Here is a 121,896-nt window from a genome sequence, read left to right as displayed (position 1 = left end):
CAAGCATATGATTTAAATGGACGTGTAGCATGCTTTATGAACTGCATGTTAAAAAAACGACAATGAGATACTCTCAGAGGGCACAAAAAGTAGATGACAAACATGCATTTTAGAGCATGTGCGTCGTTGTTGCCATGTGCTCGAGCCAAAACGTAATTCTGGTCCAGGAAAGGGGGCGTGGCGCTCTCCCTCTCTTTGCTGGAATGCTTTCATAACATAGCCCTACTCCGATTCAGTCATCTCACTGAGCTGTCGTGCACGTGCACGTGTGTGACGTGGGGGTGTGTATGCCTCGCTCTCTGTCTCTCCACGCCCCCCATCTTTCATCCCAGTCCTCCCATAGGTTCGATGCAAAGGTAACAGAGAGACCGGGGGCTCGATAAAGATCCACTTTGTCGTCGCGGTCTCTCTGCTTTTTACATTTTTTCGGTCTCTCTTGTTTTCACCCGCACGCACCAAAATGCCCAGCAAGAGAAAGAAGAACCAGCGTCGCATGAGGAGGGTGGTAAGTGGTGGCAGGCGTACTTTCTTCACTAAGTTTTTATTCTCATCACGATAAAATCCAAAATTGTATTGATTGGAAAATTATCTCAAATCAGTTAGTGGCAGCGTTCCTCTCGAAACATGTTGACGAAAATGGACTTTTGTAGACTAATGTTTTCGAATTTAGTAGTTATTTTAATTCTGCCTTCTTTATTATTGTTGTTAACCCCCCAAAATACCGCTGAATATATTGCTGGTACGTAGAAACGCGTGTTTTGGACCTGTGATCAAATTGAGTGGCAAACTTGCACATCGAAATATCAAGAGAAAAGTGAGAGACGTTTTCTTTTCACGATGTTGTTGCGTTTCTGGAGACGCTCTGAACTCCGAGTGGCGCTCCCATCTTTGTGCGTAAAATCTCGCTCAGACTGAAGGCTGCGCCACAAATATACAAAACAGATTTAATCGAAATCCCTTTCGGTAGCCCGACACTTCAGGCGCTTCTGGCTCCGCAATAAGGTTCTAGAGAAAAGGAGAATTGTACACGTCTTGTCTTTACACTCGAGCGCCACGTGCGCTCCCAGAGCGCTCTGGATAGAATAGAATAGAATAGAAATGTACTTTATTCATCCCCAAGGGGAAATTTGTCTGTGGCAGCAGCAAACAGGGTTACACAATAAAATAAAATATTGGGTATGGAAAATGCACACTATATACAATATAATAAAATAACAGAGCAGGACCTATTCAATTTAAGAAACAAAGTAATACAAATGCACAGTATATACACTGAATAGAATTCTATTAAATGAACTCAGTAGGAAAAATAAAATAAACAAAACAGAATGGTAAATGATGGGATGGGTATTGCAGGTTATTATATTCCGGTGGGTTATTGTTATTAAACATAAATCGTTTTATATTATACGGTTATAACATCTATTGTGTTAAAAAAAAATCTGTTTGCGAGCATGAAGAAGCCCCCCCCCCCAGCTCCCATGCACACAGTACACACTGTACAGTACATACAGCACTTCACCTGATGAAGATACACTGCTATACATAATATCAATAATGATAATTCACATTGTGCCAAAGCAGCAGGCCTATGGCATAACAAATGACAAATCTGACTCCGAACCCCCTCCCCACTCCTCTGAGGTGACTGCCTGCAGACTTTTTACTTCTGAACATCAAAGAGAAGGAGCGATGTTCTCTGCCTTCTCTTCCAATGAAAATTATAGTTTGCGTCTAATTTCACCTTTAGAAACTATATGCTCACTTGAGGCCTATCCTCAGACACTGAAGACTTCTAGGTATGTGTGTATGAGTTTGTGGCCTTCATACTCAGCCCCTCCCCCCCCCCCCTTCTTTAAAACCTCTCTCTGGCACCGCACAACTGTATTTGGTAGTGTGTTGACGAGAGGAATGTCTCGCATTAGATTTGCCAGAATGGAGTCTGCACAATCTCCCTGATTCGCTCAGAGTCAGTCGGTGACACTCGGATCAAAGCCCCTGAAGTCACTTATAACTCGACGTTATCACCAACTCCAGCGATATCAGAGCACAGGAAGGGAAGTAGCAGCCTCAAGATGTACAGCTGAATGCTCCCCTCACACACCTCTTTGTATGTAAGCATATCAAGTGGCCGGGCATAGACAAAGCCTGAGAAACCCAATTAACAACCTTGATTGATTTAAAGCTATACATCACTCAGTTAGTGAGGTTTGGGGCAAGCGATTTGAGGGCGAAGATAAAGGAGGGGTTGTTTTGACGGTGGCTAGCTGGACAGTCACAGACCTAGGCACAAACTGGCTGCCACTCTAACAAAAGCATTTTCGGGGAGTGATTGTAACGTGATTATAACGTGATTATAACGTGATTAGGCCCACTGTCTGGCCTGCGGGGCACCCATCAGGGCTGCTGACTCGCACGGTTTCCATCCCCGCTTCACCAGACCTGTCAGGATGGCTCTGATTCAACTAATTAGCCCCCATTATCTAACTAGCTTTGCTGGGCCTACTCACATTTACCCGGCCCCTCCCTGTAGCGGTGCGGACTCCTAAAATCTCTATTGAAGCCCGAGGGGGTTTTGTCCGGAGCCGAAAAAACATGTCGGATGGCATGCCTGGTATTCATGCAGACAGAAATGTGCTAGAATGGCCCGCTGACTGACTATAACACCAGTATCTGAACACGACGAGGGCCTCTGGAGCATTCACACCCCGAAACTCCCATTTGCTTCAGTTTCTTAACCTTTTCGTAAATTTGGTATCAGTGTTTAACACTCTTTGACATACAAATGTCAAGTTACCCTAAACATATTAAATTGTATAAATATCATGTAAAATACCAATTGAATGCATGAAAACCTTTCCCACTGTTATGACAAGACGATATTCATTAACCCAAATGTTTTTGTGTGTTTTCCCTCTTGCAGCAGGCCCAGAGGAGAACCCTTGAAGAGCAGCATGCAAACAACCCACCAGCCAAGGCGAGTCCTGGGATTGCAGTTAGTGCGCCCCCTGCAGCACTCTTAAAGAAAGCAGCCAAAACTCCAGCACCTGTAAAGATGCCAGTGGCAGTTCCGATTGTTGTTCCCACTGTGAAGATCCCCATCGTTAAACCAGAACCAGTTGTGAAAGAGCCGGTCTCGGTGCCTGTCGCAGAGCCTGTCCCGGTCCCGGTGCCTGTGGAGGAGCCGGTCTCGGTGCCTGTCCCGGTCCCGGTGCCTGTGGAGGAGCCGGTCTCGGTGCCTGTCCCGGTCCCGGTGCCTGTGGAGGAGCCGGTCTCGGTGCCTGTCGCAGAGCCCATCGCAATTGAGGTAGCGGTGCCAGAGACGGAGGCTGTGCTGTTGGAACAGACTCCAGCAGAGGTCGAGGTTGAAGTCCCAGCCCCGGTCGCTGAAGAACCACCAGTTGTTGAGGCTACACCTGCAGAGCCCCCCATAGTTGAAGCCGCGATAGTGCAAGAGGCTGAACCTATCATTCCTGAACCAGAACCAGTGACGGCGGTAAGAACTGCTTTGTATCATACACATGCAGACATTTCACTATTTATTTATTTCTTCCCATAGTCAGTAAAAATCTTTCTTTAACTTGTCGTAGCAGTAAAACTTCCAAACTAACTAACCAATAAGTACCTGAACCACCCTCATTAGAAAAGGTCTATATATTTGCTGTATGTTCAGGTTATGGAGCTACTTTTTCAGTGATTATTAAATGGATTTTTTCTTTGGATATCTTTTTGGATATTAAAATAGAAAGAGCTGTCGGCACATCAACGTCAGTCTGGCTTCTTCCTGCATTAACCTACGAATGTCCAGCAACACGAGCGCTCAGTGCGCATGCGCAAGTCCCTGTAGTGTTGGGCAACAAAACCGCTCCATTCGGTTTTAGTAAACGCAGCTCTCTGTGTGACTCTACTGCGCATGACGGCGTTAAAGGGAGCAATCCACCATCAACATGCAATATATAATGTTGTTGTACATTACAATGACCAGAAATTTCGAATTTTGCATGCCATCTAAAATGACCAATATTCATACGCTGTGGCTGTTTAGATGCTGTAAGCTCGCGTAGTATGTGCTGTGGCTTTGTTCTGTGAGAAGGGAGGGGGTGGGGGTTGGAAGACAGAGGGTACAACACGTTCCATTTAGCGAAGAGGTGGAAAGCGGAGCCAGTTCAGCAGTCATTATCACCTACATTAGAACATGGCTGTGTCACGAAGCATGCCTTTATTATTAGAAATGTGCCGGGGTTTTAAAATAGGCTGGTTGGATACGATTGATGGGGAGTTTGGTTCTCTAAAATCTAGTAATTTATAGTGACGTTCCTTTTTATTATTGTGCTGCAAGAAAAGTGGTCCAAATTTGATCTGCTACTTCTGATGTGACCCGTTTTTTGTTATGTTTGGCCTCAATGAAGTTGGTTTGAGATTTAAAGTCATGGAAGTTACTGAGTAAGATGCAAAAGCTTGGCGTCTGTCTTCTGTATTTAGAGGAATGCATGGTGTTTGGCTATTTCTTTGCACAAACTCCATATCGTTACTGTACACAACTTTGTAACATAAGTTATACCACGAAACAATTTCCCAACACCTTTTTTTTTTAACCCTCAAACTCTATACATTTTCTTTTCGCAAGACTGTTGCTTCATGCAGCCAACATGCACAGCTTGCACAGCCTGTTGCACAGGTTTGGTGTAAGAGGAGACAGGAAGTGTCATTAGCCCCGGTGGCCATTTGCGCCAACTCGGTGTTACACTGTCCTCCAGTAATACTTGGGTCATCTCATTCGCTTTGCATGTACATTATGGTTAGTTGTAGGTTTGGATTGTCTACCCACTCAGCAATAAAAGACCAATAAAGAGGTTTCTGTTGGAGGTGGACAGCCCATTTTATACTTGAGCTATGGCAGTATCCACCCCTCCTCCCCTTTGTCCCTCCCTCCCCTCCCCTCCCCTCCCACCTCACCACCCGTCCCCCCTTAGCTTCTCCTCTTGCCTCGCTTCGTCTCTGCTCCCTCACTGCTTGCAGATGTGCCAGATTCAGTTCAGATGCTCACAAACACTCGTGCACTTTAGCGAAACTGAACATTAGTCGATGCTGGTGCTATAAATTACAAACGCATACAGTAGCAGTTTTGATGTATGGGGCAAGCAATGTTTTACTTGCTCTGTTTTAATGAGCTTTTCTCAATCTTGACTTCATGACACTTTGCTCACAGACGCCTTATACACTTGTGGCCCCAGTACTGCAAGAAAGTGTTCAGTCAGTGACACCGCGTGTCAGGCTATAGAGTTGGTCACCGTTAGAAGAGTTGGGCAATAGTTGATAGAATCAGAGCGGGCATACATGGGGCTTGTATTCAGCTGGCTTTGGGACCAAAGAGAGCCGGCCCCTCCAGTTCTGGCTGTCATTACGGAGACTCAGGTGAGTTTAAACCCACCAACAGAACCGAGTGCGTTGCATTTTTCTGTGGCCTGAGGCGCCAGATGCGGCTACTGGTGAGACTGAACATTTTGTACCAGTCGGCCCTACCCCCTTCAGTCCCTCACTCCCTCATCACTCTTCCTTCCCTCCCACCACTTGTTCCTCTCTGTCTCCCCTTTCAATACTCCCCCCCCCCTCTTCTGGCCTCCCTCTTTCACTTCTTGTCTTTGCCACCCTACTTCCCTCCTATGTGGCCTATGGGCCCCTAATTAACTCGTCTTCCCAGCACATGCGCACACACAGTTTTGTCCTTGTTTCTTATCATTTGGTCTTTGTTGGGAGGAGACGGGACGGGGGAAGTTGGGACATTGATCACCTGTTGGTGTATGTGTAGTTGTGCGGTTTAGCCTTTTTCTATTTGGTATTTGTCTGGTGAAGGTTTCAGTTTGCTCACAATTATGCAAATTACAGCACGTTTTAAAAATGATTGATGAGCATGTTTTTTATTTCTCACATTTGAGAAATCTGTAGGTGACAAAGATGTGCGGAGTGATACTTTTGACGTTTTCAGACATGGTTGAAAAAATGATCACCTTGTGGCAAAGCACGTGGGGACAGCCACCCCTCCTCCCACCAGTGTCCGCACATGGAGGAGCCCTCCCCTCATTTCCTTCCAACTTTTTATGTGTTTGTCTTCTGGTCTCTATAGGGCTTTGTTAGCTTAACGGTACACTTTTGCAAAGAGAACAGTCAAAACGCTCATTTTGTTTTGCTTTGCATCTATTTGAGGACTCCTCTTATGCAAAGTGTTTGACCATTTATTTTTTTCTATATTTGTAGTCCAGGTACACCGTGTCCTCTGTGGTAAAATGGTCTGTATAAAAGGTGGCTGTTTCTAGATCGGCTTTGGTTTGAGCTGGATTTGTTTCTTAGTAGGACTGTTGAGGCAGGATCTGTGTGCAGATCAGTTTGGTACAAAGTGTTCTGGGACTGGGGTAGACTGGGGGTGTGTGTGTTCGCTTTATGTGTGTGATTTCCTGTCGAGCAAAGGAAGGCCTATAGTCCCCCTCCTCCTCTCCCCTATACCGTCCCTCCCAGGCTATAACTGGAGTTTATATTTGCTCATCTCAACGATGCGCACATTTTTGCCCACTTGGCTTTGGTTCAGAAGTTAATAAAATCCTGGAGAAGAGAATTGCTCACCTCCCAGTAGTGCAGAGAAAGAGGTGGAGATGGTCAAGTAACTTGAGCGTAACAACAAGCGTTTCAACTGTCTTCTGTGAGAGTTTTCACTCTGTTCTAACGACTGTAGATAAATGGACTTGGTGATGTTGCAGTAGCAGCCATTGTGCACCAGACCTGTCCTACATTGAAGACAGGCTGGTACAAGACAGTGTAAATAATTCACTGTTGGTCTATAAAGATTTGCATTATTCATGCCCTGCTCCCTGTTCGTGCCACTATGGCTCAACACACTTGGGTGCACAGTGGGGGCCGCCAGTGGCCATTTAGGTTACTGCCAACTGTTACAGAACAAATCGATAGGAAAATCGCCCTGGCAGAGAAAAATTAGGAAAATATGGGTGCCTTCTGTCATTAACTGGACATGTGTGTATTTCTATAGAAGTAATAATAGTAACGTCGCATTTTGTGAAGTAAAAAAAGATAATAAAAGATGTTGTAGTTAGAGTTGTGTAGGCATTTTGAGGAAGGTAGTTTAATGAGGTATATATATATATATATTTTTTTTTTTTCTTCGAAGCTGGCTTTTAGAGAAGGGGCGAGAGATGGGCGTACTTTCTTCCCAATATGCAACTGGTTGTAACATTCCTGTAGGATGTATGCATGTTCCTCCCCCTAAACCCGAAACTCAAATTACACTCTCACCCAAGTCCTTCCCTAAAAAGAGTGAAGTATAACTGTTCTGTTGACTTCTGAAGTAAGTTCTTTTTTTTGTTTCCCTTTCATAGGCCATACCCCCAGCTGAGGCTCCAGTAGCAGCCCCTGTTGAGATCGAGGTAAAAACAGCCCCCCCCCCCCAACACACACACACACACACACATGCACACACACGTACACGCACACACATTTCTAGTGAGACCTGTTTTGGTTATTGGAAACACGTTTTACAGAGACACGTTTCACACATAGGGTCGTGTTTCATTTTCCTGGACAGATAAGATTCGCTACTGACTGCATGTTGAGGTGTCCTTTAGTAAGACACTGAACCCCACGTTGCTTCTTGGTTGCTGCTTAGTAAGGGTTAAATGCAGAGTTGTACTTGAGCCTATGTTCAGAAGTTTCTTCTTTTTTTTTGAGGCCATTTAAGCTAAGCATGCAGCCCCTTCATACAACACAATGCAGTGCATTCATCCAGTACAGAAAACACAACTGCCTTTAACACATTTCAGTGCATGTGGTTTCATATGTCAAACAAAAACAGTTCTGCAGAAGATGCCATACATTACACCAGAGTAACTCAGAGTTTCCACTCATGTTTTATAAGTTCCTAGGAGCAGTACCTGGACAGGAGACAACTCCTTCAATAGAAAAGTGTTTCTATGACTTAAGCTTCACACCTTATAAATAACAGCCACACTTTTCATAGGGCTCATTCTCTTGTACAACACAGCACTCTGATCGCAGTCAGGCTCGCCTTCTCCAGATGTTTTCAGGGAAAGAGAAAAACAAAAAACAACTTGTTTTCACTCATTAATAACATAAATGACTGTATTGATGCTCATCACTGGCCAAAAAAATAACGAAACAACCTAAAATTGCAGTTAATAAAGCTGTTGCAATTGCTGTGAAAGTTGCAATTCAGCAACAACTCCTCAGAAACCCAGGCGAGCATAATCGGTTAGATTTGACCATTGAAGATTACTTAAGGCTGTAGGTTATATTCAGTGCAGAAAATCTCCATTGTTTGTTGTTAAGCCTGTTAAACGGCCGTTGTCTTGTTGCTTTTATGTTCATGTGTCCATCCATCGACCAATGCATCCATTTCCTTCAGTGTGTTTTTCTATTTCTCCTTCTCCAGATTCAGACAGAGGAGAATATAATCAAAACCACAGAGACTGAACAGGTACTACTGATCTTCTTTATGACAGCAAGGATTCAAATTCCACTTTAGACTCCATCGTGCATGGGAGGTTATCATTTTGTCCAAATTATATTCTTGCCCAGGAGGAAAAACCTTGTTGATCAATTATATGGACGAAGTGTTGCCCATTTGATCCCCTGTTGCATGTTGCATGGTGTTTCAATGTGTGCCGCCGTGTTGATTTTGCATGTGCAGACGTATGGTGTCTGCGAGCCAGAGACCGTTGAGACCGAGGTGGCTATCACAGAGGATATCGCCACACCAGAGCCCGTAACTGAAACGACTGAAGAACCAGCGGCTGAAGCACCGACACGTGACCAAGTTCCTGCTGAGGAAGTGGTTACAGAAACACTGGTGGAATCAGTGGAGGCGGTTGTTGCAGAGATACCTGAGCCAGAACCGGAGACTGAAGCTGTCGCCAGTCCTGCAGCCCCAGCTGAGGATGAAGATGATGAAGCTGAAATAGAAGTCCTCGCTGAGCCTGTTGCTGTCACAGAGGTGCCACGTTGACACAAATTACTTTCCTCGTCTCGCAAACCCTTTTTCTTCTCTTTTATCTGCCACGAACAAAATGCAGAAGTGCATTTTGACTTCCGTCGTTTTTACATTTCTAGTGTGTGATGGTGTGTTGCATGTGTGTTGCATGTGGTTCAAACAGTTGTGGTTGTGTGAACGTTTCTCATCCTTAATAATCTGTAGTATTGCTGTAAATCCTTTCCAAAAGATCTTTTCACTGGTTAGGTTTTCAAGCGGCTTCTTCAACGGCTACATCTGTTTTCTGGCTCGGTTCTTCATTAATACAATTTCTTTCAAACTTAACAGCAAAGACGAATGACATACTGTTTCCTGCTATTTCTTATTACAGGATGCTCCTGCCCCATGTGTGGAAATCCCAGTGGTGAGTAGTTTTTCTGAGAGGCATTTCTTGCTCGAGGCTTTGTTTTGGAGTTTTTGATGAACAAGTTTTCTTTTGTGTAAATATTAATACAGAAGTAGAAATTTGGAATTTCTGCTGAATATTGACATGGCGGTATCTGTTGTGTCCGCAGGTGCCAGACACCGTCCCCGAGGCTCCGATAGAAGAGGCTGAAGCCCTCGTAACTGAAGTCAAAGAGGTAAAACCTAAACACTCAAACTATTTGATTCCACATGTTATATGACCACTTTTTGGGAGACTGCATTCTAGATGGTGATCACCCTGAAGTCGGAAGTTTATGGGTTATGCTGTAAAAAAAATGTGCAAACTGTAATTTGTCACAATTAGGATCTCTTATACGTATTTCATTGGATACTAATTCAACATCCCTATCTTAAATATGTGACATTGTTGCAAACACACTCTGCTTTAAACAATTTAAAATAACTAGAGGCTTCAGTTGCCCTTTTTCTCCGGGGATGCTTGCTAATTAATTCCCCTCATTCAATTAAGTCTCTGTCATGTGTGCGTGTGTGTGTGTTGGTATGTTGAAAATCCTAAAATGATCTTATCTTCTTCTCTACATCTCTCCACACAGAGCTTTGCTGACACCGTGGTTGATGACTTTGTCACAGAATCTCTCTCAGCAGCAGATGTCGCCATTGCAGAGTCTGCTGCTGTCCAGCCGGTAAGAACCGCAGACAGGAATTAATCATTAGTTGCTGCAATTGTTACGAATATTAAGCAAACATCTTTCAAGAAAATTGACATTTCATATAAACTGCCTCTATGATCAGAGTAGTTTCCTGGTAAAACGGCAAAGCTAACATGAGCTGTTGCTCCAGATGTTATTGCCATGTTTATTGCATATTATCCAGTTGTGAAACTTTTGTGTTGAGCTTTTTTAACAGGCACCTCTCTCTGCTTGCTATATCTAGGAAATTGTGGAAGTGAGTAACACCGAATCAGAATCTATGGACGTGATGCCCGTTGCTGAGCCCGTTGCTGAGCCCGTTGCTGAGCCCGTTGCTGAGCCCGTTGCTGAGCCCGTTGCTGAGCCCGTTGCTGAGCCCGTTGCTGAGCCCGTTGCTGAGCCCGTTGCTGAGCCCGTTGCTGAGCCCGTTGCTGAGCCCGTTGCTGAGCCCGTTGCTGCCCCTGCAGAGGAAATGGTCATTGTGAGTTACTGTATACAGACAGCATTAGTTAAAAATAAACAAACGCATGATATTAAACCATTATATGAAAATATTGTGAAAGTCTTCCTGTGTTACTTACTTCATTCATTCTGATTATCCAAAGAGTATGTGGGGCGTTCTAACCACCTGTCTCTCCCCTCTTTTCCTTTCCAGGACACCAGTGCTGAGCAGATATGTTTGGAGGTGCTGTCAGAAGAGCCTAAGATAGAAATCTGCCACCTACCATGTCAGATGCAGCTCGCTGTGGAGTCTGTGCAACTCAGCTCAATTGTAAGAGGCACGCTTAAATAGAAACGTCACTGTTGCTGTCATACATCAGATGTTTGTCTGTCAATGTTGGGAATTCCCAGCGCACTAACTTCGTCTGATGTCTGTTTTGCTGCTCAGGAGTTGCCCGTGGAGGCGTCGCTGAATGGACACATTGCTCCAGAGGTCTCCATTGAGGGCTAGATTCACATCATACAACTCGGAAGATCTTTTTTGTCTTTGTAAGTTTCTCGCAATATTGAATTATCCCATAGATTTGATCAAATTTCTTCATTTTGTTTTTCTCTGACCTTCTGCCAAATCCTTTTCTTTTTTTAAATTCAGTTTAAACTACTTCCAGCAGCCAATAACCAGGCCTATGTCTTCTTCGTGTCTTTCAGATTCCCCTTTGGCCATTTGGAGGACTCAAAGCTTTACAGCTGATCTTGTTAATTTTTTAGGGCTTATGCATGGAAATCTAAAAAGGTCATCCACACTTTGAAGTGCCTTTCTGGCCCCGGTTCCTGTCTGAACACCAAACCAGATGCCAAAACCCCGCTGCATTCAAGGCAGCAGAACGGGCTGTTGTCACAAGTGTGCAGTAATGTTAACCAACACATTGTGGCTACTTTTTTTTTAAGATCTGTATTCTTCCCCAAAAACGCTTACAGTGAATTTGCATTAAGAGTGGCAGCAGACGTCCTCGAGAGATGGAGATTCCAAAAACAAGGTAAATGGCAGCGCCTGATATTTCTGTTCATCTCTCCAGTACTTCGGCTTCAACACTGCATACTCAATGCAGGTGAAGACTGTAGTGTCCATGAATGTGGCTGTAGTTGTACTTGGGCCTATGTTCATATGGTGGGAGGGACTTCTTGTTTTTTTCACATTTTAAAGGCTCTTTTAACCCTCAAAGACACTCTCACAAACTTCTACATTGCCACCATTTATGTCCCGTTCTCTGTCCCCCAGTTCTCCTCTCTGCCTCAACTAAGTGCCAATGCTAAGATTAGTGTGATGCTAGAGTTTTAGGTTTTATGGCCACTGGAACGTGGCAGTCTGAGGGGATGAGCTAAGGTAATTTTGGTTTTTTTCCTACACTTTTTTTCATTCATTTTGTATAGACCATATAATGTGCTACAGTCTTGTGTTCAACATCTGTGCTCTGGAGGGGAAATGTAATGTGATCTAGTGAAAAGGATTACTGTTAACTGATGTTGGTCCAACTTTTAAATAAAGCTGTAACTCAATGTGATGCACGACTACTTATTTTACTATTTCACACACACAAAATGAAATGCAGCAATCTTAAACTTAAGGATATAAAATGCAACATCAACTCTATAAAAGACTATTGTTTGGTTACGCAATACTGTTTTACATCACAAATGATTGGTAAAATAAAATGTGCGCAGGTAGCATAAGATTTAGGTATATTATTATATATTATATAATATTATTTCAAGCTTGGTTTTCGGGTGTGATGAATGGCGGGTATACTTGTGTTGAAATGTCTCATCACTAAAGGGACAGAATCTCTGTTATCTCAGCAGGCAATAAAGATGAGACTGTGGAGCCACTTTGAATCCTTCAAAAAACAAAGACACCAAAATATCTGCCTCAAATCAAAAGGTTTTTAATCATTTGTTTTTTTCACTGAAATACATTCATATTAGAATGATGTAATCTGGTGCAGTAAACACTGCTGATGTGTGGTTTTGCAATCCTCCCTCTTTATACGATGATACTGTCGGAGGATTTCAAGCATCGGTTTATTTTTTCTTACTTCGGTTTACTGGCCCCTCATGTTGGAATTTTAACAAAATGCAAAACAGAAGCAAGAGGGAAAAAAAGAACCAAAAAGACAGATTGAAAAGACAAACGACGCCTAACAACCGAGAGGATATATATATTTGTAAAAGGAAATCCGTAATAATAAATGCTTTGGAATGAAAACAGCAACAAAAGAGGCGCACTGTGATCAACCAACAACTTGCACTCAAAACTTTCCTCTTATATATTATCTGAAGATTTTCACTTGTGCCATCAATATGCATGAATACATGTCGTCATAACCCACAACACTCCCCCCAAAAACCATAATAAATAAGAAAACAGGTGATTTGATTGGTCCATGAGGCAAAATACAAAATAAAAGGGAAATGCAAAAGTTGGAAAGATCAGTTATAACTGTGGAAGAGTCTGAAAAGAATTAAATTAAGAAAGAAAAGATTGTGATTGCAGACAAGAAAGCATGATGTCCAACAAGGTTTCATTATCTTCGCCCAAAGAAACACACGTAAACACACACACACACATTCAAGCATGAGGCTCGAGAACATCAATGGTCCAGGCAGTAATCTTAACAAAGCCACTTGATGGATGATAATATTTGTATATTTACACTGAAGTGATGATTCACCGACAAAAGCTCAAAGTTCAGAATGAACCCCAAAAAACACATAAAACTAAGAGCAACCAGATTAATGCAACCATATTCTCTTTTCATTCCTTCACTTTGTGATCTCCTCAAACTGCCAAAAAAAAAAAAAAAAAGTCCACTGAACAAGGCGCTGGCAGAGGGCGGGGCTTACAGAGACAAAGGGAAGGGGTTAATGACAGTGATGACGGAGATGCTCAAAAGCAACGAGCAGTGTGAGCGCTGCCACCCGGCGTAATCAGGCCGGTGGACTCTTTCTGCTTCAAGGAAAAAAAAAAGAAAAAAAAAAAAAGAGCACTTCAATAAAAGAGCCCCCCGACTGTTCGGACTACCCTGGTTTGAAATCAGACACACCTGCCTCCAGTTGTTTAGAGGCTTGGTGTGGGACAGCATGCAGTTAGCTACACAGTATAGCCTGAGTGGGTAGAATTAAAAGAGCACTTCAAAAACAACAGACTGCCCGCTTAGGTTTATATGGGGCTCCAAAACAAGTTCAGCTCCTTTGTCAGAAGCTCGGGATGCAGGTTTCAACATCAATCTGAGGAGTGCGCGTGTGTGGCAGGAACTGTAACGGTAGAAGCAGCACTAGTAGTGTTCAGCAGGCAATAGTCTTGTCTTTCCAAAGAGGAAACGGCTCAACGACAAACCCAAGCGACTGCTGACCCCAGAAAGGTGCAGCAGTAGCACTTCAAAGAATGAATGTGTATTATCAACAGATCTATCTTCAAAATCACTGAGGAGATTTTAATCCTGCTTCTGCATTTGCGGCAGGATAGAAGTTTATTTCAGATTTTTTTTTGTCCATTGGTTGCTGTGGCTGGTTTGTTCTATGATTCATCTGCAACGTTCACTATTCTTCGAGGCAACAAAAGCTTAAAAACAATACTTCCAGATCGTCTGGCATGCTGAAAAATGTACAGCCAATGTTCCGGTCAGCAAAATGACTGGTTGTTTGCAAAAGTGCCAGACACAAAATGACAAACTTACCAGCCACAGACAACATTTACCAGCATTATATTCGTGTGGGGTCATTACATCTTTTTATCTGAATACCACTGTTTCGATAATCAGCTTGTGTTGTATGATTTATTTTCCATTCTGTCTGCTTCATGTGATTGTCACCCATTCTTCCCTCCAGATGTTTGCAGCATCACTAACTCAGGCAGTCGTACAGGTAGGCAGTGAGTTAAAGAACTATCACAATGTTTATTCTACTGGCTGTTTATGAACCAGTGAGGACATTCTCCCTACAGCCGGACATGAGGCAAAAAGGTCTTTTTCCTTGACTGTAGAAACAGAAGAAAGTAAAGAAGGGAGTGAAGGGAATGGTAGAGAGGACACCTCTCAGAGGCTCTGCGCCCCCTAAGGCCCAATGTGGGCTCAGTCCGGTCCAATCTGGCTCAGTCTAACTCGTGTTTGGTTAGGCCGAATCCAGTCCAGTCTGGTCTTGACTGGGATCCAGACCAGGGTTTTAGAAGAGTGCTTTGGAACCCTGGTTCTCGAACTCTGACCAGGCGTCGTTCAATTCCATGAAGATCATCTTAGCGTAATGTTCATAAGGCTGGCCTGTTGCCTGCAGAGAGAGAGAGAGAGAGAGAGAGAGAGAGAGAGAGAGAGAGAGAGAGAAGAGTTTGCCAATGAATACATAATAAAAGGACAGTTAAGATGAAGGGTTGCAATAATTGTAATTGTTATACTGTACCTTATCCGGGTGGACAATCAGCACAGCCTTCCTGTAGAACTTCTTCACCTGGTCAGGTGTCACCAAGTCAGCCATGCCCACAGGCCTCCAGCGGGTCTCACCTTCCCACAGCACAGTGTTTAGAGTTGACAGCAGCGCTCGGATGTTTCGCTCCTTCCCCTCAATCCAGTCCAAGATCTGCAGCACGACAATGAAATAAACCGTTACCGCTTCCACCACGAAGAAAGGCACAAACACCGGCCAAAAGGTGCCTTGTTGGTCGATCTAATCAGCTCTTTTGGCGAGAGAGACAGGACAGACGGATAAGGGGACTCAGTGGTGGTAATGCCAGACAGGCAAGCACTGCTCTTTCACCTTTCACCTTTCGTCCACTGAAGAATGTGTTTCTCAGCATGTAAAATGTCCTTTGCATTATGCATTTAGTTTGTTACCTGTAATTTAAGTGGATCAATGTCTTTCGTGATCTCCTGTCTCCTCATTTCAGCGATGGTCCTTGGTCCCTTTCTATCAGGCCGAGAGGCAAAACCCTGAGTTGACAGCAGGTCCTCAAAATCGTCCTCCTTTACCTTCGGCTTGGCGCCTGCGTCACAACACGGCACACAGAAATGAAATCTTTATGGAGAACTTTGGCTCAGTTCCCAAGAAGAGTTTGCACCAAAATACAGAACAGAGAATAAAATACTGTACATAAATATTACAAACTCATCACATTTATTCATTCCTATAAGTTGTATTTCAGTGATAACTGGAAAATCAAACGTAGATATGATCCCAAACTCCTGAAACAAATCCTTCGACTCAATGTCGCTTACCGAAACTCGGCCCACAAACTCCTCTGTCCTCTCTCCCACCGATGACACTGGTGAAGTTGAGGTTGTAGTTGGGTTTGAGGGCCTGCGTGCCTGCAGACTGAGAGGCAGATGATGCTTTAGCTGCCGTCCCAGGTCCTGATCCGGACAGCCAAGGCTTTTTCTGGGCTGAGGCGGGTCTTCCAGACTGCCAGGGCTGGGCTTGAGGTTTAGCAGAGGAGGATGTAGCTTTTGCGCTAAAAGAAGGCTCTGAAAAATTACTACTGGAGGAACCTGCAAAAACATGGATACCGGTCGTTAACTTGAGTTTCATTTATAGATTTACGAGTTCATAAGTGCATATGTTTCTATTTGTTTCACCACAACAGGTGGTTGGATATGAGTCCAGGCCTCTTACCAGGTAAACTGCAACCCAGGTTTCCCAGGTCGGCAAAAGGATCAAAGGTCTGAGACTTGGCCTTCGACAGAGATGCAACGCCAGAAGCTACAGACACAGTAAAAAAAAACTGACCACTCATATTTTCAGTCAGCCACAAACTCCTACATTTCAGTTCCTTCACTCACCCGTGTTGGTGTAGCTGGGTTTGCTGGTGGTGGCGCTCATGCCAGCGGTGGTGCCAGCTGCCCAGCTGTCCCACCCACCCAGCAGGTCTGGTTGGCTGGCTGATGATGTCATCTTGGGGGCATCCTTCACTACTTTATCTGTTAGGACAAAAACATCCAGAGTATCACCAAGTACGTTTGGTTTCGCATGTTTCCATAGAAAGTGGAATGTGACACCTAAATGAAGTGTTTATTGAAAAGAGGAAAACGGTTTGTCCAACAACTCTGAGATGACTGGATGATGCTGGAGGTTTGTTGCTGCCGAGTTGGAGTAAGGTGTGTGTTATCACTCATACCTCCTCAAAGCAGACCGAGACATAACGCGGAGTGGTGTCACAACAGCTGATGTACTTACTGAGGTTGAAGAGGCTTTTGTTTGGAGCAGGAGTAGGGTCACTGTGAGCTGAACCTTCAGAACTCAACAGGTCTCCAAACAGGTCCGGTCCAGGGGCCTGCCGAGATGAACCCACAGTGGCCCCAACGCCGGAGCCAGACCCCATCCCAAACGGATCAAACAGGTCGCCCAAGGCTGCAGATAGAGGGAGAATTATGCATATCTGGAAAGTTTTATTTTTTTTGCAACAATGCAGTCAGCATGTATTGAGCCTCTGTGCTTACGTTTTGAGTCTGGTGTGGCCCCACTGGCTGGCCCACTGAAGAACAAGTCTTCCTGCACTGCTCCTGTCTCACCAGCAGGGGGGGCAAACAGGTCGTTGAGGAGGTCGCTGTTGCTGGATGCAGCTTTCAGTCCTCCCTGGACTCCTTGATGAGGAGCAGAGGAGGAGGTTGAGGACACGGAAGGGTCCGAGTTTAACCCCAGGAGGTCAGCTGTGTCCCCGATAGGCGACTCCTGGGCTGCAGGAGGAGAGCTCTGAGGAAAAAAATGAATAAAGTAATTCCTACGTCATAAAACTCAGGGCGCATTAGAAAGGAAGTTATAATGTATTTATATAATCAGCCATCCAAGACTATCCCCACCTGGAAGTCAGCATCAAACAGTGGTTCGCTGGGGTCACGTGACAGCGGCTCCACCCCGGGGGCAGAATAAGAGTAGGACTCTCCTTCCGATTGATCACTTAGGTCCTCCTGGTCATTCATGGATCCCCCTCCTTGACTGTCTGAGGCATCCTGAGGGCCACTCACATCTACAAATGCAAGAAGCTGGTCAGTGGAACTTTTAAGGCGCTGGGAAAATGAACGCAGTGAACTAAATGAGTAGCACTGTCCCCTTCTGTAAAATAGAGGACAACAACTGTCACGGGGCAAAATCAAGATGATGTTCACGAGTACCTTCCCAATCCAGGGTCTGGAAAAAGTTGTTGGCGTTGCTATCGGTGCTCACAGGAGATTCTGTTTCTGTTGCATTGGAGCCTTCTGGGGTCTGAGCCGGCTGGGGCGACTCCGAGTCGTAAAAAGCGGAGGAACCTGGCTGACGAGGCAGCTCGGGCTTACCTGTAGTGATTAAGGTTTTAAGTTTAGTTTATATGTGAATTCGAAAAAAAAAAAGAAGAAAAACACACATCCAGTGGGCTTGAAGGCAGAAAAGAAGAAAGATGTCTGACATACAAGTGAACTGAGTAGCACAACACTGCTAACCCCAGAGCCGGACTTCTATAAAGCAATGCCACCTACCAAATTTGCTGAGGATCTCCTGCTGCTCATCACGAGAGGAGAAAAGGATTTTGGGGTTGAGGCCCTTGGTTTGAAAGCCCTCCCAAGGCGGGGTCTTGGTGCTGGCTCTGTCTCTGGGTTCCACCTCGACGTCCAAGTTGACCTGGAACAAGTCTGGGTACTTCTCCTGGATGTCACAGGCATCCAAGTCATACCTGGCAGGAGAACAGATAGAATGGAAACAGGAACTTATGGAGAGAGTACATTTCAACAGTAAATCAGAAAATAAAGAACTCTGATGTAGTTGATGTTATTGTACAGGCGATAAGAAATTTGAAGCTTTGGGTGACAACGATCTTGTTCAGTTAAAAGCATTGCATTTCCAAAAAAAGTGTGTACATACTTGGCAAACTTGACCGTGGTCGCATTTCTGGGGACAAAGCCTGTGTGGAACTGGATCTGAAACATCTTCATGGATGCCATCTGGAACACAACATAGAGTTTAAAATAAGCTTATATTTCTCAAGAATGTGCCGGCAGTTGATGCGTGTTGCACTTATGCGTGTGTGTGTGTGTACCTTGGCCTGTAGACGTCCTCCCAGTGTAGATCTTGCATGGTAGATCACCACCAGTACGTCTCCTTGGACCGTCACATTGAGGGGAATCTCCGCTCTTCCGTCCTCCAGCTTGAAATCCCTGGACGGAGCAAAAGAGCGAGCGAGACGATGATGAACAGGAACAGTGTTTTTACTTCTTCCATTGAGGGAAAGCTGGACTTCATTCTCGAGCATACATAAACGTACTTCATCTTGTCGTACTCCTGTGATGTGGTGAGGACTCGCTCGTCTCCAACATAAACCTCGCAGAACGGCCTGCACCCACTGCGCTGCTTGTTGAACAGCGGCACGGGAGTCATGGCGATGGAGTGAATCATTATGGGCTTGCTGTGGGGGACGATGGGCTCCTCTGCCATCATGTCGCACATATACTCTATATACCTGCAACGATCAAAAGCAAGATCAGGCTCCTGTATTCTCAGCTTTTTTTTTTTGATAACCAGAGAAGTTTTGGGGTTGTTGAGGATCTCTTCCGTGATTCTACCTCTTGTGTGAAGGTGCGATGCCAGGCGGGCAGCGTTTCATTGAGAACATGTAGACAGCGGCCTCAGCTGTGGTGAAAAGGCGACAGAAACACAGGAAGGAGCAAACGGCCACCGCCGACGCTGCCCTGCCGTCCTACAGAGACGAAAAGATGGCGGTAACAGTTAAGGATATTGCACGTGTCGTCGTCCTCCTTATTTTTGTCCTCATCATCTACTTGAGTCACGACATCTCCCCGTCTGAGCATACATGAAGGCCTAAGTCCTACTTACCAGACAGTGTACTATACAGATGTTCCTCTGGTCTTGTTTGAGCCATAGATGCATGTTCTTACACACACTGTAGAGACTGCGGAGGTTGGGCGCACGGCGCACTTGCCAGTTACACTCTGAAACCTACAAACACACAAACACACACACACACACACACACCTGAATACAACAGGAACCGTGTTCAGCTGCACACAAGTGAAAGGATAACTCTACTTTAACAAAAGCAATTACTGTGGCAATAATAAACCCATGTATCATAGTGACGGAGTAAACAAACAATCCACTCACAGCAATGACATACCCATGTTGAGAAAAAAAGAGTTTGGCAATGTCACACAGATATGCAGCTACCCACCAAATAGGTGCTTACACAAACACTCATGCGCACACACACACACACACACACACACAATACCCTGTTGTGGAATCGAGAAGGCCTGTAAGATCGTTTGGAGAGGTTGTAGACAGCATAGTGGCCAGCGTGACGTGAATCCAGGAACAGACGGACGTCCTCAATGTTGTTCTTTATCGCTGACTCCACCCCCTCTGCTGGGAAGGACATGACTACACACACACACACACACACACACACACACACGCACACAGAGAAACATATGTAACTATCACATCAAAGGTTTATCCCTTCTCAAAATGTTAATGTAAGACATTATATCACAGCACGTCACTTACGCCATGTCTGAATGGAAACACGTTGTGAAGTAAGAGAGGGTTAAACGCATATCAGTACGTTTTATGAAACGAATGCCTACCTGCTATTCTGGAGGTGATGTATGAAATATCTAGGTCCCCTTTGGCGTAGCTGTAAGAGGAAATTACAAGCGCACTTATGAAAGGAGTAGATACAGGGAGGAAAAACACAATTCACAACAGGAAATAAAGAGTTTGACGATGTCTGGGAGACACAGATATAGCCAATTAACAAAGCTTGATAACGCAAACTGGTTCGGAAACAAGAAAGCTTTGTGTTATTTACGATGTACTGACTCTGTTGCAGGATGGAGATGTTCCTAACCGACGCCTGAATGGGAAACTCTGCCAGGGCTACCACACAATATAGATCTCAACCTGTTTTAATGAAGGCTGTCCCACAATCATGCAAATGTGACGAAGAACGTTTTAAGTTTTGGTTTTCTCAGTTTTTAAATGTAGAACATGCATCTGGCAGATGCTTGCTGTTGCATGGGAATACCTCTAGGAGGATCATTACTGCCAGGAGCTCTTTGGTGTTCAATATTATTGGCAGTTAATTGATGTGGAAAGTAGGCGACATTGGATTTAACAGCAACATGAAAATCATATTGGAGCGATGACAAGAGCAAAAACAACACAAAATGATTCCCAATAAATATTAAAATTGAGTATACACAAACAACCTGTAGGCCAAGCAATGAGATTAATCTATCTCTGCCGATGACACATTGGATCTGTATGGCGTCAGGACAGACAGCCGATGCTGGTTTAGACACATATAGCGGAAAATGGTGATTTAGTTAGCAGTGGAGTCATATTCAATTGAACTACCACTCATTCATTCAGTCATTCATATCGGAACGTGATTCTCAACCAGATACATCTGGAGTTGCTTGGGGGGTACAAAAAAAAGAAGAAAAAGATGAACAACAAATAACACAACGTTCAGGTGTTTAAACTTTAACATCCGACAGTCATGTGGTGCCAATGCATGAAAAGTTAGGAAAGCGATCAGAGACGTGAAGAAATGGTTAAAATAGATTCCTAAAACTACGCTTGAAATTGTTAGCTCAAGTGATTGGATACATGGTTAAAACAGATAGTGCAGTTAGCTTAAAGTAACAGATGAACGTTGAATTTGACATGGCTGAAAGTAATGGATGAACAGTTGAAAATAGTTAGCTTGGTAATGGAAGGGAGGTATGGAGGATGTACTCGAGTTTACCTGACAAGGCACGGGGTTACATCTTACATCCAAAAAGGTTGGGAACCATCAAATTAGGCTATGGACAATGCTGTCTGCTTCTAACAGCTAAAAGTGGCAAAAACACTTTTGTCGTTACAAATTATCTGATCGATATGAAATACTAAAATAAGCTTTTTAACAGACCACAACACGTTGAGGGATGTTGCATTTGCACTGCTTTCTGCTATTTACCTTTATAAAGAATCGTCTCAAGCAGTTGGGTATAATGCACCTTTCAAACAAGGGTTATCATTGCTACAGCAAAACCAGCTCTTTAATGTGCACCGTGTTACCGACGGGCCCATTCATTTCCTGTACCATGGATAGAGGATGCGTTTCACTTGCTTCATCATTGACCGACATCATCTGGAGCCGTCATTCACTCTTAAAATGATTCTCATCTGTCCCATTCACATCCCGCTCTGCATTCATTCAACTGAATTACTGAATGTGTGATGTTAGGATCAGCAAGCTGTGACGGCGGACACGGCACAGCAACAAGGCTTAGTCGGGTTTCTCTTCCTCTAAATCAAACACAGACTACAGGAGCACACAGAGCGACGCACGAGTTGACGCAGTTCACCGACCCATATTTACCTCGGGTTGCTAGGTGATGGACACATAGTGGGACCATGAGGGATTGGGACAGAGAAAAGAAAACAAAAAAATAAATAAACAAAACGACCAAACAAATGGAACAAACCGATGATAGAATAGCCAAATGAAACATCAAACTCTAAAGGATATGGATAGAGAGGCTGTTAAAGGAACACTTTGCTTATTCTCCACTCTTTTATACATATCGGTCACTGGAGGTGTCCCGTCTCTAACATCAACAATCATTCCCAATGATGATGATGATGATGATGATGATGTGTACCTAGATTATTCCCACACTTCACTGACTTACTCGTATGCCAGTGGTTGGTCAAAGACAGCTAAGAAGCAACGTGTTCCTTTTGAAAAGGTAAATCTGGGGGCAGGGTAGGTATGAGTATGATTGCTTACGTAGACAATTTGCAGGTGTACAATCATCTACATTTACTTCAGGTTAATGCAACATCATGACTGATAATTGGCCAACAGTAATGCTTCGAAAAATGTTTTGCCATTTGGTAGATGTCGATATAAAAATTCCAGACCACGAGTGCATATTTTAAATATGCGGTGGTCGGATTTGTTTGCGGTTAAATAAGTAACAAATATACATATGTGAAGTTAAAGTAGCCAGAGTAAAATGTGAAAAGTTGAACCGAGTGTTGAGTGAACTCCGAAGGTAACATAAACACAATGTGAACCATGAGATCAATTCAGCAACACATGTGAGGTTATGTGGAAAAAAAACCCCACAGTGAGTGCTAACTGATCTGTAATGACGATAAAGACGAACTGAAAGATTAAGACCGCAAACGCAAAAAAATGGATAAATACAACAATGATAATCACGACAACACGGACGGAGCATCTTACCTGGCTACTGACTGGATGACCTTAGAGGAAGTGTCCTTTATGTTGGTCAGGAAGCGCTCTGTTCCTCCCCTTAAGATGTCCAAGATCCCGCTACCCGACTGATCAGGATCGTATATGCCTAAAGGCATCGTGGGGGGAAAGAGAGAGAATGCTGAAATGATAGATTTCCAGACATTGCGAGAACACTGATATTAAGAAACCAGGATTAAAGTTTAATAACAAACAATGACACCAAAAACATTCATGCAATCTTTGCATGAAACAGTGGGCAAAATTTGTATATCTGCATTTTTTATTGACCATCTAATGAATGGACCTGAAAACATCCGCTTATGAAGCTACAATGAATGACTGATTAGAAAGCCATAACCAAAAAGAAGTTATTAAAAAGTAAAATGCATATTCTATGATTTTAGATGTGGGTATATAGGCACATTCCCACACTCATGATAAACACACATGGGGTGTGTGGATGTGTTAGAATGTTTTCCAGCCTGATTAGAAATTAAAGAGCAGTTTAGTGAAATGAAGTGTCTTGCTCAGCCACACCTCAGAAGAACAATTTGGAAACCAGCTGCATGGCTGTTCCTAAGTAATAAAGTCTCGTTATTTTTGCCAGTTTGTTAGATTGCAGCATGTGGATATGTCAAAGGTTCCTTATGGATTCATAGGTTTATACAGCAAATCAATGAGTTGCTGAATTTCACTTTTAGAAACAGGACACCGACATAACACCACTGCTCTGTTTTCATAGAGGTTTTAACTTCACTCTCCCCACCTTAAGTGTGAACACACCAAACAATGAACACTGGAAACAAACACCGTCCCAGCATGATATTCTCATCCAAACAATCCTGTACCTGAGTTGTTCTGGACGTTGTGGATCTGCATGGGCGGCTGGGCTCCGTTGTTGCCAAAACCTCCGTTCTGCTCCAGCAGCTGCAGACATTCATAGCCGTCATACACGGGGCGCCAACAGTGGTACGCGCTCAACATGGTAGCAGGTAAGTCAACACAATGAAGACTACGTTGACCAAAAGAAACAGCCAGCACTTGAAGATGTTCAAAACAAATCTTCCTTAGAAATGCAAAAAATTGCCATCTTAAAAAAAAGGGGATAAAATACCAAAAATACAAAATCACATTCCAGCAAAGAACAGAAATAGATTCTAGTCAGAGGACCACGAATAGAGGAACAGAAAAAGAGCATCAATCAAATCCTGAGTGTGAAGCAACAGGTCCCAAAATGCAAAATAACCACTTCAAAAAAGAATCCCGAAAAGATATTTTTACACATAAAAAAAGAATTGTTAGTGTCAGAATGCTGCATAACATAATTGTCAGATGTGAACAGGACTGCGTTAAAGCAGCCAGACGGACTCTGCGTCTCGCTTCCCCTCAGAGAAGTCTTCCGTATTTCACTCTCAATATTTCACTTCCATGTCTGCTCCCTTCCTTCACACGTTTTCTGCTCTCGCTCCTCGCTGCTCCATCTTACAGTCTGCCTCTCCATATGTCTGTGCTGAGAAGCAGCAGAGAGGAGGAGGAGGAGGAGGATGATAATCTCCTTATGTCCAGAAGGGAAACCCCTTCTTAACCCTAATCAGATCAGTGATCACCAAATCTGCCTTCACTCTGCACACGTTTACCAACCTTATCAGGACTCAGTTTGGTAAGAAATGAGTTGGGATACAGAAGAACTCAGTTTGAACAAATTTGTGTATGATTTCCAGAAAAGAGAATACTAAGTACTATAAGTATTCAGTTTTACTATAGCATACACTTGCTCAGCTATATAATCAGTCATGTGTACACTACACACCAGAAAGCTGTTGGAAGATAGGAGAATCACCGTAAACCTGGAGCTTTTTTGACACCAAAATCAGCTTTTAATCCTGTTAAATCACAACTGTGGCTGCGGATTTTGCGTCAAGTACCAGGATTTTGTGTTTAGGAATCATTAGAGGCTGTGGCTGCTTAGTCTGTGATGACCGGCCACCATGCTTTTCTATTGCAAAACCTTGGCTATAATCTTAAATCTCATCATGCTGAATTAGCTACTGTGGGTGTTCGATGAAAAAAAAAAGAGCTTTTTGCCACCGTCACTCTGCCACCTAAAACACTGCTATATTACTGAAGTGTTGGTATGACTTTATGCTTGTTTCTCATTTCAGTTACACTGATTTCCCACCTCTGTCTCTCTGTGCCATGCCAGCTGGGAAGAGAGGAGCTTGGGAAAGAGAATACAGACTCCTTTGAGCCGCCACCGTGTGCGCGCGTTGGTCGCATGCAAGACTGAGCAAGTGCAGCCGCAACAGCAATTTGAGAGTGCAACAGTGTGCATGTGCGTGCGTGCGCGTGCGCACACACACACACACACACACACACACACACACACACACACACACACACACACACACACACACACACACACACACACACACACACACACACACACACACACACACACACACACACACACACACAGTCAATCGCCTCTTCACAGGCTGAGATTGTCTCAGCCAATCAACTTGTTTACTCCGAAATACACTTGGTGAAAGTTGTCACCTCCTCAAGAGTGATACCTGACGCTGAAGCCACGAACAGACAGTTGGAGATTAGGATAGCACCTTCAAATGCATTCTCCCTCGTGTCCTGGCTGGGAGAACAGACTAATTCAGCAGCCACTGCCAGAACTTTGCTCCATTTCAGTGGCGATCATTTCTGCAAATCTGCTGTCTGTTGGCTTTAACCTCTTACTACCAATTACTTTTCAAGGGCTTGAAAAATGTCAACACAAACGGCGTCAGAACAGCACAGCAGGGTAAATGCCTATATGCTTATAATAGGACAACAACTTGAGATTTTACTGTCGTATCACTTCTTGAATCGAGTGCCGCAACAGCACCGGACACAATCATGAGCACACCTACCTCGGTAATGGGGGACTTGGGGTTGACGTTGCGTGCTGCCGCTATCTCCTGCAGCTGGTTGACCAACTCTGTGATGGACAGACGCTCCTCTGGGTTCACCTTCAACATGGAACCTGGACAGAAGGAGGAAGGTTCAGGGGAAAAAGAAGGAAATGTTAAAAATCTGAGGAGACAGTTAATGAGGATGACAATAACATGTAGATGAATAAAGGAAGCAATTCATGAACAAGACCACAGTTTATTCATTTACATGTCATTAACCACACACAGCAATCAATGTGAATAATGAAAATAATAAAAATGTACTATTTAAATAATTATTCTGAAGTTATTCATCTATACTTTTGTGCCACTGTTTGCAGGAAATATACATATTTACCTTTTCCACCAGGTGGAGCTGTTTAATCTACTTGGATTAGCTGTAACAAGTTCCTGGTGGTGCTGCCAATATTCAACTTGACATGGCATTTATCTCTACTGTCTATATGAACGTTATGTTTAAAAGGTGCAATCCAAAACTGTGACTTGTGGGCAGAGAGAAATAGAGGGATGGAAGAATAAAAAGGGACAGGCAGGCAGAAACTAGAAGGCACGGACTGAAAGTACATACGTATGAGGTTGTGATACACAGTGTACTTGACATCGTTCTGAGGGATGGAGTATTTTCCGTTGACGATTTGCAGCTTGGCCCCCTCCTCGAATGGGTGCTGCTTAAAACACAAGAGGTAGAGGATGCATCCCAGGGCCTGCATGGAAACAATACAGACAAAAACAAACTCTCAAGCCACCGTTATTCATGAATGTCTGCAAATGTCCCGACAAAATAAGTCAGCGTTTAGCTGTGTTTTTCAACCGAACAGAAAACGGTATGTTTTGATCTTTGATCGTCTTGGGTTAGCTGTGACATTGGGCGACACAACATTTAAAAAAAAGGTACAAGCTCTGACCCAGATGTCCTGTTTGTCATTGATGGGGAAGTTGGAGTAGAGATCGATCATCTCTGGCGTTCGGTACGCAGGAGTGGTGTTCCTCGTGATCTACACACAGACAGAAAAAACAACAACCACACTAAACACAGCTGTTGGACCACTGTGGGGTCTTTCAGGAGATGGAACCAGAGCCAAGTATCCAGCTATGCTCACATCTTGGTAAATCTAGCTTCTATCTCAGGCATCGCTTTTTTGCCTGAGAAAAATCTGTAAAATCAAGAAAATGCTTTGGGAAAAAACCTTCATCTGATAATTTTTTTTAATGAAAAAGACACACCGTCATGTGTTCCCACACAGACAGCTAAGCATGCTTCCTAGAAACAAATTGTTGAAATCTAAACCAAACACCTGCCCACCTCACCGTCATAAAAAGCTCTTCCCTCGAGCATCTCTTTTGTGCCACGAGCCTGAAAACAGGTGCCGGATAGACACGCAGATTATTTCATTTAGAAACAGAGATCTCCGGGGTCCTGCATACTGAGGTCATCTGAGGCAAAGCTCCTGTGTGTGCGCGTGTGTGTGTGTGTGTGTGTGTGGTTATGGTGTAAATATAATTAACCTGATTGATCGGTGCTTCCTGAACGTCGAGCTGTTGATTCAATCAAACGTTTCTGGTTTCTGTCAGTGTTGTCACTGATCCACTGTAAATAATGAATCAGTTTTTCCCCTTTCAATTTAAGAACTGACGTTCACGGACGAATGAGAGCAAATATTATGCACTCCAAGAAAACTGGCTTTGTTTTTGACAAATTTAAACTACGAGTGTCTCAAATAAAAATGTTTGTGTTGTGTGAAATGCAATTAACAAACCTTTTGTCTGTGAAGCATATATATTCTCAAAACATGTATAAACAACACCTGGTATGACATAAATAATCTCCACTGAGAGTACAGGGGATGAAGAATATATTCGTTTTTGTGATAATGTAGTCCAAAACAACTTCAGAAATATGTTCGGTCGATGTATGTAAAAACTGTGCTAAAGATTATTTCGACATCGTACGAAAGAACGAGACTATTTCGGATAAGAAGTGCCCCGTTGAGATGAACCGTAGCTGAGGCTGGAGTGTGTGCGTGCGTACCTCATCCTCCACCATGGACCTCTTCTGTGCCGACCAGCTGTAGTCGGGGTAATGCGACACTGTGGTGGAGCTGCCAAAGTCACACAGCTTGATGGTGCCCTGGTTACTAATCAAGAGGTTCTCAATCTGCAATAGATAAAGTAAGCAGAGGGCTTGCATGTTAATCAATACACATTTAATTACCAATTAGGAATCACAATATCCCCGAATTCATAGTAACGTAAATTCAGCATTAAATCCGTTTCCCTCGATACAAACTGAGTCGTTGTATTTGGTTCATCTGTGCTGCATGTTATGGATACTTCATCATTTGGGACATCCTTCATTCATCCGACTAGCAAGGAACAACGAACCTTGAGGTCCCTGTGTATGATCGGAGGCTTCTGTTTGTGCATGTGCTGCACGGCGCGGCACGACTGGTAGAAGATTTTCAGCACGGTGTCACATGACAGGAGAGCCCTCTGCTCTACCCGCTTTATAAAGTCCACCAGCTGACCTGAGGCACAAGAGACACAAAACAGATGACTGAATGAAAAAGCCAGACAGAAGCCTTTCTTCTTTTGTCGGTCGATTGTCAGTTAAAATATGGGACACTGTGGATAAAAGGGTTGCATCATGCAATAAAAAAAAGTTAATCAAACAGAGAAAAGGTGCTTCACACACATCCAATAAATGAATGGATGGTGTTAAAACATTTTTCATGGGTAAGTAAGGTTCTTACAAAGCTGGAATATATGAATGACAACACAGTCTGTTGTAAACGAACATTCAGACTGATTAGAAAGGAAGTAAAGCAGGAAGTAGAAAGGCCGCAGACAGGAAACCGTTTCATCACGCCTTTTCAGAGTTACACGGGAATGGAGCCGACGGGTCCTGGACCTGGTTAGATGTGTGAAATAGTACTAGTAGTGAGGAAAGATGAACGTGAAGTTACCTTTACACAACTCGGTGAGGATCAAGAACTCGGCCTGACCGGTGTCGGACTCTTCCTTACTGATGGAGGCAGCAGAGCAGAACTGAACCATGTTGGGGTGACCAGACAGCTTTTTCTACAGAGCGAGCAGGTCAAGGAACATAACACTAATGTGATATCAAGCCTGGCTTCAGGCCAGTCCAGAATCTACCATCCACTTTGGATGCTGTTGCGTAAGATAAAAATCAAAGTGTCGAATTAAACAGTTTAATCTGTCATCATGGCCGTTGATATCTCCAACTATTTAAATTTACCTACTCTGCCATCCGCTTTGAGGCACAGCCAAGCCTGAAAGGAGCTGTTTTCTAAAACAGCACTGTAGGTCGCTGGTCAACCAGTGAAAACAAGAAGGAGATTATGGTTGGTGACTTTCGACCTGTCTTTTTCTGCCTCATCAGCATCGGCGACATTAAACATTTTGCAAATAATTATGTCCTAAAAACACAAAATGTTGCAATGGTACAGGGAACACAGTGCGTCGCTTACCGAAAGGCCTGCGCCTTCACAATGTGCTACACAGCAGAAAACAGCTATTGTGCAACAGCACAAGAGACGTCCCAGCCTTTTAGCTGCTGTGCTGGCCAAAAGGTTTTTTTAGTTCCCTTCACTGACTGAGTGATCTCATTGATTAAAAAAAAACAGTAACTCCGTAAAATAAATCCCCTCCAGAGACATTGAAAGAAAGTGGATGCTTCAGTGGTTTGACATCGAGTTGCAAAAAGGCATCTTTAAACCTGGAAACCACTGAATTTTTCTTTATGTCCTGTTTATCACTTCCTCTCAACCAAAGAACACATGACGAGCTTTTAAGCACAGAATCACACACCAATCTAGTAATGACCGTATGCAACGCTGGAGATGCTTTGCACTCTTGTGAAGTGAGAAGTTACAGATTAACTCGCCCGTGTCACATGTTGCTCTCTGCTACGTGCCAAAACAGAACGGCTCAATGTGCATCGTAAGAAAAACACCAGTGTCTTTTCACCGTGGTCTGGAAATGACAAAGGATACCATGAAGCAGACTTCCTGTATGATTTCCTTGTTCTTCTCTTCCTCGTTGGACAGCAGCCTCTGAAACAAAAGCACACACACACACACTATTGTTTTTTTGCACCGATACGAATATATCAGGCCAGTGACAATGGGGCCGATCTGTTCAGTTCAATTATACGAGTTTATACTGGAAAGTTCGTTCATATTCAAGTTTTGATTTGTTTCTGCATTTAAAGGGTTTCAACTTTGATTAATAATTCCTATTCATTTTGAAGATGTTTTACCAAGTTGCTGGCGTACCATTTCTTATTCTAATAACAGAAAACAATGAAGTAAATGTCCATCCATGTATTAAGTTCAGTGAAGTTAGGAAAGCAAGCAATGTTTAAGTCAAGCCTGACACAAAGGACTGTAAGGCATACAGCTTATTAACTAAACACTGGTATCAGTACAAGTACCAATATCTTAAGACCAGCTATCGCTATCGGGGCTGAAAAAGTCGGTGGATCCCTAGTTTGTTGTTGTTCTGTGATCAGGAGATCTTTTAGTGAGACAAACACCGTCATCTTACCTTGAGGGCATAGTCTTTACCACTGCTCATGTCCTGGGCTTCATACACAAAGGCAAATCCACCTGAGAAAAACAAAACAGAGGGCAGCCAGGAAGTCAATCCTCTTCATTACATCTACATGAACAGTACACGCACCACTAACCTCTTAAAATGAGCAATGTAACTTTTCTGACTTGTTCTGGTTTCATTGGTGTACTCTAATGTGTGTGAGTTCACTTCATGTCAGGTATTTTATGTCACTGCTCTGTGACATCATGAAGGCAGTTAATAAACACAACAAAAACACAAAGGCACCAAAAATAAAGGGAACAATATCATTAGCTGATTTTTAACTGTGCTTAAGTGCTCAGTTAATGGCCCATTATTGCACCTTATGTTGTGTCACATGAGTCAGTTGTAAGGGGTTGAGTTATGATGATAAAGAAAAATAAAAAATAAGCTGTCAGTGGCGATAACACCGGCATGATACCACAAGGGTACTGGATCATTTAGATGTACCTTATGACTGCAGAGACCACTAAATCCTCCAGCAACGCTCCGATTCACACGCTCATGAACAGTGAAACATGGAAGCCGCCAAGTACAACCTCACGCTTATCTGTTGGCCATTCAGCAGCCACAGTGGAGTAAGTTGGCGCTTAAGTGCCTTGCTCAAGGACAAGACAACACAAGCAACCTCTCTGTCACAAGCTCACTTCTCTAACCTGCGGGCCACCGCTGAGCCACGACACCGTTTCACTGAAGGTGTGACAGTGTGGCCAACACTTCAGGAATAATGACACAGAGTTATTATGGGCCCGTTTCACTGCAGCCATTTTCAAATGTAACTGCAGGGAAAACACAGGTGGAATGAATAACATTAATTATGGCTCTGTTCCATTTAGACGGGCCAGGGTTTTGGTATTGTGCGTGCTGGCTCAATGTTAGGGAGGTAGCAGAATCGGTTTGGCCTGCCAGGGCGCTCGCTGACCTTTCAAAATGAACCACACAGCTGGACAGACTGTTCTCGATTGGACACACTTTCTTTTTATGAAACGGCACCAAATTGCTCTAATTACAATGGAATTGATGGAATGAATCCATGCTACGGAGAACCCAGTCACTTAAAATTGACCATTGGTCATAGTTTAGTGAAGTAACAATCTGTACACTGCCTCGATATTCAAAGTATGACACTATGAATACATAATCATAACAATTTTATACATCTGTACATCACAATTTATTTCTCATGATGGCTCATCGTTTACTTCAGGATTTAAAAAACACTGGGCGAGTGGACGAGAACCTTTGGTTTCCTAACTTTTGTATCAAGTGTGTCCGTGTATGTCTATGTATTTAACAAGTCACAGTCCGAACAGGGCAAGGGGGGGAGGTTACCATAGTGAGGAGTAAATCAACTACCAAGCTTTGTTTTGGTTTGCGAAACCTTAAATGGGCACGCTGAAGATTATAATCTTTAAAGCTGTATTTACAGAGGGAAGATTCTTCAGGGGGTCCACTGGCGTTTATTTTTTTAACCTCATCTGGGATTCAAACCGGCAAACTGATGCTTATGCACCCTTATTTCTTTAGCATTAAGGGACAACACTGGTTTTATTGCATGACCTCACTCTAGCTCACTACAAACAATCAACACAAAGCATAACCAGAACATCATTTGTTGTCCGTTTCAGCAACATTTACGTGCCATGCCAGCGACTTGGCTGTGAGAATGCACAGCCGTCCCCGGTGTGGGGATCACATGTCTTCCTCTGTCTTGTGCTCGCATGGGGAGGGACTGAAAACTAAAAAGGCTCCATTTCCTTTGCTCTTATCCACTCCAACAAAGTACTGAAGCATTAACAAAAACAAACATATTCCATCACACCCAAACGTATTAAATCTTGCCAGGGCAAATTCTTTGTAGTCGTGTGAAATAATTACAGGAATACATGAGGAATGAAGCACAGCGTATCCACTCTAGCTCTGAATAAAGAGACCTCGTCTACTGTTTCACCTGCTCAGAGGAGGACATAGACGCCAACAGAGGAGAGGCCCGCAAGGTGCCACTGTTCCCAAAAAACCTGTTTAGTTATGTGAAGACAATAATCTCTGCCTCACTAACCTGAAGAATACAGAGAATGTGTTTTCTCTTTACAACAATGAAGATCACCACAACTTGTGTGGTGACTCCCCCCCCCATCAGCAACACATCGTAAATGTACCCAACAGCATTATGGGGCTGCACAAACAGATTATTTGAAGTGGGTGTGGCCTATCTGCCCAAGTGGCTGATTCAGGAGACAGACAAACTAGTCATGGTCGTAAGAAATAGAACCATCTGGTAACAGCCGGCCATTGTATTCTCTCTCCAAAGATCTAGTTGTGGAAAAACAACAAAGACACCTTTCACAGAGCAGGACGAGCGTTTGAAAAGAGTAAATGTTTAGTGTAAAGTGATTGTGGAGTTTTACAATCTGCTTTGATTTCAAAACTCTTGTGCGTCTCCTTTAACCTCTCTTCAACCAGCCATCATAGCCGAGGATGGTCAATCACAACACAGAGACTCTGTTGATCAGAGTGGAATTAGTGCTGAAACTATTATCTGATGGTATTCATCAATTTTATCAAGCAAAAGTGTAAAGCATTAACTTGTGCTTCTTAATTGCAAACCTCTTTGTTTATACAACTGTAAGTTGAACGATGTGATCGTGGGAGTTTCACACTATTTTCTGACATTTTAAAGACTTAAAAAATCCACCTGTTAAGTTTTTGCAGCCTTTAATGTGATGTTTTTTCAATCCGCTGTTGTGGTTTTTCTACCATAAACATAACTATATCTAAAAGAAAGGCATTGTTTTCTCCACATACATTTAGACTGCAGTAGGGACCGAATACCTCAGAATGAGTCAGAGAGTTGCAAAAAGTGGACATGGAAGTGGGTACTTTGAATTACAAAGGAAAAACTGTTTCTCACAAAAACGGTTTCCTTGCACTAGTGATGAGGCAATCTGTCGGAAAGGGTCAGCAAGTTCCAAGTAAGGTGGACAGAGATAGTTCACACAGCAAAGAGACTTCTTTAATGTCAATCTGATTGTTGTTTTCCTCCAACTACATCAGCTGAAAAGCCAACAGTTAGTTGGGAGGACTAATTCAAAAATGAGTGTCACAATGGTCAACTTTGTTCAAAGGGTTGTAGGAATTTCAAGGTAATAAATTACATTCAAAGTGGAGCAAGTTTACCTGCTGAACCACTGAAGCCACACCGTGGACAAGTTAAACTCTGACCTACTGGTCTGACCATGCTGAAAACTCGAATGACTCTGAACAACAACTTACTGATTTTCAGCCTAACTGATCCCACTGCATTTTAAAAAGCAGATTGTAAAAATAAATGTGGCTAAATCTATTACCATTTGAAGTTGAATCTGATTTAGCCTGTATCTTTTTAAAAAGACTACACCAAAAAAATACAGATTAGTGTTACACATTTACTGTCTGCTCTACCAGCCACTATTGCAAGTAACTAAACATGCACGATAGTCGTATTGAAAGATTGTCATGCCACTTCGCAATGAGGGCAAGAATCCCTGTTCCCACAGAGAAGAAAGCCGATCTTTGGTACAAACAAACAAACACGCTGTTATTTCAGATTCAAACTCAGATGCCATTTTTGTGGTTAATTTTATATAATATACAATACAATACAATACATCTTCAACTTGCTAGAGTAAATATACTACCGTAATAATAATAAATCCTTTTTTGTTTGAGATGGCTTTTAACTGACAAACTACTCAATACAATGGTGGCAAAGTGAAAACCAAAAAAGGCTTTCAACAAGTCAGATAAGTCCTTCGAATAAACATGGTGAGTAGAAAAAACAATATTCACTATGTTGCTCTTTTTATCCACACACACACACACACACGCGCGCACACACACACACACTCACTGCGCTGTCCATATTGACGTAGCTGCAGGAATGTAGTTTTGGTAACAACATTGTCATCACAGGTATTTTATTAACTCTACCACGACATGCCTCTCTGCTCCCTCTACTCTGGTATCTATCTTGAATCAGACATGTATTGCTGCCTGACGATAAGGTCTGAGGAGGGCTATGAAACGTTAGTCAACTATGGGGTTGGGAGCTGGTGGACAAGTGAAATGCAGCTTGTCTGTAGCTGCAGTCATCATGATTTAGAGCTCATCGAGACCATTCATCACGCACGCACGCACGCACACGCGCACACACACACACTAAATGGATTTTCTGCTTGTTAGACACACGCGAAACCAACTGATCAACTGGTGTTTGCCGAGTGACGCATAGCTCTGCAGTTGTGCAAACGCTATTGTGATTGACTACAAGTAGAAGTATGTCACTAGTGCTAGCCTTGTTAGCTCGTTCAGCTAGCTAGCGTGCCTAGCCGCGCAAGACATTATCAACGTTTTTCTCGCAGTGGTACGAGCTCACCTTCCGCGATCACCCTCTTGATCCGCAGTTTCATGTCACCGAGCTCCACGACTTGTCCGACGAAGTCGTTCTGGTCCCGGCCGGCCGCTCCGGACAAGCCGGGCCCGGCTAGGAAATCCAGTGCCGACTGGAACAGGGACATTTTATCACCAGCGACCCTGCTTCAGACTCACAGAGGCCCGGGTCCGGGTGAGGGAACGCGCCGTCTAATCCCAGCAAAAAACCCCGATGACGGTTCAGTCTGTTATAAAGGCTTTAAATCAGGCGATATTAGTATTTCACTGAAAGCAAACATCCTCTTCCTGCTGCTAGGCTGATGAGGCCGCCACCATCGCCACTGCTGACTTCCGTGAAGGGTGATGACGTTGTGGCACGATTCAGTCATGTGACGTATGGGGAAACGTGTATGAAACAATAAAGGATGCTCGTCTCTTACAGTGTATACGTTTGCATGTCGCAGCGTGTGCAAGTCCACGCTAACATCAATATGTAACTAAACTGTATGAAAAAAAGGTAATTTCCGGTTAGCAATGAAAGTATTTAGAAACCCTAATTCATCAGGAAACATTTTGTATCGATGTATTATGACATTTCTGGCATATATTATTCAATGTGTGTTCAAATATTGTATATTTTCTTAAATGCAGACACATTGTGAATACCTAAAGAAATAGGCCTGCCTTAAAATGTATTTAAACGCACCAGATACAGAACAAAGTTAGTTTACCACAAGCTTCTTTCTGAGGTTGTATTTCTTCCTCTTATTGAGTATTGCTGAGGATTATTGTTCAACTATGCAGTTACCATATTTTATTGTAATTTTTCACATCTTCTATTTTTACATTATGGCATATTATTGCACTGTGTTTTACTGTTACACACCAAATCACCCAGTCAAATTCCTTGTATGATAACATACTTGACAACAAACAGTTTGTGATTTCTGATTCTGATTATAGCACATTTACTACAACCATAAATTCACGTTTTTGTTTAACAACACACTTTTTGATTTCAACAAATATTGTGGTGTCAAACTTTGTAACATATAACATTCTTCAAATGACAGAAAATAGCTGTAGGGCCTAATCTACAATAATATAGATTCACACCAGGACAGTATTATTGCAGTTCACATATTGTGTACTAGCACGCCATCTACTGGATACATAACTGTCAAATTTATGTATTTGGTTTAAGATCCTTCTCCAAGCAACAGTGACATTCAGGTCGTACAGCAGTGAGTGTTTAAATGAGTGAATCACCACGTTAGGATTATGATGACATAAAGCCCAGGCTTGTATCAGTAAGGTCTCTGCCAAACCCTGTCAAACATGTTTATTTTATATACAAATGAATTGTGTAGCCTTATCAAGCTTATAAGGATATTTTACATCATATCCCCATTGAAAAAAATAATATCTTACCTAAGATAGAAAAAAAGGGAGGAGAGACAGGAGATGTTGCAGTGGATTGCAGGCAACACAAGATAAGAACAGGTAAGCAAATACGTCAACACACAAGTTCAAGTTTCACACTGGTCTTCAAACCCAAGATGGCAGGTTCCAACTGAAATTACTTTCATAAAAATAAGATTCATCACTTCAGTTTTATCATTGACACACACAACCATCTTCATCAATATAAGCTTATGTGGAATGCAAATGTTCCATTCTAATAAAACAAATCAAGGTCTCAAATAAACTCACATAACAACTCAAGTATATCTCATGTGCACAAACGATTTTCGAGAGGCAGTCGTTGGCAATGATGTAAATCTTATATCTCAGGCTCCCTCCAACAATATACATTTAATATAAAACAAAAATCACACAAGTAAAAAAAAAATCCAAGTGATAAAATAGTGCAAAGTAAAAAACAGGGCTAAATACAATTATATTTGTGGTAGAAAGTAATTGCAAAATGAGTAAACTGTAATGTAAACAGGGATGCAGTAATATGCGTCATGAGTAGTAATACATATGTACACAGAGATGTAAACAGGTGTGAAAACAGTATGTAAAAGTATAAGGCAAAGGAGCTCAGGAGCTTGTCAAAGGCCTGATACTGAGAAGGCCGATTCATTGTAAAGCTCAAGGTTCACTGTGTCGGTCAGTAAGTTAGTATTTAAATCAATAAGAGATATGTATTACTTGTCCTTCATTTGCCAAAGTGTGCTGCAATATACTAAATCACGCTGCAAAATGCAACATATTGCAAAACATAATTTAAGAATGACCGTATGCATGAGTCAGTTACATGTTTATCGTTACAAGGTCCGAAGATCGGGCATTGGGAAAGAATTCCATGATGAAATATAATGACAGATGTTGCTACTGCTTGTTGCAAAATACATTTCTTTCAACGTCAATGTCAGTCAGAATCAGTCAAATCAGCCACACAAATGCTCTAATCAAGGGCTTACCACAGCCCCTTTGATAAAAGCATAGTCCAAACATGTGGTTTAGAGGTTGACGCACCTTATTATAATGACTCGGCAAAACTCAGAAGACACAGTGTGATTTCACAGCATCCGACTCACATATTTGCTCTTGGATTTCATGGAGTGATATACGAGGCCACAGTTTTTGCAATCTGGACTCTGGGTCCGAGGCACTGGAGACATTATCCATGAGCACTGTGAATGAAATGTAAATTTAACACTGAATGAGTATTATTGTGTTTATTGTGTATCATTGAAACAACTACAAAAAATGTCAGACGCTGGGATCACAAAATATCTTTTTGTAACCTCTCTTAGCAAGCCAGCATTTTTTAGTATTTTTTTAATGCTTTTGTTATCACAAAAGCCTTCACTTATGCTTTTATGTGCAGGTGGAATTTTAGGTTTGCCTGATGTCAATGGATACATTTCCAATTACACTTGGTTGATGACTGAACGATGCAGGGCACTGGGATTGCCAAAGAGACTGTAATGCTAATTTTCACATATTGTAAAAGCATCACGTTTTGTTCACAAAAAAGTGTGCAAAGACTTTCGTGTCGTTATTGTGAAATTGCCTCAGGTAAGATCATTAATTAAGGGCATACAGAAATACGAACTAGACAAGACTAGACAGAACACGGTCTAACCAGAAGGATTGGAATCATTGCATCAAAGTTGAGAAGCCCTCACCAGACAGTGAGGGGGGCCGTTCTTCCCTCTCATTGATTGGGCACACCCCTAAACATTCCTGCCTCATTGCTCTCTGATTGGCTAATATGCCTCTTCTGAAGCATCAACTCCAGCTTGCCATTGATCAAGCGACAGGCCAGTCCAACGCTGATGATACGCCCTCAGCATAGACCGATCCGTCGGCTGATGTGGAACCAGTGTGCTGGGGACCAATCAAAACCCTTCGTTTTGACAGGCAAATTCCCCACGTGAACGAGACTGGTCTGTTCAAATCTATTGCGCGTTCACGTGTGGGTGATGTTCAAGATTTCTATGGAGCCCAACAATGGTGTTATATAAAATCCACGAAATCTGTACATGCTCACCGTTAAGAATATGAGATGATTCACTTGCCAGTAGAAATGCATCTGCTTTTTATTGGGAAAATTAATGCCAGATTTCAGAGGCATATTTCACAGACAGGCAGGGCGAGGTCGTGGAATACTTTGCATACTTTAGATAACTCAATAGGGGAAACTATTTTGGTCACAGTTGTGACAAAAGAGATACAGATCACATCAAGTTAAGTACAAGTTCCTGAGCGAATGGTCGTACATTTCACCAATGAATTGTCGTAATACTTTTTTCCTCCAAAGTATTTCAAATTTCTTTCTAAAGTTTGACAATATAAAACGGTGAAAATATGAAGTTATGAAGTTTAGCAATTTATAATTATATTTTGGCGGGGTACAAGTTTTTTGGATCAAGGGTCTGGAGACACACCGGTGATATTTTACTTTCATTCTAGCAGAACTTTCGACAGAATATCTGTAATTTGTTTTAAATTATGATTTGGTAGGGTGCAAGCTTTTCTATATCATTGGTCTCAATCAATCAAACTAATTTCCTCAGCTGAAATATTCACTTAATCTTGCATATGAGAACAAGATTAGTGGTTGAAATATTGATAATATAACTTACACATGATAAGTGTGGGTACAGCTATCTTCACTGAAGATTGTGAGACAGCCTACAGATCCTACAGATCACCTGTAGTCATTAGTATACTCCTTCTTCAGATCCCTTAAAACAATACTTTTATTCTCAGTTAGGGAACTATTCTGAATCAGAATCAGTATCACTGGCCAACACATCATAGACTGTAAAATAAGACTGCAATAAGACTACAATAAATCACCTCTGGCCAAATAATTTACAAGACTGTAGCTGTGTTACTCTGTTGTTTGTTTGTTGTTTGGTTAAATCTTTGCACTACTGTTTAGTTAGTTTATTTAATATTATTATATTTCATTGTATTGTGCATTTTTACATCTAATATTTTTACTCTGTTATTTTTATTGTACATATTGTGCATTTGATATTTGCATTTTATACTTAATATTTTTAGTCTGTTATTATACTTACCTGTACCATAATTGCTGCTGTAGCGAAAAAAAAATTCCCCTTGTAGGATTAATAATCTATCTATCTATCTATCTATCTATCTATCTATCTATCTATCTATCTATCTATCTATCTATCTATCTATCTATCTATCTATCTATCTATCTATCTATCTATCTATCTATCTATCTAATAACATAGGTACTATACAAATCATTTTGTGTAACGTTGAACACTTTGCGTTCTTGAACCCAGCTCGCTCTGCACGTCATGACGCCAGGGCGTGGCCTGTCCGCTTTCCTCGGCAGCCCCACGCTCGCCTTTGACAGAGAGCCCTGGTTAGCTGTCGCGCGCTGTAATTCCCCAACACGAGCCTTCTGCTCAGGGACAGTTATCTTCAGCGAGGCGCTAGCGTCAACAGGTTGTTTGCCAGCGGACAAAGGACGGCGACAAAGATGTCTAAAGACACGGAAATGAAGAACGAGAAAATCATGGACATGGAGAGCAAGGTGCTGTGGTACCCGGACTCCAAGAGGAACACACTGATGGACAAGTTTAGGAAACAGGTCAACGGGGACTACGGACTTAATCTCGGTGAGTAGAGACGATGGAGGACGACAGACGAGGACTAAAACAGATTTAATTTATTAAGCTGAATAGAAACACAGTAACAGTGTCTCCCTCTGCTAACTGTTATCTGTCAATGTACACAATATATAACTTTTAAATTACCAAGCTATAAAGCTGATTTGCAGTGTTTCAAGCTAGCTTTGGTGTGCAACCATTTGCCTTAGTGAAGAGACAGTGATTCCGCATGTTAACACAGGTATGCAGGTTCTCACCACTCATTTTTAATAACAAGTAGCTGTTTATGAGACTGCAGCTCTGCCTTGCTCTCGTGCTTGGTTTACTCGTGGCTCCTCATTGAAGTGGTAGAGATGAGAGCCAACGACCTGTTTCTGTTGTGTCGTAAATTTAGGCAAACAGGGCTCTGGAGGAATGCTGAACAACCCCGAGAGAGAGTTATGTAATTGGGGAGAGGTTGGAGTCATTGTGGACAGCTTCGTGTGTGTGAAATTAAAATAAAATAATTAATAACGTCAGAAATGGAGTTTCACCTCAACACCTGCCTTGATTTTCCAAACTGTCTGAACATTAACTTTTAATTCTTTAGGTCCTCATTGAACCAAAATCTCTCTTCTCTTCTTTTTAACCAGGCATAGTGATTATTAGTGTTTAATATGTATTGGCATATATTTTCCCTTTAAATCAGTGGTTTCGAATTTGGTAGTCAGGATAAATCTCGTTTTGCTTTCGATGTACTTGTACTAATGTCTGACCTTTTCTAGTATTTAGTCCTCTGTATCAGCTTGACATCGCATGCTTGAGCTGACAGTCACACCTGTAAACAGATGTTGTTGTTGTTATAAATCTGTAGTAATTCTCGATTCTCTGTCTTCTAGTCAACTACAATGAGCTGTACCAGTGGTCGGTGGACAGTTATTCAGATTTCTGGGCAGAAGTGTGGCGCTTCTGTGGCGTCGTCAGCTCCAAGCCATATGAAGAGGTGAGTCCAGCCTCCGTTGGTGTGTCCTGAGGGGAATGGTTTAGATTTTAGCCTAAAATTTGAATAGAATAATGCCAACAGATAATGTTTTCGGGATTTGAAACGTCTGGCAGAGTAGAGAAACTCAGCATAAAGATTCAGTGAATGACCAGCAAAAGTTGTTTTTTTGGTGGTCATTTTCAACTACATTACCTCATTTATTGTCATACCCCAAACTAGCCTCTTTATGTTACACTGTAAAACAAATGATGGGATTGGTCAACATTTTCTCACTGACAAAGTGTTCATTTGTAAGAACAACATTTTGCTCGTGATTATCAATATGAGGCAGAGGGTTTGATCAAAATGTAAAGCAGTGGCTTTTATCGTACAGTCCCATTTGTGTACTTAAGTCTCTGCCAGCGTTAAAATACATGGTCTCTTTGGTCAACGACAATGCTGTGTGTGTTCTATGGGTGTGTACCAGGTTGTGGATTTATCCAAACGGATCTCGGATGTTCCAGAGTGGTTTCAAGGTGCTCGGCTCAACTACGCTGAGAACTTGCTCAAACATGCAGACCAGGACAAAGTAGCTCTCTATGCTGCAAGTAAGTGGAAACAGTATACAATGCTGATTAAAAAAACTGTGTAATACACAGCAACATATGTGACACAGACGGGCGTTATTGATCTCTAGTATGAATCAAATCCCCAACCAAGGCAGTGTTGATAAAGCAGAAACACCTTTCAATCCAGTTTCTGCAGTCTGATGTGTTTGCAGCTTATTTTTTAACACGATGTGGGTTTGTCTCCTGAGTTTCACGAAAGAACAGAGTTCAGGTTGCATTTCGTCGCAGAATCAATGCAGCAGTGAGCGCAAGGCTGCAAACGTCACTTCGTAAATAGATTAACTGCTGCTCCCTCCTCTCTCAGAGCTGTCACATACTAATGGATAGGCACTTCTTTATTGCCCTGCCTGTGTGTATAGGAGGGGGAGTGGGCTTTCGCACACTCATGCACACACACACACTGTAATGCAATTAGGAGAAGGATGTGGAGCCTCTGTGAATGTCGGTAAACTTACTTAGAGAGACACAGAGGACCGTTCCTGTCACACTATCATTCTCTATTTATGTCTCCATCTCTGTCTCCTTGCTTTTCTTTTTCTCTGCTTTGGGTTGGAACGTCAGGGGTTTTATTGGCATTTATATCAACCCATAAATAAATACAATATTCACAAACTGGTGCACAAAGCCTGAATGTTTAAACCAATCAAAACATGTGGAAGGGTCTGAAGCGTTAACAAGATTTTCCTGACATGTACATATGTATCTTTGTTTCCGTGTCTACCAGCGGAGGCCAATGATGAGATAGTGAAGGTGACGTTTGGGGAGCTGAGGCGTGATGTCGCATTGTTTGCTGCAGCCATGAGGAAGATGGGCCTCCAGACTGGAGACAGGGTCGTAGGTGAGTCTCAAATGTTTTACCGAATGGCATCAACATTTTATATATCCGTTATTATCAGCCACGTGATGGTTGATTTCCAGCCAAAATGAGCTGGTCGATAGATTTATTGCTCTCCTCCTGACTTGTGTCTTTTTCCTTTTGTCTTCCAATCTTCTTTATCCACTCCTTCCTTCCTCCTTCCTTCTTTCTGATTTAAAACTTGTTGCAACATAAGTTAATAAGACATGGGCTCTTTTGCTATAGTTCTACCCGTGTTCATGCTCGCTGGTATAAGGAAGGCTTGCTGTCTTGGCACAAGTCGCAGCTTTTTCTGAAAGTGTCCATTTAGTTTTTTTAAAGTTCATATTTGTACACGGTGGAATGGCTGGTTTTCATGTTTTTCTGCTGCTCCTCACTGTACAGTACATTCATTCAGCTACTTAACAGATCATTTCAGTGACTTGTATCTTAAAAAAAGGATTAAACTCTGGAAACGGGTTGAATGAAGCCAACCCTGAGACTGTATTCTGACGTCATAAAACCATCAAGGGATCTAAATTATCTGTCCCTCATATGTTCAAATAGTTTCCTGCTTTTGTTTTGAATCAACAGTGTGACGTAAGTCGACGGCTGCTGTTCATGAGCTCATGTTGAGCGAGGTGGTCCAGTGTGTGTGTGTGTGTGTGTGTGTGTGTGTGTGTGTGTGTGTGTGTGTGTGTGTGTGTGTGTGTGTGTGTGTGTGTGTGTGTGTGTGTGTGTGTGTGTGTGTGTGTGTGTGCTCAGAGGAAAGATGGATATTGCGGTAGGGAAATCCATTAGCTAAATGGCTTAAGCTCTGTGGGAATCTCATTAGAAAGACTAGAGGGAGAGGGAGCTAGATAAAGAGAGAGAGATTCCAGCTTCTTTATGCCTCTTTCCCCTTTACATTCCTCACAGGAAGTGTGTGTGTGTTTTGAATGTGTGTGCTCGCTGGTGTGTGTTGGGGACAGAGATGCCCTTGTCCTCAGGCTGTAACTAAAACACCTTGACAGTGTCTGTAATCCAGGAGATGTATAAGCACTTAGCTGATGAAGCCAACCAAGCAGTAAAAGAGCCGACCCAACACACACACACACACACACACACACACACACACACACACACACACACACACACACACACACACACACACACACACACACACACACATATTTTAATGCTCCTGTTCGTGCACTTCACTTCCATTGCTCTTGCCCTTGGTCTCATCATCTTCACCATCACTCTCCACCTTGATATGAAGCTTGTACCTAGCCTTCACGCCCACACACACATAAAAATCAAGGATGAACAGTGGGTTCATCAATGATTGTTATTTCACAATGCCGTTCACAATGCCGTTCAGATCCTGATTTTCTTCTTTAGTATTAATAGAAGCTGCTTTTGAAAGACAGAACCTAAACTAACTCCACCCGTAGTTTTCCAGATGACTAAGAGGTTTGTACCAACCACAAGCAGTCAATCACTTTATACCGGAACATCTCAGTGCTGAACTCGGATCAAGACTGAAATACGAGTCAGGCCGTTGTGATTTTCAGTGGGAGCCATGTTAGCTTCACACCATGGTGGTTCAACTCTGGTTAAGACACTTATTTAATGTCCTCCTTGCTTAATTCTTGCAGTGTTGCCAAAGCAACTAGGTGGTGATACTGTGTCAACAAATGTCCGCTAGGGCAGAGAAGAAGAAAACTGCTATTAAGTAAACACGGACGTGAACAATTCACGATTTAATAATAATTGAAAAAAGACAACTTAGCAATTGTTTCACGAGGAAGAAAAAGTGCTCAAGGATAAACATGTGTTTTGGTGAGGAACACTGAATGTTTGTTTCTGTTTTTATAAGAGAACTCCACAGGGCACCTTTTTAAAAAGCTTTATATATTTTCTCATCATTCACGCTGCCTGGTTTACCACAGAGTAGCCTCCCATGGGTTAAGAGCCTTCCTCCAGGGTATGGTCCCAGAAATTGTAACCATTATCCAATTACTGCTCAACTCACGGGGCTCAAACATGTTTTTTTAATGGGAAGAAATCCAACAAAGATGTTTTTTCTGTATCTCCTGATACTTTCGAGTCCTTGAAATTAATATGAATGAATTGGTAGGGTAATGAAGCGCTAACCACGTAGCACAATAGCACTGTGATGCTGCATTTTAGTTGACCCATTATCATCCTTAAGGGCTTTGACTTTCATTCAGTGGTTACCATCGAATCTGAAGAGTTTTCTAACAGTAGGCATGATATATCCGATGGTTGCAATGTTTTGCCTTGCCGTGTTGTTACAGCACAGTGAGATAGTGATTCATCAAAGGAGGCAGTCAAGCAATGCGTTGCAGTAAGGTTATGATCCATGACGCTATACATGCTGGTCCACTGAGAGAGGATAATGATTTATGAGTGTGTCTGTAGAACCAGAATAGCAGGATGGTGATCTGTCAGACGTCATCGAGCAAAGATCAGCTTCCTGGTTACAGTGAGCGTGAGTCAGCAGAGCATCCACTAAAACCCTGATTAGTTGAGATTCACTGGATGTGACGGTATGGTTTCAGTGTGCTGGAACTACCGGCTGTATTATTGTTTTATAATGTTAGATTAGATAACTGTTATCAACAAAGGAGCCCAGTGTCTGTAACGTGAGAGCTCCCGTGTTGAGTCTGGCCAATCCATCGTTTTCTTTTAGTTGTTTAGTTCAACCTTTGCCATTGACATCAGGCATCTCAGATTGATTGTAAGCCAATGATGCATATATGCACATTTTGTATATATATATATTTATACTTGTGTGGTTCTGTACGCTTATCTAAAACCATCTTGATACTCTCTTTTTGAAGTCTACATACATCTATAGCCGTTTAAGATGAAATCGATCATATGGATTGCTGCGTGAACATAATGTTTCCCTCCTCTCGCCCCCTCAGGCTACCTGCCCAATGGTATCCATGCAGTGGAGGCCATGTTGGCAGCAGCCAGCATTGGAGCCATTTGGAGCTCCACGTCGGTCGACTTTGGAGTCAACGTAAGGACTCTATGATACTGTTTGGAGCTTGTATGTCTTTATTTACATGTGTTTGAGTTTTTTTTTATTCCATTGCATCATCAACACTCTTTGATTTTCTCATTGTTTTAGTCATCCAAACTAGATTTGATAGTAAAACCAGTTTCCCATGGAGAGGGGCATTTGAAAACTTTAATCTCGTGTTCAGTAAAAATAAACTTTTGAGGACTCTCAAGCACACATCGTTGCTGAATAAGCGTATTTTCTGAGTACTTGTGTCACAGCAGCATTATTTTGTCTCCTAATCTTGGAGCTAATGAGGTCAATTTTATCAATACTTATACCTAATATTCATGACTGTGGCAAAACAGACTTGCATATGCAAACAAACATATACATGAAGAGGAAATACAGAATCAGATCTGTCGGGCAACATATCGTGTGCGAGTGAGCAAGATAGTGTCGTTAACGTCATCCTTCAGCAACTTCTTCCACAGTGGTCTTTTTTTGTCATCTTGGTGTCTGCTTCTTATTTCTGGTGTGCTACTGCCCCGTGTGGCAGGTCACAGAACTACACTTAGAATACAAATGTGTCTTCAGCCCAAAAAGGAAGTTATTTGATTGACCATATATGTTTTGTCCTGTTAACTCTTTAAGTAGTTTGTAACGCTGCACAACATATTCAATAATGAATGATTTTATTTTGCTGAGGCTTTCCTGTCTGCTTACTCCAGTGTTCTCCTTTTTGGTTTTAACATTCTCTCTCTCTCTCTCTTGTTTTTGTCTCAGGGTGTCCTTGACAGGTTTTCTCAAATCCAGCCCAATCTGCTCTTCTCTGTTGCTGCTGTGGTTTACAACGGCAAAACGCATGACCACATGGACAAGCTGATCAGTGTCGTCAAAGGTTGGACTACCATCAATTCATTATAGAGACTCCCAAATACATTCGGCTTCTTCAGCGAGCTGGTGGTAAATCCTGCTGAAGTGACTGTACAGAGACTTCATTCATTCAAGACTTGGAGGGAATTTCTCCTAACAAGTAGACTGAGCCATTTAAGGGTTAATGCCAGTAGAGTCGAATACAAACTCTACTCCAGTTGGAGGAATGAATGCATAACAGATACTTGATAGATGTAAAGGATGAAGTAGGATTTCTTCATCTGCTACCTCTGGAGTGTCCAGAGAATTACTAAGCATCTTTGAGCCCCTCACTGAAAACAATCCTCTTCCGTAAAGAACCAAAATGAGTTCCATGTTCATGGAACTCCTGTGGGATCCCGTCTTTGCTTTTCATAAGGTTTTAGTGTGAAGCATCCGATTCTCTCCGTCTCTCTGTAGGTCTGCCTGACCTGAAGAGAGTCGTGGTGATTCCCTACGCTCGCTCCAAACAAGAGACGGACCTCTCCAAGATACCCAACAGGTGTGTGTCTGTGGAAACGACTAGACTCAAGTGTTGAAACTGAACTGATACTTTTGTTAGACTGAGAACAGGTCTGAGATATACTCTCTTGCCCATATCTTATATCAGTTTTGTCTTTAATTTCTTCTTTGTCTCATTTCTTTTCTCTCCGTTTTTCTTCTTCTGCAGTGTATTTATCGATGATTTCTTGGCGTCTGGTCGTGGCGAGGCTGACCAGTTTCCTCAGCTGGAGTTTGAGCAGCTTCCATTCAGTCATCCTCTGTTCATCATGTACTCTTCTGGCACCACAGGAGCTCCGAAATGCATGGTCCACTCTGCTGGGGTAAGAAAAACATTTTCTTGCATTATCCCCCAAATCGTAAACATGGATCACTCTCCCTCTCTTTGTTGAGCAGTTAAAAATAATTTCCATTTTGTAGCTGGTGTGGAGCTTTTGATAGTTAAAATATGATCTTATGAAATAAGATCTAGTTGTGTTACACAAGCTTGGTTGGCACATAAAGAGCAAAACCACTGCTGAGAAATGTGTTAATGTGTTAATCTTTCAGTACTTTTTTTCAGACAAAATGATCTTATTAATCAAATTAAAACAAAATACGAGTCGCTCGTGGCGAGCTTCTGAGTAGAAGTAACTGTCTGCCTGTCATTTATTGGTTTATATTACATTGACCACCACAAGATGGCAGCAAACCTCCATGATCAGATCTTCCAAAGGTTATCCGCTCTCAGGAGCATGAATATCACTTTTCCTGCTACATTTCACATCTGAGTGAAGGAGAGCGAGTGAATGTGTGATTTCAAAAGCGCCACTGCACTTTGAAGTCTGAAATACTCAACATGCAGAACGGTTTAACACACTCAAACAAATGCATTCACACATTTTCACAAAATGTTCTCTCCCTCTCCCTCTCCGATACACTCCCGCCGTCTTTCACATTGGCCTTTCTATCCTTAACTTGCATGGTCTCATTTTATTTCCACTCAGCCCTCCTCTACAGGGTTGCTCTTTAGTTTTCCCCCCCCCTGATTTACTTCTTCTTTCTTCTAGCTCCCTTTTTTCTGTTATGTATCCTCTCGATCTCTTTCCTTTGTGCCCCTCCTTCTACCCCATGCCACCGATAATTGGACCCTACTGCGTTGGTGAAAACATTTCGTATTGCGACGCTGGCAGTCCTCTCTGGCTCCACCAATTAGGCCCGGCACTGTTGCGCTCCCTGCTTTGTTACAGCTCTGTTAACATGCTGTCAGTAGCAAGATGGCACGCACCAAAGGACTGGCATGGCAGCTGAGTCCTGCCAAAGACTACACACACACACACACACACACACACACACACACACACACACACAGAGCACCTGTTTATGCGACCAGGAACATACACATTATTATATCTAACTTTAAAGCAAGGAATCGCTGTCTGGCTACATGTATGTGTGCATGTCCTTTTCATATCTCGACAACCCTTCATCCGATCTCCTTCACACATGCCGTGTGTATTGCCGGGGACACAAGGCTGTGTCAAACTTGCTGCACTTTGGCCAGATGGGGGAGCTACAACGACAGACTTTACATTCTGGTTGTGTAGCTGTTCAACCATAAGTCTCAGTAACAGAAATCTTTTTTTCTCCTGGATTCTGTGGTCCAGAAAAATCTATCCATACAAGCCACACTACGTCTAGATCTAATGTCCAAATCAATTGTTTCCCCTGCTACTCTATCAAATTCTGAGGACTCCTCATTAAATTTACTACAGAACATCTCTGGACCAAGCCAGAAAAAGTTACTTTGTGATGTTTCATTCAGTTTAGCTTTTGCTGGCCCTCAAAGTTTGCTCAAATGTTGTGGGCTGGGCTTATATTACAAATAAGAAGTCCCCTGAATGCTTTGTGCTATTGCAACCACATTTGGTTGATGTGTAGATACGATGTCTGAGTGATCATAAGAGTGTGTGTGTGTGTGTGTGTGTGTGTGTGTGTGTGTGTGTGTGTGTGTGTGTGTGTGTGTGTGTGTGTGTGTGTGTGTGTGTGTGTGTGTGTGTGTGTGTGTGTGTGTGTGTGTGTCGGACATGCAGTGTAAATTTGGTGGACACGCAACATGTTCAGCATCAATAAACGAGCAACAGCGCTCTGTTCAGCAGCGGGGTCGGGGCTGTAGGGCTCTGCGGACTGGGTTGAGCACGTCTTCCGCAGCAAACCTTTAAAGGCCGCGGCTCATTGGCTGCAGTTCATTTTTGCTGTTGGATGCTGGATGTACTAACGACACCACCGAACTCTTCTTCGCTTCCCTGCAGTCAACGAGCGACGGACAGTTCTTGACAACGCTGCAAGCATGAAATGAGAACTGCAGTAGTTGATGTAATTTGAACATAGAGTATTTTTTTTATTACAGCCTCTAATAAGCAGGTGTCTTTGGCCCTCTGTATGTCAAATGTACGTGTCAGCTCATATCAGCACTGTTACCTTTGTTAACAAACAATATCCAGACAGGGGTAGCAATCGTCAAATGTCATGAACAAAAACCTGATAACGAGTCATTATCCCTCTCTCTTTCTCACTTCTGTAGGGCACGCTCATCCAACACTTGAAAGAACACATCCTCCATGGCAATATGACCAGCAGTGATGTCATCATTTACTACACCACGGTAGGTCTGCAAACCTTTCACAATTCATATGACGTGCTCGTAGTACCATAGCCGTTTAGGATCTGGTGTCATTTCTACCGCTCCCTTGTTGCTTCATCTCAGTTACCAGCAGAGAAGAATTTTGGACTGTTTTTAATCATCAGCTTGGTCACAAAGACACACACACACACACACACACACACAATGATCTTGTCTAATGAGCAGCATTGAGTGCTGAAGGTCAGAGCTGTGCATAATTTTTAGTTGTTTCTAGAAGATTCTTGCTCCTTTTGATGATAAACACAGAGGGACATTGTTTTTTGGATCGATCGGTGCATCTCGACCACCATTACATTTTCAATGATCTAAAATAGAGAGCAGCTGCAAGTCCTCACATTTCAGAAGCGGGATCCAGGTAACATTTGGCGTTTTTGCTTGATAAATGACCTCAATGATTAATTGATTGTCAGAAACGTTTCTAACGATTGACAAATAAAATGAATTTTTTTTGTCAATCGTCTTAGCGATTAACTGACGAATCGTTTCACTAACTGGAATTGTACAAGTGCCTCATACAGTGTATACTGCACATACTGTGGAGCTAACGTTACAATCAATATGCGAAAGTATTGGGGATGATGCCGAAGCAGTAGCTCAGCATGCAGAAATAAAGAGAAACACAATTATGTGAACCACAGATGCATAACTCACAGTCTGCATGAGTTTTCAATTTTGCTACCCATTTATCCATGTTGATGAGAGAGGACTGTTTATGCCAGATAAACTGACCTGTGTGTGTGTGTGTGTGTGTGTGTGTACTGTGCTTAGACTGGCTGGATGATGTGGAACTGGCTGGTGTCTGCTCTGGCAGTGGGAGCCTCTGTGGTTTTATATGACGGTTCACCACTAATGCCCACACCCAATGTACTGTGGAACCTGACAGACCAGCTGGGGTGAGTTAGCCACATGCACACACACAAACACACACCTCTACACACACACACACACACACACACACACACACACCTACACGAACAGAAAAAGGTGGGGATGACAGAGCAGACTGACAATGACTGTTTTTTGCTTTCTGTTGGAAGAACATTTTTTTTATTTTAAACCCAAAATTAAAATTGCCCTTTGAAAACATACTTTTGTCATGAAGGGGATAATTGTCTATGAAACATCTGAAAAACATGAAAACGCACATCTCTCCAGAGTCTAACCAACGCCGACTGTAGCCTCAATTGCAGTGCAGCCTTACCCATGTTGCATTTTCAACACTAATGGTGCAACTGACAGAAGACCAAGCAGAGAGAGGTTTTTTTTTCCTTTTTAATATAATATTTAGTGTAATGAAGAGCAGACGGACATAGAGAGTACAGACAAAAACCAGACAATCAAAGGAGAGGGAGGGATTCGGACACACAGCCAGAGTGAGAAAGAGCACGAGGCAAAGGGTAAGCTTTTCCTTGGAGGTTATGTTTTCAACCACAGAATTGATTATATGTTTGCCTAATTGACAACTTGTGCACACACACGCACAAGAGTAGACCCATGAATAAAGATTTCTGCTGTTTTATAATGTGCATCGTGAAGGGAGACCCTCCGCAGCCGATCGTACAATAAACATTCATTATTTACTTATAATTTATTACTCCTTATTCAAATGAGAGAAGAGAAGGGGAAAAGGATGTCTTGGTTGTAAAGTAAACAAACAGTAGTGAATGTATTGAGATTTTGGACAGAACGTCATTTTATGCAGTTTCACCTAACTTTAAAAAGCAATCAGCCTCAAAGTTCAAACATACACAACACTCCAACTTCCTTATTGATTTGGACAGATGAGCGGCCTCTCTGTCATCCTGAAATTGCACTGATGTGTTGTACTCTGCTGAACAGGCTACTTTAAGTCAGCAGGTCAGCCCTCCCTTGAGCGTGTCCTTATTGAGATTGATGGTGATGCTGCAAATTTGGACGACCCGCGTCAAACTACAAGACAGCCGAGACTGCTGAAGGCTAAAGTTCACCACCGGGTCCAGCGACTGTTCACACTATAAGAATGTCGCATGTGTGAACGAGGCATTACGTGTTGTCTGATTACACCTTTTAAAAGATTATTTTGTGGTAACACAGTTCCAGCGATAACAATGGGTTTGATCAATGTTGAGAAAAGATTAGGAGGAGAGTCTGGTCCTGTGATACGAGGAATATATATAAACCCACACCCACCACCTGCCTTACTGTTAATTCAAAACATATTTTCCAAAGTAGCACAGAGGGTATTGACAGCACATCATCTTGGTAAATGTCCTGATACCGTCTCCCACCACCACTTTCACCACCATAAGCAGCAGATAATAACACCCAGCATTGATCTTCTATTGCCTTTTGGATGTTTCATTGAAAAAGAGGTCAAAGAATGTGTGTGTGCAGATGGGGCATTAATTGCTTCAAATGTAATGTGTTCCATTGTTTACTGCTGTGTACATCCGAGGAAGTTATAACGGTAAGAGTTAGAGCTCTGCCCCGAGGAAGTCAATTATTTTCCTTAATTATTTAATTTAGATTAAGCCCTTATGCTGCTTTACATTTAGCCTTTCAATTAATTCACTCAGTCATTCATTTGTTCAAATTTCAGAGCAACATTTACACCTTGTACCCACATTCCACTACCAAAAAGTAGCAAGAGATGACGAGTCTTTGTTCAGAGCACAAAGCGAATCTTAGTAGTGGCACAATTAAATACAAAGATAATTGAAAGACAAGAGCAAATTCCATCGATGTTTTTAAAAAATCATTGCTGTAACGAAATAAATTTGTGTCATTTGCAAACAAGTTTGACATTCTACAAATCTCTCACCCCTAATGGCCGCTTGAAAACTAAAAACGGATGTTTTTGAGCAACCTTGCCACTAGAGCAACTCGGTCAACCTGTGGTTAAAGAGTGAAAATAATACACTGTCGTCAGCAAACGTGAGAGGCAGTTTTAGGGCAGTGATACCTCAGACACATCTTTAGTGCAGCAGGGATGGCATATCGCCTTCAGCAAGGAAGGAAAAAAGTGACACAGATGGGGAGTAGTGGGAATTATAGAGACAGAATGCCTCGTAAAAGTACGTCTCCTGCAGAATCTAGATCCAAAAGCTAACAAGCTTCTTTCCCAACTCGCCATTTTGAATTATCAGTGTATCAAGATCTTCATATGTTTATTGTCGCCCTGGTAAAATAACTATTGGAGTAGGATTGTGCTCATTTCTAATGCTGTATGGTTGGTTGACGTCAACAGTATTGTTTGGATTGTGTCGTAGTGTTTTGCTGACACAAGTGTTATAGTCTTTCAACCGCAATGCTTGTTTGCCCAAAACTAATTTAAATGAGGAGAATAGATGGAACAAGGTTAGGACAGTGTTGGCAAAAGTATCCACAAAGAGGAATTCATTGCAGGGCTGTCAGTATGACGGATTAACACATGGAACCTTTTCAACTGTGAGAGGATTTTTGAACCAATTAAGTGCTGATGTTGCCACCTCAGACACATTTTGCAGATCCTAACGCTATGCCAAAAACCCCTCTGGGAGAGGCTGATGTGACAGTTTTTACACCTTCATCTTTTGAATTGAGGTTGGACATTTTAATCGGGGCTAAATCTGTCACAGCCTTGGAGGGTCTTAAACTCACATCGAGGCCACTTCTGTAGTCGTGACTTTTGTTGGTCAGTTGTGAAATTGTATTAACTACTTCTGCTGCTGCATCACGCTCAACAATTGACATTTCCACTTTTAAATCTCTTCATAAATTGGTTGCGAAAGATTGCACTTTCAATGATGAGAAAGCAGTGGTACCGTAATTTTGCACAACACACTTTCTGTTTTGCTGTAATGGATTATTGCAGATTACAAGAAAAGCTTTTAAGAAAAGGGAAAATGCGAGGGGAGGCTCAAGCATGGGGAGAGTCCCAAAAGACTTGTTTATTGTTAGTTCTGCAGTAGTTTACTGTGCTTCACAACATATTGAGAATCTGCTTGAAAGAGCCACTGTAGAGGTTCTTCATGTATAATGTTATTTCCAGAAAGACCTTTTCTTTAGAGAAAATAAGTCACAAACTGTTTTAAGAGGTCGTACTTGATGATGTTACCAGTAACATGGACGTCATTGTCACTAAATATATTATAGACGGAGGCTGCGATCTTCACAAGTTGTCTCACAGCTTCCCCTGCCTGTGTCATGTCGGAAAGAGAGATTTATTGAGGCGGCCGTATAGTGGAAACTAAAGCAGCAGCATTCCTGGATAAAGCAAGCAAAAGGTTACAACATTTATACCCGTGACAGGTTCCATGTATTAACAGGCCTCTGTTTTCTCTGAGGATCCTCTTGCCTCTTCCATCTTTTGTCCATTCTGTGTTGAGCTGAGATGTCAGATAAAGGATCCCTGCTGTACTTTTGTACGAACTATAGGAATGTTGTCCCTTGCCAATGCAAAACTCTCAGTTGTCCTCTTCGGAGGAGATGACTACAGATACGGTTTAGCAGATTGCATCTCGCCTGCTCAGTTACAGATTTAGAAATGTGGGCATAATCCTTTAAATAACCTCTTGTCTTCTAGCTGCGTCTGAATGTTGTAAACCGGAGACTCGAGTCATTTATCGAAGCTTTTTACAAAGATTATTTATTCACAAACTAAACAGCATCCATACTTTTTTTTTAAGGTGCTACATGCAGCATATCGATTTACTGTAAAACAAAATATTTCTGCATTCATTTTCTGCTCTGCCTTTGTGATTGGCTGCCACCGGGTTAGATCGTAGCACTAAAGGAGAATGCTTTATGGAACAAAACAGAAAGAGCTTCACACTTCTAGATTACAGAAAGAGGGAAGCGCTGATGGAAAAGTCATGTTTAACATGAGATGAAATTGCATTCCTGGAGGGGGGGGGGGCTCAGTATCAGCATCCTGTGTGTGAGAGGAAGGGGTCATGAGAAATTAATTTAATTTAAACACTAAAAATATGGTTGACAGGATATGGAGACTGTCCTCTTGTATACACGGCAATGCATTTGGTATTTATTGATTTTCGGCAATGATGTAGTGCGTCACACTTTTAATGAGTTTATTAGGATTCATGCTCGCAGTTGAAGAGAACTGAAGAGAAGCAGAATTTACATAATTTATATTTGCAAATCGGTAAACAATTACACCATCAAACAAGTGGTTTCAAATTGCTCCTCGTGGCGCCCGACACCTGAGAGGAGAGCGAAGGTCCACTTTTTATATCACAATTCTTTCCAGGGTAGGAGGATAAGTGCGAGAGTAGTTTAGAAAACATGCACACACGCATGGAGACGCATTAATGCCGGAGCTGCTCGGAGGCGCTCCTGCGTCTGATTGGCTTCAAGTGTCTCTTATTGGCTCAGTAGCTTCCAGCAACATGTCTCCTCTGAAACAGACATACGTGCATTAACACAGGCCGGCATTCACAAACAGAGACTCGCAGCTACTCCTCCACCCTCCATCCTAAACATCCAATTAGCAGCCACACCTGGCCACCTGCCTCCAATCAGAATACACTGACCCCTTTCCATGGTAGCCAGCAACGAAACGACTCCAGATGCGAATGGGGGGGGGGGGGGGGGGGGTCAGAGCTGATGGATAGAATGGAGACGGACTGTGTGTGCGGGCAGATGATAAATGGTTTTGTGTTTGAGTTCATGTGTGTCATCTGCCTTATCCGATGGCTGTAATGTGAAAGTATAGAACAGGAATAGACGATAGTTATCCAGCCTTACCTAATAAACGCATACCGTGTGTGTGTATATATACATTCTTAATACACAAATAACAATGTTTACTGTACACAGGACAATCTAAGTTCCTTACTTGGGAAGATGATGTATCAAATATGGTAAGAAGGCAAGTAACCATGCAGTGGAAGCCATTGCAAATTACGACATTGTGTACTTCTGCAATAAACAGAAAATATTATAAAATGATTTCAGATTGTATATAGACAGAATATAAGATAAGTAAAGCAGCACTGCAGAATGTAATGTTCAAACAGTTTGAACCCTCATAGATCAAAGGGGAGGCCAACCGATGATGTAACCGTGAATAGATTTTGCCATAAGGTCATTACCACAGTGTCCATCCCTTTAATATCTAGGTGTATTAGGCCACAATGCTGTAAATCAACGAGTGGGCCAAAAAGCAGACATTCATGTCTGGTTGGTCCACAGTGTCCATTAACGGTCTTTCAATACATCGAGATTTGGATTCACAGTGAATCGGATTAGATGTTGTTTGTAAACTGACATGATCTATGATATAGGATTTCAACATATGAAATTCAAGCAGACAGAATGGGAACAAAGTGTGAGGCATGCAGAGGCAGCATGGACGAGGTGTGTGTGTGTGTGTGCGCACATGCATTAGGCCAGTGCACGTATCATTCAAATCATTCATTTTTGAGATATTACTTCTTTTGGACCTTTCACCTTATCAGTCACGCAAAAGACCGTTGTTTTGTCTCCCAGAGACAAATCCTTTTTTTCGTTATTTTTTATATATATATATCTTTTTTGATTGACAGACATGGTTACCGTAGTGATGGGAGGCAGTTTGATTGATTTGATGTCAACAAAAATAACTTGAGAAGACGGAGACAGAAACACAGACGGAGACAGAAACACAGCCATTGCCGGAGGCAGACTTTAAAGGCCTTTTGTTTTAGAATTAAGACTGCAGGGGAACACAGAAGTGACGTTTTGTCACTTCTTGCTTTCCACATGTTGTCCAACTGTTGTCAGCTGTCAGGATGACTTCCATTCACACGGAAGAAAGCAACTTTCCAACAACATTGCATTCGAGGGTTGTTGTGTGCAAACATCCTGTCAATACAGTCTCCTCTGAACTAATCCCTTGTAGAACATTTACAGAGAAGACATCTTGTCCTCTTATGCTAGACTGACCATTATTGTTTGACTGGTTTGTTCAGTTGAAAGTCAATTCCCAATCAGTTGTTGTTCTTCATTTTTCTTGTCTATCCATGAAGGCTTGACTGAGCACACAAGCTCTGTTTCAGCATCATCTTGCTTTTCATCTGCAGTGACACACACTCTTCTCCTGGGAGCTTCTCAGTACAACCGAGCGACTGAGCAGCTCCACTGGAGCAGATGGGATTAAGGGCAAACTGTTCAACTGTTGGCCTTTTTAAATCAAATAAATATATATTTTTCACATTCAGCACACAGACATTGAAATGATGCCTCGCCATGCATAGATTCAGGGCAACAAATGGAGCATAGTCAGTTCAGGCTGAGCATTGATGTCATGCTTGCTTCAGTCCATTCATTCATGCTTCCCCACCAGTGCCTCATTCAGCAGCTGAAAAGTAACCATCCAATCGTATTTATACAGTTGTATAAACCCTTTATAACACTCTCTCCTTCTCACTATTTCTCTGCCAATACAGGCAAGTTGCTGTCTCAGCTCGCTCCACCACCCAACTTCCTTCCAAAATGGGAATGACCTTTTTGTATCGTCAACTTAACTGAAATCTGAAATCTCCGGGGTCAAATTCTTCACTTTTACTGCCACTTAAGAATCAAAGCTATATATCAAAAATGGAGTATAGGCTCGAAACACTACCACTGTATTTGCCTGCATTTTTCATTTTGATGGGCTCAATCTAGAGCTGTGATAAAGGATGGTGACGTCACACAGTTCGTCAGCCCGTCTGTCTGTCCGTCCAACACTTCGGTCTTGAGCAAGATATCTGAAAAATGAGCAGCCAGATTGCCATGAAATTTGGCAATAATATTCTGCCCACCCTAGAGGATGATTCATAATGTTTGCTAATTTGGTTCTGTTGTTAAAGGTTTCTGCTGTCACAATGCAGAATACATTGCTTGCATGTAGGAGGGCTTTTGCAATGGCTGTCATTGTTGGCAGCGCTGACGCAAATTATCCTTTTACCCAAAATAATAAACTGGGTTGTTTTTTTTATGTTGGAAAAAGAATGCTTCGCTGATCCTTCACATTGGTGTGCTTGAAAAAATAATTTACGTCTTTCTTCTTCTGGCTTTGTCCATCTTCTTCTCTTCTCCAGCATCACTATCTTAGGTACCGGCGCCAAGTGGCTGTCTGTGCTGCAGGAGAGGAACCTGAAACCCGGTGAGTTGTGGTCCCAGACACAAACGTGTACACACCTGCATGAGCATGCACACAGACATCCAGAGACACACATGGACGCACACAGATAACAAGCAGAAATCCAGAGAGAAAAGCATTCACTGACACACACACACACACACACACACACACACACACACACACACACACACACACACATCTACTATCTGAGAATGGAACGTGGAACAATAAGAGCAGATGGACACAATAGTCATTGTACTAGTGCTGTTTGACTCAAAATGTCCTTTATGCCATTTGCTGCATAAATCAACAGTTTGCTCTGTGTTCTGGTGTTTGACACTGAATTGAATGGATAAAAGTGCTGTTGTGATAATTCATACGAGTCATGGATAGGACCAACTAATTGCTTTTAGTGTCACTGCTCTCCAGAGAGAGAACCAGGTCTCCACACATAATCACAGTTGTGCCCGTGCTTATTAGCCTCCCTGTGAACCTTCATACAGGCTCTTCTCTCTTCGCTATTTCTGTGACAAATAATGTCCCTTTAGGAGTGCATGCTAAAATCATTGCTGCTTTGCTATCCTGTTTTGTAAAGGTACTCACGGTATTGTAACAGAACAAAGCTTTGTTTTAATGATTGTTAGGCTCCACTCCGCAATTTGGTGTAAATTGTGATGATATTTCAACTTTTATACCTGGTTCACAATAATGACAATGCAGCTATTGTTGTCTGTAAAAGACAAAGAAATACCACTTATATTGAATTACATAAGCTGGCTTTTGGTTTACATAATTATATATCAAACCTTTTGCTCTTCTGTTTCTCATCTTCTTTGTGTGCTCTTCTTCATCCCTTCATCTAAATGCTCAAATTATCTTCCTGTTCTCCTCATCTTCATTTAAATTACCACTTATAACTAATTCAAAAGGCTTAGCTGTTAACGACTTCTCCTTACATTTCCTTACTTTCTACATTCTCTGTCTTTCCCATTTCTCCTCCTCTCCTCTCCTAAATTAAATTAGTTACAACCGATGTTTGCATAAACAGTTGCTGTGTGTCTCAGTTCCCAGTGCGCTGTTATAATCACCACAAATCTTTATTCATGGCGCCTGCTTTGTGGGTCGGTGTGTCTGCAACTTGTAAATTAACGACACGCATTCCCAATTTTGTGGCTAAACAGGAAGGCACGAAAAACAAAATGTGTCGCGCTCTCTCTCTCTCTCTCTGTCTCTGTCTCTGTCTCTCTCTCTCTCTCTCTCTCTCTCTGTCTCTGTGTGCTCCATCCCCTTCAGTCAGCCAGCCACTTGATCCATTTGGCACTGCGTGTGTGTATGTTTGGATGCTTATTAGAGAAAGAAGCCATGGCAGAGGGGTGTCTGTGTGCGTGCGAGCATGCACAAGCATGGGAGCTTCTTCACTAGCTGCCCCAGCGGAGGGGCCCTTTTCCCTGGGCTGACATTTGGACCGGACACCTGGAGGCACGGTGGGGGGTAGCAAGAGTTCCCACTGTGTGTGTGTGTGTGTGTGTGTGTGTGTGTGTGTGTGTGTGTGTGTGTGTGTGTGTGTGTGTCACATCAGGGTGGCAAACAGCTTTAACACAACATGAGGAGTGCATGGGGCCACAGCTGTGCACAGGTCGAAATTGTGTGTGTGGTTTATTAATTTAAATGAAAAACCGACTAAAAATAAAACTGACAATGCCAACTCTACTTGACAATTTTCAATATTTGATTAACATTTTGGTATGAACTCAAAAGTGCTAAAATGTTTTCAAATAAGCAACTATTAATTATACGTCAATTATACCATTTTTGATTAATCATTTGTCCCTTTTTTCTCTTTCTGCCAGCGGAATCGCACAACCTCCAGTCTCTCCACACCATCCTGTCAACTGGATCTCCTCTCAAACCTCAGAGCTACGACTACGTCTACCGCTGCATCAAGAGCAACGTGCTGCTGGGCTCCATCTCAGGTGACTGATAAAGACTCTGCAGGGACACATTCTATCATTATGTATTGAGATATATGGGTACAAATAGCAGCAGCTTTTCCAAATGCTGTTAGTGTGTACTACATTACCAATGGCAGCTACACACAAAAATGCAAAATAAAGCATCTGCGACACAAAAGGACTGACGGATACAAAGGCAATTCGAACAAAATAAATTGCATAGAGCTGTGCATTTTCCTCACCACCCACAATGCCACCACACACACAAACACAGGCCCTCTCAGCCCATTGTTATGTTGACAGGACAGTAGAACGCTATCTGTCTCTCAATGCGAGTCCTGAAACGTTTAACATTTAGCACAGCCTGGGTGACGGACGTATTATGGACACACACACACACATGCATATACATGGAGAAGCAGCTTGGAGTGTCACAGGTGCACGGACTAACGGCAGCTATGCACCCACGCCCCCACTGAGAATGACAACCATGGTGGGCAAAGCATACGGCCACTGATGCATACACACACAAACACACACACTTACCGGTACACACAATGAAATGCGTCCAGAAGGATGCTACTCAATAGCGTCCACTGAAATGTCACCCACAAGAAACCCAAAAGGAGGAGGACAGTACGAGCTGAGTGACGAAGTCGTTTACAGCTATGCATTTGTCTTCATGTGATGCAGTTTGTTTTTAAATGTCTCCACTTGTCTCTGCACAGAATTTGCACTTGCATGTAATTTTTTACGCAGACAACCTTTGTAGAAATCAATTGGTTATGTCAATAGTAATGACCGATGTGTCTTATCACTTCCTCGTTCTCTACATATTAAACACTCGATATTTCCCTCTCTAATGAACGAAAACAGCGATTTCAGACAATCATCCTCACTTTGCATCATCACTGAGCGGTACAGTCGGTTAAAAGGTATACAGCCACGCCCTAAAGCACATCCTTAATCGTCTATTTTCTCTAAATAGATGATTCATTTATGAAATCAACATCCTGCTGAATTAAACAGGACATGAAACTAGCAATTGAGAGCATAAACTCATGTTTACAATGTTTACTGAGGTAATAACTCAAGAGAGAAGTAGAATCTAATCTCATAGACTTCTACAAAATCAGTTTTCTTTTTGCAACATGAGGAGTTGCCCCCGCTATTCCATTAGCATTAATACAGGTTTAAGGCACTTTAAGGTTGCCTCCTGCCTGTAAACATTGATCACAGTTTGCAGACTGACCTCCTGGTTTAGATTTAAATCTACTTACCGTCCATAGTTTGGGTACGGTTACTTTCAATTTTACCTCCAAATGAAGTGGTGTAGGTTTTCTGTTTCTCATTTCACGTCATCAGACTTTGTTGTAGCAATGTCTTGTGCACCCGGATCGCAGCAGTTACTTTGATGAGTACAGTGTCATCATTACGATAGAAAGTAGACTATAAAATTGAGACCCAACAGCCAGGCTCCAACTCTGTTGGTTGCCAACCGACCTAACATTGACCTCCAAAGTCAACACTCACTGTGTGTGTGTGTGTGTGTGTGTTCTTAGGATTTATCACAGCATATGGGACTGACTGGTGGTCACGGTGGCATATGTTTTAGGCCCCTTTACCGATTTCACCCTGCGTGACTGTGTGACTGTGTGTGTGTGTGCGTCTGTCTGTGTGAGTGTGTCTGTCTGTCTGTGTGTGTGTGTGTGTGTGTGTGTGTGTCTGTCTGCGTGACTGTGTGTATGTGTGCGTCTGTGTGACTGTGTCTGCAAACGTGTGTGAGTTGATGCGTTCCATTTTATACAGTGTATTAATTATCTCTTTTCCTTCTAGTGTGTGTGTGTGTGTGTGTGTGTGTGTGTGTGTGTGTGTGTTATCCTGTCAGCAGGGATGTCAGACCCCCGTCGCGCCTCGTTGGGGGACTTTAACACTTTCACTGCTGGATTTCCGCCATCCTAATATACCTCCGTCTGACAGCCCATATGTCACTCCTCTACTCCTTTTTGTTTCTCTCTCTTCTCCTCTCTTCGCTCCTCTCTTCCCTTCTCTCCTCTCCTCAGCAAGAGAAGGAAAGGTTGAATACCCCTCATCTTTGGTTTTTAATTCATGCTGTGTGGTTGAGTTTACCGTGCTTGCGTGTGCATGCGTGTCTGCACAAATATTGAATTTGTGTTTGTGAAGTCTTCTCGTGTCTTTCATTATGTGTATTCTTTTGAGAATGCCTTTTTTCAATTCATGAATCCATGCGTTGGTTAACTGGTTGTTTTTTCTGTCTCAGGCTTTGTGTGACCCAAAACTGTGCCAGAGGATGTTCAAAGTGCTCTTATACACAAATGAAAGCAGACTTGAACACACATGTTAGAAACATGAGATCAGTGTGACAAGTTACCCTCTTGTGTATGCACACACAATGCACACACACTCCCACTAAATAGCTGATGATGGAAGGCTCCCTAAGAAAGCTGTAATGGCTTTTGATTTAAAATATACTTGTGTGGGAACCCACCCATTAAAATGAGTGTAATAATAAAATAATTGCATGTCTTCCCACTTTAAGTTCCACTTCCTCCTGGGAGCCAATTAAAGCCCAATAAAGAACCTGGCAGAGAGAGAGAGAGAGAGAGAACAAGTGTAAAGAACAGAGAAAAACAAGAGAGCGGGAAGGAGTGGAAGAAGTGCAGAGAGCAGTTGGGAGGAAGCAAACAAGATGGATGGATGTAGTCTATGATACAGAGAGGGAACGAAACAGGGAGGTAGAGTTGAAACAATTGGAAGAGAGATGAATAGAACGTGTCAGAAATAGTCGATGATTGGAAGGTAAAAAGAGACAAATGGATGGTGCGCCAGAGGAAGAGAGAAAGTGTGTGTGTGTGTGTGTATTTGTGTTCATGTTCTGCAACAGTGTAGAACTCCTATATAGGTCAAAGGAGGTGGAGCAGGGCACTAACACTGCCAGTTTGTGTTGTCGTTATGCAAGATTGATACCAATACTAAGTTTAGTAATGTCTCAGGCGGGTGGTCACTGTGATGCTTTACGTCGGTACACAGGCTGATAAACAAACTATAACATTTGTACCGGATTTCTTTAGAAGTAGATTGTTATAACGTCGGCTTTATTCAACTTCAAATGACATTTCTTGCCACTAAGGTACAGAATAACCCCACAGCCAACATATAATTACCATATTAGTGTGCAAATGACTCGTTATTAGATTAATAATTTATGTCATTTATTGAACTAATTTGCCAAACATTTGCTGGTTACAGCCTTTAAAATGTGATAACAATTTTTTTTTCATCCATTGATTAAAGGGTCGGTGGTTGTAAATCCAAAACAATCAGCTAAAAGAGACCAAAAAGCTTTGTGTTCTCTGTGAGTGACATGTTTCATTTCAGACGATCCACCAACTAAATCTCTTCTCTCTGTGTCTGTGTTTCTCTCTCATCTCTCGGCTCAGGCGGCACTGACATAGTGTCCTGTTTCATGGGTCAGAACCCAACAGTCCCAGTGTATCGGGGTGAGATCCAAACAAGAAATCTCGGCATTGCTGTGGAAGCCTGGGGCCTTGATGGTAAGAGACTAGTGTGTGTGTGTGTGTGTGTTGCTTATCAATGGAATACTGTTGCTTTTTCTCTCCATTCAGCCAAAAGTCTGATCAAGAGATTTATTGACAACAAATTGCAGGGTTCATGTAGAGGTTGTAAGGCAGTTGCTAGTTTGAGGAGGGACTGGAAAATGAATTAATCGCAAGCCAGTTTACAAACTGCTGAGATGCCCTTGAGCAAACTTCCCATCTGCTTCTTGATCTGCTTGGTTGCCAACAGAACGATACTGTCGCAATGCTTGGTTGCTCCCATATGTCGATGTACCTGTATTCAAAGCTAGCTATTGCTCAAGAGAGTAATTAGTGAACTTTCCCTGGCTAAATACAGGTAACAACCTCAGGGAAATAAAAAGAAATATACTCTTAACAATCCAAACCAAAATGAGAGATTTTTTTTATCTTGCTGGGAGTTTTCAAAGCGCGCTATGTTTTTCTTATTGATTTTAGTCCCTTGTTCCCCAGCTCCCGATCCCAGCTGCAGGCTGTACTGGCGCGTCTCCACCACCTCAAAGGAGAGTGGATTGAGGGATAATTTAAAGGCAGTTTTGTAGGAAGAGTTTGGGATTATTTTGGTCGCTCTCTGAGCCTCTAACACCTTCCTGAGGGAGGAGGTGAGGTCTGTGTGAAACCACACAACAAAGTGTATCAGCTTCTCTCAGTGTGGGATACATTACCAGGTGATTTTCTTTTCTTTTTTATCTGAGCATGTGTGCGTCAAAGAGGTTGTGCGTGTGTGTTTTCGAAGCCTCCAACTTTATTTTTTGTTCTTGTGAAACGTGTGTGTGGACAGGTAAGCCCGTGTGGGGAGAGAGCGGGGAGCTTGTCTGCTTGAAACCAATCCCCTGCCAGCCAACACGCTTCTGGAACGACGAGAACGGGAGCAAATACCACAAAGCGTACTTCTCTACATATCCTGGTAAGCACAGAAACATCTTATGGAAATAAAAACTTACATACTGTATACTTATCTACAAATAACCTAGAACATATTGTATATTTTTAGACTGAATACAATTCTTGACTTTTTTTCATCAGCTGTTTTTCCTTGCATGTTTTTTATTGTGGTTTTACATTTGATTTTAACGTGTGTTTTTCTATTACCACGTTCTTTTTCTCTAGGGGTGTGGGCTCACGGAGATTACTGCAAAATCAACCCAAAGACGGGAGGCATTGTGATGCTGGGCAGAAGGTCAGCGATTAACGGTTCTACTCAGAGGAGAGCGACTGAATTATGACCTGTATTGGCTCTTAAAGGTGCAGTGTGTAGCATTTAGGGGGATCTACTGGCAGAAATGGAAAATAATATTAAGAGTGTTTTGGTTGTGTTTTTGTTACCTGAGAATGAATTTATGTCGACATAGGGAGCGGGTCCTCTTCACAGAGCCGGCCGCCATGTTTCTACAGTAGCCTGGAAGGGACAAACAAAGCTCTGGACCTAGATAGAGCTATTCGCGTTATTGTGTTTTTGCGTCGGCCACCATAGTTCTCCTACACACTTTGGCACACAGGAGACGTTTCAGTTGGTTGCAATCTGAAACATCACTGCTGGATGCCACCAAATCCTACACACTTGACTTTTAAGCTCCTTTATGGCAAATTGTGAAATTGCTTTATGTCAAAAAACACCAAAAGAGGATTCAATTATTTCTGGGTAAATGGAGATAAACTAAAAATACATGGAACTGTTCATGAAAGGAAACCAAACGTATACTGTAGTTTTCATATTGCATATGTATAAAGAAAGAAAGAATCTCGCGCTTACAGAAACTGAAATTGTCTCTGTATGCTAATAGATTTTTTTTATTTTCTCCATGTGTGGCAACACAGCTTCTCAATGACAGAAGCTAGAGTTTTGGATCTTGAACTTGTATTTGTTCTGCAGTGACGGCACATTGAACCCCAACGGAGTCCGATTTGGCAGCTCGGAGATCTACAACATCGGTGAGTCTTGAACGCTACAGCTGGAGGTGCAGGCTGTGGGTGTAAGAAAGGATGAATGGAAAGGAATAGCATTTTAGATTGAGACACGGTCCTCTTTATGTTGGTGGAAAAAATATTCCAAGTGTGTTCACGTGTCACTATTTGTTCAGCCAACAGAATGTAGTGGAAGCACAATTTCTTCTTGCTGTTGACAAAATGAATATAGTGTGCCTGTGCTTGGTTCGGAAGCTGTAAGTGGTGTCCATCTTTTCCTCCTCTTTGCTCCCTCACTCCCTTCACCTCTTCTCTCCTTGCCTCTCATTTGCTCTCCTCATTTCTCTTTCGTCTCCTTGTCCTCTACTCTGCCCTTTCCGTTCCGCTCCTCTTTGCAGTGGAGGCGTTCGAGGAGGTGACAGACAGTCTTTGCGTCCCTCAGTACAATGCCGATGGAGAAGAGCGAGTTATTTTGTTCTTAAAGATGGCACCTGGTAGGCCCTTCTGTCCGGAGTTGGTGGCGAAGATAAAAGGAGCCATTCGAAAAGCTCTGTCTGCCAAACACATCCCATCTCTGCTGATGGAGACCAGAGACATTCCAGTAAGAGAAATCTGAATATCAATCGGACATGAATACACCTGTCAGATTATCCTGCCACAATGGTTACAACTGTGAAAGTCAGCTGTGGCTTGACTGACGGCCCTTTTCTTCCTCCCTCTGCAGTACACCATCAGCGGTAAGAAGGTGGAGGTGGCTGTGAAACAGGTGATTGCTGGACGGGAAGTGGTGCAAAGAGGAGCTTTTTCCAACCCTGATTCGCTGGAGCTCTACAAGAACATTCCTGAACTGCAAAACTATTAGAGAGGAGGCTTCACTGAGCTGGAGAGGACCTGCAAAAGAGAACCAGCTGACAAGACTTCAGCTTAGTTTTTAATGGACTTAATTCAGATTTACAGGAACAGGGAGATACGCATTGGGATAGTTTACGGAGGCACTTTCAGCTTTGTACGTGGCATAAAAACGTCATAATAAAACAAGAAATGGTACAAATAGCATGTAAAAATGAGCGCTGTACTGCTCCATTGGCTAGCTTTCAATCAAGTGATGAAGCAGCTGCTACCAAGTTGTTCAAGTAAATGTGGGGTGATGTATTCAGCTTTGGATATGATATGATTTGGACAGCACTTGTTTATAAGCTCATGCTCTGAAGCCACCAATAATAGGGAAGTGTAATTTATCGTCGCTTTGCTTTGGCTTCACATTGTGCTGTCAGCCAGTGAAGAACCATATCTCTCTGTGTCCCCGGCGTTAACCCCAGTGATGGTTCTGAGTGGGTCCCAGACTGAAAACACACTGAAGTGTGCAGATAAACACACACACACACACCTGGGATTAACACCAGCTCATATCACCATATCATTGCTATGTGGTCCATATTGCTTTATCAAATGTATATATGAATATATATATATTTTGCACCGTGACATTTAGACAACATTATAATTATGCTTTTGAAGATGTTGACCCAAACCTGTTGACCAAAGTGAGTCTCAGCTTTAGAGGGTCGCAACACGTCAGGAGATGTAGTTTAAATCAATAAACTAGAGGTTTCCAGATAAAACTTACTGAACTTTTCCCCAACCTTTATAACATTATTTATCTGAGGTATTACATGTGCAAATCCTGTCAATGATTTGACTTTGTAACAATTGACTTGTTTCATTCCGCCCAAAACATAAAGGCATGTATTGATGAAGCTGAGGTCAAGTGCGATCTGAAAGTGAGCAAAGGTTTGTTTCACCACAAAAGCCTCTTATTTATTCGTACCGTATCGATGTTCCATGTTTGTCATAACTAAGAAAAAAGTGTTTTCCTAATAGCTACAGAGCAGCCTGTTTTTGCTTTGTACATGGGGAATCTAAGTGTTTGTACGAAAAGTCCTCATGCTGTGTGCCAACGCCTAAAAGTGAATTCATGCTATTAAAGGTGAACTGCAGTGGTTTTGGGTACTCGTAGCACGACTGAGCGTACAATCACAAAAATCACTTTGGTTCCATTTCCTGTTGGGAGCGTTTGATCTTTGGAGGAAACATTTTGTACTGATACAGAGGGGGCATTTCTAACTGAAATTTTTATTATTTGACTTTCAATTCAGTCTTGTTGCCGGATAATTTGAAACATATTTAAAGGTACGGATTTAAATAAATCAACTGGAAAGTCTGCAGTTTATCTTTAATGTCGTATTCACTGATTTCATGAATGTCCTCTTTAAAGGACCCTGTGGTCTTTTTGGCCACTTGCAGCTCTGTGGTGCAGCGTTTTGATGATTGGGTCCCTGTTAAGTCTTGTATCTTTTGCACGAGTGTGCAGGTGACGTGATACATATTCCTTCCAATGGTGTCACACTGCTCCACTGATTGGCAGGTGGCAGTAATGTAAAATCAGCTTTTCTAATGCTGAGCTTTTTGTATCGGCCTCAAGGATGCAGAAGACTAATATAAAGAGAACTTAGGCATTTTCACGGAGTACCTTTAAAGTCCCCAAGATGCATAGGCTCTTTCTTATAGAGATGGGGATCATACTGTTCACTGAGCACTTTAGTACGGTCTACTGTATGTGGTCATAGTGAAGTCTGGGTAAAATGGCAGATCTACCGTTTCGTTCTGAAGTATGCATGCAGGTGAGGCAGTTCTTGTGAGAGTTTGCAAACATGATGCTGTGTGTCACATGTAAATAACTTGGTTGTTTCATGTCTGCCTTTAGGAAATCTACAATGTAATTTGTACTTATTTTGGTGTTGCGATATAAAGTGTATTGAATCAGATGTGACGGTGTCTTTCTACAGCCGATTATTTGCTCTTTTTCACAACATCAGGACAATGGTCATTGACAGTCATGAATAGATGTGAGCTCTTCTTGTTTGCACACCGTGGCTATGTTCAGTCAGAGTTGTTTTAGGGGACTATTTGCACAAGACACCACTGAAGTTGTGTATTAAGGGAGATTTTGTTGCGTGCATGGATGCGTTTGCTGGTTGCCTACTGTCAGCTATACCCAATGAAGCCAGTCTGAGAGCAAAAGCTCAAACAAACAATGTTGTGTTCCAAACAGACGTGAATCCTCATTGTTTTCTGAAGATGAGCCGGGATGTGTGTGTGTGTGTGTGTGTGTCTGTCTGTCATTTTGACAGACATCTACTTTGAGAATAAACTTGGCAGTTTTAAAACTCCCTGTAACCTTTTATAAGTGTGAACGCTGAGACCTGACACAGTCAGCCAAACTTCAAAACGTACCCGTGAGGAAAATATTAAAATAGAAAAAGGAAGACTTGGTTAAGGTCCAGTTCCTCAGTGTAGAAAGTCTCACTAATCTCGTGTGTGCAAGCATTGTATTTATTCCTACCGTCAGTCATTCGAACATGAGGAAACGTTTTGTTGGCATGCTGTCAGTTTGCAGAAGTGAGAGGAGGAGAGAGAGAGAGAGAGAGCGGAGGGCTGCAGAAATTAGCGGTGTGGGTTGAATGTAGGAATGTCGTCAAATGAAAAGCTGACGTGTTTACCAAATTCACAAATAATAACCATCTGATGAACATGAATGGTAAGTGTCGCGCAGTCCCCCAGAGAGGCTGTCTGTTGTTGTATGATTCATCCCAGTAGTCCCATAACAGAGCACTTCACAAAATAGAAAATGACTTTGAAAAGGTCTTGATTGTACACTCTGTACTCACAGGGGTTTATGGTTAATTCACTCTTGGTGCAATCAATTCAAAATGTAAATTGAAATGGCACAGACTAATGATGGACTGTTTATTCTCAGTTATGTTATAAACTGACCTGTGGTGTTTATGTTCGTGTTTTTCTTCCATACTGAGGAAAATGAAATGCATAAACTGATTGGATTGTAATGAATCGTGTAGAAAGTACCAGTTAGTGACTTCATTAGCAATTAAAAACACGGCGCCATGACAAGCATTTGGATGGATTACACACACCCTCAATTATTGTTTTGATCAATCGATTCTTCATTTATCCTATAAAATGTGTGAAAAATGGCCATCACAATTCCCCAAAGCGCGACTTGATGTCTTCAAATGTTCAATGACATGTATCGGGGAGATTACATTGACTTTTTTTGGTTCACAATTATTATTAATTATTATTAATTATTATTAATGATTAATTCATGTCGGTTATATCCCATTTGGAGAGTGTAAAGCACATACAAATACATCATGGCTCACTTTGAGCTCTGGTGGATTCAGCTCCTCCTGTCTCTCAAGTTGGAAACCCTCCAACGTCCTCGATGTGTAGGATGTGTTATGCTCACCCCTCCCTGTCACCTCCATAGGAGACTTGTTATTTCTAAATTGGTTCCCAAAGAGACTTTCTCCAGAAAGGTTGATCACAACATTAATGAAGAGCTTCCATGTGCTTTACATCTGCTGCGCACACGTCAGGTAGTGGACGAAGTTTCCTTCCATCATTGGTGCCAATTCATGAACAAGTCGCTGCCCACTTTTAAGATGGCAACAACATGAATAAAACATAGCGGGCTGCATTTCATGGCAACCCTTGCTTTATTGGCTGGATATTTGAAAGTTCATGTTCTCTTCGGGATGAATTGTAATGACGTGGTGATCTCGAATTTACATCAAGAGAGACCTAATGATGTTCTTGTTATCAAATGTTAGCATGCTAGAAAAAGATGGAGAACACGGAGAATATGATACCTGCTAAAAAACATGAGCATGTTAGCACTGTCAGTGGGAGCGTGTTAGGATACTGGGATATCTTAGTCTATTTATTTTCATCTCCCTTTTTTGGAATATCAAAGGTTTAAGAAAAATATGTATGATTTGAATGTTTCATTTAGATTGATGCACTTTACGATTAAGATTGCTTTATCAGTATGACGACGAGGGGCATTGACCAAGTGTCGGTATTTGTCGAGTTGGGAGTGACACTGGGTTGCCCAATCTTGGCTTCTCTCCATTTGCTCCCTGTTCGTTTTACAATTGATTATAAAAATTGTACTGATTACTTTTAAAGCACTTTTACATTTCAAATGTCACCGAAGTTTTATTTTGCTTTTGTTTGGCCTCACTGTTTGACTTTCTGTTGTTATATTGCCTTGGCTCTTGCTTTTTATTTGCTTTGTCTATCAAAGCACATTGTACTGATTTTAAAGGTGCTAAATAAATAAAGTTATCATTATTATTACCATTAAAATCAGTCTTATCAAACATATTTAGATGTTTGACTTGATAAGATGAAGATTTTTCCAGTGTAATTAGGAAAAATAGATCTCTGGTTGACAAAGTCGATTGATTGCACATGTACAGTGGTACACTACACTCACAACCTGGGGTTCATGAGTTGTTTCTTTGTTTCATGGGCATCCTATGTCAGGCTTTGATCAGGTATCTGATCTCGAACTGTCCAAAAGCCAACTAAACAAGATATATTTTGTACAAGAGAGCTCCCAGATGTAAGTGCATGACAAAGTGTGCAGTGTAACTGAGGTTCAAAGAGACAGTTCAACATCGCGGCTGATAAAGGGGTCAGACTCCACATCCAGTACGTTTGGTTTAACCCTCTTTATATGTCACTGTTGTCAGCTCCACATCCGTGTGTTCAGAATGTCAATGTGAAATATAACGGGTACAAGAAAAAGGTTAAAGAAAAGGCAAGAAGGGAGGAAGACGCAGGTATTGATAGTGATGCCTCCTGTGTCTTATGGATCAATGCCACGTATGGAACATTCCTGAGTCATTCAACGAATCAATAACTTTAACCTCTGTACCTGACAGCAGAGGGGATGGGAACTGTTGCTAGCAACGCATTTCAACTGACGTGCACGAAGGCTGGGATGCGTCATTTAAACCTACTATTTTGTAAATTCATGTCTCGATGAATTTAGTCCAGAATTACAAGGATTTTAACTTAATTCTCCATTGAACAAGTAGACATCACACATCACTAAGTGATTCGTTTGAAGCACGTGGCGTGAAGATGTTTCTTCCTGTGTGAAGAGCTAAGAATGGAGATAAGATCAAGTTCAGTTTCAGATCGTTTTTTGTGCCCTTGTACTCCAAGTTTAAACTAAAAAAAACATAAACACAACACAAAAATGAGATTCAACAATCCCAAGAAGTGATAACCTTGAGGGTCATTTCTCCTTTCGCCAATGCCAAGCATTGAACTGTGACAGGGCATCCAGCTGTCACAGTTCAATGCTCACCTGTAGACATGTGAAGAGCACATTGCTATCAACAGCTGAAAACCTCCTACATTCTTTTAGTTTCATTTAGAAAGAGATTCCAGCGCATCTGAACAACAACTTGTTCTCCCTGTCACCTGACAGTGGCGGAGAAAAGTATTAGATTTAAGTGCAAAACATCAACGTATCCCCATAAGGGCTCTCAAGCGAACACTGTCAGGCTTCCTGATGCTTCTACAGTTTTCAAGAGTTTATACTCAGTCTCTGAAGATGTGACGGGTGGAGGAAGCTTGCATCACTTTTAGTTATTCTAGTTGCATGTGGAACAGTGTTATTATTCTGGGGTTTCTGCCGTTGTCACTTTTAGCACCACCCACTCCACGCTTGTTGTCGTGTTTTGTGCAAATAAATCACCTTTTTGTTTTTTCAAGTAATACTTCGGTTGAGTCACAACTCTACACTTTTAAGACAGAAGAAAAATTGCACATGGAGACAGCACCATCTGATGTACTTCAATTCTCCATCTCTGTGTTTCAGTTTGCTTTTGAGAGAGAGAGAGAGAGAGAGAGGAGAGAGAGAGAGAGAGAGCGAGAGAGAGAGAGAGAGAGAGCGAGAGAGAGAGAGAGAGAGAGCGAGAGAGAGAGAGAGAGATAGAGAGCGAGAGAGCGAGAGAGAGAGAGAGAGAGAGAGAGAGCGAGAGAGCGAGAGAGCGAGAGAGCGAGAGCGAGAGAGCGAGAGAGCGAGAGAGAGAGACAGAGAGAGCGAGAGAGAGAGAGAGAGAGAGTCTGCGAAAAGGAAGGGAAGAGGGAGAATCAGGATAAATTGCAAAAGAGAAAGAAAGCTCAGCGGTGTAGCATGAATAAATCTGTGATATTAACAATAATACATTTTCTTTGTATCTCCACATGAAAATCTCTCGTTTGATGTTGATCTGCATTTGTTCAAAACACAAAAAAATTGTGCATTTTTTCTTTAACAAGATGTATTTACTTCATACTAGTCACTCCTCTGAGGTACAGCCACACAACAAACAATGATCGTGTTTTATTTATTCTGTTCCAATATAATAGTGAAGTGGGAGGAGCCATGGGAAGTACACCATGTGTGTTGTGGGTTGTGCGTTGGACTATATCAGTCCTGACTTCATCACCAAGGCATGAGCCATGTTGACAAATCCAAATAAGGCCTCCAATGGATTATTAAGTATGTCACTGAGTGACTAACATTGTCAACATGGAAAAAGTAACTCATTAACATCACCAGCAGCAGCAGTAGTTTGAAGGACTAGTCTACTCTAGCAACACCTTTTGAAGCAGTTGCTAAAAACAAGCTTTTCTTCATTTACAAAATGAAGTTGACTTTATTGCAAATATATTTTTTACGTACAATATTTAAGTAGTTTATAAAACGACTGGTCTTGGTTGATCGTCCTAATGATATGATTGGTGTTTTCAAGTAGATCAAGCAGGGTATTTTTATCGGTGTAACAAACAATTTTAACGAGAGGGGAAGCAAGATGGCGCAGCTGAGAAGACAAAAAGGCGAACCAAATAAAGAGAAGGGAGAGAAATGAGAACGAGATGAATCATATTTGAAGTCACAAATATGAGCCATATGGGCTGAACGCCATGAGCATTTTGATTTCTCTCCAATTCCACCCGTCAATCTCGCCCGTCTTTTTGTGGGGGATTGTTCAGCTGTAGGTGGCTCCCTGCTTTGTGGAGACAACCGATGTTCACTCTTTCACAGTCACAGCTTGATTTGTGTTATTTGAGTCTGTGTGTGTGTGTGTGTGTTTGTAGCAAGTCTCCTTCCTGGCTTCTGAAGACATCGTTGACTTTCTAAGTGTGTCAGTTTAACTCCCTGAAAAATCCTGGCTCTCACAAGTGACAGCAGAATCTCAGTGTGAGTGTAAAGTGACAGGCTGATTGGTTCAAATGTGTTGGAGAAGGCCGTCGTACAGTTTTGTTCCTCACATATTGGGATTAGTTAATGAAAATAAAAATTGTTCATAGGTGGGATGCATTTTGGCAGTTTTATTAGCCAAAACACCTCCACTCTTTTCAAATCAGTTTGTGTGTGTGTATATGTCATAATATATCATTTTGTTATTTTCCCTCAAAGATGCAAGTTCTGTCTACTGTAGGACGGATCTTTAGACCTTAAAATGAACTTTTCACAACTGACTTTCAATGTTTGAGCTGCTTTCTGCTACTTTGATGAGAAGTTATTTCTCCTGATCCATGTGTTAACGTTAACTTCACAAGGCTGTTAGATGTAGACTACAGTACAATGCAAATGTATAACTGTGTCTGTAAGCACCTCACCAGCTGTTTTGAGTATATTTCACACCTGGAATTTTAGCACAATAATATGGTGCCATTCCAGTTTTGTCAAACTCAGATCAATGGCTTCTGAGATTTCACATTTGATTGACGGATACAGCTGGATCCATCCAAGGGATACAGATGGAGACAGACAGACAGAGGGATGGATGAATGAATGGTATGGGAAAAGATAGACACGGGAGTGGTAGGGAAGTAGAGAAGGCGCTGTTTCTAGAAGAAGCTTTGAAAGCGTATAGCTTTCTAAGCTGCCAGTTACATTGTCTGTATTTGTTTCTTGAAACACAGGAAGTAACTTTTCAGGATTGGTTTAATATAACAACAAAATATTCGAGAGTAATCTGTAACTGTAGCACATTAATCGACATAAAATATTTAACCCACAACGAAGCAGGCGAATTCAAGGAAGTGAAGCAAATTATCTCTGAACACTTTCAAGATGAACTTCACTTATAAGTCTTATTTCTCAGTAGTCGATGAACGTGTTAATTATTAAGAGTGCTGTGCATGGAGAGAATCATGTTGATTCTTCCCACGGTTTAGTCCGTTAGCCCACATCGGCATCGATCTGTGTCCTTGATTGCAATCACATTCACAAGGAGGTGTAAGTGGGAACATTTCTTTCATTAACAATTCATAACACACACAAAGCTACGTGAGATATCCCTTTCCATCTGTTTATCAGGGCCAGTGGATTACACTGGGATAAAGTGTGTGTCCTTAACACGTGCGTGTATACACACTTTCACACGCATACACACACACACACACACGCACACACACAAGAACACCTTTATCAAGGCAGCTGGATTACACAGGGATAAAGCTCAACTCTTGATATTTACCCACCGACTAAACACACACATACAGTACACACCTTACATTTGCTCATGCTGTGTACATTCACAGACACAAAACCACATATAGAACCGAGTATACTCCACACACCCGGTTTGTTAATTCAGTATGGACACACACACACACACGCACATTCCACCCTATTGCGGTTTCGTTTCATCGACTCCATCCTTTGCTGTCTTTTCCTGTCCTGAGTCTGATTTGCTAGAGTGAAGCTTAAAGTCACATTTGCAGAAGTTGACACTGTACTTCCTGATCATGCTCAGTTTTTACTGCTAATTTGATAAAGTGATCATCCTTTTAGCTCCTAATGCTTTTGTATACGCTATAAGGAAATGCTGTCTTGAGCCAAATTAGCAGACCACAGCTATTGTGTCCCAATATTCTTTATTTAGACATTCCAGACAGCTTCAGCAAGTAAAACAGCTGATTTTTGCAAACCAAAGTTAACTGCTGTAACAAGAAGGTGCATGCATTTGTGTCCTTGTATATGCTTTTGCCTGCCTGTAAGTGTGTTTTATGTGGGCGTTGCTCATGGTACACAGACACTGTGCACATGGTCGTTGCGTCCACATTTGGCCACACACTGAGGACAGGATGTGCATATTTGCATGAAATTGAAGGGGAGGGAACAGCCCCAATGAGAAACATGATTTTTCACATGCCTGCTTCTGCTTGAACCAACATGCAAAATGCAGATATAGCAACCCCCCCCCCCCCCCCAAAGCATTACCCACTGACGCATGGAATTAATGTCAGCATGCATTTTTTTTTATGAAAAAGTACATGTGGTGAATTTACTTTCTTCTTATCTGCCCCTTTCTGGTTTTGCATCTCTATCTAAAGCTGTCTGTCTTTCTTTTTTCTGTATTCCTTACCACCTCACACACACACACACACACACTCACATACTTCACCCTCACCCGCAGAAAAACACACAGACATCCCAGAGGCAGACAGACACGCACACTTCATGCCACTCCAGCGACCAAACACATTGAGTGCAGCAGAGGCTTTTGTAAATTAGGTTGAGAAATAATTATTGGAAGTCTGAATATGGCAGCGATATTATCCTGCTTTATATAACACATCGTGGTCTCACTGTGGGAAGATCCTGCACCTCAGCACTCCGAACGGGATTGTGGATCGATTGCATCTCCATCGAAGATATTAAAGAGGGCTAAAGAATCATCACCTGGGAGTGTTTTAGTCGCTAGAACCGAATATTTTTACGTGCCTCTAATATCTTGACTGACGCTAATAAGTGTGCTGCTGACAGAAACGCATTAAAGGCTCAGCAAATAGTTGGCTAACGACAGCTCTGGTATCGATTTAGAGCCTGCGTTCGAGCGATGACACCATTGTCGCCACTAAATGTTGTACTCCATTGCAAGATTTCAGTTTTGCGGGCCAATCTTTCAGATGAAGATTCTAGACCTCAGACCCTCTGAAGACAGGTCTGAGTGAACCCCAGTGCCGACAAACATTGCTCTCATCGTGCATACATAGATGACTCTTTCTCACAATTCAGTCTTGTAAACAGTCCTAATATTTCCAGAGTAGATTTAGGTATTTCTTTAAACTTTAGCAGGTTTTTGTATCATAACTGTAGACAGATGCAGATTGAAATAATCATAAAATATTTTAATGTTAAAATAACAAATATAGGAGGGTCCAACCTTCCTCGACGAACAGACTGAGTCCTTTCTGTTTGTCTATTTCTGTTTCTCACACAAATCTCCCCCTCTTTCCCTCCATGACCTGCTGTGAATTTATCCTTACCCTCCACTCTCCTGGATTATACTGAAGGCCATCCACTTCATTCAGCCATCCGAAAACCGGGCAGAGGAACAACCGTAATTGGCTCAGAAATAGCCAAGGAGACTAGGCTGGATCTAGAAGGGCAAGGAAAGGAGGCGTGGGAGGGCTAGGAGAAGCATGAAGGGAGGGTTTAAGGTGTTTCGAGGATTTTAATGTTTAACACTGATGTTGCCATGCCTGAAGGAGAGAGGGGGGCTCTGTCTGTCTCGCTTGCCCCTCCGGTGGCATGAATTACGTGTATTACTAGTGTGTTCGGGACGTAGATGTCCTTTGCTGATATACTTCTATTATTATCAAGTCACCAAATACACGAGTGCTGCTGTTACTATCTACAAACTATGACAAGTGAAATTAAATTATTTTAAAGCACGCTCACTGGGTAGAGAGGGTTGTCCGCCAACCGAAAGGTCACCGGTTCGATCCTCGGCTGCACCGTGTCCTGTGTCGAAGTGTCCCTGAGCAAGACGCTGAACACCTAACTGCTCCCCGGGCGCCTGTCATTGGCAGCCCACTGCTCCCTATATACACAGGGATGGGTCAAATGCAGAGAATAATTTCCCCACTGTGGGACGAATAAAGGAATGTTTCTTCTTCTTCTTTTGTAGTTTCATTCTTTCAGTATTAATACTCTAAATAATAGGAGCCATTAAAACACAGGTCATTTTCATTCGTTTATGATTTCAATATATTTAGTTCTCACATTTGATTTGCACCCCATGATAAGTAGCCGACACAGATTCATAGTCACCTGCTTGGTCCAATTATCCGTGCAAAGTGAAATGTAACATGCAGTTGGTTGGTTGGGCGTATGAGCCGACAGCAAGAGAACCAACAGGATTGTAAACCAGGATGGCCGAGCGAGAAGATGTATTATATAGTCTCTGCCTGCACGCCGTTTCAGCGGTTTCCCTTGTCCTTTCTGATGCCAGCTGGTTTCAGTAAACCTGTGTGACGCAGACTACATGAAGAGTTACTGGTCGGTTGACTGATTCACTGACTCATTGACGAGCTGACCTGGATCTTGCACCGAATGACTGAATAAAAAGACCAGACGATCACCGAGCCGGCTGATAAGATGATCACACATTATACAGCTGTCAATTCATCCAATCTCGTCTCACCAGCTCATTAATCAACCAATTAGCTGTCTGCTCCAAACAAGCTCCGAAAATACGGACATCTAATCAGAGACACAAATGCTACCAGAAGTCTCTTAACAAAGATGAACTCGTCTCCTAATACTGCGCATGCTTGCATTCACACAGCCTCTCTGTATGTTTGTCTGTGTTCCTCTGCTGTGTTGCGGTAAGACAAGGTGACAACATGGTTTAGGCTATTTAAGGGGCAGTTAAACAAGGATTTACTGTACTATTGCTTGTCTAAACTATCAGACGCTTTGGCAGAGAGGTTTAAATGTAAGATGATTTACAGGTCATACTGTGACGGGTAAAATAATTGAATATGGAAGTTACAGTCTACTACAGTATACCCAGTCAACACGATGAGTTGCTTTTGTCCCATGCATGCTATGCTATCATCATCATGAGCGATTTGATTTGCAAAACATTTGGATTGACAAAAATACAGATAAGCTCCAAACTGAGTCAGTGTTTTGTTTATCTTTGCTCGCAGATCCATCCTGTTCATACCGACTCATAACACTTATTTGTTCTCAATATTGTTCCCTCCAGTGTGACAATTGGCTTGTAGTGAAGCACACTGCACGTTTTGTAATTACAAACAAAAAGCCACACAATGCATAAATGTTTGGCTTCAATAAAAAACAAAAATGACAGGAGCCAAAAGCAGAGGTTATGTGTTTGTGTGTGTGTTCTGCTAAACCTTTTATTTATACCGTTAATTCTTACTTCATTTAGAAACACAAGTACCCTCTGTGTCCTCACTTCACTGGGAGGGAGGGCACACGCGCGCACACACACACACACACACACACACACACACACACACACACACACACACACACACACACACACACACACACACACACACACACACACACACCAGACAAAATGTCCCATCCCAGGAGTGTATGTTTCCTGTTGAGTGGGATTATACAAGGCAGTAACACTCTCTCTCTCTCGCTCTATCACACACACACTCAAACAATATCCGTCACTGATTATTCATAACCAGCTGGCTCTCCTGGACTGGATCCAAGTGTCTATGTGTTTAACACAAATGAATAAATAAACAGGTAAACCCTTATCCCCCTAATCTTACGCCTCTGCCCCTTTATTTTGCGTTCGCTCTCTCTCTGTCTTTCTTTAAACTGCCCACATATAAACACATGCACACACACACACACGCTCAGACAGCCACATGCACAATTAGGACAGAGAGTGTGTTCCCTCATCAGCGTTTTTATCACATAAAACACAACAAAGGCCATGAACCATGAACTCTGCTCTATTTTTCTTTCGCTCTCTCACACACTTACATGTGTATCATGAGGCTGAGCCTGTGTGTGTGTGTGGACGATACAAATACACACTAAGACACTGGATGAGAGCGAGAAAGAGCAGTGTGTTTGTTTGTCTTTCTATATGATGTACATATCTGTGTGTGTGTGTGTTTGATTTCCATGTGTGTGGCATGAGACAGTCCAGTTGGCTTCAGGTGGCAGCTTGCCTGCCGCAGCTGTGGTGGTTTAACGGCTCTTACAGGAGGATTACCGGCTCAGTCTGAGCCAGGCTAGCGGCCTTGTCAGCGGTGACAGAACGGTCTGTCTTACTCCAGTAAACATTCCCTAAAAAACAAAAACAAATAATGAATTGGATGGGTAGGAAGAAAAGTTTTTAACACAACCAACTTCTTTTTGACTTGCTGTCATGAAGAAATCAAGGAAACAGAAATGGAGCCCTTAAGAAATAAGCTGCTTTATTGATGTTTCAAGGTATTTCTAAAGGAATATCCACTAGAAACATAGAAAGCATAACGGTTAAATAGTAGATACTTGTATAGAGCTTTTCCAGTGTTTCCAACCGTTCAAAGCGCTTTCACACTACATGTCATCATTCATACACACACTGATGGGGCTAACTAACATGAACTAAGGACTAACTAACATCCACACACACAGCTACAGCAGTTTGGGGTTAAGCATCTTGCCCAAGGACACATCGACATGCCGGGGATCGAACCGCCGATCCTCTGATTGAGGTACGACCCTGTTCTCCACTGAGCCACAATCTCCCTGAGTTGAGAGGTCAAGACATATGAAGCATCGCGTTGGTTCATGCAGGACACGGACGTCATACGCCCCAGCTGTAACCAGCTGACAGCCAGCCGATTGAATCATAGCTTCCAATCGGCCGCACACCAATCGCAGCCCACTCTCACTTCAGAAAAATAAGAGAATAATGTAAAATCATCTGGCAAGGATGATCTAGTTCCAGGTAACACGCTAATTAATCTCCCATAAACTCACTTAGCAAGTGCACATTATTTATATTTTTCTCTTCCATTAAATCCCTACAGAAACATTCTGATGAAGCCATTTTGATTCTGCACATTACAATACAATCAAACAGACAGGTGCCACAAAAGTGTGAAATAAATACAAACCAACTGCTGAAGAATAAATCCACTTTTTCAATTAAGTAAATAATTCATTTAAATCTAAATTACAAGTGATAAAACAAAAACAAAAAATCCCGAATCTAACAGAACATCTGGTGTCTGGCACCTTGTATTGTAAGGCTGGCTGACGAGGTGTGACCAGACATCGCGGTAACGACAGACACCAACACCTCGTTAGGCCCTCGTTAAGCTCGTTAAGGCCCAGCTCGTTATGTTTTTTCATAATGAGGCTGCTTGGAGGTGACTGAGCCGTGGAGCGATGTGGGAATGTGTTGTGTAGGTTGCAAATTCAACAAGCTTACACATGGCCTTGGAACGATAAGGGGAGGAAGCATACAGGGGGGAAGGCGGGGAGAGAGGAAGTGAGATCAAGATCGAGGTAGAGGGAAGAGTGAGAGGAAAGATAGGTGGATGAAAAAAAGAGGAAGAAAATTCAGTTTGTTTGATTCTGGTACTGTAAACTTGGTAGAAATAACACTCTCAAGTGTCTTTAATTTGAAAACCCTTCACCAGAAAGAATACATATCAAGTTCCCCTTTAACCTACAGCTACTTATTTTAAATACATTCAGTCAGAGCCCTCCTTTTCAAATCCTCAGTAGCTCCACACAGAGCCATCTCTTTATGGCTCCACCCAGCTTCAACCTGAGCAGAGCATTAATTAGCCAGAACTAGAAACACCTGTGTGATGCACTTTGATTTTTCAGTGAGATTAGACTGTTCCAGATTAAAAAACATTTTTCTTCTACCAATCATTTTCACAACCTCTTCAGACAGTTATGGTCCTTCATCTTCCTCCTATTTGTGGTTGAGTATCCGTGTATTCCGTATCCGTGAAGTAAGCTGCAAGCGGGTGAGTGAATAAATTGTTTTTGGCTTTTCTGTCCTGTAATATTTTGCACGCATGAATATGTTTTGGGACTCCAGCGCTTGGCGGGATGGCTATCGGCTCTAAGGTTGCTCTTGGTGCATCTTCCTTGCAGTCTTTGTGAAGGGCGGAGTTGGTCACGGGTTCATAGTTCCATGGTTACTTGTATTTGGAAGTCTGCAACGGGAGTGCAATGATGGTTTGTGCTGTATAACTGGAATACTTATCAGTGTCTGAATCATCCATTTTAATGGAATTAGTCAAAGGGGAAAATACTTGTAAAACATCAGTGGTGGATTTTGGAATGAGTTGCAGTTTTTTGAGTATAAACTGCTCTTTAATACGCGTTTTTTAGTCGTGATAGTTATTTTCCAGTGTCTCTTCTGGAATTAATATTTCTGGGGGAACATTTTCATGGAAAAGAGACATTTGTCACATTTGGCCTCTCTGTCTTTCCCTCCAGACACATTCCCTCTTCTTCAAAACCCATTAATGGCCATCTTCTTCTTGTCCACCAGATGCCCTCTGACTTTTTCACCTGTCTCAGTCACCTCACTCCCACATTCAGCCACTCCCTCCTGCCCTGCAATAACCTCCTTCCCTCCAATTCCAGTCACCTGACATTCCCCGGCCACTTTCCTCATCAGCCCTGCATTCATTTAACCACCCCATTTTCCACAAATTCCCTTCCAGATTGTCAAAGTTGCCATGTGCTTCTTGCCTTTTTTTTCCTGTAATTTGGACATGGAATCAGTAATTTGTTACCTGACACTTGGAATCAGTAATTTGTTGCCTGTCTGAACCTCTGCCTGATCTTTTGAACTTTGGATTTCATGTGTTCCTCTTTGGACTGCCTTCCTGACCCTTGCCTGCCTCATGATTCCCAAACCTGCCTGCCTGTAAGTTTATACTGTGCTTCACTTTGGCAATAAATCCTTGAATATATCAGTCTGCCTAGCTATAATATGGCCTTTTTAATCGGCTATTTATGTTGTTGTGGTCTTTTTTTAAATATTTAAAATAATAGTATTAAAATAATTGATGGCGTCCCAAGCATTCGCAAATACCGCATATAACTCGGGCCATACCTGTCTGTCTGTCTGTGTGGTGTGTTGTCATGTTCGTCACACCCTTTACGTTAAAATGTGATCCAAAAACATTTGCATGATTCATGTTCCATGAGTTTTTTTTATGATGCTTGGTCTAGTGATACGTTTGAGTAGAGAGGCCCATTGCTTGGCTAATGACTTCAACAATTGATAGACAATCAAAAATTCAGTTTATTTACTTGTTGACGATGGTTAGGGTGTTTTAAGGAAGTCTCAAAATGTGTGTTCAGTATGTTTAGTTTACCGTTCTGACATTTTTGTGTGTGCTGTTTCGAAGCTTCTGTGTTGTTGGTGGTGCAGCACCTTTGTAGAGGTTGTCAGATCATGTCTCTCATTCTCATTGTATAATTGACCAAAAATCCGAAGTTTTGTAGTGCATAGAACCATTTTACCCTGCCTTGTTCTGACTCATACTGGTTAGATAAAAAGCGTATCCTTCCAGTAAGCCAGCTAGTGTTGCCAAGTTGTTGTTTTTTCCCAGCATGCAGCTGAAACGAATAGTAGACTCTGCGTTAAGAGAAGGCAATTAGGAGAACAGTCACCAGACATGATGTAATGCAGTTTGTCAATGATGCATCTTTTTAAAAGGATGGGAATTGAGTTTTGCAGGAGAAAATACACAAGAAGGCCTGTGTGATCTGGTTGTCTGTTTGTGCATGCATGGAGACTCTGTGCCCTGTTGTGTGTATAAACGTGTGTTTCTGTATCTGTTTGCTTGTGCCTCTTTGTAGCATTGGCAAACTGTTTTCATTGGTGTTTGGTGTGTGTATGAAAGTGTCTCCTTTTTCTTTGTCTGCGTGCCTGTGTGGGTGAAGCTGAACAAATAAAGCTAGTTTTCTCTTTGATTGTGTTCAGTGTCAAGCACTCGGTCTGTAATTAGCACACAGACAACCATCTGTCCAAACAACCAGCTCAAACAACACCTGTCCTGCTCACTCTCACTGCTATCACAGCCTCCATCCGTCGCTAATTCTCTCATATTTGCTCGCTCTACTCTCCATCCATCCATCCATCCATCCATCCATCCATCCATCCATCCATCCATCACACCCTACATCTCACTCTGTCTCCTTGTCCCCCTACCTTTCCTTCTTTCTGGCTTCTTCTTTTGTCTTATCTTCCCTCTTTCTCCGTTTGGATCTAAAACACTGAACTAAAGCGTAATAGCTTGACCCTTTCCTGTGTGACACCTTTTGGAGTAGTAGTGATGATTTGTTATTACCTCAAGGGAAACTAATTAACGCCAAGTCTTGTGGCTATATCAGCTAACATGGTGCCAGTAGTTGCTGACTACCGCGAAAGGACACAGGTTCTACCTGACAATTAATCACAGACAGAAAATAAACAACTTCAAGGTTGAGGGTTATCAGTCGTTGTCCATCATGGCCCCTTGTTTTTTGGCAGTATACCAACTTTCTTGCATTTTTTTCCCCAACTCCTCCGTCTCTGTTTTTCTCCTTTTATGATGTCCGTCTTGGCGTTCGGCAACCACTCAATAGGACAAATGACACCATGTGACTGCACCATTCACTGATAGCCTTAACCATACCGTAATGGTGAGTGCACGGCCATGTATCGGTATTTCTTATTTGCCATAACCTTTAACTCTCCTTAACGAACAGTAAGGTAAAGTAACATGAAGCAACACTTCATCTCAAAGTCACTCCTAGGATACATTCCTAGGAGTGACTCTACATTCCTGGAGTATTTTGTTTTGGTAAGTATCCTCTCAATGGAATTTAACCCAAACTAGTAATTAAAGACTTAAATAATTGGAGCTGGAACTTCACCCAAGTAGAAAGCCATTTCCCTGCAATCTTCCTCAAATGAAACCTTTTCTAAGTTTTCTCAACAAGTCTTTTATTCTTTTTATTGGCTTTCTCAATTTGATTATCATTCGGTGATTGCCGCAGCAATTTAGTATTTAATCTATTGTCAGTGTAGCAGTGAGTCAATGTACATCATTGAAGAGGAAATTATAATTTCAATCTGTAAAATGTGACCTGAATCACTGCAAACAGAAAGAAGAAAGAAAAAAAATCTTTTAATAACATTGTGTTGCTGCGGCTACTAATTGTCTTTGTTTACACACACACACACACACACACACACACACACTACCACTCACGCAGGGGAAATTATCCAATATGAGAATATCCTTAATTCAGTGTGTTAGGGCCAAATTGTCTTATCTGAGCGCGTGTGTGTTAGTGTGTGTTTTTGTGTTCCTGTGGGGACAATCACAGTGAAATGAGTGTAATTAAGTTGCCAGTTGCGGCGGGCTTCTGTCGAGAATTAATATTAGCATCTTCCTGATGAGTCACATCCAACCCCCTTTCAGGTGGCAAACAGCAAGGCCCCCTGGGTAATCTGCCCAGCAAATTGGATGTTTGTTTGAATCGCTGTGTGTGTGTGTGTGTGTGTGTGTGTGTGTGAAGTACATCTGTGATATGCTGAAAGTGTGATATGTCTCTCCCAGACTCATTCTCTCCATTTGTTCCTAAGTCCCTTCTCAAATATGTCATTTGATTTGTTTGTAGGTTTTGTTTCTGTCCAAAGTGTACGTTTATGAACAGAAAGTCTTGATCATGAACTCTCAGAGGAAGCTATCATTGTAACAATTATTTTTACTGTTGCTGACAGAAACTCTGCCTCCCCTTTCATCATGTAGAACGAGGTCAAACTGAACAGTTTTATTAATATAATGAACAAAACATTGCAATCATAAATCTTCAGTACACAGCCGGACGTAAAGCTCAGCTAACACCATAAAAATCCAGAAACAAACACTTGAGCATCAGTTTGAGCTCATTACATTGTAATCAACCGGCAAACAGTTGGACGATCACGTGACTGATGACTTAAAAAACTCCCAAAGTGCATTAATGAGGATTTAAAGTTGATGCTGTAGCTGCACAATGAAGCACGATGCTGCTGCTGCTCGGCTTATTTTTTGCTGGTTGGAAAATCATCAATAAACCCAAATGACAACTTAGTGTGTGACAGTCACACGTAGGAAGAGTTCATGTTGAAGGAGAGAACTGTCAATCAACTGTTGTATAACCTGGTTAAATGACACACATGACGTGCCCACAGCTAATTCATCAATGTTGTTTATAGGCACCAACTTGTGAAGCAGAAGCTGTCCTGACACTGGCGCGTTAAAGTTATTTCAAGTAGTGAGTGAATATACACACATTGAGGTGCAGAACAGTGTGAGCTTCAATAAAAGTCTTTCAAAATTCATTCTCGTATATATCTCCAATATGGAAAATATAGAAATGCAAATTCAACCCTTTTTACTCATTTTTACTCATTTGTACTTTGAGTTTGAATGCTGTATTTTGCAGAGATAATTTGAATTATTTTGTTTTTGTAATGTATGGTTTCGTGTTTACTGTTGGTTAAATACACAGTAAATTTGGGAAATATTACAGCTTTTTGCCGCTGCCCTCAACTGTGTTTTGTTGAAGGCAGACAGCAGGAAGGTAAGGCAAAGTAGAAACAAATGTTGAATACATATTGAAGTAAGTTGTTTTATCAGACAATTGCAGAATTTAATAGCGGACATTGATGCTTCGGGGAAAAAAACATTTTATGAAGTTTGACAAGATTTTTATATTAGCAGATAAGGAAGGCAATGTTAAAATGACTAATTCTGTATTGGAAAGTGTTCAGGTTTTATGTTATTCAGACAAATAAAGAAGATTCAAGAAGGCCACACCTCCCTCTGTCCCTGTCAGCATGTCTGAGAGCACATTCATGATGTGTGGAGGGGTGGGGATGAAGATTTCTTGAGTAATCATCAGAAACCTCACAATCTGCACTGAATCTCTTGTCCAAGACTGGCACTTTCTTGGGGTTCACATGCACGCACACATACACACTTAAAGCCTGCATAACCATCCAGTTGGGTGGACAGAGAGAGTGGTATAAAGACAAGCGCACACACACACAGAGAGATTGAAATCAAACACCCACAGGGTTCATGGGGAATATCAACATTTGCTGGCAGCGGGGCCCGTGAGCATTTCCTCAGACTTTAAGCACAGAAATATCTGTAAAACGATATCATGAATCTGGAGGGATTGTTCATTGAAGTGGTGAAAAGCTTCTCAGAGTGGTGCGCTGCTCTGCCTCTCTGGCAACAAAAATGCATAAAGCATGGTGTGTGTGTGTGTGTGTGTGTGCGAATTGCGCTGGCATTCAAGCTTGAGGGGTGGCCTAGTGGTTTGAGACCTCCGTGTAAAAGGTCAAGGCTTTGGTGTCTTGTCAAGTAGAGTAATGGGTTGCTTCAGTACACCAGACACTTAAAATGCTGTACACACCCATGTTGAATAAATAAAATCGTCATTATTGTTGCTCCATTGGTCCTCACAGCAGCGTGTGGAAGTGTACAGACTAAGACTGATCGATATCCTGCTTACCGTAATCTCGCTGTACGTTTGTCATGTGGCGGTGGTCATATTCCATCTGGAAGAGAATATCTCTCACCACATTCTTCATTGAAATGAATGGGTAACACAATCTGGTGTGACCACAGCTTAATCACAATATACATGTTTGGTGATATCATGTAATTCCTAGAGAGTAAGAATAACAACAGCAAAATTCCCCAAAACGACATCGGTTTATATTTAAGTGACAAAGCCCTCTAACCGCCACAGTAATTGTGACTTTGATTCTTGTCAACAAAACGTTGGACTGGAACAAAGGAGCTCGCTGTTCATTTCTTGCAGTTACAAAACCTTTTGTTGTTTCGTTTGGAGGACTTCCCAGCATTGCTAAGCCTGAAGAACTGGTTTCTCTGTGTAGGTTGCTAATTCGTAGATCAAAAACGTGTCAGGTGATCTTCGAAAATGCAGGAAAAAGGGAGGACAATACAGGCACTCCAAAGAACAAGTAACACCAAGGAAGACAACATTAAAAAGCACTTATTTCTTTTCTCGAACAGTCTGTGGTTGTACTGAATCTAAGTTGGCTGACACGCTGTTCATTTCGGTGAATTCACGAGTCAGTAAAATGGCAAATGTACGAAATACACACTGTAAGGATAAAACATGCTCAAACATTGTTTTTCCATATAAATTTGAGCTTCATTCACAAACATAGGTGTTTTGGTATACGTGTAAAATGAGCATTTTGTGTTTCTCAGCCGTTCAATTCAAAATAACTCAAACCCTACACTCCAGCATGACCACGGATGATTGGCTGCCCCGTCACTCGAAGGAGCCGGAGATCATCTCATTGAAAGGTCTCCTCTGCCCCGGCCCCGCAGCGGTGGAATGAGGTGGGGACAGCAGAGTCACAGCCCATCTTCTGTCGGAGGCTGAAAACCCACCTTTGCACTCCATCAGTTTGTTTGGGAGGGATGCACTGTTTTTGAACAGCGTCTGTCTTTTGCTCCCACAGAGTTTGCAAATGCATTTATTATAACTTGCCTTTGACAAAAGTGTGTCAGATTCTGAACGTAGAGCTGTGGCTCCGCTGTTTAAAACGACGCTTCGATAAACAAGTCATTTTGACAATCAGAAAACGTTACTTGGATTTAATTGTGACCTGCTTTGATATTAATGTATATTCTCTTGTTGGGCTTTTCGTTTGCCCTTTTGTTTACATGTTGATAATGAAGACCGCAGCAATTAACGGATGGACAATAGGTTTAATACATAATCGTCTGCATACAAATACTGAAAAACATGGGAAAGAACAGATATTTTTCCAAAGCAAGTCTTACTCAGATTTGGCAACGTCCCACAGTGGGTGCCTGTGAGCATGAATGATTGTTTTGGCGACTTTTCTCCGCTGAATAGTTCCCGGACCTTGGTTCACAGACCTTGGTCAGGCCAGAGAGAGCTTGGTCTCAGTTTTGGCAACTTATGGAGGGAAAATAAATCCATCTCCCACTCTGGCTCTGTTCTTCTGTCTTCCTCCTTCCTTTCCTCCCTCCACATCTTCTCTGTCCACGCCTCTCAATCTTTCTCTTCCCATCCCATCCTACCCTTCATCATTTCTTGATATTCTACACCCTCTCCTACTTTACTCTCCCCTTTTCCCCACCTGTCGTCCTCCTCTCCTCCCTTCCTCTCCTCTCTCACAGTAATTGATAGCGCCCAGTGCTGTTATTTCATCCAAAGGGCACTGTAAACAAAATCGTCTCTGACAGGACCAATATGGAAATCTCAGGCAGTGGGGCTAAGAGTTATGGCTTGCAACATGGTGTGTGAGTGTGTGTGTGTGTGTATGTGTGTTGGGGCTTGAATGAAACGGAATAAGGAGTGGTTTTGTCCATGAATGCTATACGTTTGCGTGTCTGTGTATTTGCCATTGAGACTGAGAGGTGGTTCTCAGTTCTACGTAATAAACTCCCGTGCAGCTAGTCATTACGTGGAAGGCGTGTGTGTGTGTGTGTGTGTGTGTGTGCGCGCCAGCCAGGGAGGGGTCAAGGCCAAATTGACATCAAATGGTCTAAATTAGCCCCACTTGTCTCCATTGATTTACGGTGGGCGGGTAAATTGCTTCTGTAGTGGGACGGAGGGGCTCGAGTTCCTCTGTAATTGATCTCAGGCCGCTGTTGGTGCATGTTCATGGTGACAGACGCCGTACTGGAGAGACAAGAGGACCACACTGTCATCATGGCTGCAACACTTAAATCTAACCTTTTCTCAGATGGCTGCTGGTTACATGTGCTTGGACAGAGCGGGGGGGCGGCTGTTATTAAACAAGATTAAGAGGGATTTTTAGTCTTTGAGAAGTGGACTGTATCAAGAAGATCTTTCCATATATTTTTAATATTCATTGAATAACAACAAAACATGTACAAATCACAGTTCGGTTGAACCATTTTCTTCTACGTCAAGATACAGACTACAGTTGGCACTGGCAGCAACACCTACGTAAAGAGGTAGTGATCGTCAGGAGGTTAGAATTAAACCAGAACCAAAAGTGTTTTGTCCAATTTATCAACTTTTCTAAAAATGTGTACATTGTGTGTGTGTGTGTGTGTGTGTGTGTGTGTGTGTGTATTAAGTAAAGTGTTCTCCCTCCAGATGTGTGTATCCATCTGTGGTATCTTCAGAAGTGGTCCATTTCGTTCTCTCTGTGTTTCAGTTTCTGTATTTTGTGTTTTTTTGTGTCGTTGGAGTTCTGTGTCTTTCCCCAATTTCAAATTGAACAAGGGCACTACCGAATGCAACACAGATTTATTGATTCCCTTACAGACAAACACATACACACACACACCTACACACACACGCACCTACACACACACCTACACACACACACACACACACCTACACACACGACTACTCTGATTTACAGAGCCAGACAGTGGTCTTGCTGTGTATGGCAACAGAAACTACTTCGGGTTAGACAGAACGGTGTCCTATGTCACTGACTTGTGCACTATGGCAACTTGTGTAAAAGCAACATATATATATGTATGTATATAAATGCATGCATACACACACAAACATGGACACACGCATTCACAAAAAGGCACATGTACAGTATGGTTTTCACAGAAGCACAAGCTGCCTCCCCCCCAAAAAGAAATTAATTAAAAAAACACGGCAACCCTTCTTCACATCGGCTGGACATCAGCTGTCATACGTATGACACACACACACACACACACACACACACACACACACACACACACACACTCCAAGCATGGGCAGTTCTCTTTACCAGCCTTAATTGGATTCTAATGTATTCAGTTTGTTCCACTGAGCAAAGAGATGGCTCTGACTCTTTGACTGGAGAGAGAGAGAGACACACTAGGGGAGCGAGGAGAGAGAGAGAGTGGGAATAAGAAGTACATAGGGAGGTTTGTCAAGTGGAGTGTACCGGCTGAACAAGGTTGTCGCCAGAATTTCTACAAGAAATGTAGAACAAGAGCCGTTTGACCTGAGAGAGGGGAGCACCATCTGTATAAGGATGGAAGTCGTATCAACTGCGGCAGAAAATAACTCTTTCTGTCATGCGCTCACACACACAAACGACCAAAGAAACACAAACGACACAAAGAAACACAAATTTCAGTCACACATTTGCTGAAATTTCAGAAATTCACAAATTTCAGAAACAAACAAAGAAACACAAACGACACAAAGGCACTTTTCGACCCAAGATCAGGATCTCAGGATCCCAATTTGAGTGTCTTCTCTCAGCCTGACCACTTCACCTTGCACTTGAGTGCTTAGAAATGAATGCGCTTCATGTAGACTCTGGTGGAGCGGTGCATGCATAGCGTAGTACTGAGTCAGAGATGATCACAAAGCAGAACTCTCACTTTTCTCCAGTGAAGTGGAGCTTTCATTTTAGCTACACATCAACCTCACGATGTTTACTTGGACTCTGTGATCATTTAATTTAGGCACTGCTATCAAGGTTTAGACTTGGCTGACAAAGTGGATGCTTTCATTCAAAGTTACCCAGTTTCCATATAAACAACATAACAAAGGGTTGATTTATGTCTAAACGCACACTTATGTTGCCTAACCTCGTTCATTCATACATTGTTCACGTTTCATATTTAGGGACGTTAAGACAAACAGCTGTTAATGTCGGTGAGGTCTGTTAGCGTTGGAAACAATTACTTGTTCACACCGATACATCGACAAACATTCTTTCCTTTTTCCATGAGCATGTAACACAAACAAACATTTTTGAAAAGGATCCTTTTAAGTTTGGTTCATAAAATACTGTGATCAAGATATAAACTGAGCAGCACCATGTACTGTTGACACATTTGTCAGTGTTCTCTGGTGCACAAACCATGTAATGATGACAGCAACAGCATTTCTGTACGACACTGTTGCGTTACTTGTTGGCAAACATATGCCGATATTGATATTTTGGCATATATTGGCCCCGCTGAATCATCTGTCAGACTCTAAAGTGAACGTGTGTGTCGATTAATACCTTCAGTTTTTGTTTCCATGGAAAATGTGTATGTGTTTAACATGATGTAGGAGAAACTGCTGAGTTTCAAAGAAGCCCTTGGTAATACGCATTTTCAGCACGATGGAACAGTCCACCTGGCAGCTTAGAGCAGTCGTCTGCAATGTCAGGCATCTTAAAGATCCAGTGCAATGATTTTGGGCATGGCATTTCAGCAGAAAAAAAGCTGCAATTCCCATTTAGTTTAGAGACCCTGCGTACACCCTGAGTAAATCATGTTTGCCTTGTATTAGGAGGCGGCAACATTCCTTTCTTGACAATCATATTGAAAGTTGAATGTTAAAACTAGACCAATCCGGTTCAATTGACCTGCTTCTGGTGGGACACTAAGTGATGCGCGTCAAAATAATCTTGACTGGACGATTTTGGATCGTGTTTTAGAAAGGTTTCTGGGCCAGTGATGTTAGAAAATGGTTATTCTCTGCCCCCCCACAAAGAAATACTTAAACACATCTGGATTTTTCCTCTTTAATGAGAAACAATTTGGCTGATAATCCCTGTTTAACCTCCCTGCAAGAAGGTTAAACTTTGATGATTCTTATCACCTTATCGTAAGGGTTTAGGGGACACAATTGAACAATGATATTAGGAAGGATTTTCCTCTTCAAGTCAAGCATTAAGGAGAAATAGATACACATATACTGTATATATTCATGGTGACAGATGGTGCATTTCAGCAGGACAAGTGTGATGTGCAGTGTTTTATTGAAAAAGATGAGTTTTCAGCCTGTGACAAAAGATGCAATGTGACTAGCAGTGCAAAGGTCATCTGACTGCTGAGAAGCCAGAGGGAGAGAAGCTGAGACGGGTGCTGTGATGACCACCGTCACCTCAGGGTGGGCGCCGCAAGGCAGTAGACAGCCGGTGATGGGAGAGGGAGGGGTTCTTACACTTGTGATGCGTTTGTGCTCATGGCTGAAGTGTGTATCTGACTAGAACTCAGCGTGTCTAATAGTGAGCAGTAAAAAGCTGTTGTCTTTTCACCTGATCATGCGATCATCCTGAACTCCAGCTTCATAATTTGCAATCATTTTTGTAGTTGACAGGATTTTGAAGTCAACCAAAATCGCTCATGTTTTGGCAATAATTGAAGGAATTACTATCTTTCATAAAACCGAAAATGAAAGGTTGCATCAAAGTGAGTTTGGGCTTCCCCCTTACTTTGATGTTTACCTGCAGCCTTATTGTGTTCCCCTCAAGAATCAAACGTAGTCCACTATAGCTTTGAAGCTGACCTTAAACACGAGAGCACTACTTTTGAATCGTTCCTCCTGGGAATGAATACGAAGCACAACTGAATAGCAGGTTGACGGGTCAGTGTGGCAGTTAACAAGCACAGCAGCCAGCCATAAGAAACGGAGAACCACTTTCAGAAAGCGCATCATTTATTTATTCATCTCTCCATTTATCACATAACATTAATTACATTTTGAATTTGACGAGTTACTGACATTGCAATCGTTGTGATGAATGCCTTCCTTTTTTTGGTGGTATAATGAATGTCTGCTGCCTCCAGCCTTCCAATAATGACAAGTGAAACAACATCAAAGTGAAAAGAAAAATAGCAGTTGGCAATTAAATTGCCTAATTCATTTTTGTCCTGGGTAAAAGAGTTAGGTGTTGGCGTATTTTCTTTTTGGGGTCATAAACTGAAAATGTTTAGAACTGATAGATGAACAAACTTACTCTAGTTTTACCAGCACAATGTATTCACTCTTACTTTGAAAGATGTGGTCTTTGTGTTTTGTCCTATGAGTTATCCGAAATTCTTTTTATATGTCAAATTTCCTCCAAACAGCTAGTGGGGCCTCATTACAGACAAAGTATTTGTACAAATATTACTTTTTACCATATGCCTGCTGAACTAATGAACCTTGCTTCGGTTGCAGCCGCAAGAGGAATAGTGCAGTTAAAAAAAACAAGATCTTTCAAGCTTAAGTCACGTCGAATGCTTCGGCTGGCTTGCGTAAAAAGACACTGTGGGGAATTATAATAATATTTAAAAAATGCACTGGCTTGGTTCTGTTCCATATCGAGGACGGATGGTTGCCCAGACGTTATCGAAGCAGTCGGCTCGTGACTGGGAGGCCAGACAAATGTGTTTGGGGAAAGTGAGTGAACAACGAAACGGGACAGGTGGAAAAAAAGAGCATGCAGGCTCAGTCAGGTTCACACGGTGACATCACAGTGAAGAGAAGAGGGAGAGGTGGCAGACGCATAATCTGGGCTGCATCATAGATGAACGCACCAAGGCACGAGCCTTCCTCGGTGACAATCAAATAGGCTGCTGCTAATTAAGGACTGATGAAGGATGAAGAGGGATGGAAGCCATCACTGAGTGTATCTTCTTTGAATGTGACACTAGGGGGAGCAGTCGCTCCTCCTTAACTTGCAGTAGAGGCCGTGGAGTCAGACAGACAGCGTGGCTCACGTATCTCCGTCTCCGGAAATCCTCCCGTCCCTCCGCCGACGGACTGATTTGCAATTCAATAAGTCACAATGTCATCTCTTTAGCTTTTACACATTTAGCTTACAAAGGGAAGCAGGCACGCTGCCTTATGAAATATCGCCTCGGACTCAAAGAAGACCTTAATGTTCTCTCTCTTCTGGCTTGTTCACCCCCCCCCCCCCACCCCCACCCTCCCCTGTCCCGCACACGCACACACACACGCACACACACACGCACACACACACACACGTCCTATCAATATAAAGTGAATGAGTTGCATTACAAGGTGCCTGGTGTATTACACACATGTTCCAGTTGTACAAGCTGTAACACGCCACTGGAAGCGGATGCGGTGTGTTTGTGTGCGCGTGTGTGCATGCGCACACAAACACGAGAGCTCGTGCGATGGTGGCGTCGATCGATTACAGAGAGAACAGGTGTAGCGTGTGTCTTTATGAATAATGCAGAGAGGCTATGAAAGGATACACAACACATGGATGTGCGCGCGCGCACACGCAACTGACACCAGCACACACAGAAAGCACAGAGAAAGATGGGCCTCTTCTTATGGGATATGTTCTTGTTTTAAAGTTATGTTTGAGTCGTTTCAGCATCAAACGCTGCCGTGGGAACATCCATTTGAACCTGTTTTCCACCGACTGATTCACAGGTCTCTTGCGTTCAATTATTGCCTTATTTTAGCCTGTTTTCTTTATTGTGTGTATGTTTTAGTTTTTTAGTACACATATTCTGACCTTTATTCTGGGAGAAGTCTTCCCCCCACAAAATGTAATGACTACATATAATAATAATAATAATAATAATAATAATAATAATACCATACAATTATAAATAATTAACTATTTAAACAAATTTTAAATGGTAAATAATGACAAATAAAAGAAATGGGAATAAAAAGCCCAAATAAATTCCTGCACCCTCCATTGGCTGCTTAACTGTCACTCAAATCCCCAAATCCCGCCTACGCCCCCCACCCTCCTCAGCCCCTCAGCCCCCGCTGGCCCTCCTCCTCTTCCTCCTCTGCCGGCTGGTGGAAGCGTCACACTTCCTCCTCTTCTGTCCTCTTCGCTCCTGTCCTCCCTCCATCCCGCGGACGAGAGTATACAGCCTCAAGTTGAACCCAGACGCACACACATGCACAGTGAGAGGAGGATAGATAGGAGGAAGGGAAAAGAGAGCGGACGGAGCTGCTGCCGGGCGAGCGGAATTTGGATTTTGTTTAATAGATGAGCCTAAAGTGACAAGAGTTGTCTTGGGTTCAGTTCTTTCAAACCCACCTTTTGAGTGGACTTTTTCTTCGTCGGGGGAGTTTTTCGTCAACTCTGCTGGTCGGTTTAAACTTTGGAAGAAAGAAAAGTGTGATAAAGGGAGAGACATTGAGGTGTCCTCAGCTGTGGCTGTCCCGTTTGGATGAATAAAGCGGAGGAGGTGGAAAAAGCTCTCCACGGGGAAAACGGGTTCATTCCTCGGCTCTGTCTTGAAGGAGACACGCCGCAGACTTTTTTTTTTAAGGATTAAAAAGAAACCAGCCTGCACCGGAATTGCCCATCGGGGGTGTCTTCTTTTATGATTGACTCCAGGAGGATTTATAGTTTATTCCAAACCTCATCTGCGCGGTGTTTTAGGTCAAGCACAGCGGGAGCGCAGTTTGGTCAAATAGAGATGATTGATGGCACCGATGCGATAGTGATCTTTCTGGGGGAAAGAGATAACTGATTCAAATATTCCCCTTTCTCCGTTTTGTGAACAATTGCGGAGTTTTTTCTTTTCTTTTTTTTTACCGAAAGGAGGGATGCAGACTGTCTGGAGAAGGGGAGGTGCGCTGTCAGGATGTCACCTCTGGAAGACGGTGCTTCTTATTACCCTGTGGAAAGGTAAGAGATGCAGATGCAGTCGACAACTTGTCAGTTTGAAACATAATCGCTTTCATTTTTGGGGCTGGGAGTCAGGAATGTCACACCCACTTGCCCACTTGTTTTTCAGTTTTGGTTTCCTTTTTGTTTCAACTTTATTGTGGCCCCAAAGGAACCGTCATATTTAATGCAGTTCTTTTCCTTGGCTTTTATGGTGCGTCAATGTGCGCTTTGGAATGAGTGGTGTTAGACAGGGAGGACGAAGAAGGGAAACCCAACTCAAAACTGCGTTTACCCAGCTCTCCATCCTCCCGTCGACCAACGGGACTGCTCATCACTAAACAAGTGTTAAACTGGAACAAGTTGCATGAAGTCACGACGCCTTTCCCAACTGATAGATTTGTGTTTGCCATGTGATGATCACAGTGATCGTCATGTCTGCCATTAAATAAGTTATTTTGTTTCGCACAAAATGACGACCGATTAGCTTTTGTTCATCTTTACACCTCCTGTATCCGCGCAAGTGAGATGAACAATCAGTAATTGATTGAGTTGAAGCGTCAAATGACAGATGCGTACGAAGTGGTGCCATCTGAGACAAACGAAACTTTTGCGCACCTGAAATCCGGTTTAGAGACGAGTGTCTCCTGTAAGAGGGGGTCTGCATGTTTTTACATCATGAGGTCCTTTTAAATCGAAGGAAAATCGGCTGTTCCCTCTCATCTCTTATCAAAACGTACTCATGAACTCCGCAAAGGGAGCCTTACTTGCCACTTGGGAAGTGAAATTACGTTAAGATTATTTATCGTCTACAAAATTACAGGCATGATATAGAAAAAATAGAGTCCACCAATAAAATGCACGATTCGTTAAATAAGGCTGGAATGACTTGTACTGCGTGGCTTTGGGACACAACCCACAATGTACCCGGTCTTTAAGGTAACTTGAAGCTACAACATTATTTAGTTGCAGTCTCGCATGCGATTCACTGTCTTGCTCAAGAACACTACAACAGGGCTGAGGTATTCTGAATTCAGGTCGGGCAACACCACCACCCACTTATTCCCGGGAGATAAAAAAAACCGAAGAAGAAGCATAAGATGAAGGGGGCTGACAGATATTTTGGGTTTGAAGCTGCGCACTTGTACGCCTCCGTTTTCCATGACAGTCCTTCAGCATTAGTATCACACTCCCGTAAGTTGAGTATTCTGTGCGCGCGCTTGCATGCGTGCGCGTTTTTAATCAGCTCCGGTCACTCATGGCTCACTGAGCAATTTAAAAAGTCGCTGCGTTGTGCGCTGCGGAGCGCGCTGGACGCCGACGCTGTGGCCGCGGCGCACCGACAGGAGACCGAACAGCTGTGGCCGGCAAAACGGCTGAATAAGCATTGGGTGAAATCAACCAAAACCCTTACTCTCTTGCTCTCCATCCTGACTCCTGTTCTCCTCCTCTTCTTCATGAAATGCAAAGGACAGGTTTTCCTTTGTACCTTTTGTCTGACGGTGCACATTGCTTTTGATTGCTGTTTATAGCTCCCTTCACAGTTTGGGTGGCCAATAGCTTTTCTCTCTCACTCACTCACTCACTCACTCACTCACTCACTCACTCACTCACTCACTCACTCACTCACTCACTCACTCACTCACTCACTCACTCACTCACTCACTCACTCACTCACTCACTCACTCACTCACTCACTCACTCACTCACTCACTCACTCACATAAGGTCCATTCCGACTTGGCCATGGTTTAACAGTTTTCAGTGGGCATCAGGGAGCTCTGGCTCTCATGCTTTGATGGCCACTAAGGCAGTTTAAAAAAGCAAACCACCAACCTTGCTCTCTCTCTCTCTCTCTCTCGCTCTCGCTCTCGCTCTCGCTCTCGCTCTCGCTCTCGCTCTCGCTCTCTCTCTCTCGCTCTTTTTCTGTCGCTAACCACCATTTTAAACACATTTTGTTGCAGTTTCAATGTGATGCATTTCCAGCAACTTTTGGTCATAAGCACCGCATGTCGCTGCGCCTCTAATCAAAGAGTTGCCTTCACCGTATCTCGCCAGTCGTCCCTATTTATATCATTGTCTCATTATTCCTTGAGTGGCGTCTCTATTTCCACGTCACTCCATTACACCGTAATTGCATCACTCTGTTATTTCATCACCCAGGATGTCATTGTCGGTGTGTTCAAACGCAGAGCTTCAGAAAGACGCCTGCTCAGAGGAAAACCGGTTAGTTTGGTCTTGAAGGCTCGGAGGCTGAGTCCTCGGGGTCATGACTCGGCAGGAGGGCAGCAGCGGGTGTTCTGGGATTTCCTGCTCTCATGCAAATCAAACAAAAAGTCAAGACATGAATCATTTGTTTAAATGTATAACCCAGTTTATATACTGATGTTGCAAGCATTGCTGATGTTTTAGGGCTACTGTGACTAATCCACTGATTTAATCATGTACCACTTGTATGTGCCATATCGTCAATCAGTGATGATACTTCGTTATGTATGTTGGTGCATATCTGTGTGCTTGTTGCATGCATGTTCATATGCATAATGCATTATTTTATATCTGAGCAATGTGTTGGCTGTTACTGCACTCGTATATAGCTGGATATTAAAACTAATCTTAACCCATTTCACAAATAAAGACACAGATTTACATAGTTTGCCCATCAGAGAGAACGATTCATTTTTAAACTGTAAAATGTTTCACTCAGTATAAAGGTTTACTTTTACTACTATCCATCTGAATCTGAACAGTTTCACTGTCATTGCGCAAGCTCCATTCTTATAATTTAAAACGGATTACCTCATTGTTCAGTGGCAGATTGTACTTTGTGTCAAAAAACCCGGCACCATTCAAAATGTGTGTGTCTGAGTGCGTTTCGCACTACACCGCTAACCTGTAGCAGAATGTCAGCGCTATGCACCATAACTCATGCAATGGAGAGCATTAATAATTACTGATGTAAAATCACAGAGACACACACAGACACACAATAGTCCTTTATACGCTGCCCTCTCTGCGAGTGTATCGCTCTTTGTGTCTCATTGTTGGCTTCATTCACTGGCTCACTCAGGCACACACACACACACACACACACACACACACACACACACACACACACACACACACACACACACACACACACACACACACACACACACACACACACACACACACACACAGGGAGCTTATTCTCTGAAAAATAAGCAACAAAGAAGATTTAAAATCAGACCGGGGACATTTCACAGATGGAAAATGTGAACTTTTAACATTTTCCACATGAATGCGACAGGGAAGGGGGCGGGGCATGAAGGAGTGTGATGTGAGTGTGTGCGGCGCCTCAACACAATGATGCTAGAAAATGATACTCCGTCAGAGTGAGCCATTTCCTTCGGCCTCACAGACACACATGCGCACACTCGCGTTGGCCATTTTGTCAGCGTGGCAAGCAGGGTGAAAGTACAGAGCACAAAGGGAGACACGGTATGGAGGGTCACAGAGACGGTGCAAAACAAATACGGTGGATTGGAAGAAGTGAACACGAGGCAGTCTACACTCCCTGCCTCCTCTTTCCTCGGTCACAAAACATTCAGCTTTTGCCAGTATTGATTTTTTTGTGCATCTTGTGTGTTCTGGATATCACAGTGTGACTGCAAGGTTGCCTGTTTGGGCAAGTCGAAGAGAAACATTCTCCCCCGTTTCAAAAACTATCGTCACGGTGCTCCTGAATTTGAAAACAAGCCCTCTATTGCTACTGCTTTGCACAGTACTGTGGCTGAAACGGGGAGGTGGGACGCACTGTGTTTTCCCTTTATCACACTGTGTTGGCGTTTCGTATTCAGAAATGTAATTTTCACATGAATAGGAAATGATACAGAGCTTTGCAGCTCAGAACATGAATACAACTGCAACCTTCAAAGAGCTGCCGCTAATTTCTAATAGCCTACAAAACTTTTTGCACATACTCGGTAAATGTGATTTATTCATTTATTTTTTCGTTTTCCGAGTTGTCAACAGAGCGGTTCTTCTACCATCCACAGTTTCTTCACCTTCTATCAGCTGTGAGTGTCTCTTCCATTCCAGTAATAATTTCATTCCAGATAATGTCCAACACCACAAAACATAGATTAATGTTTGCCAGCTGGCTTTCATAAGCGTACACTTTTATCTTGTCATTTTTCCAGTGTGAAAGGAAAACACAGATCTTAGTACATATACTGGTATAGTTGCAACAAAGGTCTTGTAAATCGTTTGTTTTCATGAGTGTATATGTCCATTGCTTTATCCTCAGTTGAACCTGTTTATCATTTTTATATATTCAGTTAATAATCCTTTTTAGGAAACCCATATATGTGTAAATTCTCCTTCATTTCTGAATCTTGAATTCACACAAAACCACTCAAACACGCAGAGACATGCACAAGCAGATGTAAGGGAGCTGGATGATGGGGAAAAGAACTGGCGCTCATCGTCATGAGGAGACCAACTCTTGCTGTCATCACACAGAGGAAGGAGGAGGAAGCGACAGAGATGGAGAGGTTGAAGTGAGATTGGGAGTGTATTCATCCTCTGTTTCCATTCCTTCTATATCAGTGAGGCTCATCTTGACCCATTTTCTCTCTCAGGCGTGCATGACGGATGCAAGAATGTGTTATTAGAAAGCCACAATGTGTGATCGTATACTCACTATATTGTTGCCAAAGTAAAATGCCCACAATGCAACTCAAATCATGCAGTAAACAAAATCACGAGGATTGAGCAATTTTGTGGCGTTTGGACAGAAAGGTGACTCTACTCAAAACATGTTGTTCTGCTCTCATTATCTGTGCGTCTGTCAATTATTTCATACTTTAGCCATCTGTTGTAAATACAACACGGTAACGATGCTTATTGGCATATTTGTCATGGCTTATATAGGTGAACATTGAATTGTAATGCATATCATTTTATAACTCGTCTGTCGTGTTGTCTGACCACCTCTAAGGGCAGAAGTGTTTCACGTCTCAAATCTACAGGCAGTTACATTAGCTCCACTTGGCTGGTTAGCGATGCTGTGTGTGTGTGTGTGTGTGTGTGTGTGTGTGTGTGTGTGTGTGTGTGTGTGTGAGAAACTGAATTCGCTGATCATTATCATCATGACATAATGACTCGGAGGAGAATAACAATGGATTAACAGTCGCTTTCATTTTTCTCATTGACTTTAGATTGAATGTAATTTGTGTGTCTGTGTGTTTGTCACTAGTGTGAAGACTAAACGATATCAATTGCCTGTGAGTAGCTGGTACTTGACAGTTTTCAATTCTTCTGCTGAACATCATGGTCAGTGCTGCTCTTTTGTGAGCTAACTTTAGGTGATCGGATTGGAATTTCCATCCTTTTTACAATCAGTTTATCCATCATTCTTTGTCTCCGCTCTCTGTTTTTCAAATGTCCTCTTTGCCTCTGCATTCGTCTCGAGTACTAATCTGTGACTGATATTCTATTTGTATTAAGCTGGCGATGTGCTGCCTTGCTGAGTCTTTAGATGGCTAATTGTTTATTTATGTCCTTTCATCACAACACTATTTTTCTCTGACAAAACTTCTGAGGAGCAATCACAGGGGTTTAATGGGCCGGTACTTAGCAGGCACACAAGAAGAAGAGACACATTTCTCTGTCTTCTTTCCTGTTCTTTGCATCCTGTTTCTTCTCAGCCTTCATTGTGACATTTTCGCTCCTTTAATCATCCTCATACGGTCATCGATCATTCTTACATTTAATCTGTCTGTTTCTTCCTGTTCCCTTTTCTCTCTCCTTAGTCATGCTCTTCTTCGTCTCCTGAAGAGAATTTTCTGTCACTAATACTTTTCTCTACCACAAGCCTTCCTTACTCCATCACTTTACCCCCTGCCATCATGTCTCAGACTTTGTCTCCCTGTCTTTCTCCTCCTTTCTCCAAAATGCATTATTCCTCTCCTTGTCATCTCTTCCTCTGTTCTGAACCCTTCTTTCTCCCCCATCTTTTCTCTCACCGCCTCCCATCGATATGTTTCCACCTGTCATCTTCTCCCCCCCTCTTCCCCCTCTTCCCTCTCTTAACCAGTCCTTTGAGAGTGTGTGAGCTGCTCGGCCTAAATGATTTTCTATTACCGCCGCCTGTTAACAGCGCTCCATTTGATCAAGCTAATGAAATTGAAAACTTTCATCTCAGTCAAAATTGATTTTGAAGTTTGCGCTGATTTAGATAATATGATTTGACATACCGGTAGAATACTGGACTCGTTTTGTTCAGATAAACATGCCTCACAGGACGCGTGAATGTTATTATTTTAACATGTTTGTCGTAGAAGAAATAACAAGGAAAATCTTGTTCAAAAATCACAATCCAGACAAGTTTACTCTTCCTGCAGAGTTGTTTGTTGCCCACATCTTAGTCCAGCATCTGATTCTGACTCAGCGTTTTTACTCGGTGGCTTTCTTTTTTTCTTGTGCACATTTCGAGAAAAAAATTAGAAATGATTTTTTGATGGGTGTGTTTTTTTTCTGATTTGGTAAAGGAAAATGCAAGAATGTCGGTACTATCACAGGATATTGTGGATTTCCTATTGTGACGCAATTCCAATAATGGTGCACTTTTTTCACCCGTGCATTATGTTTGCTAAGCACATCTCGAAATACACTGCTTTGACTTCTTTGTCTGTAAATAGCCATAGTCAGCAAATAGAAATGTTTTATTTGTTGAATTTACGGTCACATTCAGGGAATTAAAGGTTATTTTCTTCTTTGTGTTCTGTAGCCTGGTTTGTTGTGTGTCTTCTCATCTCTGGGGCTATAAAGGGATTTAAAAAGTTACCTTTTAAAATGATGCCAGGAGTCCAGTTTCCTGATTGAATCCACTGAAAGAAATGTAAACAAAAGAAGCGAGCTTACCGATCATGTAGAATACACTTCTATTCATCTTGATATGAGCCTAATTCTCACATGAACTCCGAGAAACCCACACAAAGAGGCTGCTGCTCTGCAGTGGCGCTCACATCTGCAACACAGGCCAGAGAGTCAGAGGACACTAATCGCCTGAACAACTGACCTTTCATCACGAAAGTATTGTGCTTATCACATTTTCTCACTTGGGGAGGAAAGACATGACTGGGAGCTATACTATGTAGGTAGTTATTATTACAGTTATAGTTGCAGAATGTCAAACTGCAAATAAAATGATAAAGGCATATAAAGTGCACGGTGTGCAAGAGCAGAAATGTTGCCCCTCAGCCATCATCGGTGCTAAACGGAGCATTAAATCTTCACACTTTTGTTTTGGATGAACATAATAGATGTTTAAGACACTCTAAGGGCTTTGAATTTAGATATATTTGAAGACTGTTGACGAATTGGTAGGTCGCTCAGACAAACTGGTAAAACAAACTAAGGAGGGTACAAAAGAGGTGAAAGAGGTGCATAGTGACCTTAAGATAAAATTAAACAAAAAATCACATGGAGTGACAAAGTGGTTGCTGGCGGATAGATAGAAGAGTACATTCCTTCCCCGGATCCCTTTCATGGCTCAGAGAAGCTCACTGTTGCCATCAGTGGCACAACAAGCTGCTCTTTGGTTGTGAGTGTACTGTGTAATGTGCTGGTTCAATACAGCCTTCAATTATGTTCAGGAATGTGCACGTACAAATGGTTTCATAGGTGTGTGTTTACATTTATATAGGGGTGTTTTTTTATTTCGTTTGAGTGAATGTAGTGGAGAGGCCACGGGCTTTGGATCTCTGGCTCAGGACTGCTGCAAACACTTGATGGCATTAGCTACAGTCTGAGAGCGAGCGAGCGAGAGAGAGAATGGAAACTGTTAAAAAGGGAAAGTTGCAGAGGGAGACATTAAAAGGCCAGACCAGGCCACGATCCGGGCGCTGTGAAAAAAAATGGGATGGAGAGCGTGAGGGAGAAGAGATGAAAAGAGGATGAAAAAGTAGCAGTGTGAAATGAGACTTGAGGGAGATTGGAAAGAGATGAGAGAGAGAGTATAACAGAGAAGGTGAAAACAAATCACAGGCCAAGGTGAGGGAAAGACTCAACGAAGGGAAAAGAACAAGATGAACAGATTCAGAAAACAAAAGAATGGGAGGGACTGGCATTTGGGGAAAGGAAAAAGCTGGAGAGCGAGGGTTAGGGACGGCGAGAGATTTAACATTTCAGTCTGTGTTGCTCTTCGCCTGTAGGCCAACATTACAGAGCAGATTTGCACTATTTACAAAGCTCCCAGTGCCTTCAGGACTCCATCTACATAATGTTTAACATGCTCAACTTGGCTGCGCGCTGCCCGTCAAAGGAAGACGGTGTAAGGATTTCGGGCATCAATCCCTGAGGGCTGCCAGGCGGCCAGGGTGGGGGTGGCCGAGACGCTGTAGACAGAATCAGACTCAACACACAGTAATTGAATTAAAATGCTGGTAATAACACGTCCTGTACGGAACTTTTGAAAACCCTGTACTCCTAATCATTTGATTGTTTCTTGGGTTTGACTGTCTCGCTTTAACAGTCTGACGATTCGAGAGCAGCAGACCATAATGCATCATGAGTTCTCCCAGGTGTGAATTATCCATGAGCTTGTTGCCTCTGATGAGCTGATTACAGTCTTGATCGCTGCACGAGAAAAGTTAAACTCTTCTCTTGACTATTTCAATTTCATGAACTGTGTCTGCTACTTTTAGAGGCTTAGAGATGATGAAGTAGATCAGATTTTTCTGTACAAAAACACACTCTTCCCATCTGCCTTGAAGTAAAGTACAGTTGCATTACATCTGATTGATAGAACGCACTATGTGCTCTTTGAGGAGCAAAAAATTGCCTGAAATGTGGCTGAAATAAACCGATATCGACATCTCAGTGAGATTTGGCATCAGGCTGTGAAATGAACAACTAGAGCTGCGTCTGTTGTAGATCACAGTGGCAGCCTGGTGATTAAAGACAGTGACTCACTGAATGAGACCGTACTCAGCGATTACCACACAACCTCATAGACTGTCTTGTTCAGCCTTCGTGGAGAGAACTTGAACCTCAAATTTGACCTTTTCCCATTTGTTGTGAGTAATGGTCTTATTATCTCTGCCTCTGCAAAGCCTTGCATGAATGTCACCGTGTTAATCTTTTGAGTTCCTTACTTATTGCCTATTTTCTTTTTTTAATCTTGAATGGAGTTATTTGAGCCGGACTAAGTGCTGTGGAGATATGGTCTGCTATAATCAAACAGCTCCTGTATCTGTAACAGCTGTCACATGTAATAGAACACAATCATTTTGACACATTTTGTAAAATGTTGCATTTGACTAAAGGTAGAACTTCAATATGTGTGTTTTGTCATTTAGTATTTTTATTCCATACGTTGATGGCCATCTTCATATCAAGTCATCTATTGAGTGTGTTTTGTGTGCTTGTGTGCTTTTTCCTTGAGCAAACTTGTAGCGTTTAAAGGAAATGTCTTCAATACATTGACTTTCTCTTTTGTCCCGTGAGTACTTAGCCTGTGTGTGTATGTGAATAATGTCTTGTGTTTTTCTGCAAGTGTGTAATGTGTTTGCTCACCGAATCTGTGTGCGCATGTGTGTCTTTAAACCAACATCGCTGTGTACTTAGTGTGAGTCTTTTCAGGACTTTGAGGCTCAACTATTTGTTGAAGAGGGAGGAAGCGATTAGCTCTCCGCTAACAAACCCCCTAACGAACCCCACTAATGAACCCTGAGGGCAGCTCTGGGACGGCCTCGGCATGCCACCATAATTAGACTGGCAAATAAGAGCTCGTTATGCAAACGAGTTCGAGTTAATCTGCATATCTTTACCTGAGACACTGGCGGTGTACTGACAACTGTTTACCCAAAGGCAGTGAGGAGGAAAAGAAGAGGGAGAGGGGAAGGAGAAAGGGTTAGAGGAGACGAAGGTTACAAAGATTGCACAGCAACAAAGAGTTGAACAAGTTTAACATGCAATGCAGGATGTGTTGGGAGCAGCCATTTAGAGAAACGGGGGATGAAAGGTAAAGAGAGAGGTATGGGAGATGGAAAGAGAATGTAGTCAGGAGAGACTGTCACTGCTTTGTACTTCTTGTTTACATTTCAGCCAATTTACGGCTAATCTCCGGTGATGGGTCAGTTTGTGCAAATGTACACACGAGCATCGACGTGCAAAGAAAGTGTTTCTGGTTGACAGCTTGCCCAGATTCCACAAAGGAGCATTTCTTAACATCCTTTAAACTGTGATTACATTTTTCTTCTCCTGTGCCTTATGAAAATGCTGATTGGTGGAGCAGAGGCCAGCACCCAACAACTCATTTTATTTAAAATGATCTTATTTAAAAAAATAAGTTTGTTCCCACTCCTGTATTATCTGGTTTGGTAAATGTTATATTTTGACTTTGTGTGGGGCTGTATCTGTGGTAGTTTATATTATTGTATATCAATATATACTATTGTATATGAAGTCAGCGATACTAAGAGGCTCAATCTACCCTGCAGCACTTTCGTTTATGAGTTTGGACTGAAACTTTCACATTTTCTATAGAATTGAACACAAAGTCCTGTCCTGTTCTGGGATGAGCTATGGTGTGCTGTGAAGCATGAGAGACTTGTTGTGATTGGTTCTTGGCTGAAGTGTGTCTCATCCTGGCAACTGTCTCCGGGTTTGATGGGTTTGACCTCTGTGTGGCAACGGGCTTGCTGATGGATCACTCGCTACACAGCCAACACACACCCGATGGTCTGCAGCGGATGTAGAATACTGTATATACTGTTCTGGGAGCGCTGCCTTCTGCTCATGTGCAGGAACGTGTGTGTGTTGCGTACGTCATCTAACACTGATAGCTGTGCTTATTTTTGGCAATCAGTTTATCTGTTTGAATAAACGACTTTTCTACTTTTTAGGACTGTCGAGTGTAAGATGGCACGGCATGTGTGTGTGTGTGTGTGTGTGTGTGTGTGTGTGTGTATGCTGGCTAATTAGTGCAGTGGTTCATAGGCGATTATTTATCGTCATGTTGCTCAGCCTGCTGAGTTGCGGCACAGTCAGCAGCCATCTTTGTTACACACACACGCAGACACATGCAGACACATGCACACACACACGCAGACACACGCACACACACACGCAGACACATGCACACACACACGCAGACACATGCACACACACACGCAGACACACGCACACAGAGCTTCAGGAGTTGTAGAAGTTGTTACATGTCCCCCTGTGCTTTGTAAACACACACACACAGAGTCACGTGAGCACACACCTTTATACCTTATCTTAAACCCCGTATGCCTGAACACAAACATACTCCCATGAACACACTCTCTCCTACCAGCGCACACACACACACACACACACACCAACACTCGCACACGCACACGCACCCTGGCTCGCTCCCCCTCTCCTCTACCCCTGACTTTGTCCCTGTGACCCTGGGCAAGTGTTGCCAGTGGCTGCTGCTGAGATTTCAGCGGCGGGGGTTGGAGGGCGGATGGAGAAAGGCTTGGCCAGGAATCACACAACTTTCATCCCGCTATCCATCCGTTCGTCCGGCTGATGAATGAGAGAAAACTTTTCCCCTCTCTGTTGACAGATGGCTGTGGAGTTTTTGGGAACTCGCGAGGAGTTCATTTATAATGAAGCTCCTCTTTGGATTCCAGCTCGAAACAACATTTATTTTCAAATTATGCGTAAATTCAGTTTTCACAAAGTGACTCTGACTGATCACAGACAAAGCTTCCAGCATCTTTTGTCCGCATGCCTGCTGAACTGCTGCTGCGTTTAATCTCTGTCCGCAAGGATAATTGAAAACCTCTCTCACTTTGTTGCTGTTTGATGTCACAAGGAATAGTCTGGTAACTAGATAGTCATCGTTATCATGTATGAGAAGGGGAGAGCACTCAGGAGGAAGCGGAAACATAAAACAGTTCACAGTTGTAGCCTACATGTACAGAAAAAAGCCCATAACCATTCAGCAGTAGTTTGCATAGTCAGTTTATGAAATGAATCACAGGAGGTAACGCAACACCTTCTTATGATGGCCTTTGTTTTTGTTCGTATGATTTATTAAATTTTTTTACCGAGAATCAAATTAAAAGTAATGACTCTTTAGATTATAATTTTTTCTTTGTGTGGCTACGTGTACCGATAAGGAGACCAGTGCAGCGTCCCTACATGTTATCCGGATTGTGCCCTTGCACGTATTGGTGAGCTGCATTAAAACGAAAAGTTGAACCAAGTTTGAATTTAAAGCAGGAAGTTCCTGCATTGTTTTCTTCTTTGCCAGGGCCCTCTTTATGTGCCACCCCAGTGGATATAATTTATACAGTATGAATGAGGGGCTGCATTTTGTCATGCGGTGCTCTTGTCAGTGTGACCTTAGACATTGTTCGCCACAAACCATCAATGAATAAATAACTTTTGGAAGGCTGGTGTTCCATAGAGCTCCAGGACAGAGAATAAAATCGATGTAAAGGAGCAGCGGGTCAGGCCAGCGCTGAGGAAATATATGCCTTTTTCCTTTTAATTTGTCAATCACCTGTAAAACACATCGCCATTAAAAAACAATCAAGCTGATGCCCGTTTCTCTTGCACTACTGTGCAGACTCACTGTGGCTTTAATGATAAGGTTTCGTGCTGAAAGAGATGAAGTGAAATCATGTTGAAGCTTCAGCTCATGCAACATATTGGCGCTGTAAAGCAATGAAGCGGATTCTATGCAATGTAGAGGCCACCAACCTCACAGCATTTTCTCATCTTTGTGGCCTATTTAATTTGTTGATGAATTATGTCGGTAAATATGCAACACATACACACGTGCTGTATGCGTGTCTGGCAGTATCAGTCCACAGCCACAGCCCAGAGCCCACACAGCTGCTGGCTGCCATTTTGAGAAACAGCTGACATTTGCCTTTCCTCTCCATCAGATACGTTACTGGGCATGGGCCTCTGACATTTCTGTGTGTGTGTGTGTGTGTGTGTGCATGTGTGCACGTGTATGTGTGTGACGAGTTACTTGGGCATACTCCCCTGACATTTTATTGGATGCTAATGGTATTCATTGCCATGGCAGCTGGAAGGGAGGCGGGCATGGCTGTCTGTGTGTAAATGGTGCCTGTCGCTGACCTGTAAGTGTGTGTGTGTGTGTGTGTGTGTGCGTGTGTGTGTGTTGTCAGGTACAGGGGGAGGTTCCTGTGACGCACAGTGTTGTACGGAGTCACCGCTGTGTTTGTGGATGTTGATAGAAAGTGTTTGTGCTTTGCTAGTGCCATTTGTGTGTTCATGTGTGCATGTGTGTGTCTTTGTGTGGGCAGTCAGTGGTCTTCAGTCCGTGTGTGTGTGTGTGTGTGTGTGTGTCTGGAGGGCATGAGATAAAGGTGCCTGCTCTTTTCCGATAAGGCAGGGGTCTCAAACTCATTTGCACTCCGGGCCACATCAGCATGGTCGCCCACAAAGCGCCGGTTGTAAATGTAACTACTCGTAACATATTGTTAAATAACTCTCTGCATTCACAGTTTAAAGTAGTCTTCAATGTACTCACAATACATTTCCATGTTAAATGTACAGTAACCAGTCAAAGAGCTGCTTCTAACTGTTTAAGTATCTCATAATTTTGACTTTCTATTTCATAATTTTGACTTTCAATCTCATAATTTTGACTTTCAATCTCATAATTTTGACTTTCAATCTCATCTTTTTGACTTTCTATCTCATTAAGGATCCTAGCCATAGTATACATTTTACATGTGCATATGTCATTCTACCTGCGGTCAATTTTTGAATGTATTTTTTTAAACCTGCCACATGGGGAGATTACGTCTCCACTAATATTAGGCCATAGTGTATGACAGTGGATGTTAAGCGAGGCAGGTCTTTTACAACCGAGCTATTGAAGTCTGTCTTAAAAAGTACCTGCCACAGTGAAGGGCTTCACCATCTGGTTTTCTCTGCTGCTATATCACAGAAAATGGCTCTCATTACAATATTGTCACACCCTGCTGATCTCCATGAGGAAATTGTTTCTCCTTTTTCCCTCAGCGGTGAGGATCAGCTGTAGTAACAGCTGACATGGATTCATTTCGTGATCTCAGCCAGGCAGGTGGGTTTGAACCGAGGCCCTCCATTGTAGAGAAGGTTTTCCTGCTCGCCCTTCCATCCTGTTAATAGTTGTAAGTCTGACATGCATATAGATACTGTAGACCGGTGAGGGATTAGCCTGTAAGTGATGCTCTGCAGGAAACCACATGGAGCCTGTGGCTCTACGCTCTGATCTCACTCTATACAATCTACTCTCTCGTTCTCACTGTGCGCTCTTGCTTTTATGTTAATGTGTCAAACCGAAAGGGAAATGCAAAGAATGGCTGCAGACCATTAACATAGAAGTTGTTGCCCGTGATTAACACTCTGTTGTATGTCACCGCTAGCTTCTTTTCCCTCGTTCACTTTCTCTAACTTCAGTTCACTGCCTCTTTTCTGCGTCGTGATACTTGTTCCTCCTCCCCCCTCTCTCTGTTGGACATCTGTTCATTCTCTGCTCATCGCTGGAGGAGAGGAGGACCCCTCCATATGTTCCTTCCCTCTTCTCTCCTCTGTCTCCTGCTCTACATAAAGTATTCTGTATCTTCTTCCCTCTCACTTTGCTCACTATTTTAACTTGTATTCATTTTCATTCCTGTACCATCCCTTACACCAACCTTCAACTTTCTACCGCTGTGACTTTTCTCTTTCTCTCTTTCTTTCTTTCTTTCTTTCTTTCTTTCTTTCTTTCTTTCTTTCTTTCTTTCTTTCTTTCTTTCTTTCTTTCTTTCTTTCTTTCTTTCTTTCTTTCTTTCTTTCTTTCTTTCTTTCTTTCTTTCTTTCTTTCTTTCTTTCTTTCTTTCTTTCTTTCTTTCTTTCTTTCTTTCTTTCTTTCTTTCTTTCTTTCTTTCTTTCTTTCTTTCTTTCTTTCTTTCTTTCTTTCTTTCTTTCTTTCTTTCTTTCTTTCTTTCTTTCCCTGTCCTTTTCAACTGTTTATCTCTCTCTCTATCTGTTCCTCTGTCTTCTTTTCTTTACCAGCTGGTTGTTTAAGAACTGTTTGCCATCTGATGTTCCTGTGAGAGGTAATTAAAGCCTGAATCACAGACCGTGTGTGTGTGTGTTTTTGGGGTAGAAATGGATTAATTTCATAATTTTCTCCCCTCTAGCTGTAAGATGTTTGAGAGCACCATCACAAACTCATTCCATCAAGGGGTTTCAGGTGTCCTATCATACCTGAACTACTCACCATTCTTTGAAATTAAGTTGCTTTTAGTCTGCACATTTCAGCACACCTCTAAATGTAAGTATATTAATCAGGAGAGATGGCGGACAAATGCTTTATATAAGATGTTGTTGTGAAAGCAGCTATTTTAACCAGTTAATCAGCCATCGGGGCTTTCCGAGCTGTATCGTCTCCCACACTGACGGCAATTAGATACAAAGTTATAGATGTGAACTTTCATGTGTCAATTATGGCACCACAATACACTCGACAGTTTAGCACCATAGAGTTATGTGAAGATGGATGAAAATGAATTCAAGGATATCTGTTGTAAATTGAAGATGTTACTGAAACCTACCGATTAAAGATCTATGCCGTGTTGCCCGCTTGGGCCAAGACACTTACACCTTGTACATTAATTTCACCGGACTACAAGCAACAGTTGAATTATTTCAAAACCATAAACACCATAAAACAATGTAGCAGTTAAACAGAACAAACATCAGAGGCTGCATCCATTTCTTATGTATTGTTGTCGTCTATTCTTCTCTGTCTGGCTGTTTCTGTTCTTTACTGCCTCTCCTCGTCTTTATTTCTTTGAATCTCCCCATCTCTGCTGCTCTCTCTTGTCTCCCACTTGGTTTTATTTTGGTTTGTTTTCTCAATCGCTTGTGTTTCTGTCATGAGTTCCATTTCAGCCACACCCACACAGCTCCTCTGCTCATCCATCACTCCCCGACGCTGGTTTTCTCTCAGAGAGAGAGAGCGAGAGAGACATTGAGTCAGATGAAGATAGAGCGAGACAATGTGTGTCTGTGTTGTTGTTGTCTTTTGTGTTTTATGGGCGTTTTGTGTTTCCTTTGATGAGTGTTTGAGGAAGAAAAACAAAGACAATTGTGTGAAGTGTGGGTTTCCCCCAGAAGGCTGCCCGATGGACTTGAAATGCAAAATTGATTTCCCTTCTTCATTATTTATTACAAGTTGACACGACTTGAACACAAGTTAACAAGCTAATACATGAGACTTCATTCTTTATTTTTCCTGCAGTGGTTGAATGAGCACTTTCAGCAGAGTCGCACTTCAGATTCATCCAATTACACAAGTCCACACCTGGGAGCTGCCCAGTACAACCACAGCCTTTGACTATTCACCACGAAGCAGCCCCAGCTGAGTAACCGGGGGTTAATTGTTCTGCTGAAGGGTTCATTACTGGTAATTGTTCAGGGAGGTAAAGACATTCAGGCTTTAGAAACACAACTGCAAATTGATTTAGTTTTTTTAGACACACTTATCAAATCAAGTATAGCTTGATACATTTATTATTTGAGATGAACTTTAATTCAGACTGATTTTATCAGTATTGGATCACTATATCAATTTGCCATGTTCATGTAGAGAGAAAATTGAATTTTAAATTGTGGAAAAAAAACCCTCCAAAGGTTTTAGAGCAGAGCGGAGCAGAGTCCAAGAGCTTTTTCTTACTAAGACAATAATGTCCTTCACTGTCTCATCACAATACATAACCCAGTGCCCAGGATTTGTTTCTCTGCAGAAGATACCACAAACAAAATCACAATGCAGAGACTGTGTATGGCAGAAACCCAGCGTGTGTAGGAAAGGTATCTGCACAGAGAGAGTGGGTTACACTTGTATTGCAACATTTTGATTGGGCTTTGAGTATGCATGATGATGACAATGATGCTGCTTCGAGGCTTTTTCTCACTGCAGGGAGACAAATTGTTGGTCGAAACGCTATGTATTTGTGGGATTTTGGTATGTAAATGTTAAAGTTTTCAGGGTGTGCAAAATAGTGGCGACTGTCAGCGGCAATTTGTCGAGCCCTAGTTGGAAACCGTTTAAAATCGATAACAATTGGCGTGCCTAGAGAGGTAAAGAAGAGAAGCTGCAGGGAAAGAAGGCGAGCGGGATGGGGAGAACATTTTTTATTTGGATTTAAAGTGAAAAGGAAATACAGTACAGGCTTGAATAAATTAACGTCAGGGACGGACTAAAGCAGGAGATGAGAGAAGAGCAGAGGCGAACAAAGATCTTAATTTATCGATTGGAGGTTCCTGTATTTGTTGGCAATGTTTGAGGATTAAAACGCCTTTTGTATCTACAAGGAGAGAGGGAGATAAAGCCGCCAACTCTACGGACATCATGATATGAGAGTGGGAGAGAGAAGACAGTGAAAAATGGAGTATGAGATAGGCGATAGGAATGGACATGGTCAGAGTATAGCTAGATAGAGGAGAAACAAGGGAAGACGATACGATGCAGCTGATGAGAGAGATGTGGAACAGAGAAAGATTCAAAGACAAAATAAAAGAGAGAAAGAGGAAGGAAGCAGAAAGGGGTGAGATGATAATGGAGAAAGGAATTGAGGTCTTATTCACCTGTGGAGATTTAACTTTAAAGTTTTAACAGATGTATATATCCACTTAAACCTCATCTGCTCTACTGTGACAGTGTTTTGTGTTCCATTTGAATTCCTGTGTGCCATCTTTGCTTTTAGTGTGGCTGCTAATATAGTTGCATTCAGGGTGGAATAATATATCCCAGAAGCTCCTGAGGTGGGCAGTCCCCGCACTCTATCTTCCAGGAATGCATGATATCCAACACAGAAGAAGAGAAGACAAGGTCTGGATTGGAATATAATTGAAAAATGTCATCAAAACAGGCCAGACTTTAAGCTACACAATCACAGCCTCTGACAGTAACGGATAGGCAGACTTGACTGAGGTGATGTTGACTAACAAGGTGGTGTCGAGGCTCAGTCATTGAAACAGATGGAGACGACAGGAAAATGAACTGGATTTTTCTGTCGGCCATCAGACTGCACCAGCTGGGATCCTGCTCCAGCAGTGTGAACAATGGTGAGCACCATGGACAGCTCCCGCATCCCTGGTGGTCCCAGGATCAGCACCTTAGACAGCGGTCGTGACACACTTTAGTGCAGAATATTGGAAATAATTCACATGAGCGGCACAGGAGTGCAGGGGAGGCTGTTATAGAGACTCATCAAATTAAATTAAATACATTTCATGTCTGAACATGGTGTTTTTTTTAGATGAGTAATGTTAATTTTTGACGCCCAGAAGCCTCCAGGAATTCTAAAATCATATCTATTGGAAAGAAAAATTGGTCCATATCAACTATAACTGTACATGCAACAGCTGTAAATTGAGTAATTAACAGTTTTTTATTTCCTTTATAGTCTTTTTAATGAATTTGATTGCATTGTGTTTTAGAAACAATAATTAATTGTGGAATTCCTTTCAGTTGTGTTGTGAAAGCGGCTGCAATGCAATGTATACAGTTTTGAATGTACAATTACGCAATTACGATCATGGACGTATTGAAGCTAATTTTAAGTGGTTTAGGGTTCAGGGTGGCATGGGACACATTATACCTTCAGATGTCTATTTGAAGTCCAACATTTCACGACCCAAAACATTTTCAATCACATTTTCAACCACATCATCCGCTCTACAACGTGGAGTCCCCCAAGGTTTTATCCTGGGTCCACTTCCGTTAAATAGGCACTTATTAATTGTTAGATATGTTACACAGATTTTCTTTTTTTTCGCAAGCTCCATAAATAGGAGCGATACACTACATAGAACGCATCAAGGATGTTTAAATCTCCTTATGTCTCTTCCCAACCCGGGGAATGATGAGACTTGCGCTCCCAAGCTATAGAACTGCAGCATGCTTCTGTTCACTCTAGGTTATCTGTTACATGTGGACTCTTTTATACAGCAGCTGGTGAATCAACAGGCATTCAACTCTAACCTTTCTACCCCTGTTTCTGTTTCTAAAATTTGGAAGCACTCTGCGACTTACTTTGGAGGTACTTCTGCATACTCTACCTTTCCTTGCATTCTTACTGATGCGATCAGAAGCTCACATTGTCTTCTGTTTGAATTGCAACAAACTCTTCTTTTGTCTTATCGGTGTGGACTGTCGCTGATGAGCAAAATCATATCCTTTAGTCCCATCTTTGTAACGGGGTATCTCTGTGTGGCATTAAGCTGCAACACTGTTAAATGCATGTCAGTTTTACTGCTTTTGTCGAAACTCAATGGTTTGTACACCATTTGCCTAAAATATCTGAACTGCAGGAGGAAGCGACTCAAACAGGGTGAGATGAAGAAGAGGATAAAGTGAGGAGAGAGCAAAGGGAAGAAGGAACGCGAGGAAAGGAAGGAACAGAGAATGAGATTAAGTTAGAAGAAAAAAATGTAGAGATACACTCAAGAATCGTGATATTAGCCGCAGGGTGAAAGTGAGGACAAGTACTTTTTCTTATACCCTTCTGTCGTTTACTTGGCAGAGCAGCTCCTCTGATTGTTCCAGTTTGGCAGTATCACTTTGTACTCAACCTCTCTTTTTCACTCCCTCTCCAAGTTAATGTGGAAAAATAAAAGAGCACTTAGTGGTTGAAATTTATGACCAGGCAAGAAAACCCTTTTTTTCCTAGGTTGCATTCTGTTTCTGTGCATAGAAAGCGAGGAAGTAGAAATAGTATTACACAATGCTTTAAATAGATATCAGTGTGTGTGCGAGTTAGAAGTTAAATATTATTTTTCCACCAATCAAAATGAGTTCAGCTGACACAGATTACATTTCCTGAGTATCACCTGGAATGCAAACAGTGGACTAACACTTTCTTTAGACAGGCATGATTTTAGTGTTGGTGGTACACTGTTGGAAAGAAAATGTTTTTAAAAATATCTATTGTGCTTTCGTATAATTTTGTAATTCACCTTAACGGGACTCAAGGTGAACTTGGCACATTCAAAATCAAGTCACACAAATTATGCCTCTTTTGATGAATTGCTCTCCGCTTTATGTACATAATTATCCCCTTTTAATAAAGAGGAATCGTGACCTAAAACCGCTCATCACAATGGCTGTGACTCTTGCCCTGGCTTCTTTCTGGTTGTTGTTGTTGTTGTTGTTGTGTGGTGCCATAAATCTTGCATGTCACATCATTTGCACTGAATTGCATTTGCAAGTCAACTGATCAAAGTCATGGTGCTAACACAAGGTGAAATGTTACCCGAGTATTTCACACTGTACAGTAGAAGATGATAGCTGCAGGATAAGAGGCTCTGTTTAACGGGTATCACCGCAGACTCACTATATATCGCTTTGCTTTTAAACATTTTTTTTTGCTGGACAGACTTTTTTGTATACAGTATGTATGAGTGTTTGCGTGTACTCTTGACCTCTCTAGGGATTCACATGTTGTGCGTGTAATCTCAGAGGGATGATGAGATTTTCTGTGTGTATGCGAGTACGTAGTGGAGTACCATCGCAGGGCACGCTGCTGAGGGAACAGCTGTCAAGGGAGGGGCGCGGGTAATGATGGCCATGCATCACTGTGTGTGTGTGTGTGTGTGTGTGTGTGTGTGTGGTGGTTTGAAAATGGCTTCTGCTCATATACGTCATTCTTCCATGTCTGTCTGTAAGCTGCTGGGTGCCTCCAGACGTGTGTGTGTGTGTGTGTGTGTGTGTGTGTGTGTGTGTGTTTTCTAGCCTTGAGTCTGACAGTCTGTCAGAAAAGCTTTCTAATTGTGGTTAAAGATGGCAGGCCAAAGTCAGCCTAATTTATCATTCACCGAGTACAGACAGAGACAGTGATATGCACACACACACACACACACACACACACACACACACACACACACACACACACACACACACACACACACACACACACACGCGAGACAGGTTTCTTAGCTGTTATCAGACAGTAAAGTGGTGTCAAGGTGACTTAGTTGTATTAAAATGCACACTGTGTATGTAAATTAGTATTTATAAATACAATTGCAGTAGGTTTCTATTTGTTTTTGCACAGAACAAATAGAGGAGAAGGGAGGGAGACAGAGGTGGAAGGAGAGTAGGAAGAAGAGAGGTAAAAATGATGGAGTTTCACTCTTTCGTCCTCCCACCCTTCTTCCGTTTCACTGATGTGTCCCCTTACTTCTCTTCTGCTCCGCTTTGGGCCCGTTGCTTTGTTTGCGTGTTATGTTATGTGTTGTCATGTCTGCTTGTGTCTATGTATTTGGAGCCTGTTCATATGTGTTTGTGTATGTATTTAAAAAATTGTTTTCCTTTTCATGATGTGTCTTCTCTGTGTGACTTGGATATTGACACACTGGTGGAAATGTTATGTGGAGAAAAAAGACACAATTGCTTTTTGAGTCTCACACTTTCCCTGCATCCAAATCAAATTCAGTTCTCTCTCTCTCACACACACACACACACACACACACACACACACACACACACACACACACACACACCTACACCCACACACACACCTACACGCACACACACACACACACACACACACTCTCGCTCTCGCTCTTGCGACAAATTGCGGCAATTCGTCCACATTGCAAAAAAAAAAGTATTTTATGGTACAACTGGTACCTAACGGCACACTGCTGTTTAAGCATGTTTTAATATCTATCAAAGCTGCTGTAAACACTTAATGAGGTTCCCTCTTTTAAAGATAGTAAAGTAGTAGTTGTGTTGCCATTTTCCGTAGCAAACGTGAATCCCTCCAGAGCAGCTTTAAGATGACGAAAATAACACTTTAACAGAAAAACAAGATCATTGCACACCTTCGTCAAATTCTTACAGCTGTTGAGGGATTTAACTGGCAACCTCTTATCTTCATCTCTCTATCAACATGTTGTAGATTCAATGATTAAATATGTGGACATAAAGTGAAATACGCATTCAAAAAAAACCTGCCCAGGGGAAACGGTGCAAGAGGAGGATATGACAACAGAAGGTGAACAAGAAGGAGAGAGGAGATGGTGTCAGTTATGGAGGCAATGCCCTCAGGTTGAACAGAGAGAGAGTGAGTGTGTGTGTGTGTGTGTTGAGAACATATAGGTTAAAAATGTCTGTCAACATTTTGTAGTTTTTTTGTGTATGGTTAGAGGTTAGGGCTGTAGCTGGGTTCTGTGTGTGTGTGTGTGGGGGGGGGGGGGGTGATACAGGCAGCACTGTAGGGCATCACCTTGGCAGAGGTATTAAATCTTTTTCACCCTCTTCGCGAACTGTGGGGAGGACCAGGAGACAGATTTACTCACACACGAACACGCTGCCTTGTAGAAGACACACACTCGCGCTGAAGCAGACATTTTGCGTACTCGTATGAGACACACACACTTATTCACATGCCCAATCGCATTACTACAGTCACATGCAGAGAGACAATGTCTGACAGTCTGCTGGTTTCTGACTTAACCTGCTCCCTAAGCTGTCACTGTATCATCATCCCCTGTATCATCCCCTCTGACTCACTCAACCTGGCATGTGCTGCATATGCAGCATGAGCTGGGACATCTGGAAAAATGTCTCCCTCAAATTTGAATTTTGTTCTCCTTCAGATTCTATCAAGCGGCCCCCTGGTTATTTGTGCTCATAAGCGTTGCATTAAACTGATCGGCAGATGCTGGCTGCTTTTACTGCGACAATAATTGTGTTGTTGTTTTGTTCTTTATTAAGCTGTGAAACATTGCAACGGCTTGTCTGGCACTTGGATTAAAAAACGGTGGTTTTGAAAATTGTTTTCTTTTTGAATATGATCCATTGCTCACAAGTATTATGATGCATTCTGACCCTCAAACAGTCAACACAAAATAACAATGGGCTTCATTATGCGTAAGAATGCAGTACGAGTTGAGTTAACACAAGATGGATAACTGTAGCGTAGCAGGTTGATAGTAAATACTTCCATCTGTAATGAATGCACAATGGCGTGTGGAATACTGTGCATAAGGTCACATCGTCCTCCAAATTCAGGCAAAGGAAAGCTTCAGTACATTTGTTGGCCACATTTGAGGGTCTTTTTAAATTACACAGGTCTTTTCGGTCCATTATGACGTGTCCAGTCTGGAAGTTTGGCACAATGTGTCGTCTTTTTTTATAGGTTGGTTACTCGTGCCAGCTGTTTCTTGCCTTTTCATCCTCCTGGATGCTTGTTGGGCGATGCGCCATCTCATTCATTGAAATAAGTACAGCTGCAGGATGAATGACTGTGGTTTACTTTCTCGCTTTGTAACATTGACGTTTTTGTTCAGAACATACGCAACTTTGTCCCTGGTGGTTCACATACTGCATCACTTCATGCTCTAGCATACACCACATGGCAGCAGCTAGTATAATATCATAAGGAAGAAAATAAGGATTTGTTGCAGCTCTGAAAGTTGATATTAAATCATTTTAAATGCATGTGGAGTCTGGCAGTTTTGTGTTGGTGAAATATACTTGAAATATGTTCCACATTCTCAAACAAATGTCCTGGGGAAAAAGGCTTAGATTGGCTGTGTTTTATTTCTATGAGATATATGAACGATGAGGGAGTGTGCTCTGTGGCGGTGCCAGGTATTTGACACAGGTTGCTGGTTTGAATCTATTTTGACCAAAATCCAACGTAAACATGAGTCCGGTGCTACTGTGCCACAATGAATCAAATGTTAAAATCACAACCACGATGTTTGCTTCCCACAATGAAATGAACATGATCAACTGTGATATTGGCGCTTCGAGGAGACACACTGTGAATAAGGACGGGTCTTATTTTGATGCAAAGATCTGCACATTTGTGCAACATGGAAGTGAAAGCAGTACTCTGTTGTTTTTAAAAACATTTTTTAATGTGAATTTGCAACAAACATTTTGTCCCAAAAATCAATAAATAATCATAATCCCAAAATGAATCTAAATAATTGGGGTTATCGTTTTGGCCGTTGTTAAACAGAAGCCAACACGCTCATCAAAACCCTGTTGCCCTGACGGTATCGCTTCTTGGATTACCGAGGGTCTGTGTGTGAGTGACAGTAAGATGACATGACACCGCAAAGAAGCTTACGGCAAGATCATGTCTCATATTCACGCACATCAAGATTACTCACGGATAGGCGTGTGATCTCTCTACTGGCAGATCGTTCTCAAGTTTCGCTGGCAGAAAAAAAACAAAAAAAAGCAAACATCAGAAACTTTGAGAGAAGTTTCTGTATTCCTCTCTTCCCCCTGTGTTTGCATCATTTGTACATACTGTAAATGAATCAAAATCTGTCGGCCTGGTTCAGAGGTGGTTAACTAAGGAGGTGTCACAGGTCACTGCTGCATATAACTCTGGTGAATTAAAGGAACTTCTGAATTCCTCTCTGCTCACCTTTTATCAGCTGTTACAGAAAACAGCATCAGAGCAGTGCCTTAGATAGAAACCTGGATCCTAACTCCTGTATAACAGTTTGCGGATGCAGTAAGGTCTCTATACTGTATATTATAAAATACTGAAAATGAAAATCTGATATCAATTTGAAGAAAAGTTGTCTTCAAGGTGACAGGGGCAGTCACTTTGTTTACCCAAAGATCAGTAAGAGTGACTAAGCTTTACACTGCTCTAATCTTAAATGTGACTTCAGCATGAATCACTGGAACTTTCCATTTGCCTGAGTTCTTCTGAGTTTCACCATGCTTATTAAATTGTGTTTGTAGAGGCAGCCGTTACAACTGCCAAGTGTACCCAACTGCTAATAAATGCTGGATGAAGGCTTTGGATTTAGAAGTTTACTGAGGATTCTCTGTGTCTTCTGCAAAACTTCTGTAAAACTGAGATAAAAGTGCTCAGTGTGGAAGAAAGATACATGTTTATTAATTATGTATTAATTATGCTTTGTAGAATTGTTTACTTACTTCGACCCTCATTAGCCACCACCAGAGCAACAGTATGATTAATAACACATGGAACTGAAAAACAGTGCAAAGAGTGAACACACACACACACACACACACACACACACACACATACACACACACACACACACACACACACACACACACACACACACACACACACACACACACACACACACACACACACACACACACACACACACACACACACACACACAAAGCCTCAAGAGCCAACACATTGATGGATTTTAAGGATTTGCCATGAGCTTCCTCCTCCACCTCCATGCTGCTGGGTTTGTGTGTGTTTGTGTGAAGCGTGACAGCGTGCTGGTATTACTTGGACTGTACTGGAACCGAGTCGCTCTGTTGGAGAGTCCCACAGGACTGCATGTCCTTACCAGCACACAAACGCACAAAAAACTTTTCTAGCTGTTGGAACAGCACAGCATCAAATCAGATGTCCATCTTAAAGGAACCTTTTCACTATTTACCGGACATGCAGCTATTCTCTTTGGGATACCTACGCAGATAGAGCTACGAAACTGAAGTGGGGAACAGAAATGTGTGTCTTCTTTGGCAATTATATGCTGGACAATTTCTTAGCCGGGTGTAGTGACAACCACAACCTGCTATTTTACACTTTGACTGTATTACCTTTGGACAGAGCCAGGCTAATGGATTCCCCCTGTTCAGTCTTAATGCTAAGCTAAGCTAGCCGTGTGTAGCTTCATATTTAGCATACAGATCGAACTCTGAGCCAAAAAAGAACAGGCGTATTTTCCCAAAATGTCAAACAGTTTAAATGATTGTATTTCTTGCAATAGGCAAATGCACACTACCACAGAAGTAACAGGCACTTGTTCAAACTGGGATTGTGTCGGACTGAAATGTAATTTTACCTTGTGGGAAACAGAGGCATCCTCGTGTTCTACCCGAGTCTCTACTTTGCGTCTTTGTCATATTTCCTCTCCCTATTTTGCTAAACTTTCTCTTCTTTCTCTCCACTTCCTCTTGCCCTTTTCTTTCAGTACAAGTTCTAGCACGCTAGCTAGAGGGGGGGGGGTCTCAGAGGTGATTAAGAAAACATTGGAGGTAGTTTCTACCTGCTGGGCCTCCTGCTGTGTTATCAAAGATGCCCTTCTTGTCTTTCCTCCTTTCTTCTGTTACTTTTTTTCTCTCCTCTCATCGATGTTGCCTTCTGTCTTCCCCACTTTTCTCATTTCCTTTTATCTCTCCCTCCCTTCAGTCCTTTTTTCATTTGGTGTCATTTCCTCTTTTCTCGTCGTCTCCTGTCCTCTGCTATCCTTTCATCTCTCTTCTTTTACTCATCTGCCATCATCACCTCTATTCTACCTCTCTTCCATCATTTCCCCTCAAGCATCCACAGTGGTTACAAAACAAGTGAAGGGGCACCGTGTGGGCCCCAGCACGTTGGGTTGCTGTTGATGCTGTGGTTTTTTTCTCGAAACCTTGAGTGCTTGAAATAATGTGAAGGTTGATGGGTACTCGGGCTGTTTAGCCAGTGGAACGCATTGAGCAGAAATCACAGATGGGGCCGTTTGAATTCAGGCCTCTCATCACTGTTGTCTTGGGCAACGCTTAGCCCTTGACGCTGGGATGGCACCTGTCCAGAACGGTGTTGAAAGGGAAATGTTGACTGAGCACGCATGCTTGAGATGTGCTCTGTTGACGCTATCCGCTGATTGAATTGTACACACTTTGAATGGGTTTAGTAAAACCTTTTTAAGCAGTTTTCCATCTTACATGTGCGAATGTTCTGTT

General features: G+C 42.2%; 4 protein-coding genes across 5 annotated transcripts in view; 3 read left to right on the top strand and 1 right to left on the bottom strand.

Annotated features, from left to right (window-relative positions):
• The first annotated feature begins 444 nt into the window (after positions 1 to 444).
• LOC306778862 (uncharacterized protein) lies at positions 445 to 12,093 on the top strand. Of its 2 annotated transcripts, XM_079270580.1 has the most exons (12): positions 445 to 505; positions 2,924 to 3,496; positions 7,386 to 7,433; positions 8,456 to 8,500; positions 8,714 to 9,016; positions 9,384 to 9,416; positions 9,568 to 9,633; positions 10,033 to 10,122; positions 10,373 to 10,609; positions 10,784 to 10,900; positions 11,018 to 11,118; positions 11,278 to 12,093. In XM_079270580.1, the coding sequence occupies exons 1-11, from the start codon at positions 461 to 463 to the stop codon at positions 11,078 to 11,080; spliced, it is 1,620 nt and encodes a 539-aa protein (XP_079126706.1). In that variant the 5' UTR covers positions 445 to 460; the 3' UTR covers positions 11,081 to 11,118; positions 11,278 to 12,093. The 2 variants fall into 2 exon arrangements, with proteins under 2 accessions (XP_079126706.1, XP_079126707.1); XM_079270581.1 differs by lacking the exon at positions 8,714 to 9,016.
• A 397-nt stretch (positions 12,094 to 12,490) lies between these two features.
• gak (cyclin G associated kinase) lies at positions 12,491 to 35,129 on the bottom strand. The gene is made up of 29 exons (XM_079271109.1): positions 34,844 to 35,129; positions 30,382 to 30,443; positions 29,829 to 29,888; positions 28,779 to 28,893; positions 28,198 to 28,340; positions 27,845 to 27,970; positions 26,721 to 26,810; positions 26,384 to 26,519; positions 25,774 to 25,886; positions 23,701 to 23,779; positions 22,841 to 22,958; positions 20,184 to 20,233; positions 19,829 to 19,977; positions 19,414 to 19,536; positions 19,143 to 19,276; positions 18,845 to 19,039; positions 18,620 to 18,737; positions 18,445 to 18,524; positions 18,063 to 18,256; positions 17,721 to 17,882; positions 17,409 to 17,575; positions 17,049 to 17,301; positions 16,786 to 16,959; positions 16,392 to 16,529; positions 16,225 to 16,311; positions 15,831 to 16,100; positions 15,450 to 15,598; positions 15,019 to 15,195; positions 12,491 to 14,889 (listed from the first exon to the last, which is right to left on the bottom strand). The coding sequence occupies exons 1-29, from the start codon at positions 34,983 to 34,985 to the stop codon at positions 14,788 to 14,790; spliced, it is 3,906 nt and encodes a 1,301-aa protein (XP_079127235.1). The 5' UTR covers positions 34,986 to 35,129; the 3' UTR covers positions 12,491 to 14,787.
• Positions 35,130 to 39,817: 4,688 nt separating this feature from the next.
• On the top strand, positions 39,818 to 67,804 carry aacs (acetoacetyl-CoA synthetase; the record flags this gene model as incomplete). The annotated part of the gene is made up of 18 exons (XM_079269731.1): positions 39,818 to 39,956; positions 40,826 to 40,929; positions 41,396 to 41,516; positions 42,262 to 42,375; positions 45,309 to 45,406; positions 46,175 to 46,289; positions 46,724 to 46,805; positions 46,974 to 47,127; positions 49,368 to 49,448; positions 50,256 to 50,380; positions 57,530 to 57,594; positions 59,424 to 59,546; positions 62,987 to 63,100; positions 63,924 to 64,049; positions 64,253 to 64,322; positions 65,016 to 65,074; positions 65,446 to 65,648; positions 65,772 to 67,804. The coding sequence occupies 18 exons, from the start codon at positions 39,818 to 39,820 to the stop codon at positions 65,907 to 65,909; spliced, it is 2,031 nt and encodes a 676-aa protein (XP_079125857.1). The 3' UTR covers positions 65,910 to 67,804.
• Positions 67,805 to 95,093: 27,289 nt separating this feature from the next.
• Positions 95,094 to 121,896, top strand: part of LOC306778629 (transmembrane protein 132C) — a gene marked incomplete at both ends in the record, with an annotated part of 187,461 nt that continues 160,658 nt past the window's right edge. Inside the window, one exon of the mRNA XM_079270234.1 lies at positions 95,094 to 95,175. Coding sequence (XP_079126360.1) covers positions 95,094 to 95,175 — 82 coding nt within the window. The remainder of the gene's footprint in view (positions 95,176 to 121,896) is intronic.

This window comes from Melanostigma gelatinosum, assembly GCF_949748355.1.
Source record: "Melanostigma gelatinosum genome assembly, chromosome: 6".
Taxonomy (NCBI): Eukaryota; Metazoa; Chordata; class Actinopteri; order Perciformes; family Zoarcidae; genus Melanostigma; species Melanostigma gelatinosum.
Note: the sequence above shows the minus strand (reverse complement) of the source record. Positions and strands in the feature narration are given on the sequence as shown.

Excerpts from the sequence above, each read along its gene's own strand:
- LOC306778862 (XM_079270580.1), top strand. The coding sequence starts at position 461 with ATGCCCAGCAAGAGAAAGAAGAACCAGCGTCGCATGAGGAGGGTG. Across the intron at positions 7,434-8,455 it reads CAGCCCCTGTTGAGATCGAG|ATTCAGACAGAGGAGAATAT; the intron begins GTAAAAACAGCC and ends CTCCTTCTCCAG. Across the intron at positions 10,123-10,372 it reads AGTCTGCTGCTGTCCAGCCG|GAAATTGTGGAAGTGAGTAA; the intron begins GTAAGAACCGCA and ends TGCTATATCTAG.
- gak (XM_079271109.1), bottom strand. The coding sequence starts at position 34,985 with ATGTCCCTGTTCCAGTCGGCACTGGATTTCCTAGCCGGGCCCGGCTTG. Across the intron at positions 22,959-23,700 it reads CAACGTCCAGAACAACTCAG|GCATATACGATCCTGATCAG; the intron begins GTACAGGATTGT and ends CGATGCCTTTAG. Across the intron at positions 18,257-18,444 it reads ACCACGGTCAAGTTTGCCAA|GTATGACTTGGATGCCTGTG; the intron begins GTATGTACACAC and ends TTCTCCTGCCAG.